At 40.4% G+C, this 144,179-nt stretch overlaps 1 protein-coding gene and 4 pseudogenes across 1 annotated transcript; 2 read left to right on the top strand and 3 right to left on the bottom strand.

Annotated features, from left to right (window-relative positions):
- Nucleotides 1–16,924: 16,924 nt before the first annotated feature.
- On the bottom strand, nt 16,925–18,817 carry LOC119523076 (beta-2-syntrophin-like). Its single transcript, XM_037821831.1, has one exon. The coding sequence runs from the start codon at nt 18,788–18,790 to the stop codon at nt 17,213–17,215; it is 1,578 nt and encodes a 525-aa protein (XP_037677759.1). The 5' UTR covers nt 18,791–18,817; the 3' UTR covers nt 16,925–17,212.
- Nucleotides 18,818–32,990: 14,173 nt separating this feature from the next.
- On the top strand, nt 32,991–33,646 carry LOC119523034 (annotated as a pseudogene).
- A 44,210-nt stretch (nt 33,647–77,856) lies between these two features.
- Nucleotides 77,857–78,717, top strand: LOC119522457 (annotated as a pseudogene).
- Nucleotides 78,718–103,070: 24,353 nt separating this feature from the next.
- On the bottom strand, nt 103,071–113,494 carry LOC119522456 (annotated as a pseudogene).
- Nucleotides 113,495–113,845: 351 nt separating this feature from the next.
- Nucleotides 113,846–115,124, bottom strand: LOC119522455 (annotated as a pseudogene).
- Nucleotides 115,125–144,179: the final 29,055 nt, after the last annotated feature.

Raw genomic sequence — 144,179 nt, 5'->3', positions numbered from 1 at the left:
TTTATTCCTGCATCTTTTCAATCGTTTCTTCCTTATATTTGCCCTTTTTTCTTTCCTACTTGGCAAGATTTGGCTTTATGTTTGAGGATCTTTTTGCAGTCTCTGTCCAGTTTCAGCCTAGTGATAACCACCTTGCTGGGGTGAATGCCCACATGGACAGTCATGCCATTAGCCTTCTCCTGCTTCCCCTGTTCAACGTAGAAGACATACTTCTTCCTGTAAACCTGAACTACTTGGCCAATTTGCTGACATTTGTAGTGTCCCTATTGACATTCATCATAAAATCCATATACCTGTGTTATCTGTCTACTGGCAAAAGTGCAATACAATCAGGCCATTTAGCTTTTAGTGCAAGAAGGTAAGTGAAAGTCTCCAAACCATAGTAACCACTGTCTAAAAGTCACCCATAAATATGTAGTTTGTGTCAGGAATCTAACCTCCAATTCTGAGTAGCTCACAAAGGTCATAAGACTTGCCTATGTATGTCCCCACAAATTATTACTACTGCTGATACTGGCTGAATATATGACTCTTCCAAGAGGAGGTCACAAAAATAGTCACATGGCCACTTTGGGTCATTCTGGGGCAGGTACTTGCACAGCTGCGCAATCTCCACATACTTGTCCAAACCTAGTGGTACCATTTTAGAAGTAAAAGCTGTGCAGTGGTGGAGGCCCCTGAGAGGCATTTGCCTGTAGTAAATTTTGAAATCAGGAAATGCGAGTCCTCCAACTTTGTTCTTCTTTTTCAAGATGGTTTTGGATATTCAGGGCCCCTTGCCATTTGAATATCAGCTTTTCCATTTCTGCAAAAAAGGCCGCTGGAATTTTGATATGGATTGCATTACATTTGTAGATTGATTTAGACAGTGTGCCAGTTTGAATATATTATGTCCCCCAGAACGCCATTATCTTTGATGTAATCTTGTGTGGGCAGACATATCAGTGTTGATTAGACTGTAATTCTTTGAGTGTTTCCATGGAGATGTGCCCACCCAACTGTGGGTGATGACTCTGATTGGGTAATTTCCATGGAGGTGTTACCCCACCCATTCAGGGTGGGTCCAAATTAAATCACTGGAGCCATATAAATGAGCTGACAAACAGAAGGAACTCAGTGCAGCTGAGAGTGACATTTTGAAGAGGAGCTACAGCCAAGAGGGACACTTCGAAGAATGCACAGGAACTGAGAGAGGAGCTGCAGATGAGAGACAGTTTGAAAACGGTCGTTGAAAGCAGACTCTTGCTACGGAGAAGCTGAGAGAGGACAAATACCCCAAGTGCAGCTAAGAGTGACATTTTTGAGGAACTGCAGCCTAGAGAGGAACATCCTTGGAGAAAGCCATTTTGAAACCAGAACTTGGAGCAGATGCCAGCCACGTGCCTTCCCAGCTAACAGAGGTTACCCAGACACCATTGGCCATCTTCCAGTGAAGGTACCCAATTGTTGATGTGTTACCTTGGACACTTTATGGTCTTAAGCCCATAACTTTGTTTTTTTTTTTTTTTTTTTTTTTTTTTTTTTTTAATCATCATTTTATTGAGATATATTCACATACCACGCAGTCATACAAAACAAATTGTACTTTCGATTGTTTACAGTACCATTACATAGTTGTACATTCATCACCTAAATCAATCCCTGACACCTTCATTAGCACACACACAAAAATAACAAGAATAATAATTAGAGTGAAAAAGAGCAATTGAAGTAAAAAAGAACACTATGTACCTTTGTCTGTTTGTTTGCTTCCCCTACTTTTCTACACATCCATCCATAAACTAGACAAAGTGGAGTTTGGTCCTTATGGCATTCCCAATCCCACTGTCACCCCTCATAAGCTACATTTTTATACAACTGTCTTCGAGATTCATGGGTTCTGGGTTGTAGTTTGATAGTTTCAGGTATCCACCACCAGCTACCCCAATTCTTTAGAACCTAAAAAAGGTTGTCTAAAGTGTGCGTAAGAGTGCCCACCAGAGTGATCTCTCGGCTCGTTTTGGAATCTCTCTGCCACTGAAGCTTATTTCATTTCCTTTCACATCCCCCTTTTGGTCAAGAAGATGTTCTCCATCCCACGATGCCGGGTCTACATTCCTCCCTGGGAGTCATATTCCACGTTGCCAGGGAGATTCACTTCCCTGGGTGTCTGATCCCACGTAGGGGGGAGGGCAGTGATTTCACCTTTCAAGTTGGCTTAGCCAGAGAGAGAGGGCCACTTCTGAGCAACAAAGAGGCATTCAGGAGGAGACTCTTAGGCACAAATACAGGGAGGCCTAGCCTCTCCTTTGCAGCAACCGTCTTCCCAAGGGTAAAACTTATGGTAGAGGGCTCAACCTATCAAACCACCAGTCCCCTATGTCTGTGGTCATGTTAGCAACCATGGAGGTGGGGTAGGCGAATACCCCTGCATTCTCCACAGGCTCCTCAAGGGAAGCCCATAACTTTGTAACCAAATAAACCCCCTTTATAAAGGCTGACCCATTTCTGGTGTTTTGCATTCCAGCAGCATTAGCAAACTAGAACAGACGGTATTGACATCTTAACAATATTAAGCCTTCCAATCCATAAACATGGATATCTTTCCATTTACTTAGGTCTTCTTTAACCTCTTTCAGGAATGTTTTGTAGTTTTCAATGTACCAGTCTTTCTTGTCCTTGGTTATTTTATTCCTAGGTATTTTATTCTTTTAGATGCTATTGTAAATGGAATTGTTTTCTTGATTTCCTTTTCAGATTGTTCACTTCTGTTGTATATAAACCCAACTGACTTCTATGTGTTTACCTTGTATTCTGCAACTTTTCTGAATTTGTTTATTAGTTCTAGAGCTTTCTTGTGTATTATTTGGGACCTTTGATGTATTTATATTAAATTATTGCAGCTGTATTTTCCACAGATACATGAGATTCTCCATTTCAATACTCCTTCCCATTTTTACTTTCTAAAGTCTGTTCCTTGCATTTAAAAGAGTTGATATGGTAGCAGCTCCTGATCCACCTCCATCCCCTTGCCAAAGCTAGTCTTGTCAGACTGAGACTCAGGAAGCAAGGAGATGGCATTGGGGCAGCAGCAGCCACAGAGCTGTTGACCTTAATCCAGGTCAGGAGGTTTGGGGTAGGCATGGCTGTCACAGTTGCCTCAACTGCTGTCTCAGCTGCTGCCCCAGCCTACACTGGAGCCCTGGCTATGGGCCTCACCTTACTCCATATAGCCTCTTATGGTGGGTTACATTGATTGATTTTCGAATATTCAACCATCCTTACATCTCTGGGATAAACTCTACTTGACCATGTTGTATAATTGTTTTTATGCATTGCTGAATTCTTTTTCCTAATATTTTAAAAAGATTTTTTGCATCTATGTTCATGAGGGATTGGTCTGTTTTCTTTCAGTCTTTTTCATTTTGCACTGTCTTTGTCTGATTCTTGGTGTCAGGATAAAACAAAAAGCCATAAAATTTAAGGCAATCTTGTTAGGGCAGACATTAATTTTTGATTGAGTGTTTCCAGGGAGATGTGACTCAATCAACCGTGAGCTAGACTTTTCATTAAATTATCTCCATGGAGATATGGACCCCACCCATTCAGGGTGGGTCTTAATTAAATCACTGGAGTCCTCTGAGAGAGGACAAAATTCCCCAAGAGAAGCTGAGAGAGATATTTTGGAGATGGCTGTTGAAAGCTGATGCTTGGAGATGCAGACAGAAGGATGTTGACCCACACTTAGAGAGAAATGCCCTGGGAGAAAGGAGCAAGAATGCCCAGGAGCTGAGAAAAGGGAGCTGAAACACAACCCAGGACCAGCAGATGCCAGCCATGTGCCTTCCAAACTGACAGAGGTGTCTGGATGCTATCGGCCATTCCTCTGTTATGGTATCATCTTGATGCCTTAGTTTGGGCACTTTTATGGCCTTAGGACTAACTTTGTAACCAAATAACCCCCCTTTATAAAAGCATAACGTATATGGTATTTTGCATAACGGGAGGATTAGCAAACCAGAACACTCCTGCATGAAGATAACTTGGTCATTTGATATCATTCAAGATTTTTTATACTGGTGAAAGTAAAATAGTAAAATGCCATAGATTATGTAGCAAAAGAAAAACATGTTTTAAGTAGTCTGACTATGTTATGCCTACTGTTCAATACACATATGTGGAGTAGCAGTAGGTAAAAGCAATAAACAATTCAATTGATGTCAGCAAAAAATGGTGGAGTAAGGACCTCCGCAAAGTCTCTCCTCCATCAAAGAACCAAAAAAACAGGTAAATGTTGTCAGAATCAACTTTTTCATAACTCTGGAAATTAACCGAATGCTTGCAGCAACCCATAGGGTGTTTATGCAAGAAAAAGAGCTGAATCACAGTAAGAGCAGTGAGTATGTGGTGCTTTAACTTGCCCTAACCCCAACTTCATGGCAGTCTGCAACCCAAGTACTTCTGGACAGCTATAGGATGGAGCGGAACAGAGCTGGAGCTCTTTCAAAGCCTCATCTCCAAAGGATTGTCATTATTTGACCTATCTGGTGGTTCTCCTGAAGACCTCACTTAAAAGGCTGTCTGTTTGTGACTGACTTGGAGCTGGCCCAGTGCAGAAAAGAATTTTCCCCAGAGGGTGTTTGTCAAAAACAATTATAGACACGTGTTTTAACTTCCAGCTTCCTGGGAAAAGGGATAACAATTGGGTTAAGCAATAGACAAACTAAAAAGCTTAAAAGGAAATTCTGGGGAGTGAGATATCCCTAGGGGTTTGGAAAACTCCAACATATTCCTGGGAATATAGAAGGCTGAGTGCATGCTAAGGAAAAGTCTGAGAATGTGCTAAGATATCACCTCTCACTAACATTGAGGCTCTGCATGAGCAGGAAGTGAACACTAAAGTAGAGTTGTCAATTGTCTGAATGTATGTTGAAGGAATTCCCTAACACATACATAGAGCTCCTCAGCAAACACTGGGAGACTTATTGGTTCCAGGCATTAGGAAATCTTTGCTCACTAAGCTAAAGAAGTAGAGACTTTGGTGGCCACACATGACAATATCAAAGACTTTATTTTTTTAAAAATTGTGGAAACATATATACAGCCTAAATCTTCCCATTCCAACCACTCCGCAGCATTCCATTAGTGGGATTAATCACATTTACAATGTTGCAATGCTATCATCTTCCCACCATCCATTACTAGAAATTTCCCTTCACCCCAAACAGTGCGGGACACTGTTATCGAGTTCTGACTTGGCGGGCCTGGGCCAGGGGAACTGATCAGCCCCTAGGAAAGGTAGTGGGGCACGGGTGGTTGCGCCCTCCACGGCCCCCCGGGCCTGAGAAAGTGGAGCTGAATGCAGGCCCCATTTCCTCACCCCAAAGTAAAAACCATTGGGGAGGGCTTGCCGGAGAAAACCGCCCCCTTTACCTTGCCCACCCACTCCCCGTTACCGGAGCAACTCCTGCCCGTGACAAACAGCTTCCGCGTCCTCTCAGAACCAATCCAAGCCTTTAACCCTTACAGCTACCCCGCCCTCTAAACCGCCCGATATAAACTTGTACTCTCCCCTAATAAAGCTCTCTCTCTTGGTTTTCATCATCCTAAAAGAAACGTGTCCCGCCTGTTCCTTTCTCGCCGCCCTCCATACTTGCACGCCTCCCGCCGGGGACCTGGCCAAGTCCCCCGCCTCGCCCTCGCCTCCGGGAAAGAGCCCCCGCCGCCGGTACCCTCGGAGCAATCCTGGGAGCCTAGGATTTAGCAACCGGCCGCCACCCTCCCCCAGACGAGTAAACTGCGACCGCAACTGGCGCCCAACGTGGGGCCCCTGGAATTAAAAGTCCTCTCCATGCAGCGGTCCAGTGAAACCACCCGCTCGCCCGGACGCCTCTCCAGCCCCCCTTCTCCTCGCCTGCAAAGTAAGGGCCGCCTCTCCCTCGCCGCCCCGCGGAGCCGCCCCTCCCTCGCCGCTCCACGTCTGGAGCCGCCCCTCCCACGCCGCTCCGCGCCCGGGCCGCTCTTCCTTTCCCGCGTTAACCTAACTCTTACCCCCACTACCTTTCGTCTTCTCTTCCTATATCCCCCACATTCCTCCTAACACTCTTCCTCCAGTAGCTTTCCCTCTTCCCCTCCATTACTTTGCTGTGGTCCTCTGTGTCTTTGTTTCTTTGTTTCGCGCGGTGTGCCTCTTTGCAACCGCCCCCCCCCCCAAACTGCTCTCGCTACTAGAGGCTCCTGCCTTCCATTCTCACCATCTCCTTCGGCCTCGCTGCCACAGTTTACCTCATTTTCTTTACTTAATAATCAACCCCCCTTTTTTTTTCTCTTTTCTCACTCCGCTATGGGTAATCGTCTATCTGCACGCCAAGCACCCCAAGTTCGCGCTCTGGCGGGTCTCCTAGACACACATCGCTGTAAAGTGTCTGTCCGGCAGCTGCAGGTATACTGGGACCTCCTGCTGCCCTTTAACCCATGGCTCACCACTTGCCATCTTTGGGACCCTGTTACTTATGATCGCCTTATTGATCGGGTCACCAACGCCATGAAACATGAGAGCAAGCGCTTCCCTCCCGGCTTGCTCCCCACCTTAATAACCGTCCGCTCCTGCCTTCAAGGCTCCCTTCCCCCTGATCGAGGCCCCATTAAATCCAAGGAGGCCCTATCAACCCAGCCAACAGATTCAGACAGCGATACTAATGTAGACCACGATTCGGACACAGAATCCTTAGTCGAGCAAATTAACAACGCGCTCGAAGTCGCCCCCCAAAAACAAAGCAATACTAAGCCTCGCCAAGATGGCGAACTTCCTCCTTCTTCTTCCATCGAGGGGAGGAAGTGCTCCGGCGATGACGTCAGCCCTAAGCTGGGCCGGAAACCGCAAGCGCTTTACCCCGCCCTTTCACAGGGCGGAGCTAGTCCACCATCCTATGCCTTAGCCACTCCCAACGTGCCGCCGTCTTGCGACGCTTGGGGCCTCCCACTTCCGCCTCCCCCTCCGGCGAGCTCCCCCTCGGAGCCGCTACCGGCAGCTGCCGCCGCTCCTCCCACCCTGCCGACTAACAACCCCTGGCTGCCTTCTACACCTCAAGGCAACCCTTGGGGCAACGCTCCCCCTACCCCCACTCCCGCGCCAAGCCCTCTGCAAGCGCGTCCCCCTTTCTCTCGTGCCTTTCGCTGCTTTCCTCTTAACCTTACCCCCACACCACAGAAACCGTATGACTGGTATCCCATTGACTCTAATACTATTAAGCAGCTTCGCAGGGCCGTCAAGGAGGACGGGTTGGGTAGCCCATACGCTTCCCAAATACTGCAGGATCTCGGCATGGACTTTTGCATCCCCCAAGACTGGGCCTCGCTTGCCCGTTCCATTCTTAACCCCGGCCAGTTTATTGATTGGCGTGCTCACTTTCAGGCGGAAGCAGCTAAGCAAAGTGAGCAAGACGCAGCCACTGGAGTTTATCATCACCCCGAAGCCTACTTAGGCACGGGAGCGTTTATAAATGCATCTGCTTATATTAATGTACCTGCCACCTTTTGGCCTATCCTTCGGGTAATCGCCTTGCGAGCATTTGCCAACTGCTCTACCTGTCGGCCTAATAAATTCACCAAGCTCTTCCAGGAGCCGAGTAAGCCTTTCGCCACCTTTGTCTCCAGAGTCGAAGAAACCTGCGCTCGAAAGGTAAGTGATCCCCAGGCCCAATATTACATGTGCCCATCCTCAAATCCTGGAAAATCGTACTGTAATTCCCCCAACGAGTACTACTGTGCATACTGGGGGTGTGAAACATTAGCCACTAATTGGAAGCCTCCTGTTCCTAATCATTACCTTACCTTAAAGTGGGCCCCTACAGGGTGCAAACTCCCTACAGTTAACTGGCTCGGCCAAGAAAGCGAGGAATCCTGCACACATCTTAATCTTACAGTGCAGCTCCCCACTAATCCCTCCTGGTTACTCGGTCAAACTTGGGGCTTCAGAATCTATGAGAAAGGAGCCGACCGAGGATCACTTATTCTCATAAAAAAGGAGGCTGTAAGCCAACCATGCCAAAATACTGCATTAAGAACACCCTCTGGCATAGGTCCCAACCAAGTCATTAACCCCCTTTTTCCACAGCTCTCCAGCCGCACCTCAGCTGCAAACAACGCATCGCCAACACCACCACCCCAACCTTTTCTGCCCCCCTCTCGTTACTCCTCTCCCCTCCTCAGCCTTATCCAAGCAGCCTTCACCTCAGTGAATTCCTCCAACCCCAATCTTACCTCCTCTTGTTGGCTTTGCCTCTCCACTTCCTCCCCCCTGTATGAGCCAGTAGCCTCCAACCTCTCCTTTTCAGAAAACACAGAGGACAGCCCCTCGGAATGCAATTGGAATACCTCTGCCGTCCCCCTAACCTTTCATTCAGTCTCCTTTACAGGAAAGTGCATCCGCCCTCGCTCAAGTAACTCTCCCAACCTCACAGCTTGTGCCGACTACTCATCTCCCAGCAGCTCTGCAAAATTTCTCATTCCTCATAACTCCTCCCAATGGCTCTGCTCCTCTACAGGGCTTACCCCCTGCCTTAACATGCAAACCCTCAATACAACTAATGAAACTTGCCTCCTAATTGTCCTTATCCCTAGGGTCCTATACCACAGCGAGGAAGACTTCTTCCTCCGCCTGGAAAGAACTGCAGCCCCTGCTCCACTGCAAAAGCGAGAGCCCATCACCGTCCTCACGATTGCCTCCCTCCTAGGTCTTGCAGGCGCTGGCACCGGAATCGCTGCATTAGCCAGTCAAGGCTCCGCCCTAACTCACCTCCGGGCGGCTGTTGACGAGGACATTCGTCACCTACAAGACGCCATTTCTCATCTTAAAAATTCTGTCAATTCCCTCTCTGAGGTCGTACTCCAAAACTGCCGAGGCCTCGACCTTCTCCTCCTCAAAGAAGGAGGCCTCTGCGCCGCCCTAGGAGAAGAGTGCTGTGTATATGCCAATTCCACAGGTCTCGCCGAGGACAGCCTAAAAAAGGTCCGAGAGGGACTGGAACAACGCAAAAAAGACCGTGAAGCCACCAGCTATTGGTCCCACATCTTTACCCCCCTCCTCCCATACCTCCTCCCTCTCATCGGCCCCCTACTAATGATTATTCTAGCTCTCACCCTAGGGCCCTGCATTATCCGCAAAATTGTTCAGCTTGCTAAGAACCAAGCCAATGCTGTCTTTTCATCATTTGTGCAAGTCCAGTATCAACAACTTGCCTCCACTGAAGAAGCTGACCCTCCGCAGCGTCGCCACCCTCGTCCATCCCGCAAGCAGCGAGGCCCCTCTCGAACGCCCGGGCGCCACACCAACGTCGAGCTCCAGCCTCTCTGACTACCATCTACCCCTATCCCTTCCCCCACCTCCCCTTTCCCTCATCCCTTGGCGGATCTCTCCGGTAAGCTTCTTCCTCTAATTAGAAAAGAAGGGGGAAATGCGGGACACTGTTATCGAGTTCTGACTTGGCGGGCCTGGGCCAGGGGAACTGATCAGCCCCTAGGAAAGGTAGTGGGGCACGGGTGGTTGCGCCCTCCACGGCCCCCCGGGCCTGAGAAAGTGGAGCCGAATGCAGGCCCCATTTCCTCACCCCAAAGTAAAAACCATTGGGGAGGGCTTGCCGGAGAAAACCGCCCCCTTTACCTTGCCCACCCACTCCCCGTTACCGGAGCAACTCCTGCCCGTGACAAACAGCTTCCGCGTCCTCTCAGAACCAATCCAAGCCTTTAACCCTTACAGCTACCCCGCCCTCTAAACCGCCCGATATAAACTTGTACTCTCCCCTAATAAAGCTCTCTCTCTTGGTTTTCATCATCCTAAAAGAAACGTGTCCCGCCTGTTCCTTTCTCGCCGCCCTCCATACTTGCACGCCTCCCGCCGGGGACCTGGCCAAGTCCCCCGCCTCGCCCTCGCCTCCGGGAAAGAGCCCCCGCCGCCGGTACCCTCGGAGCAATCCTGGGAGCCTAGGATTTAGCAACCGGCCGCCACCCTCCCCCAGACGAGTAAACTGCGACCGCAAAACAGAAACCCTACACTCATTTCTTATTAAGTCCCCATTGCCCCTTCCCCCATTTCTCTTAACCCATACTCTACTTTTCATCTCTATGGTCATATTCTCTGATAATTTCTTTGTGTTTACTGTGGGGCTTAAAATTAAACTCTTTTTTTTTTTTCTCTAAAGCAATTTTTTTTTATTTACAGTATGAAGGTTACAAAGGTACATATGTATATATATATATATAATACCCCTAAGTTACAAATTTTCATTGTAATGTACAATGCTATATGCTGATATGCAACTCAAGGGGAAGTGTTGCTTATGCATCTACATTTATAGAGTACACATAAAACTTTTTTTTTTTTTTATAATATTAAGAACAAATACTGCCCTGTTTTATACCATGGGTTTTTGATGTGGCAGCCTGGTGATGCCAGAAGATTTGAGACTTATATCTTAAATAAGACTTAAAAGGAAGTCTTGTTTAAATACAGGGTCCTAAAAAGAAGAAAAACCCAGAATATCACATACTTTTAACTCTTTGTAGAAGTATTATTCTAGCTTTCGAAGCCTTACTATGTAACAAAAATGTTAAGTTGCACAGGACAGAATATATACAAGTGGGTATAATCACAATTTGCACAAATTAGCCAAAATAGGCCTTCTTAGGTAGTGGTTTGCCACAATGTTTTCTGAAGGATCTCAGGTTTGGTATCAAAAGGGAAAACATTCTTTGGGCACCAAAGTCTTATAATGCTGAACTCATCCAACAGATTGTAAACATAACACTGGAGTCCTATACTGGAGAAAACAATTTGAAACTGGTTCTTATTATAAGGGCAGATTTGTTACAAGATGAGATGACTACTGAGATGATGATTATGCCTGAAATTTAAACACACTGAACCTGAAACTTAGTTTAAATCATTTGTTCTCCCCCAAATCTTGTCAAGTCACAAAATATAAGTGGAAAAACATAACTGATACCAATTTATACAGGACAGAGATTAGAGGAAAGTGCTTCTTCCAACCTAGGAGGAACAGATTCTTATATTACCATACTCATGTGCTGGTTCCAGTAATACACAATCATTAGCACCTGATTGTCAAAGAGTTATGTTTAATGTAATGACCAAGACACTCAAGGCATGACCTAATTTTTGTGCACAACTCCAGGACACTTGAAAACAAAGGGGAAGAAGCCCATCTGACTATGTTTCACAAGACATTCCAATCACAGATCGCTCAGGCACTTTCTGGGCACGACTAAAGTTGTTGCCCAAAAAGCTGACCCTAATGATAAATGGATGGAAAGGGACTGTATGTAAATTATGGAAATATTCAATCAATATCTCTTATTTTCCTTAGGTGCTCTTTTTACTGAGTTTCAATGCCAGAGTGTTGCAGAGTAAGAGGAATTCTGCAAAGTTTTAAGTACATCATTGTGATCTATCATTAATGAAGAAGTACTTTCTACCATGTGTAAGGACTTTCAACAAATGACATGTTTAAAGGATATCAGTGAGAAGATGAATGGGTTAGCACAACTTAGAAATAGGGGGTAGATGAAACATATATTTAGCTTTACTGTTTATAGTTTAAAAGAAGCATTTCTTTAAAAAATATTCCCTTGATCCACTTTGGGCGATAGAGCTTACTTCTTATTGTTGTGATTTATCTTACTGATATTCTATGCTGAACTCCCTCCCAAACTAAAGTCTATTTTGCATTAAAAAAAATTCATGCATTATGAAAAGAATGACCTAGTTAAATGTGCATAGATCAAAGCCCAAGCATCTTTTAAACATTTTCCAGTTCGTGAGATCCAGATAAGCAGAACTAGAAATGCACTTTGATAAAAATACAAAGTGGTTAATTACTTAACCACTCTTTGATAAATAGATGGCATGGTGAGACTGAAAAATAATGGATTACATGCTACTTGAGGGCAGGAACTTTCTTTTGGACCCTTCTGAGCGTCTGGTGCAGAAATGAGCATTAATAAATGCTTATTAAATTAAAGAATACATGAATTAATGTAATTAATTATCCTTGCAGTTTCAAAATTTTCCTGAGTCCCCAAAGAACATTTTGTCTAGTCATACATGATTTCTGTCACTTTGGAAGAGTAGTGATAGAACAGTCAGGTTCCAAGGGTATGTAAGTGATTGGGATAAAAAGGGACTCAAAAACTAAAACGCATGTGTGTCAATGGCATGGAGGTAAGATTACTGCAAAACCAAGAAAGGTACTTTAGAGGACTCAGAAATTAAAACTATACATGGATACCTAATTTTATAATAAAGTATCATTTCTCTAGTTTTAACCACTCTATTCTTGGGCAATTCAAGGATTATATTCTTATGGTAGATTTTTGTTAACTATAACCAAATATTCACTGAAGAGCAAGCACTCATCTGCAAAAGGCATATTTACACATTACATCAACTGCAGATTCATTTTTAAAACTGGAATATGCTTTGGTTCAGTTGCCCAAAGTGGGAAAGTAAGAATAAGAGGTGGCAAGAGATAAGCTCAAGTTTTAACATTTTGAAACAAAAGAAAGTATCTTGTTAAAATATTCTTCCAAGTTAATATATAAAACAACCATTCTTCTGGTTGGCAGTTTAGCTAGTATCAAGAGACAAGAAAGTGGATGTGCCTTAAGTGCCTGTTTACTGCACCTTATCTTAATTTGAAACTCTGTCCTTTAAGAGGACAAACTTGTATCACTGTTCTACTAAAGGTTTTTGTTTTTATTTTTTTAGAGAAAGGGTTTCAAATCAGCCACTTAAACAGTCTATTACTAGTGTAAAATAACTTTCACTTAATATTACAGTATAGGAATCCCTATATTGCTCAAAAATACATAATCCTGTTATACAGCGTAATTATATTAGAATTATCAGCACAGTGAAAAAAAAAAGCTTAAAAAATAAGTAGAACTGCTGCTGTTATATTTTAAAGATAGTATGTGAAAAGTGGAAATAATTCTCCATTACCAGGCAATTACCACAAAAGAGAATGTTAGAAGATGGCAGATTCCTCTACTTTTACATTCAGGAGGAAAACACCAAACAAACCAACAATAATAATTCAAATTTAACTGAAAGAGGTTTCCAAACTCAAGGTAGACAATAATATCAACCTGTCACATATAATATCTGATAGAGCTATATAAAAAGAATTAATATGATGATTGTGAAATTCAACTTAAAGTTTAAGCAGAATCCCAAATTTAATTAAGTCTCTTTTTATTTCACAGATATTCAGATCTTATCCAAGCAATTTTCTTTGGGACCAAAGAAATTTGGAATTTTATTTCTTCATTAGGAATTGAAAAAAGAAGACCTTTGGCTTTCTAACCAGACAGTTCAATTGTGGCATCAATCAATGATGGCAGCAACATGGAAACGTATGCTGGGTATTTGGATAAATATTATATATATTTATATATAGCTTATAACCAGTGAAAATAAAAAGAATATAAGTCAGCATAAGTGTCCAACATAAGATACAAAAAAGCAGACAAAGTGCTTAAGTCTACAGGTTTTCCCTGAACGCTTCAAAATTATTTGACTCTTTAAGCAGGGAGGGCTTTTAACAGAATTTGCATAGCAGCTTACAAGGTAATTTGCATTAAAAATATGGAGAGGGTCTTCTATATTTTTGAACACATACAAATATCACCACATGCATATATAAATTAAATAGGAAGACCAGGAGATTCTCGGAAAAAAAAAATCCATCATAATCTTTTATCAAAGTGGTCACATTCCTTGTCAAGCAAAACCATTTACAGTTAAACCTGTTTTTCTGGGAGAAACAAAATCTTGTCCATATTCCACACAGCTTAATTTTTTTTTTAAAGAAATTTTTATCAGCTAACTGCATTGAATCAGCTAAAAAAATCTTTGTTACCATCCTACTCAGGAGGATAAGAAAACAAATAATCAGTAACAATTTAGCCATTTGTTGGATTTTTCTACTTATAAAAATACAAGAATTAAATAATTTACTATCTCCCCTGCCTTGTAATAAGTTTCAGTAACAAAGTTAGTGACAGTACAGATGATAAAAAACAGACCTTATCAGACTTTACTTGGCCTAAAAAGTGCTAAAACACGGTGTTAAAATGGGTAAATGATATTTAAAGTAATATTTTCGATTGCCTGTACATGTCCCAACATTTAACATGAAACTCTGCCTAGCAGGTAGGTGAGTTTACAGTTCAACTATCTAATAAATACTGTATAAACATACATTAAAGTATTTCTTCACATAAAATATTAGGATGCTAATTTCTGGGTAAGGTTCATTTGATGACTTTTCAAGAAAAGAATTACCTTTTTCAGAAAAGGAAAAACTGATCCTTTTTTTTTTTAATGGAGCGAGAGAAGGAGAGAAGTTTAAGGGAAAGAGGAGGGAGACTTTTCACATACTGATTGGCTGCTTACAGACACATGCTTGGAATATGGAGAAGATTCTAAGCCCCAGGTCTCAGTGGGCAGAGGAATTGGTCCACCTGAATGAGGGGACACTACTCTGCAGTTTCCCTTCTATCGACACATGGAAAGCCCATAACATTATCAATAATTTTCCTAATTCAAAATGAAAAAGAAATTAAGTTACCTGGTACTATAAAAGAGGTGGAATATCAAAAGCCTATTTATCATTTGAAAATAATTTGCCATATTATGGCATCTAAATACAAAATATGTTATTTATCAAGGCTGTCTCATTCATAAAAAACACTTCATTTGTGGTTTGAAAATGCCACACACTTAATTGAAAAATAACCTGGTCACCCATGATTGGAAAGCTGTTAAAATACATAAAATAAGCAGCTTAAGGGCTCTTGCTCGTGGGGCTGCTAGTGGACAAAGCAAACCTCCCATATACTTTCATTTCACATCAAGACTTGAAAGGCAAATTATTAAAAACCCTATTGATCTTGGCTCTATATGACAGTTTAAGCTTGCACAAAAGGAGCAGAAATGCACACGTTTTGTCTCTCCTGCCCAAACTTTAAGCTCACCTTCTTTTTTACAGCTCTTTTTCATATAACTAATGAGCAGAGTGACTCCAGAAGCTCCCCCTGCAAATTTTCCCAGTGGCTTAGCCTTTCACAATAACACAGGAAACCTCAATCTAATGGCTTTGCCACTGAAGTCTGTGTCTGCACCATTAAACTTCCCATATTAACGGTATGGTTATCTCAAACCATTATGTGTTGAAACTGTGCTTTCAGAAAACATGGTTGGACCTTCAAGACATTTTTTTCTTCCCCAATTTGCAAATTTTTCCCAGATGGAACTAAAATTAGGTTTATGAATTTTCAAAACTTAAAAGCTCTTGAAAAACATATTCTAGTCTAGATTTTAATTTCTACAGTTTTAAGCAGATCAGATAATTCATTTTTGGACCTTGAAACATTATGTGGAGCTGGGGAAAGAACAAACTTCTTTCCCCAATCTCTGCATGTGTCAATCTTACTGCACACGGTCGGGGAGGACTGACCGGTTTTACAATGTCTAACTGGAACTAACTGGAACAAACTCTGTTCATAAGTCTATTTCACATGCCCTCCCTACCAGTCAGTTTGCACTCAAGCCAAATAGCTTATGTTTTGCATATACAGCTGTGTTTTCTTTTTTTCCTTTTCCAAGTGCCACACTCCTCCACATCCCCTTATGGCACTCCTGATACATCTAGTAAATGATGTTCAGCAAGGATAGAGAACATCCAAGTCAATATTATCTTTTCTTTCAGATTCTGGCACTGCTAATCTTGGAATATTATATGGATATTACATTATTTTAAATGTCAAATATATACCTCCTGCATAATTAGGAAAAAATAAGCTGAGTGTGATTTTCCAATACCACAAAACTAACAATCTTACAACTACTAAGTCCTAATGATGACATCTGGCAATGCCTAACAAAATCTAGGTGGTTGTCCCATGGTCTTGTCACCCTGCCCACTGTCGGATGCGTTGAACCAACACTGAGTCTTGAATTAGCAGCTGTTGGTCCATGTCACAAAGGGAGAGGGCCAGGGACAGGATCCTGCACGGGCTCACACAGCTCAAAGTGAATTGACATGTTTGTGCTGAAAAGCCGGCTTCACCGCAAAGTCTACGCTTTAAACAAGCTGGTTCTTCAAGATTAACTCTCTTACAGGGATGTGCCAACTAGAAAAGATGCAGTCAAGGTAACCCACTTCAAAGACTAATTTCTCAAAACTAGGACAGATGATCTCCCTGGAATGGCAGTGATATCCATTATTCAAATAGTGACAATAAAGCTCCACTAGCCCTAACCAAAGGCACAATTGGTTAGCAGTAAAAAATGGCTTAGGCTAAAATGAGGAGTTTCTTTAAAAATAAATCTCATATCATCCTCTGGCTTCTACCTAAAGTAAAATCAGAAAAACCTAAAATAAGCAAACCTTTTCTTTAAAACATGGTCTCCAACTTGCTCTTCAACATGATCACTACCAGAAAGGGAGTGGAAGGCGAGGCAAATAAAATTTTGCAAGTTCTAAGTCCTAAAGTTAGCACTTATGAGGGGCAAAGCTTGTAATAAGGTGGGAAGTGATGGCTGGAGTGAGATGTAGCAAGAGCCAGGACAGATGGAAGAACCCTTGGTGATGATGCACACTGAAGGACTTCACAGGGTAGCAGGAACAAGTAAGAACAGTAAACTCCAACAAAATGTATAACCCATCAGAAACAACCAAGAAGCATATAATCACAGAAACTTAGCTACAGCAAACTAGCATCTGGGAAGGAATGGGCTTAAATAAGAGATCAAGGCTAAGCCCGAAATAGCTCCTACAGGAAGAAGAGCAAGAAAACAACTCTCATATGTTTACTTATGTTCGAAAAGAAAAACAATGAGCCATCCTTCTTAAGAGGGGAAATAAACCCAATTACTTATAAACCACATTGTGATACTGGAAAATAAATCAACAGCTTCATTTTGGAACTTATTAGAGGTCCTAGTATTTCTGGCCAAGGTAGCTTGTGAAAGGTAGGCTCTTCTTTAAACATGGTTATGGTTCAGCAGTGATTTGCAGGTCCTTGTCAAGGCACTGTGCTAGAGGAGAGAGCAAAGAGCATTCTTTTTGTGCTTCTTTTCTTTTCTTTCTTTTTTGAGGTGGAAATATTTCTTGTGACATTCATTCAAGGCTCTTTTCTGATTTGTTGCTGCTCATACAAGCAGTCCCATGCGAGTGACTTTGGCTGACAAGAACGTGTGCAACACAAATACAATCGGCTTTGGACAAGAGTGTAGGTCCATGGTCAGTTCTCCCTCAGGACCACCAAAATCCAGATACAGATTTCTGATGCCATCATCAGCAGACATTTTCAGCCCTTCAAAGGGGTAGCGGTACAATATGCTGCTGGAGCCTCCATTTTCCCTGGAGATAGTGAATCCATTTTCATAGTGAACAGTGAGTCTTACCTCTTGGCCATTTAATGTGCACCCTAGAGAGACTTCCTTGATCAGCTCAGCAGCAGCGTGACAACCTTGAACAAGTATCCTGGTCCAAGTTGACAGATCCCAATGTGTCTCCACCCTGAAACGATGCATTTCAATGCCCTGCCAAGAGCCTGTCCTGGTAGCAAATGTAAGATCAGATCCAAGTGAAGGTGATCGACATCCGGAACCAGAATGAACCAACCTTGTGGCAACAAGAGGGTAGCTATGACATGGTGATGCCCAAGCATCCCTTGTCCATGGCATACAGTCATAAAGCAGCAAATCCTTCTCAGTCACAGCCATGAGGACAGGTCTCCATTGTTGTCTTCCACCATCTAGTTTTGCCTGTTCTGCCAGCCAGGCAATGTGCCTGACCTCCTTACTGCCTCCTGCCGCACTGGTTGCACCAAGTATGGCATTGAGTTCAGCCAACACCTGTGGGAGGAGAGCCATTATGTTGGTGTGGATAGCTACGAACCAGGAGTGTGCTGTGGCTGTATCCTTGCAGCGCAGGATCAAGGTGTTCCTGCTGTCAGGAGAATGTAGCTCTATCAATCTATTTTCCAGATCCGGCATGCTTAGGTTTCTAGCAGCAAAGCACATTTTTAGAGGGATGACCTTCCTGTCCTTGGTGCTGTTCTGGTGTTTTGGAGAACCAGAGTCCTCGCTGCCACTGAAGCTTGGTGACTGCGGTGCTGCACCTTCCCATGGCAGATCCGATACTAATGACGGTTTCTTGATATATGGTGTCACTTCTCGGATGAACTTGACCTCCAGCAGCACCTCCTTGCCCGCGCGCTTCAGCGCCTGCACCGCCTGGTCGTGGGTGGCCTGGCGCAGGTCGGTGCCGTTCACCGACAGGATGGCGTCTCCCAGCCGCAGCGCTCGGCTCTGGTCGGCGGCCAGCCCCGGGAAGATCTTGGAGATGAGGATCGGCATCCGGTTCTCGCGGCCGCCCTTGATGCTGATGCCCAGGCCGCCGGCCTCCTGCTTCACGACCCGCACCCGGCGCACGGGCGGTGACGCGCCCGCCTCGCCCGCGGGGCCCCGCGGTAGTGCGGGCGGGCTCGGGGGTCCCAGGCCGCGGCTCGGACTCCCCGGCAGCGAGTCGCCGGCGCCGCCGCCGTTCGGGAGGCCGTTGAAGGCGGCCGCCGCCGGCCCCAGGACGGGCTCGGGTTCGGCCGCCGCAGCGTCGCCCGTCAAGCTCAGGCTCTCGCCGCTCAGCTCGGCCACCACCCGCACCCAACGCTCCCTCAGCAGCAGCTCCACCAGCCCCGCTTTGGTGGCCCGCGTCCACACCGCCATGGTCGGCCCCGCTCCCGTCGCCGCAGCTACCCTCTAAAATTAAACTCTTAAATCCATAACAATCTTGTTCTTCTTTGATACCAACTTAACTTCAATAGGACACATAAACTATGTTCCTATACTCCTCCATTCCCCCACTTTTATGTAGTTCTTGTCAAAAATTACATATTTTACATTGAGTCCAAAACCACTGATTTATCATTACAGTTTATGTATTTTAGATCCTGTAGGAAGTAAATAGTGGAGTTACAAATCAAAAATACAGTAGTATTGGTATTTATATTTACCATGTGATCTTTACCAGAAATCTTTATTTCTTCATGTGGTTTCAGTCAATTGTTTAGTGTCCCTTCCTTTCAGCCTGCTCATTTCCCTTTAACACTTCTTATAGGACTGATCTACTGGTGATGAAGTCCCTCAGCTTTTGATTATCCAGGAATGTTTTCATCTCCCTCTCATTTTTAACCTCCAGGTGTTTGTGAATTTTCTAAGTCTCTGATGGTTATTGACTTCTGTTTGTATTCCATTGTGGTCAGAGAATGTGCTTTGAATAAATTCAATTTTTTTTTTAAATTTATTGAGGCTTGTTTTATGTCCCAGCGTATGGTCTATTATGGAGAAAGATCTGTGATCACTAGAGAAGAATGTGTGTCCTGGTGATTTGGGATGTAATGTTCTATATATGTCTGTTAAATTTCTCTATATCTCTCTCTCCTTTCTTTGTTTCTCTGTCGGTGGGGCTCCCTTTAGCATCTCAAGTAGGGCAGGTCTCTTGTTAGCAAAATCTCTCAGCATTTGTTTGTCTGTGAAAAATGTAAGCTCTCCCTCAAATTTCAAGGAGAGCTTTGCTGGATAAAGTATTCTTGGTTGGAAATTTTTCTCTCTCAGAATTTTAAATATGTCATGTCACTGCCTTCTCGCCTCCATGGTGGCTGCAGAGTAGTCACTACTTAGTCTTATGCTTTTTCCTTTGTATGTGGTGAATTGCTTTTCTCTTGCTGCTTTCAGAACTTGCTCCTTCTCTTCAGTATTTGACAGTCTGATCAGAATATGTCTTGGAGTGGGTTTATTTGGATTTATTCTATTTGGAGTTCACTGGGCATTTATGCTGTGTGTATTTATATTGTGTAGAAGGTTTGGGAAGTTTTCCCCAACAATTTCTTTGAATACTCTTTTGAGACCTTTACCCTTCTCTTCCCCTTCTGGGACACCAATGAGTCTTAAATTTGGATGTTTTATATCATCTGTCATATCCCTGAGGTCCATTTCAATTTTTTCAATTTTTTTCCCCATTCTTTCTTTTGTTCTTTCATGTTTCCATTCTGTCACCCTTGAGGACACTGAATTGTTGTTCAACTTCCTCTAATCTTGTATTATGAGTATCCAGAGTCTTTTTAATTTGGCCAACAGTTTCTTTTATTTCCATAAGATCTTCTATTTTTTTTAATTTACTCTTGCAATTTCTTCTTTATGCTCTTCTAGGGTCTTCTTTATGTCCTTTATATCCTGTGCCATGCTCTCTTTGTTTGTCTTTAGTTCTTTGATTAATGGCTCCAAGTACTGTGTCTCCTATGATCCTTTGATTTGGGTGTTTGAGTTTGGGTTATCTATATCATCTGGTTTTATCATATGCTTTAAGATTTTCTGTTGTGTTTGGCCTCTTGGCATTTGCTTTACTTGATAGGGTTCTTTCAGGATATGAAAAACATCAATCTCTAATTTGTCAGATCTACAGCTTGGTGGCATACACTTTAACTAACCAGCAGATGGCAACCGCGAGTCACCTATTCCCCTCAAGTCAGTTCTCCCCAACTTTGTCTTTGTGGTGTGTGGGGATCTGATTCTTGTGGGGTTCAATTTGTGCCCTAAGTTTGGGTGTGTTGTTGGTGCTGTCCACCCTGAATGTGGGGCATGTGTCTGGGTGGTTAGGGAGGCAGGGCAGCTTTAATAATCAAACCTCCCAGGTGTTTCCAGAGATTTAAGGCTGTTGCAAGAGTCTAAGCCTTCATTTCAGTCTTGCCACAGATTGTCTCTGCTGCTGACCCACAAGTCCTTGGTATTGGCATAGGGTCCCTGGGATTTCTGAGTGGGTCCCCCTTCTCAGCCATGCTCTTCCAGAACCTCTGCTGAGGGAAGGCTGTGCCATGTCACAAGTGTGCACTGGCCCTCCAGGGAAGCCCTGGGCTGCCGGGCTGTGCAGGGGTGTTCCCAGCCTGCTGTAAAGATGGTTGAATGGGGCATGTTAATTTCCCCCTCTTCACACAGCTCTGCCTTCCCAGCTCCAGGACAATTAGCTGTGGGTGCACTAAAGGCCACTGTCCATGGCCAATATTGTGGCATGTGCGTGGTGCTGTGGGAAACACACCCCATCACACTGGGACCCTTGGTGTGGCTCTGAGCTATGGCTCCAGCCCCAGGCAGGAGTGTCCCCAACCTGCCAGGGAGATGGCTACAAGGGGCATGGTTTCTTTCTCCTTTTGGCTCCCCTGTGCCCCCCCTGGCCCCGAGACAATCAGCAGTGGGTGTGGGAAGGGCTATCCTCCATGCCAGACACCGAGGCGTTGGCACATCCTGCTCCTGCCATGCTTCACTGCGTGGTTCTCACCGTCGTATCTGCAGCTGCTCCTGTTTTTTTTTTTTTTTAAAAGAACTAGTCCATCTCCAAACACCAACCCACAGTTTCCCCACACCGCAGCACATCCGCTGGACTTTCAGCTGGCTCACTCACTCATTTCAGAATGCAGACTCCCAGTTTCACCAAGTGCATGGTCCCTGTGGATTTAGCAGACCTTGTCCAGCTGGTGCATCACTGGAACTGGTGTTCTGGGTCACTTTCTGGTTTTTATCTAGTATTTTTCCCAGAGGTGTTTTTTTGCCCTGTCTCACCTAGCCACCATCTTAGGTTCTCCCAATATCAAAGACTTTAAATAATTAGTTCATAAAAATCAATAAGCAAGCAAACAGTACTATCTACAATAAGCAGCAACAATAAACCCTGGATATGGGAGAAATCTAATTTCCAGGGTTGCAACATATTATGTAAAATGTCTAGTTTTCAACAAAAAGTTATGAGATATGCAAAGAAATAAGAAAGTATTGCCTAAACACAGAAAAACAAATAAATGTCCTGAGGAAGCTCAGACAGTGGGCTTACAAGACTAAGATTTTAAATCAGTTATTTAAAATACATTTAAAGAAGTAAAGGAAAGCATGTTTAAATCACCAAAGAAAAATGTGAGAAACACGCCTCACCAATTACAGAATATCACTAAAGTGATAGAGATTATATGAAGAAACCAAATAGATATTCTGGAGGTTAAAAATACAATAAGTGAAATGAAACAAATCACTAAAGGGGCTCAATAGCTGATTTAATCAGACAGAAGAGAGAATCAGCAAACTTGAAGACAGGCCAATTGAGATTATCCAGTATGAGGAAAAGAAAGAAAAAATAATGAAGACAAATGAATAGAGTTTCAAAAATGTGTGGAATAATATAAACATAATGGGAATCTCAGAAGGAGAGGAGAGAGAGAAAGGGGCAGAAAGAATATTTGAAGAAATAATGGGGAGTAATATGGGATTCTTGGTAGTGGTGTTATTTGCTGTCCTTAGTAGTATATTGTATTGTATGACATGTTATTTTTCTTTTTATCATTTTTTCTTATTGCTAAAAAAACACAATTTTTCTTGTAGTAATCAGTATGTTCAAGTGCTGATTGTGGTGATAAATGTACAACTTTATGATGATACCATGAACAACTGATTGTACACTGTGGATAAATGTATGGTATGTGAATATAACTCTATAAAATTGTAGGAAAATATATATATAGGAGTAACAGTGTTGGAGAAAACATGGTGAGAGGGATGATGCCTCACCAATATGGACTAACTACAATGTGTAAACTCAGAATTGAATCTTAGAACATAGCCTAACGTGGACACAATAATTGTAATAGTCCCTAGATTGTAAGCTCTTACAGCAGTTAACTCTATCCCTGAATTGTAAGGCCTATCTCTAAACTTTGAGATGCTGATCCCCTAGCGTATAACCTGACTGGTCTCTGGAACAATGCATATCTCTGAGACACCTGAAACTCAGAGCTAGAGCTCGGCAGATATGAATGTCAGTATCAGCGCATACAGCCACTGTCAAAAAAAAAAAAAAAAAAAAAAAGCTGAAAAAGAGCCCAGACTTCGATTAGTGATATGAATGAAGCAGGTTTGGTTAAGACCAGGGCAAGCCAGGCCAAAGGATAAAGGTTGAAACTGATTGTGTTTTAAAACTTCAACTTTCATATGAGACCAAGGGAATAGATATCTATTTGGTACAGGATCTAAATTTTCTAAACGGTACAACTCTACAGTCGATTTGTTCAAACACCACAATTGCATGGAACTTTGAATAGGAAATGAGATACGGTAGGTTAGTACAGGCTGGAGTGAAATAGTGACACATCCTAGAGTAATATGGGCAGATAATAAAAAATATATTTACAGCCTCCCCCCCCCCCAGCCCCGAGGATCTGGGGGAAGGTGCGGATGTGTTGGACATCCTCGCCTGGACTGGTGTTGATGTTGTCACAAACATTGGGACTGGCGGTTTGATGTGCTGAGCCCTCGAGCATGGGACTTGCCCTTATGAAGCTCATTACCACAAAGGAGAGTCTAAACTTGTATGTAATGGTGCCTAAGAGTCTCCCCCTGAGTACCTCTTTGTTGCTCAGATGTGGCCCTCTCTCTCTCTAACTGAGCCATCTCAACAGGTGAACTCGCTGCCCTCCCCCCTACGTGGGACCCGACTCCCAGGGGTGTAAATCTCCCTGGCAATGCAGAGTATGACTCCCGGGGATGAATGTGGACCCGGCATCGTGGGACTGAGAGTATCTTCTTGACCAAAAGGGGGATGCAAAATGAGACGAAATAGTTTCAGTGGCTGAGAGATTCCAAATGGAGTCGAGAGGTCACTCTGGTGGACATTCTTATGCACTATATAGATAACACCTCTTAGGCTTTAATGTATTGGAATAGCTAGAAGTAAATACCTGAAACTACCAAACTCCAACCCAGCAGTCTGGACTCCTGAAGACAATTATATAATAATGTAGATTACAAGGGGTGACAGTGTGATTGTGAAGACCTTGTGGATCACACCCCCTTTATCTAGTGTATGGATGAGTGGAGGAATGGGGATAAAAACTAAAGGACAAATGGGGTGGGATGGGGGATGATTTGGGTGTTCTTTTTTCACTTTTATTTTTTATTCTTGTTCTGGTTCTTTCTGATGTAAGGAAAATGTTCAGAGATAGATTGTGGTGATGAACGCATAACTATGTTATCATACTGTGGACAGTGGATTGTATATCATGGATGATTGTATGGTGTGTGAATGTATTTCAATAAAACTGAATTTAATAAAAAAATACAATAAGTGAAATGAAACAAATCACTAAAGGGGCTCAATAGCTGATTTAATCAGACAGAAGAGAGAATCAGCAAACTTGAAGATAGGCCAATTGAGATTATCCAGTATGAGGAAAAGAAAGAAAAAATAATGAAGACAAATGAATAGAGTTTCAAAAATGTGTGGAATAATATAAACATAATGGGAATCTCAGAAGGAGAGGAGAGAGAGAAAGGGGCAGAAAGAATATCTGAAGAAATAATGACCAAAAACTTCCCAAATTTGATGAAAAGTAATATACACATCTGAGAAGCTCAATTAACTCCAAGTAAGGTAAGTTCAAAGAGGTCCACATGCAGACACATCACAATCAAACAGTCAAAAAACAAGGCAAGAATCCTGGAAGCAGAGACAAGTGATTCATCATATACAAGGGAACCTCAATAGGATGAACAGCTGTTTTCTCATTAGTAACCTTGAAGGCCAGAAGGAAATGCTGTGACATATTCAAAGAACTGAAAGGAAAAGACTGTCAACCAAGATTCTATATTCAGCAAAACTGTCCTTCAAAAATGAAGGAGAAACAACAAGAACAACAACAACAAAAAGAACCCCATACCCCTTGCATATATCCCCCTCTATTGACATTTAGCTTTGGTATATTGCCTTTGTTACAATTAATGGAAGAATATTACAATGTTACTGTTAAGTATAGACACTACTTTGCATTGATTGTATTTTTCCCATATACCATGCCATTTTCAACACCTTGCAATGTTGACATGCACTTGTTCCCCCTCATGTAAAAACTTTCTCATATTTCTACATTTAATCACCACCATTGTCCACCCTAGGCTTTGCTAAATTATACAGTCCCAGTTTCTATCCTCTATCTATCCTTCTGGTGTCATACATGCCCCTAAACTTCCTTTCAACCATACTCACACTCAGCTTTGTTTATTATACTTACAATATTGTGCACCATCAGATATTACTGTGCTATCCATTTCTGGATCTTTGCAATCAACCCTGTTGAACATTCTGTACTCCTTCAACATCAAATGCCCAGTCACTACCCTCTTTATCTTTCTGATAATCTGTGCTCTTAATTGTAACTCTCAGAGCTTGCTCATTATAGTTAGTTCAGTAAGGCTTACTGTAAAGGTTCCAAGATTGTAAGCTCTTACAGTAGTCACATCTATTCCTGAGTTTTACTGTTATTTAAAAGATGTTTATTTGGTAGAAAATTTATATTCTCTGTAGCATACCATCTAATTGAACATGTTAGGTCAGTTTATTTAAACAGTGTAATTACATGGAACCTGGAATAGAGAATGAGATTTTTTAATTCTGTATAGGTTAATGTAATACCCTGATACATCCCAGAATATTTTGGGCAGAAAATAAAAAATTATTTGCAAAGTCCCCTTGAGGGACTGGGGGAAAATGTGGAAATATTAAACTTCCCCACCAGGGGAACTGCTGATATTCTTGTGAGAATTGGGGACTCCCAATTTAATAAGTCAAGCCCTCAATCCTGGAGCTTGCCCTTATGAAACTTATTCCTACAAAGGAGAAGCTAAGTTTACTTTTAATTATGTCTAAGAGTCACCCCCAGAGAACCCCCTTTGTTGCTCAAAAGATGCCTCTTTCTCTCATCCAACTCTGCAAATAAACTCACTACACTCTCCCCTACATGGGACATGACTCCTAGGGGTGTAACTCTCCCTAGCAATGTGAGACATGACTCCCAGGGATGGTCCTTACCCTGGCATCATGGGATTGAGAAAGCCTTCTTGACCAAAAGGGGGGAAAGAACTGAAACAAAATAAAGTTTCAGTGGCTAAGACATTTTAAATAGAATTGAGAGGTCATTCTGGAGGTTATTCTTATGTATCATATAGATGTTCCTTTTTAGTTTCTGGTGTATTAGAATAGCCAGAAGGAAATACCTCAAACTGTTGAACTGTAATCCAGTAGACTTGATTCTTGATGATGACTGTATAACTATATAGCTTTTATTGTGTGACCACGTGATTGTGAAAACATTGTGACTGGCTCCCTGGATCAAGTGTGTGGGCAGACGAGTAATACAGACAAAATTATATAAACAGAGGGGTGTTCTGGTTTGCTAATGCTGCTGTTTATGCAAAATACCAGAAATGGATTGGCTTTTGTAAAGGGGGCTTATTTGGTTACAAAGTTATAGTCATAAGGCCATAAAGTGTCCAAAGTAAGGCATCAACAACAGGGTACCTTCACTGGAGAAAGGCCATTGGCATCTGGAAAAACTCTGTTATCCCAGAAGGCATGTGGCTGGTGTCTGCTTGCTCCCAGGTTGCGTTTCAAAATGGCATTCTCCAAAGTGTCAGCTTTCAACTACCATCTTCCAAAATGTCTGTCTTAGCTGCAGCAGTGAGTTCCTTCTGTCTGAGCTCTTATATAGGGCTAATCAGTTTGACTGAAGTTAAAGTTAGAACAGTCTTGGAACAGTGTTGCTGCCCAGCAGGTACACAACTACCCATATGCTGTTAGTAATGGTACCTGGTTAAATACAGGGTTTTAAAATATTTTCAGGAGAAATAGAGTATTAAAATGACATCTGTTGCCCTCTAATATTTTTCCCTCTTAAGTACCCATCCAGTACTCCTTCAACCTGTGAGAATTTAACAGCAGTGATGATGACGGTGAGTAAGATGAGACCCAATAACTGGGGCCCTCCTGACATACATGATCTGAGTCTTATCAATTGAGAAGGCAGGAAATTGTTGTATATGATTTGGGATTCTGTGATATGGTGGTATATAATGTTGCATGGTAGTTAGCCCCAATTTAATATACAATGTATTCACAGAAACTACTTCTTAAATTAGACTCAAGTCGGAATTGTGCCTGTTCCAGTTTGCTAATGCTGCCATTTTGCAAAACACCCAAAATGAATTGGCTTTTATAAATGGGGTTTATTTGGTTACAAAGTTACAGTCTTAAGGCCATAAAGTGACCAAGGTAAGGCATCAACAATAGGGTACCTTCACTGGAAAAAGGCCATTGGCATCTGGAAAACCTCTGTCAGCTGGGAAGACAGCACATGGCTGGCATCTGCTTGCTCCCAGGTTGTGTTTCAAAATGGTGTTCTCAAAATGTCAGCATCAAATTTCAACGGCTGTCTTCAAAATGTGTCTCTAGGCTGCAGTCAACATCAGGGGTCCAGAACTCCAAGTATGTCTGAGCTAAGCCAGCTAGTGTCTGGATCTCTGCCAGCATTTTTAATGGACTCCACTGATTAAATCAAGACCCACACTGGATGGGCAGGGCCACAACTCCATGGAAATAATTTAATCAGAGTTATCACCTAGAGTTGGGTGGGTCACATCTCCATGGAAACAACCTAATCCAAAGGTTCCAACTTAATCAACACTATTATGTCTGCCCCCACAAGACTGCATTAAAGAACACAGCATTTTATGGGGGACATAATATATACAAACCGGTACAGGGGGTATAAGGGGAATGGGATGTTTTGGGTGTTCATTATATTTTTATTTTTATTTTTTTATTTTGGAATAATGAAAATGCTCTAAAATTGATTGTGGTGATGAATGCACAACTATATGATGATACTGTGAGCCAATGATTGTATACTTTGGATGAATTATATGATGTGTGACTGTATCTCAATAAAATTGCATTTAAAAATGAAAGAAAGGTATGTTGACTTCCAGCATGACAATGTGAGGAGCCCCACTGATTCACTCCTCAGTAAACTGGTGAAAACTATTAGAGAAACATTTAAAGTCTCTGAAAATCATCCTAAGGACAAACAGTAAATGAAGAAACATCTATTTAAGAACATCAACCAAAATTTGTTAATAAAAAGGTGAGAGTCTGTGATATCTGAATCAAGACTACACCCCTCTCCCATTTCTGTCCCAGCTCTGTGAGGAGGAGACCCCACTCCAGACTTAAGCAGCCAAGAGCACAGAGTTCCCTCTTCCCCCAGCTCCAAGTTCAGGGATTTTCTTCCTGGGAGGAGCAGGACTTCAGCATTGCTCCTCCTGCCCCTAGATACCTGTTGCTGAGGCTGTCATAAGCAAATGTGGTCAAGAGATGCAGGCTCCCTTCTTTTGCCCAGCCCCCACTCATACATAGATCAAAGACTTTACTATGGACATGGTGCACTGAGACTAATGGGACTACAATTGCCATTTCCAAGGCTCAAATGGCATTGGTTCCATGCCAATAAAGGCAAGCTGAGAAGACCTCAGGCTGCTGCCCCATTTTCCACTGAGCTCTCAGCTCCTGAAGCAGGGGTGTCATCCAGATATGTGTAATAGGCGTGCAAGAAAGAGGGGAGAGAGAGAAAGAAACAGAAAAAAATACTTGAAATAATGGCTGAAAACTTCCCAAATTTATTTAAAATTAACCTACACATCCAGAGAGCCCAAATATATCCAGGTATAATAAACACAAAGGTATCCATAAACAGATGCAACATAGTAAAAATGCTGAAAGTCAAAAAAAAAAAAAAAAAAAAGAGAAAATCTTGAAAGCAGCAATGGAGAAACAAATTTGTTATGTACAATGGACCTTCAATAAGATTAGCAGCTGAATTCTCTGAAACAACTGAGACCAAAAAGCAGTGAGGTGACATGGTCAATGTGATCAAAATTAAAAAACCCCATAAACCAAGAATCCTATATCCAGCAAAGCTATCATTCAAAAATGAAGGCAAAATAAAGATATTCCAAGATGGGCAAAAACTGAGAGAATGTGTAGCTAGCAGATCTACCTTACAAGAAATAATAAGTGAAGCTCTTTAGACTGAAACAAGCAACCCCAGTTGGCAAACCACATGAAAAAACAAAGAGCACTGGTAAAGGTAATTATGTAATTATAAAAGGCAGTTTAAATGCATTTTTCTTTTCTCTTCTCTTAACTAATATAAAAGGCAATTGCCTAAAATGTTTAAAAATTGGAAATTGCATAAAATAATATAAATATAATGTATTGTTGGACCCATTACATAGAAAAATGTAATGTGTAATATTTGCCAACAACACAAATGAGATGAATGGGAGCAAAGCTGTATTGGACTAAGGAAATGACTGAAGATGGCAAAGTAATGATTATAACAATGTAGTTTTGAGTTTGTAATATTAATAGATTAATATTAATAGACTAACATTAATAAATTAATATTTCCACAACAATGGGAGGAAAAGGAATAGAGTTTTATAGGAGTATGTTTACATATATTTCTGATATTATGCCAGTATAAATCTGAAGCTGATTCTGATGAGTTAAGATGTATATGGTAAACTCCAGAGCAACCACTAAAAAAAAGAAACCTCAAAAATATAGTGAATAGATCATGAAAGAAATTAAAATGCTACATTAGAAAATATTCACTTTATGCAAAAGAAACCAGTAAAGAATGAATAGAAGAACAAAAAAATACATAAGAAATACAAAAAACAAAAAATTGTAGATGTAAATCCAACTATCTCAATGATAACATTAAATGTAAATTGATTAAACAATCAAATCAAAAGACAGTTTATCAGACAGCAAAACAAAAAAAAATAGAAATAAACTCCTATTGATTCAACAAAATTGCTGTAAGAGACACACTTCAGATTCAAAAACACAAATAAATTAAGAGTAAACAAGATGAAAAAAAGATATATCATGCAAATAGCATCCATAGGAAAGCTGGAGTGGCTATACTAATACCAGACAAAATAGGATTTAAAGGAAAACATGTTCCTAGAGGTAAAGAGGGACATTTTATAATGATAAAAGGGTCAATCATAAGGAAGATATAACACTTATAAACATATATACACCTAATAACAGAACACCCAAATACATGAAGCAAAAATTAACAGAAATGTTATGTATTCCCCTATCCCACCTCTTTCAGCTTTACTCACAGACATCTTTGTTCAATGTACTTACAAATTAATAAAATCAGGAATGAAAGAGGTGAAATTACTACTGACCTTAGAGAAATAAAAAGGATTATGATTATAATGCTATTAATTATATGCCAACAAATTAGATAACCCAGAAGAAACAGCCAAACTTCTAAAGACACAAACTCCCAAAACTGATCCAAGAACAAAGAGAAAATGTGAATAGATTCATAATGAGAAAAGTGATTGACTGGTAACAAAAAACTTCCACAAGGTAAAGCCCAGGATCAGATGGCTTCACTGTTGAATTCTACCCAACATTTAAAGAAAAATAAATATCAGAGTGATGTCATCAGCATGGTGACATAAGACATTCCCTGGAAAATTCTCCCCTCAGGATCAATTAATAAAAGGAAAAATTCCACTTGCTTAGAGCTCTAGAGTATGATAGACACTGGAGAAGAAATCCACAAATGCTGAATTAAAACAAAGAAAACACCAAAATCAGGTAGGAAATTTATGTCCTGGACATACACCAGTACAGACCCCTCCATTCACTTGGTCCCATGCAGCTTAAGAGTTACACAGAGGCAGCACAGCCTGAGTCCCTCCTGCCATGGGTGCAGACCATAGAGCACTCACAGCTCTGAGTTAGACCCTCATGCATAGCCATGCATAGGGACCCACGTCTGCAGAGATCCAGGGCAGAACACAAGTGGTAGGCAAGTGTATGCATACAAAAGGGCACCCAGGAAACAAAAGACACCACAATGGAACTATTGGCAAGAGGGGCACACACCCAACCTGATCTCTGATTGCTGGAGCACCTAAATGAAGAACCAGGCCTTTTATGAACATTGACCCAACTGGCTGCCTGAGATAGGATACCCTAATGAGAAAGTTACCAGAGGAGAAAAGCTACACAGAAAAAAAGAAAAGGAAAGCTGAACTATTGTAAGGCAGGATGGGTACTGGTATTGAAAAGTATAAGAAAAAGGGGAAACTGAGTGAGGAGCAGCAGTTAAAAAAATCATAGGAGATGGGGAGAAAATTGTGAACAAAACAAACAGAAAAGATCAGGATTCGCAGAGAAGGAACAGATGAAAGGAAGTTTTCTCCTGGAGGTGAAACAATTGCACATAAAAGAGCAACCTTAAAAATTTTACTATGACACTTCCACCTTAAAACAACTAGAAAACAGGCAGAAAATGACTGAAGCAGCAGTCCTGGAGTCTGGGTGATCAGAAGGACCTCTGCATTATATAAGGAAGACCTGGATGGAAAAGTGGAGAAACTAGGACTGAGAAATTGGGGTGAGTGCATTCAATCACAATTTTCCCTAAGGTCCAGCACCACACAATGGCCAGAAAAGGTAGTCAAAAAATGGAAAACCTCTGCTTCAGAGAGGTGGGGAGGCAATCCTCTCAGGCCTGCAGCCTAGCATTCCTGTGCAGGAACCCAAGAACCAATAGACTCATCTTACCCACATACAGAGACCCTGCTGTGGTGCTCAGTGCCTAGCCCCCATTCCTGAGGCAGGCTGCTGCAGGTGCCTGGAATTGGGGGGGACTGGGAAGCTCTTCCCTTGAGAGGAGAGGGGAACCAAGACCAGGGCCAATCTGAAAATTGGCCTGTGAGAAAGACACTCTGGATCCTGCTGCCTTGATCCTATCTGCACAGGGGCTCAGGGTGCTCACTGCATACACAAGCAGAAAAGTGGGGGTGAGGGAGCTGCACTGCAACACCAGGCACCCCTTCCCCTACCTCTGAGGTGGGCTTGCTGGGAGGTGTAAAGCAGTGCACTCCTGGGGCAGCTGCTGGCTGGTGTATTCGAATCTCCCAGTCCCACAACCTGGAGTCTTTCCACACAGGAGTCTGGGAATCACCAGATCCATTGCAAATACAAGCCAGAGTCTTTCCATGGGCAGAGTGCCCATCACTTGCCCCTGAAGCCAGCAGCTTCCAGCACACCTGGGAGCCTGTGGCCTTCACTGGATTTTCACCTGGTTTGCACCCTGCCCACCTGGCTGCTGCAGTCAGGGAAAGGTGGGCTTGTGGGGAAGAGGTGGCCCAAGAGAACCATCTGCTGGGAAGATGGGGAAAGTGCATATTGGCAAGTTGCTTTTCTGCCTAGCTCCAACAGAAAAGGGCTGCTCCCCCTGGGATAGAATGTGACCTTGGTTTGGCTAGGAATAACTGACAAACCAAGTGCCAAAGTTGACCTTCAATGCAAACCCAAGCAAAATAAAAATATTAGGCGGTGAGGAAAACCAACTTTCAAAATAACCTTATGAAGATAATCAAGTGCCTAGAAACCAACAACAAAAATCACATACCCATGAAAAAGAAAGAAGATTTGGCCAAGTCAAATGATCAAAATAAAAAGCCAGAGTAGACACAGAATCCGGAACAACTAATCAAAGATGTTCATACAAATCTCCTAAATAATTTCAGTGAGTTGTCCAAAGAGATAAAGGATATCAAGAAGACACTAGAAGAGCATAAAGAAGAATTTGAAAGAATAAATAGAAAAAAGCAGATCTTATGGAAATGAAATTAAAATAAAAAATATACTAAAGACATACAACAGCAGATTTGAGGAGGCAGAAGAAAGAATAAACAAACTAGAGGACAGAGCAGCTGAATTCAAATACACAAAAGAACAAATGGTGAAAAAGATGGAAAAATTTGAATTAGATCTCAGGGAAATGATAGATAACATGAAGTACACAAATATGAGAATCATTGGTGTGCTTTGAATGGTGGTGGCTGTGGCAGTGGGTGGGACCTAGTACTTTCGACCTCACTGCATGATGTCGCCTCCACCTCCATCTCCTCCTCTTCTTCTCCTCTGCTCATGTGCTGGCCAGGCTCCATTATGGCAATCTGCAGCTCCAGTGTCATGATTAGTGATGATGAACCAGGTTATGACCTAAATTTATTTTGTATACCTAATCATTATGCTGAAGATTTGGAAAGGATATTTATTCCTCATGGACTTATAATGGACAGAACTGAACAGCTTGCTTGAGATGTGATGATGGAGATGGGAGGCCATAACATTGTAGCCTTCTGTGTGCTCAAGGGGGGCTATAAATTCTTTGCCAACCTGCTGTATTACTTCAAAGCACTGAACAGAAATAGTGATAGATCCATTCCTACGACTGTAGATTTTATCAGACTAAAGAGCTACTGTAATTGCCCGACAACAGGGGCCATAAAAGTAATTGGTGGAGATGATCTCTCAAATTTAACTGGAAAGAATGTCTTGATTGTTGAAGATATAATTGACACTGGCAAAACAATGCAAACCTTGCTTTCCTTGGTCAAGCAGTATGGTCCAAAGATGGTCAAGGTTGCAAGCTTACTGGTGAAAAGGACCCTTCAAAGTGTTGGATATAGACCAGATTTTGCTGGATTTGAAATTCTGGATAAGTTTGTTGTAGGATATGCCCTAGACTACAATGAATACTTCAGGGATTTGAATTGTGTAGTGTCATTAACAAAACTGGAAAAGCAAAATACAAAGCCTAAGATGAGAGTTGAAGTCAAGTGATAGAGTTTGGAAATATCTGGAGTCCCATTGACATCACCAGTAAAATTATTAAATGTTTTAGTTCTGTGACCATCTGCTTAGTAGATCTTGTGCATGTAAGAATTTTATTTGTTTTGTATATTGGAAATGTCATTTGCTGCAGTGTGACCTCTTTAGTTGCACTATGAGCCTACAGACTATCAGCTCCCTTTGGATGGATTGTTGTTTCACTTGTGAATGGAAAATCTCTTAAACCACAACACCGTTGAATAAAAATATTGAAAATATATCTGTAAGAAACATTTAAAGAGAAGATATATTAGTTTTTTAATTGGTATTTTAATTTTTATATATTCATGAAAGAAAAGAAGTGATTGAATACTGTTAATTATACCACCTTGTGTTTAGAAAAGTAAGCAGTCAGTTTTCATATCAATGATGGAGATTTTTATTGTGTCCAGGACTGTGTGTCCTGGAATTCCTTTAGAAGTGATTCAATAGCATTAACTGATTTTTCACACTCGTTCAGGTTATTTCTGGTGAATCTTTCAACAGTTTCTTCTAAATATAAATAAAGAAATTTTAAAAACTTAAAAAAAGAATTATTGATGTCCCAGAAGGAGTAGAGAGGAATAAAGGCTTAGGAAGATTATTTTCGAGGAAATAATTGGGGAAAAATTCCCAACACTTATGAACTCCAAATAGAATAAATCCAAATAGACACACTCCAAGATACATATTAATTAGACTTTCTAATGCTGAATAGAAGGAGAGAGTCCTGAGAGCTGTAAGATAAAAGCTGTTCAACACATACAAGGGAAGTCACATAAAACTAAGCACAGACTACTCTTCAGGCACCATGGAGATGAGAATGCAGTGGTATGATATATTTAAGATGTTGAAAGAGAAAAATTGCCAAGCAAGAATTCTTTATCTAGAAAGACTGTCCTTCAAAATGAGGGAGAGTTTAAAATTTTCACAGATAAACAAATGCTGAGAGAATATGTTAACAAGAGACCTGCCCTGCAAGAAATACTAAAAGGAATTATGTTGGCTGAAAAAAATGACAGGAGAGACAGACTTGGAGAAGAGTATAAAAATGATAATTATCAGTAAGGGTAACTAAAAGGATAAAATGATAGAAAAATACTACAGCTGACAAATAAAAGCCAAGGGTTAAAATGGATGCAGCAAGAACAGCTTTTACAGTAATAACATTGAAAGTTAATGGATTAAACTCCCCAATAAAAAGACACAGATTGGCAGATTGGATAAAAAACTATAATCCGTCTATATGATGTTTACAAGAGACTCACTTTAGACACAAAGATACAAATAGGTTGAAAGTGAATGGATGGAAAAATATATTCCACACAAACAATAACCAAAAAAAAGCAGGTGTTGCTATAATAATATCAGATAAAATAGGCTTTAAATGCAAATATGCTGCAAGAGAAAAGGGAGGAAATTATATATAAATAAAAGGCATAAGCAACCAAGGAGAAATAACAATCATTAAATTCTATGCACCCAATCATGGTGCCCCAAAGTATATGAGGCAAACATTGGAAAAACTGAAGGGAGCAATAGACATTTCTACATTAATAGTGGGAGACTTCAACACACCATTCTCTTCAATAGATTGAAAAACTAGACAGAGGATCAACAGGAAATAGAGAACCTAAATAATATGATAAATGAATTAGACCTAACAGATATATATAGATTGTTGCATCACAAACATATTCTTCTCAAGTGCTCATGGAACATTCTCCAGGATAAATCATACACTAGGGCACAAAACAGGTCTTAATTTTAAAAAGATTGAAATTTTCAAAGCACATTCTCCGATCACAATAGAATGAAGTTGGAAATCAAGAACTACCAAAGAACTGGAACTTTCACAAACATGTGGAGGTTGAACAACACACTCTTAAAAAATCAGTTGGTCAAAGAAGAAATTGCAAGAGAAATTAGTAAGTATCTAGAGATGAATGAAAATGAGAATACAACATATCACAACTTATGGGATACAGCAAAGGTGGTGCTGAGAGGGAAATTTATATGTCTAAATGCTTACATTGAAAAGGAAGAAGGAGCTGAAACCAAAGGCCTAACTAAACAACTGCAGAAACTAGAGAAAGAGCAGCAAACAAACCCTAAAGCAAGTAGAAGAAAAGAAATAAATATTAAAGTGGAAATTCATGAATTGTAGAACAAAAAATAATAGAGAGAATAAATTGAAAAGTCGGTCCTTTGAAAAGACTAACAAGATTGACTAAACCTTAGCTAGACTGACAAGGTCAAAAAGAGAGAAGATTCAAATAAATAAAATCAGAAATGAAAGGGGGATCATTACCAAGGATCCCAAAGAAATAAAAAAGATCATAAAAGGATATGAAATACAACTGTATGCCAACAAACTAGACAACTTAGATGAAATGGACAATTTCTTAAAAACACACAAACATCCTATACTGACTTGAGAAGAAATAGAAGACCTCAAAAACCATCACAAGTAAGGAGATTCAATTAGTCATCAAATCCTTCCTAGAAAGAAAAGCCCAGGGCCAAATGGATTCACAGGGGGATTTTATCAAACATTCTAAGAGGAATTAACACCAATTTCTTTTCAAACTCTTCCAAAAAGTTGAAGGAAAGGGAACACTACCTAATTCATTCTATGAGGCTACTATCACTCTAATACCAGAACCTAATAAAGATACTACAAGAAAGGAAAGCTACAGGCCAATCTCCCTCATGAATATAGATACAAAAATTTTTCAACAAAATATTTGCAAATTGAATCCAACGGCACATCAAAATAATTATACACCACGACAAAGTGTGGTTTATTTCAGGCATGCAAGGGTGGTTCAACACAAGAAAATCAATTAATGTAATACAACCCATTAAAAGATCATCTTGATTGATGCTGAAAAGGCATTCAACAAGATTCAGAATCCTTTCTTGATAAAAACATTTCAAAAGGTAGAAATTAAGTAAATTTCCTCAATATAATAAAGGGTGTATATGAAAAACCCACAGCCAACATTGTACGCAATGCAGAGATGGGGAGAGACTGAAAGCCTTCCCTCTGAGATCATGAATGAGACAATGATGCCCAGTGCCACCACTGTAATTCAACACTGTTCTTGAGGATCAAGCAAGAGCAATTAGGCAAGAAAAAAATAAAATGGATCAAAATTGGAAAGGAAGGAGCAAAACTCTCATAATTTGCCCATGACAGGATCCTATATTTGGAAAATCCTGAGAAATCCTCAATAAAACTACTTGAGCTAATAAACAAATTCAGCAAAGTGGTGGGATACAGGATCAATGCACAAAAATCCGTAGTTTTTGTACACTACGAATGAGCTAACTGATGAGGCAATTAAAAAATTCCAATCACAATAGCAACTAAAAGAATCAAGTACCTAGGAATAAACTTAATCAAGGATGTAAAGGACCTGCCCTCAGAAAAGTACAAAACATTGCTTAAAGAAGTCAAAGAAGGCCTAAATAGGTGGAAGACATTCCATGATCATAGATCGGAAGGCTAAATGTTAGGATATCAATTCTACCCAAATTGATCTACAGATTAAATGCAGTACCAATCAAAATTCCAACAACCTACTTTACAGAATTGGAAAAGTTAGTTATCAAATTTACTTGGAAGAGAAAGGGGTCATGAATAGCCAAAAATATCCTGAAAAAGAAGAGCAAAGTGGGAGGTCTTACAAGCCTTGGCTTTAAAGCTTATTATAAAGCCACAGTGGTCAAGACAGCATGGTACTGGAACAAAGATAGACATAATGATCAATAGATTGAATTGAGAGTTCAAAAATAGATCCACAGATCTATTGTCATTTGATTTTTGACAAGTTCCCTGAATCTACTGAACTAGGACAGAATAATCTCTTCAAAAAAATGGTTCTGGGAGAACTGGATATCCATATCCAAAGGAATGAAAGAGGACCCCTACCTCACACCCTATACAAAAATTAACTCAAAGTGGATCAAAGACCTAAATATAAGAGCCAGTACCATAAAACTCCTAGAAGAAAATGTAGAGAAACATCTTCAATACCTAGTGATAGGAGATGGCTTCTTAGACCTTACACCCAAAGCACGAGCAACAAAAGAAAAAATAGATCAATGAGAAATTCTGAAGATTGAACACTTTTTTGCCTCAGAAGACTTTGTGAAAATGGTGAAAAGGCAACCAACTCAATGATAGAGAATATTTGGTAACCATATATCTGATAAGGGTTTGATATCCAGTATATATAAAGAAATCATACAACTCAACAATAAAATTATAAAATGGGCAAAAGATATAAATAAACATTTCTCCAAAGAGGAAATACAAATGGCTAGAAAGCACATGAAAAGATGTTCATCTTCCTTAGCTATTAGGGAAATGCAAATCAAAACCATGAGATACCATCTCACACCTGTGAGAATGACTGCTATTAAACAAACAGGAAACCACAAGTTTTGGAGATGATGTGGAGAAATAGGAACACTTATTCACTGCTGGTGGGAGTGTAGACTGCTACAGCCACTGTGGAAGACTGTTTGGTGGTTCCTCAGAAAACTAAATATTGAGTTTCCATATGATCCTGCAATTCTGCTACTTGGTATATACCCAGAGGATCTGAAAGCAGGGACATGAACAGACATTTGCACACAGATGTTCATAGCAGCATAGTTCACAATTACCAGGATATGGAAACAATCCAAATGCCCATCAAGATATGAATAGATAAACAAAATGGGGTTTATAGATAAGAGAAGAAATGAGGTCCTGAAGCATGTGATAATATGGATGAATCTTGAGGACATATAGCTGAGTGAAATATGTCAGACACAAAAGGACAGATATTGTATGATTTCATTAATAACTAACTAGAATATGTAAGCTCAGAATCTTAAAGTGTAGAATATAGGATACCTAGAAATAGACAGAAGTTAGAGAAGGGGAAGTGGTAGCATAATATTTTCAGAATGTATAATGAGGTTGAACTTAAAATGTTTGGAAATAGATACAAGTTGAGGGTAGTTTGTCAGTGGTATAGTGAATAGTGCTGTATTGTAGGTGATTTTGGTTGAAAGGGGTTGTTTAGAGTCATGTTTGTCACCAATTAACACTACAAATTTAAATTTAAAAAAATTAAAAAAATTGTTCCACATGTCCATGGCATGAAACAGATGCAGAAGACCTGAAAATATCTGAACAGTTAAACACAGGCTGCTCTAAACATTTAGTTTAAGTTAGACCAAGCATCAAAGAAGAGCCTTAACACATACCCAATCTACAATAAAACTCTAGGCACAGGGGAGATACTGACCTTCAGAGTTAGGACATCAAGATAATCAGATTCCCAGACATCAGGAAAAAATTACAAGTCATACTAAGAAACAGGAAGATAAGGCTGAGTCAAGGGAACAAATTAAAATTTCATTGGAGATGCAGAATTTGGAACAAATAATCAGAGATGTCCAAACAAATCTCCTAAATCAATTCAAGGATATGAAGGAAAATATGGCTAAAGTAATTAAGGATATTAAGACACTGTGTGAGTATAAGGAAGAGTTGAAAGTATAAAAAGAAACATAATAGAAATGATGGGAAGAAAGGCACAATAGTAGAGATTAAAATACACTAGAGGAGGTGGGGCAAGATGGTGGCATACGGAGATGTGGAATTTAGTTAGTCCTCTAGAGAAACTAGTAAACAGCCAGGATCAACTAGTAAATAGTCTTGAAAAACTGTTTGGGGGATATCCTTGACCAGACACACATCATACACCAGTCTGGAATGGGTGGAATGGCTGAGGTCTCAGCATAAGAACTGTAAGTAAAACCCACAAACTGTGGAGATCATGCCCCTCCCCCACTGGCACAGCAGTCTGAGCTGGAACACTCCTTGTGGGAAAAGGAAGCAGTCTTTACTAGGAGCAAGGGAAGGCAGCTCAACCAAGCTCAAATTTCAGTTTTAATTAACAAATTTGGACTACTAGATAGAAGCTATGAGCACAGATAAACCAAGAGCAAGCAGGAAAGGAACCTTAGGTCTCCCCTGGCAGAGAGGTGGGGGGGCTGGTGGGAAAAAAATAAACAAAAAGAGAGGCTTTTGGAGTTGGATGAGCTCAGAATACAGGAAAAGGGCTGTGTCCCAAAAAAAGGGGCACATAGAACTGGGTACAAACCCCAGCTCTTGACTGGTGAAACAGGAGGGATGGAGACTGGCTCTTAAAAGGGGGTTTCTTTCTTTTTTCTATTTTTTTCTCCCATCCTAAGTAGCTCATTAGAGAAATCCTCAGGCATTTTCAATTGTCAACACTGACCCAGGCATGGGTGGAGTTAAAATAGTCAGAGAGACAAAGGAAGAAGTCAAGTGAAGTACATAATACTCTAAAGGGCATATCTTCACTAAGAAAAGGGGGAGTGGGGCCCAGCTCAAGTGGCAGCCTTTCCTAAGAGTATTCAGACCCCAGGGCCTGGGGAAAAAACAACAGAAACAGCTTAAGCTTGGCTTCTGACTCACCCTTGGTCCCTGGCAGGGCAGGTTCTGCTGAAAATTAAAGGCACCATACTCCTTCATGTCAGTGGGGATCTGCAGGCTAAGAAGCACCACCTGCTGGGCAGGATAGGAAAAGCACAGTCTAGAGGCCTCACAGGAAAGTCTGATAATCTATTGGGTCTCATCCTCCTGGAAACCTGATACTGATTACACCCCCACTCCTGAGACCTGGGCTTGTCTTGTCTGGGAAAATCTGATTGGGGTAATCAAGGAAACTGGATGCCTAGACAACAAAAAAAATATGAGTAACACTAGGAAAAATGAAGATATGGCCCAGTCAAAGGAATAACTTACACTTCAAATGAGATACAGGAGTTGAAACAACTAATTAAAGATGTTAAAACAAATATGCTATATCAATTTAAAAATCAAATCAATGACTTGAGGGAAAATATGGCAAAAGAGATGAAGGATTGTGCCAGTTTGAATGTATTACGTCCCCCAGAAAAAGCCATATTCTTTGATGCAATCTTGTGGGGCAGACATATTAGTGGGGATTAACTTGGAACGTTTGGATTAGGTTGTTTGCATGGAAATGCACCCCATCCAACTGTGGGTGATAACTCTGATGAGATATTTCCATGGACACATGGCCCACCAATTCAGGGTGGGCCTTGATCAGTGGAGCCATATAAATGGGCTGATAAACAGAAGGAACTCAGTGCAGCTGCAGCTGAGAGTGACATCTTGAAGAGGAGCTACAGCCAAGAGGGACACTTTGAAGAATGCACTGGAACTGGGAGAGGAGCTTCAGGTTACAGAGACATTTTGGAGATGGCCTTTGAAAGCCGACTTTTGCTCCGGAGAAGCTAAGAGAGGACAAATGCCCCAAGAGCAACTGAGAGTGACATTTTGGAGAGAAGCTGAAGCCTAGAGAGGAATGTCCTGGGAGAAAGCCATTTTGGAACCAGAACTCTGGAGCAGATGCCAGCCACGTGCCTTCCCAGCTAACAGAGGTTTTCTGGACACCATTGACCATCCTCCAGTGAAGGTACCTGGTTGTTGATGCATTACCTTGGACACTTTATGGTCTTAAGACTGTAACTGTGTAACCAAATAAACCCCCTTTTATAAAAGCCAATCCATTTCTGGTATTTTGCATTGTGGCAGCATTAGCAAACTAGAACAAGGATATAAAGAAGACATTGGGTAAACATAAGGAGGAACTCAAATATTTGAAAAAAACAATTGGCAGAACTTATGGGAATGAAAGGCACAATAGAAGAGATGAAAACCACAATGGAGACTTACAACAGCAGACTTGGAGAGGCAGAAGAAAGGATTAATGAATGAGAGGACAGGACATCTGAAATCCTACACACAAAAGAACAGATAGGAAAAACAATGGAAAAATATGAGCAGGGTCTCAGGGAATTGAATGACAACACGAAGCACATGAATATATGTGTCATGGACATCCCAGAAGGAGAAGAGAAGGTAAAAGGCACAGAATCAAGAATGGAGGAAATCAATACTGAAAAGTTCCCATCTCTTACGAAAGACATAAAATTGCAGATCCAAGAAGTGCAGCATACCCCAAACAGAATAGACTGAATACACCTACTCCTAGATACTTAATAATCAGATCATCAAATGTCAATGACAAAGAGAGAATTCTGAAAGCAGCAAGAGACAAGTAAACCATCACACACAAAGGAAGCTTGATAAGACTATGTGCAGATTTCTCTGTAGAAACCATGGAGGCAAGAAGGCAGTTGTATTATGTATTTAAGATACTGAAAGAGAAACACTGTGAACCAAGAATTCTATATCTGGCAAAACTATCCTTCAGAAATGAAGGAGAGTTTAAAATATTTTCAGACATACAGATCCTAAGAGAGTTTGTGAACTAGAAACCTGCTGTACAAGAAATACTAAAGGGAGCACTACAGACAGATAGGAAAATACAGGAGATAGAGGTTTGGAGAAGAGTGTAGAAATGAAGACTATCAGTAAGGGTAAAAAAGAGAGAGAAAAAATAAAAATAAAATGAGATATGACATATAAAATCAAAAAGACAAAATGGTAGACAGTAGACATTACATTGAGTGCAATTAGTCAGAAACAAAAGGACAAATACTGTATGGTCTCACCAATATGAACCAACATTAATGAGTGAACTCAGAATTAAAGTTGAGAACACAGGTTATCAGAAGAAAGAAAGAGGGTAAAAATCAGGCATTTTATGCTGTAGGAGTACAGAATGTTCAACAGAACTTATTGTATAGATCCAGAAATGGATAGCACAATACTGTGTGATGGTAGCACACTATTGTAAGTACTCTGAACAAAGATGAATATGAGTGTGGTTGAAAGAGGAAGGCTAGGGGCATGTATAACACCAGAAGGAAAGATAGAAGATAGAGACTGGGATTGTACAACTTAGCAAAACTTACAGTGGTCAATGATGATCATTAGATGTACAAATATAAGAGTGTTTTTACACGAGGGAGAATAAATGAATGTCTACATTGCAAGGTACTGAAAACTGGATGGTATAGGGGAAAAATACAATCAACCAAACTAGAGTCTATAGTTAACAGTAACATTATAATATTCTTCCAATAGTAACATTGTAATATGCTTCCATTAATTGTAACAAAGGCAATATACCAAAGCTAAATGTCTATCAGAGGGGGATTGTGCTGGTTTGAATGTATTATGTCCTCCCAAATGCCATTATCTTTGATGTAATCTTGTGTGGGCAGACGTATCAGTTTTGATTAGATTGTGATTCTTTGAGTGTTTCCATGGTGATTCGCCCCACCCAACTGTGGGTGATGACTCTAATTGGATAATTTCCATGGAGGTGTTGCCCCACCCATTCAGGGTGGGTCTGAATTAAATTACTGGAGCACTATATAAGCTCAGACAGAAGGGGCAAGCTTGCTACAGCCAAAAGGGGCACTTTGAAGAATGCACAGAAGCTGAGAGAGTAGCTGCAGATGAGAGACAGTTTGAAGACGGCCATTGAAAGCAGACTCTTGTTCCAGAGAAGCTGAGGACAAACACCCCAAGAGCAACTGAGAGTGACGTTTTTGAGGAACTGCAGCTTAGAGAGGAACGTCCTGGGAGAAAGCCATTTTGAAACCAGAACTTTGGAGCAGACGCCAGCCACGTGCCTTCCCAGCTAACAGAGGTTTTTCGGACACCACTGGCCATCCTCCAGTGAAGGTACCTGGTTGTCGATGACTTACCTTGGACATTTTATGGCCTTAAGACTGTAACTTTGTAACCAAATAAACCCCCTTTATAAAAGCCAATCCATTTCTGGTGTTTTGCATTCGAGCAGCATTAGCAAACCAGAACAGGGATATAAAGGAGTGGTATGGGATTCTTGGTGTTATTGTTGTTGTCTGACCTTTCCATTGTATTTTATTTTAATTTTACTTTTTCTTCCATCTTTTATTTTTTTATCCTTCATTTTTGCCTCCTCTTCCTCTTTATTTTTGGGAGAAATGGAAATGTCCTCACATACATTGTTGTGGTGAATACATAACTATGTAATCATACCAGGAATCACTGATTGTTTACTAAGGATGGATTGTATGGTGTGTGAATAAAACTGGGTTTAAAAAACTAAACAGAAGGATACAAGTGATAGAGAAATTGTGGAGAGAAGGATGTACCTATCGACTGTTGGTGGGAGGGGAAGTAGAATGGTGCAGCCCATCTGGAGGGCAGTGTGGTGGTTCCACAGAAGTGAAGTATGGTGCTGATATATGGTCCTGCAACCCTGTTACTGGGTATATACTTTGAAGAACCAAGAGCAAGGACATAATGGACATTTGCACACTGGTGTTTATCGTGGCAGTATTCATGATTTTCAGTGGATGGATGTGGCCTAAGTGTACATCAACTGACAAATGGAATGCTGAACTGTGGTGTATACATACAATGGAGTATTGAGCTGCTACAAGAAGGAATGAAGTTGTGAGGTGAATGGACACTGAGGACAGTATGTTGGGTGAAATAAACCAGAAATGAAAAGAAAAACATTGTAATGCCTCAGTAATATGGACTAACTGTAATGTGCAACTCTGAGTATTGAATCTGAGAGCACAGGTTATCAGGGGAAGTCTTATTGTAAAGGTTCCTAGATTGTAAGCTCTTACAGCAGTTACCTCTATTCCTCAGTTGTAATGATTATTTCTAAATTCTGAGACACTGAGCTCTTTTGTATAACCTGTTTGGACCTTGGAACTTCAGGTATGTGTGTGACATGACACCTGAGACTCAGAGCCAGAGTTCAGCAGCTATGAATGTCAGCATTACCCCATACAGCAAACGTTAGAGAGGCTGAAAGAGAGATCATACTTCAATTAGAGATACGAACAAAATTGACTTGGTTAGGACTAAAGTAAATCAGACTAAAGGGTAAAGGATGATATTGCCAGTGTCTTTAAAACATCAACTCCTGTGTGAGAACAAAGGAAGAGACGTTTATTTGGTGCAAAATCTGTATTTTCTGTAGCATGCTATATAATGTAACTTATATGGTCAGTTTATTCAAACACCATAATTACATGGAACCTTGAATAGGGCATGAAGCCTGATTGGTTTGACAGGTTTGCATGAAGCCCTGATACATACCAGAGGAATTTGGGCAGAGAATAAAAAGTATTTACAAAGCCCCCTTGAGGGACTGGGAAAAATGTGGAAATATCAAACGTCCTCACTTTGGGATTTCCTGATATTCTCACAAGCATTGGGGACTACCAGTTAAGTAGGTTGAGCCCTCGATATTGGGGCTTGGTTTTATGAAGCTTGTTACTGCAAAGGAAAGGCTAAGCCTGCTTGTAATTTTGCCTGAGTCACCCCCAGAGAACTTCTTGTGTTGCTCAGATGTGGTCTCTCTCTCAAGCCAACTTGGCAGCTGGGACATGACTCCCAGGGTTGGGAATCTCCCTGGAAATGTGGGACATGACTCCCGGGGATGAGCCTGGGCCCAGCATCATGGAATTGAGAAAGCCTTCTGGACCAAAAGAGGGAAGAGAAATGAAAGAAAATAAAGTTTCATTGGCTGAGAGATTTCAAATGGAATCAAGAGGGCATTCTGGAAGTTATTCTTATGCATTATATAGATAACCCTTTTTAGTTTTTAGTGCACTAGAATAGCTAGACGGAAGTTCCTGAAACTGTTGAACTGCAATTCAGTATCCTTGATTCTTGAAGATTATCATATAACTATATAGCTTATATGATGTGACCATATGATTGTGAAAACCTTGTGGCTCACACTTCCTTTATCCAGTGTATGGATAGATGAGTAGAAAAATGGGGACAAAAAGTAAATGAATAATGGGGGGGGGGGAGGGTATGGGATGTTTTGGGCATTCTTTTTTATTTCATTTTTATTTTTATTCTTATTTTTATTTTTTGGAGTAATGAAAATGTTCAAAAATTGTGGTGATGAATGCACAACTATATGATGATACTGTGAACAATTGATTGTACACTTGGGATGATTGTATGCTATGTGAATATCTCTCAATAAAATTGCATAAATTTTTTTTAAAAATACACTAAAGTCATACAACAGCAGATTTGAACAGGTAGAGGAAAGAATCAGTGATCTAGAAGGCAGGACATTTGAAACCATACAACCTGAAGAAAAGACAGGAAAAGAATAGAAAAAATTGAGCAGTTTCTCAGGCATTTGTGTGACAGCATGAAGTGGACAAACATATGTGAATGGGTGTCCCAGAACAGAAGAAGAGGGAAAAAGGGAAGAAAGAATATCAGAGATAATAACGGCCAAAAATTTTGTAACTCCTATGAAAGACATAAATGTACATGTACAAGAAGCACAAAATACTCCAAACAGAATAAACCCTAATAGACTCACTCCAAGAAATATACTAATTGGAATGTCAAATTCCAAACAGATAATTCTGAAAGCAGCAAGAGAAAAGTGATTCATCACATATAGGTGATTCTCAATAAGAACGAGTGCCAATTTCCCATCAGAAACTATGGAGGCGAGGAGGCAGAGATATGATATATTTAAAGTGCTGAAAGAGAAAAACTGCCAGCCAAATTCTGTATCTGGCAAAGCAGTCCTTCAAAAATGAGGGAGGGTTTTTAAATATTCACAGGTAAACAGAAACTCAGAGACTTTGTCAACAAAAACCCACCCTACAAAAATTACTAAAGGGAATTCTGTAGGTTGAAGGAAAAGACAAGAGAGATTGACTTGGAGTAGTGTGAAGAAATGAAGATCTCCAGTAAAAACAACTAAAAGGATAAATGCAAAGACCAATAGTACTGCATCGTCAATATGAAAATCTACTCTTTAATTCCTATAAGAGAGTACAATTTGACAAGAAAATGGCATAGTACCTGATAAAGGACACGCAAAATATAAAAAAAATGTGGCACAAAAACAGCATAGAGAGGGGAATCAGAGAGATATGGGAGCAGAGAATATGTATGCTACTGAAGCTAAGCTAGTAACTTTTCAAATTAGTACCTTATAGGTGTAGGTTGTGTAATACAAATTCCAGGATAACCACAGAGAAAACATTTTAAAAATATACAAAAACAAAAAATGAGAAAGGGATCAGTCAGATACATCACAAAAGATCAACTATACAGAAAATGAGGTTGCAATAAAGGAAAATAGAAACAATTGCTATGACATATAAATAGAAAAGGAAAATTGGCTGAAGTAAGTACTGCCTTTACAGTAATAACAGTGAGTGCTTATGGATTAAACTTCCCTATCAAAATAAACAAATTGGCAGAAATGGTTTTAAAAAATGCAATATCCAACTAAATGTTGCTTGCAAGAGACTCACCTAAGACTCAAAGACACAAATAGATTGAAAGTGAAAGTATGGAAAATATATATCATGCAAATAGTAACCAAAAAGATCTGGGGTAACTATACTAAAATCAGACAAAATAGACTTTAATTCAAAAGCTGATTCAAAAAACAAAGAAGGACACTATATATTAATAAAAGAGACAATCTACCAAGAAGAAATAACATCATAAATATTTATGCACCTAATAATGGTGCCCCAAAATACACAAGGCAAACACTGACAAAACTGAAGGGAAAATAGATACCTCTACAATAATAGTTGGATGCTTGAGTACACCACTCTCCTCAAGAGATAGAATACCTAGACAGAGGATCAATAAGGAAACAGAACTTGAATAAAATTGTGATGGTTTGAAGGTGTTATGCATCCCAGAAAAGATCATATTCTTAAAGCTAATCCATTCCTGTGGGTGTAGACCTTATTGTAGGTGGGACCTTTTGATTAGGTTATTTCAGTTGAGGCATGTCCTGGGGTGAATCTTAATCCTCTTACTGGAGTCCTTTATATGAGGATGAAAAGTTCAGAGAGAAAAACCAGCGAAGCTGAGAGAGAAGGAAATGCAGAAGACAGAGATATACATACAGAAGCTGAGAAAAAAAGCCACAGATGGGAAAGCCAGAAGCTGGAAGCAACAAAACCCAGGAGAGAAGGGAGAGACCATCAGACATCACCATATATCTTGCTATGTGACACGGGAGTCCCAGACTACCAGTAGCCAGACTTCAGAGTCCAGGTATCATCTTTTTTTCTAATTTTATTTTAAAATATTTCATGAAGGTACTCCCAACAGAATAAAAGTTTAAAAGAAAAAAAGGGGGGGGAAATGTGTGTGAAAACCCTATGGATGATACTAAAGGGTCCTTTGAAAAGTTATTTCTGAACTTAATGTAAGAGTGCAATCAAAGCATTGACTTAACTAATTGGTAACATAATAAAATACAATTTCCATTAGTTCACCAGAACCATAGTTCTAGTAACTGAATAATATGGTATAAACAAATAAATAATTAAGAACCACTTTATTGTCAGTACTGACTGTCATACAACTGAAACACTCAGAAGGAAAATCACAAGAATCCATACAAAAGGACAGATTCAGAGAAGTGCAAGGGACATGAGATCTACAATAGAAAATCATTTTGTGGCATTGACTCCTTTCTGTCCAGATGTAAAAGAGGGAACAAAAAGTCATTATCTACAGAACAGGTTTCAATTACACTAAGATTTTAAAAAATGAAAAGAAGAGAAAAAAAGAAAGAAAAATATTGTATTGCAGAGTTTCCCAAAGACCAATTAGCCAGGACTTGAAGCTTCTTTTTGTTGCCACTTCCCTCGTTGTAGTTCTGTGACCTCCTGGGTGGATGGGTGGATCACACCAGAGGTGTGTCAACAATTCTTGACAGTTACTGTCAGTGCTTCACATTGGTAGGTAGGAAAAGTCCCTGTTCAATGAAGCTTCAGAGGGCTGGTGACATCTTGCAGGCAATAGAGCTGGTCAGCACTGTGCTGCCTCATGATGTGCTGGCAGTAGGCACTGAGAGGCAGGTGCACCATGTTGCTAAGTGAGGCAGCCCACTCACTCATCTTCACCTGGAGCTGCCAACGTTTTTGGATTCTGTAGTCTTCATTTGGTTTGGCAGATGCTTCTTTGTTGCTAGGGCACTTTGATGAATCTGAGACCAGGATCACAGAGCAGTGGCAAGTCATAGCTGCTCTGCGATAATGTACCATATTGTCCTTCTCCAGAATCCTACTGTTTTTATGGCAGAGCATTGTGTTTTGTGAAATAGAACAGCATGGCAGGATGTAATTGTTTGCTGTAATAGTCAATCATGAGCACTATATGCCATGTTTGTGACTCAGCCTGGATCCATTCAGGAACAGTTCAGATCATCACAATGGCAAACAGATTGGTACATCATGACTTAATTCCACACTCATCAGACTCTAAAACTTCCACCAGGTTGCTCCTTAAAGTCCAGGTATCCTCTTGATGATGCCTTGATTTGGGCATTTTCATGGCCCTAGAACTGTAGGCTTGTAAGTTAAAAAATCTCCATTGTAAAAGCCGACCCACTTCTAGTATATTGCATTTCAGCAACTTTAGCACAGTAAAACAGATTTTGGTACTGAGAGTGAGATGCTGAGATTGCAAATACCAAAAATGCTGGAACATTTTATAAATGGCTAAGGGATAGATTCTGGAAGAATTGTGAGGTGCTCGATTGTGGGAAAATAGCCTGAGCTGGGAATGCGTCCTTGACTTCTCTAGCACCCGCATTGTTGATACAAGAAGCACGCAAGTCTTGGATGGTCTGTCCTTGACTTCCCTGTTTTGCTAACTTCCCTATCTTGCTTTCTCCAGCCTGTTAGTAACTCCCCTATTTTCTGTGAGAAAGTGAAGCTAATAAATATGCTGTGGAGCAAGTGGAGGTGCTCTTTGCCTACAAGGCTCTGAGTCCCCTGCTCCCAGAACTTTATATTTTGTGTCCATGTTTCATTCCTTCGCTGCCCTGTCAGCAACACTTGATAGTAAAGACCAAGATTGCTTTGAAGAGACTTTTGGTAGAAATATGAATGTTAAAGGTACTTCCAATGAAGCTTTAGTCAGAAATGACGAATGTGTCATTGCAAACTGTAGGAAAGGCAATCCTTGTTTTAAAGTGGCAGGGAATTTGGCAAAATTGAGTACTTGTGCTGGATGGAAGAGAGTATTTGAAAGTGACAAGCTTGGATATTTAGTTGAGGAGATTTCCAAACTATATGTGGAAAGTGCACCTGGCTTCTTGCAGTTTATAGTAAAGTGTGAGAGGAAAGGGATAAGCTGAGAACTGAACACCTGGGCACAAAGAAACCAGAAATTGATGACTTGGAAAATTTTGAGCTTTCAGAAAGCGAGTCCCCAGAGAATAGTGTCCCATGTGCTGGTTTAACCAAACATGGAATGAGTCAGCCATTTCAGTGCAAGTCAGGATTAGAAATGCAGATGTCCAGAAAGGATTTGTGAAATGTTCTACTGTCTGATGGCCAGGAGACCCTTGGGCCTGTGGGTAGGTGCACTGGACAGGGGCCCCTGCCCAGGTTTCTGCCGCCCTGAAGAGGTCTGAAGTTGCCCTACCCCTCTGCCCCTCTGTGAGCTTCCAAGCTCTCCTTGCACTCCTGTCCCCTCTTGAATAGAGCTTTGTTCCTGAGATAGCACTCCAGGGCCTCGCTGTTGCTGCTGGGCCTGGATCTGGAAAGTGCAGTCACCCCGTACGTAATGGGATTCCATCCTGCGCTCCAAGTGCAAGCTGGGCTCCTGTGACACACTGGACAGACCACCGACAGCCCGGCCACTGCCATCTGCCAGACCACCAGGCCTGCCTTTGATTGCCCACAGACCTGTGCTGGCGCGGCCATCACCATCCACCACATCCCAGCAATAGACTGCCATCCTTGGCCATCAGGACTTACCTAGGAGGCATCTGCACTGGCTGTAGCCCAGGGACAGTGATTCAGACAGCTCACCACTCCCCTTCACCTTAAGTGAAGTCCTTTCCATCTCGGCTCTCAGAGGTCTCTTTTGCCCATGTCAGATGTGTGCCTGGCAGCCAAATCCAGTTTTTTCTCCTGTGAATTGGTTAGTTTTCCCAGGTTCCAGTACTCTTGAATTTGCAGCATTTTCTTAGTCATGTGCCTGTTGGCCAACAAATTAACCCCAGCATTCTGCCCAGCTCCTCAACACTACCTGGACAAAAGGTTTTTTTTTTTTTTTTTAATGATTTTCAATAAATGTCAGGTACTGTTAAAGAAGAAATCAAGTTTGAATAAATATGGCACTTACTCTTCCCTGGTTAGTATGTAGGTTCCATACCTTGTACAGAAGCTATATCACCCTGCCGTTCCATAGATTATTTTAGAGACACTCCCCTCTTTGTTGACTCTTACTTCATAAAAACAGAAAAGATAGATTCCTGTGGTGGTTCTGGGGATGAAAACTCCAATTTGAGATGATGAATCCTCTAAACCAATCAGGGAGGTTTCAAGCACCTTAGGAAATGGAACTTGACCTGATTATAGTTAAGGCGATGTGAGAAGTCAGCTGGGAGGCCTTTCAGAACAAGTTTCCTCATCCCCATGAACGCAACTTGAAAGCACAACTCCCAAATTATTACAAATCATAAATAACACTCAGATTGTTGGTGAACACCTGTGAAAGTTTTATTTGACTTTTTCAGGGAACCAGCAAGATGACAAAGCTACTTCGAAAAGAGTATTTACATTTATAGAACCTTGATTAAATAGATACTGGAGAATGTAATGCAGAACTGTGGTTGTTAAATTAGGTACAAACGTGGTAGATGACCTGCAGGACAATAAAAATATAACCTCTAATGGGCATTACAGCCATCACTTATTTTTTAGGTTAACCTCTCCCATCTACACTACTGTAAAATGCCTCTGCTTGCTTCCTCATCAATTGTTGGTCAAAGTGAAATATTCTGAGAGTCAGATGATCCCCAGGTGGGCTTGGATGACAACACTATAGTGTGATGCCAAGGTGCAATGTAATCAATGCTTTGTCTCATTTCTACGTTTGGGTGATTTTTCCAGAACCTGGAAAAAAATCACAACAGTGGATTTTCTTTTGGTCTCTCTCCCTTATTTCTGATCATTTGAACAGGAAATCTTTTCTTTTATGATTTTCTACTTTGTGGATTCTATTCTTTTTTATTGGAGAAGTTGTGGGTTTACAGAAAAATCATGTAAAAGATACAGAGTTCCCATATACCCTCCTCTTAACACCATACATTAGTGTGGTACATTCTGTAGATGACTCTCAGACCTTGAAATCTAATGGAGGATTTCAGAACTGTTTGGGACCAGTGACCCTTGTTTTCCTTCCAAGTTCTCCCTATGGAAATGAGAATGTTTACTCTGTGACTGTCCCTCCTTTGTATATTGGAAGCAGATAACTTGTTCTAAATTTCAGAGGTCCACAGCCTAAGGGGAATTTTGCCCCCAAACAGATCAGACCTGTAACTGATTTTGATGAGACTTTTTGATATTGTGATGGAATGCATGTATTTTACATATGGAAAGAACAAAAAATCTTTTGGGGGTCCAGAGGGTGGACTGTGATGGATTGAAGCTGTTATGAACCTCAGAAAAGATCATTTTCTTAAAACTAATCCACTCCAGTGGGTGTGGATCTATTGTGGGTGGGACCTTTTTATTAGGGTATTTCAGTTGAGGCATACCCCAGGTGGGTCTCAATCCTCTTACTGGAGTCCTTTATAAGAGGATGAGAAACTCCAGAGAGAAAAACCAGAGAACCTGAGAGGGGAGGATAAACAGAAGACAGAGAGATACACACAGAAGCTGAGAAAGAAAGCTGCAGATGGGGAAGCCAGAAGCTGAAAGCAATGAAATCCGGGAGAGAAGGAAGAAACCTGCAGACTTTGCCATGTGTCTTGCCATGTGACAGAGAAGTCCAAGATCACCAGTAACCCATCTTCAGGGAGAAGAAAATCACCTGCTGATGCCTTGATTTGGACATTTTCATGGCCTCAGAATTTTAGACTTGTAAGTTAATAAATCCCCACTGTAAAAGCCAACCCATTTCTGGTATATTGCATTTCATTAGCTTTAGCAAACTAAAAAAAAAAATGATAAATGAACTAGATCTAATAGACATATATAGAACATTGCAACCCCAAACAGCAAGATATACATCATTCTCAAGTGCTTATGGATAATTCTCCAAGATAGACCAAAAGTTGGGTCACAAAACAGGTCTCAATAAATGTTAAAAAGGTGAAACTGTACAAAGCACTTTCTCTGATCATAATGGAAGGAAGATGGAAATCAATAATAGAGAATATATGGAGATTTTAAAAACACACTATTAAACAATCAGTGGGTATAAGAAGAAATTGCAAGATAAATTAGTAAATACCTCAAGATGAATGGAATTATGAACACAGCACATCAAAACTTAAGGGATGCAGCTGCTGTGGAAGACAATCTGGCAGTTCCTCAGGAAGCTAAGTATAGAATTGCCATATCATCTGGAAATCACACTACTAAATAAACAAATAAATAAAAATACTTCAAAAGATAGGAATAGAAGGAAACTTCCTCAACATGATAAAGGGTATATATGAAAAACCCACAACATTGTACTCAATGGTGGAAGTCTGAAAACTTTCCCTCTAAGATTGGGAACAAGACAAAGATGCCCACTGTAACCACTCCTATTCAACATCCTCCTAGAAGTTCTAGCTAGAGCGATTAGGCAAGAAAAAGAAATAAAAGGCATCTGAATTGGAAAGGAAAAATTAAAACTTTTACTATTTGCAGATTGAAAAATCTACAACAAAGGTACTAGTGCTAATAAACAAGTTTAGCAAAGTGGAGGGATACAAGATAAACATGCAAAAATCCATAGTATTTCTATATAGTAGTAATTAGCAATCTGAGGAATAAATCAAGAAAATAATTCCATTTACAATAGCAACTAAAATAATCAAATATCTATGAATAAATTTAACCAAGGTTGTAAAGGACCTGTACACAGAAAACTACAAAACCTTGCTAAAAGAAATCAAGGAAGACCTACATATATGCAAGGACATTCCATGTCCATGGATTGGAAGACTAAGTGTCATTAAGATGTCAAATATACCTAAATTTATTTATAGATTCAATGAAATCTCAATCAAAATTCCAATGGCCTACATTGAAAAAATGGAAAAGCCAATTATCAAATTTATTTGGAAGGGTAAGGGGCCCCAAATAGCCAAAAACATCTTGAAAAAGAAGAATAAAGTTGGAGGACTCACTTCCTGACCTTAAAGCACACTACAAAGCTACAGTGGTCAAAACAGCAAGGTCCTGGCATAAAGATAGACATACTGATTGTTCTAGTTTGCTAATGCTGCAGAATGCAAAACACCAGAGATGGATAGGCTTTTATAAAACGGGGGTTTATTTCACTACACAGTTACAGTCTTAAGGCCACAAAGCGTCCAAGGTAACACCTCAGCAATCGGGTACCTTCACCGGAAGATGGCCAATGGCGTCCAGAAAACCTCTGCTAGCTAGGAAGGCAGCTGGCGTCTGCTCCAAAGCTCTGGCCTCAAAATGGCTTTCTCCTAGGACGTTCCTTTCTAGCAAGCTTGCTTCTCTTCAAAACATCACTCCCAGCTGCACTCTCTGAGTTTCCTCTCTCTGAGTCAGCTCATTTATATAGCTCCACTGATCAAGGCCCACCCCGAATGGGTGGGGCCATGCCTCCATGGGAACATCTCATCAAAATGATCATTACCCACAGCTGAGTGGGGCACATTCGAAGCAAATCTAACCAGCACCAAAAACGTCTGCCCCACACAAGACCACAAAGATAATGGCATTTGGGGGACACAATACACTCAAACCGGCACATTCCACCCCCTGGACCCCAAAATGACATCATCTTTCCAAATACAAAATGCATTCATTCCATCACAATACCACAAAAACTCAAATCATTTCAGTAACAAAAGTTAAGTACAAAATCCCATCAAAATCAATTACAGGCATGGTGGGTCCTAAGGCATAATTCTCCTTTAGCTTTGCATCTGTGGACTTAGAATAAGTTATGTGCTTCCAATATACAAAGGAGAGACATTCATAGGATAAACATTTCCATTGCCATAAGGAGAAACAGTAAGGAAAACAGGGTTAACAGGAGCAAAACAGTTCCTAAAATCCGCAGGACAAACTCCATTAGATTTCAAAGTCTGAGAGTCATTTACAGAACGACGTTGCATCCTTGGGGCTTGAGAGAGCGGGAGTCTAACCCTTCCTAAGGGCCTTTCTGGCAGCCCTTTCCTCTCCAAATGCTTGGGTGAGTGCTCCAACATTTCCACACATTGGGGAGACCACCTTCTCGGCCCCACCCTCCTCAAACATCGGGGCAGCTCCCGGATTCCCTTCCATCTCCGGGGCACATGCTGAACCCCTTCAGAACAGTGTGGTGGAAGCCAGGCTCTCCCCAATTCCCTGGAAATGTGCTCCACCCTCTTTGGGACCTGAGGTGGCAAAACTCTTCCAGAGCATCGAGGCGGAAAGCCCGCCCTCGACCTCCAGGGCAAACTCACCCTTTCCATGCGTGTGGACTGCTCCGCTCTCCCAGCCCGAGACCTCCTGACTCCAGACCTCAACCTCCATGGCTCTGTCTTTGAAGAGATTTCTCCTTTAATTTTTTCCTTGTCTGTCTCCTCCAGTCCAGACCGGCAATGGCTCTGTCTATAAAGATCTCGCAAAAATTCTGTTGGCTTTGCATGAAGCACACAGGGGTCAAAGCCATTAGACAATAGGACTTTCCACAAATCCCTTCTGCTTAACTCCTTTTTCAATCTTGGCTTGTACTGAAATGGCGGCTGGGTTCCATGTTTGGTTATGTCCTCACGTTGAGCTGTAGCTTCTGGGATTCCACCCCCTGGAAGCCTGCAATCCTCCAAGCCATCAGCCTCTGGTTTCTTTGAACCCAAAAGTTCAGTTCTAAGTTTATCTCTCTCCGCTCACATTTTACTATAAGCTGCAAGGAGAAGCCAGGGTACGTCCTCCACATGTAGTCTGGAGATCTCCTCAGCTAAGTATTCCAGGTTGTCGCTTTTAAATTCTTCCCTCCATCTGATGCCAGGACTCAATTTTGCCAAATTCTCTGCCACTTTAAAACAAGGATCGCCTTTCTTCTAGTTTGCAACAACACATTCATCATTTCTGTTCAAGGCCTCATCAGAAGTATCTTTAGAGTCCATATTTCCACAAACAGTCTCTTTAAAGCGGTTTTGGCCTTTTCTATCAAGCTCCTCACAATTCTTCCAGAATCTTCCCATTATCCATTTAAAAAGCTGTTCCAACATGTTTGGTATTTGCAAACTCAGCAGCAAAAGCACCCCACTTCTCTGGTACCAAAATCTGTTCTAGTTTGCTAATGCTGCAGAATGCAAAACACCAGAGATGGATAGGCTTTTATAAAACGGGGGTTTATTTCACTACACAGTTACAGTCTTAAGGCCACAAAGCGTCCAAGGTAACACCTCAGCAATCGGGTACCTTCACCGGAAGATGGCCAATGGCGTCCGGAAAACCTCTGCTAGCTAGGAAGGCAGCTGGCGTCTGCTCCAAAGCTCTGGCCTCAAAACGGCTTTCTCCTAGGACGTTCCTTTCTAGCAAGCTTGCTTCTCTTCAAAACATCACTCCCAGCTGCACTCTCTGAGTTTCCTCTCTCTGAGTCAGCTCATTTATATAGCTCCACTGATCAAGGCCCACCCCGAATGGGTGGGGCCATGCCTCCATGGGAACATCTCATCAAAATGATCATTACCCACAGCTGAGTGGGGCACATTCGAAGCAAATCTAACCAGCACCAAAAACGTCTGCCCCACACAAGACCACAAAGATAATGGCATTTGGGGGACACAATACACTCAAACCGGCACACTGATCAATGGAACTGAATTGAGAATTCAGAAATAGACCCTCACATTTATGGGCAATTGATTTTTGATAAGAGTGTCAAGTCCCCTCAACTGGGACAGAGCAGCCTCTTCAATACATGGTTCTGGGAGAACTGGATATCCATATCCAAAAGAATGAAAGAGGACCCCTATCTCACACCTTATACAAAAATTGACTCAAAATGGATCAAAGACCTAAATATAAAAGACAGGGTCATAAAGCTCCTGAAGAAAATGTAGGGAAGCATCTTCAAGACCTTGTGGTAGGTGGTAGTTTCTTAGACTTGATACTCAAAGTACAAGCAATGAAAGAAAAAAAATAAATGGGAACTCCTCAAAATTGAATACTTTTGTGCAACAAAGAACATTGTCAAAAAGGTGAAAAGGCAAACTACTCAATGGGAGCAAATATTTGGAAACCACATATCCGATAAGGGTTTAATATCCAAAATATATAAAGAAATCCTACAACTCAACAATGAGAAGACAAACAACCCAATTAAAAAATAGGCAAAAGACTTGAATGGACATTTTTCCAAGAGGGTATACAAACTGCTTATAAAGCGCATGAATATATGCTCAGCATCACTAGCTATTAGGGAAATGCAAATCAAATCCACAATAAGATAGAATTTCATACCTATTAGAATGGCCACTATTAAACAAACAGAAAACTTTACAAGTGTTGGAAAGAATGGAGAAATAGAAACATTCGTTCATTGCTAGTGGCAATGTAAAATGGTACAGCCACTGTGGAAGACAGTTTAGCGGCTTCTCAGAAAGCTAAGAATAGAACTGACATATCATTCAGCAATCCCACTACTAAGTATATACTCAGAGGAATTGAAAGCAGGGATGCAAACAGACATTTGCACACTGATGTTCATAGCAGCATTATTCACAATTACCAAAAGATTGAAACAACCCAAGTATCCATAAACCTATGAATGGATATACAAAATGTGATATGTGCATACAATGGAATATTGTTCAGCAGTAAATAGGAATGAAGTCATGGATGAACCTTGAGGATATTATGTTGAGTGAATAAGTCAGACACAAAAGGACAAATATTGTATGATCTCACTAATATAAATTAATTATAATAAGCAAATCTGGAATATGGGTTACCAAGAGACAGAATGAGGGTAGAGAATGTGGAGCAGGTGCTTAATTTGTGCAGAATTTTTCATTAGGTTGAATGTAAATGTGTGGAATGTAAATGTGTGGAAGTGGATAGAGGTGATGGCAGCACATTGTGGTGAATGTAATTAACAGCATCTAATTATGTATGTGATTTTGGTTGAAAGGGGAAGTTTAGGGTCATGTCAATAGAATGAAAGCTAGAGCATAAAACATGGACTATATAACACAGTGAGCCCTGTTGTGGACGATGACTGTGGTTAATAGTACAAACATAAGAATGTTCATTTATGAACTAGAACAAATGTATGTCATAATAACAAAGAGTTAATAATGGAGTGGTATTTGGGGGAAAATGCACCTAATGCAAACTATGGGCTATAGTTAACAGTAATATTTTAATATTTTTTTCATCAACTGTAACAAACATACCATACCAATTCTAAGGTCAATAATTGGGGGGTGTGGATAAGGGGTATGACGTTTTTCTTTCTGGAGTAATGAAAATGTTCTAAAATTGATTGCGGTGCTGAATGCACAACTCATTACATTGTCAGCCATTGATTGTATACTTGGAATGGATTGTATGGTGTGTGAATATATCTCAATAAAACTGTTTTTAAAAAAACGCCTATCGTAATAGCTTACTCTCCTGATTACACTTTTCAATGGCCTTCCAATGCCTAGAGCAATGTATTCCAATCTTCACTCATTATTGTACCCATCTTTGTGACTTACCATATCCAAGCATTGCCTGTACTATTACTTAATGTTTTTATTTAAATCAATCTTAAACAGATTCTTTTAACATTTGTAAAATTGTGGATTTGATTACTATTTCCATCTTTTCTAATACACTTAATAATAAATACATAATAATTTTTAAAAATACTAGTCCTGGATGCGCTGCAAAGGGTACATGGTCCTCACTCTCTCAGCTACAAAACCCTCAAATATGAAGGGCCAACCTGCAAAGCAGGGAGAACATGGTCAGAGAAGCTCACCTGTGCATGTGGCTGGCGTCCTGGAGCCCTGGGGCAAGCACTAGGTCTCCTTAAGCTTCTCCCCCATGGTTCGGTGTCTGAACCAAGGGGCATGGGGCAGTGGACCAAAGAAGAGCAAAGTTCAGAAGGACCTGGCTGAGGCTTAAGCCTCTAATTCCGAACAATGAGCAGTAGGTAATAGCAGAGATCCTATCTTCTTGTGTGTAAGGTGAACCTGCCCTGCCCTCCAGCCCCTGGTGCCTTAACCACAGCATTTGCTTTGGTATGGTAATAATTATGAACCTGTAGCTGTGACTCACAGGCACCAGCTGTAACTAGTTGGAGGAAACTAGCTGTAACCTTTTCTTCCTCCTACTGCATGACTCAAATAGAAAATGTACGTTAAGGAAAAAAGGAAAGTTTTTACACAGAAACAAACAATGCATTCCCGGGAAGAAGGAGAAGGATAAAGAGAAAGAAAGAGACAGAATCCTCTGTGTAGAAAATGTGTAGGAAAATGTACACACACTTGGATGCAGGCATATGCACGTCAGTATGTGAATCAGTTTGCTCCGTCAATTAGAGACACTTGTTTAAAGCAAAAAGCAGCCGCAAAAAAGGTTAGCATGACCGCCTCTTCATTTCCAATTCTAAAAATAAAGCTAGAATTATACAGTTACAGCCATCAGCGGCATTGGAGACTACAGCGCAGACTCAGCTCCGGCCTTAGCCCATCCTGCCAAGTGAAACCAAAAATCAATTCTTGCAGCTTTGAGACTGGGTGGGGAAGCCAAAAGCAAACAAAGAGATTTGGACACGCATGTTTCAGTCTGCACGAGGGCCTCGCAGATGCGGTGCTGCACACAAAGTGGCCTCTCATGCAGGGCATGAGGAGATCTCCTGTTGACATCAAGTGCACACTGGAAGGTGTGGGCACTCATACACATGCACCCACTCACACATTTACACACTCACTCATTCACACATGAGCTTGCATACTCACACACACAATCAAATTGCATGTGCACCCAGTATGGATGTTTAGGAACTGCTCACCAGAACCCCATTGCCAGCTGGAATTCAGAGAGAGCCAAAACGACATACTTCCCCTGGCACGAACCCAACATCTAACTTGAAGATCCTCTATTCCACTCTTCTGGACCCAGAGAAATGTGTACCAAGTGGGAAGGGAGATTTGGACTTGGCTCCAACTGGTTTAATTCTGTAGTGTGACTTTGGATTGCTGGTGAGAAAAGAAAATGGGAAGGGGAGAGAAAAAAAGGTGAGGAGACTCTGCGACCAGGGCTAGTAATCCCAGCAAGGTCCTTCCCTGAGCCAGAAGCATCCAAACCACTGGTAGCTCCTGGATCTTACTGCATACCCAGATGCACAGACAGTTGCCTATGCCATCCTGTTAGCTTCATGTTCTCAGTCCTGGATTCTAGGAAGGGGCTTTTTAGCAGAGATGGAATCCCAGGAACACCCCTTTACACACATGCACATACACACGTACCCACAGTCTGTGGAAGGAAAGAAACACCCTAGAGCTCACTGTTGCTGCCCAGAGGCACAAGCCACACAGTTCCTCACTCCTGAGCTGTCAGTCTGTCTGTCCAAGAATGATCATCTGGGAGGTTGGAAATGTGGAAATGCAAGATTAGGTGGGAGCTGCCTGGGGAAGAAGCTTCTGTTCAGTCCCTAATAAGATGCAAGCCTCTATTCTCAAGAGACTCGGTTAAGATAAAGTAACACCCACTATAAGAGACGAATGTTTAGAGAGCTATGGGAATAAAGAGAAAGAAAAGCTTAACTCTACTTAGGCCAGAAGAGGGTGGGGGTCACTGATCAGGGAAGACTTCAAATACTGTCTGAATTGTGGAAGAGAGACTATGTATTCCAGGCAGAAGAAAAAGCATGTGCAAAGACACCTGCAAGAGAGACCACTGTACTAGATGTAAATAGGTGGATGAATTATAGGGATATCACTGGTTGGGTCAGAGGACCAGACTGTAAGAGTGACAGAGTAAAAAAAAAAACAAAACAAACCTTCCAAGGCTTCATAAGTGTCTTCTGCCAGCATTGAAGGGCCAATGATGGGGTTTACACAGAAGATGACATTCTGGATTGCTTACAAGAAAGCTGGCTCTGAATGCAGTGGATGTACTAAAGAAATGCCACACTTCAAACACAGACAAATTAGGAGGCAACTGCATCATCTGTGCAAACTGTGAGGCAGTGTTAAAAGGATTGGAAAGGAAAGAACTGGGAAAAAGATATTATAAGGTATGCATGACAGGATTTGGCAGCTGATTCAATCTGGAGGATGAGAAAACAGGACAATGTAAGATGGCTCCCAATGTTCACACTTGGGTGATTGGTGGAGGATGTCCAATAAAACAGAAAAGGTTGAACAGGCTCAGGGGGGAAATGATTTCAGATTTAAGTATGTTACGTTTGCAATGCCTTTGAGACCTCCAGGTGCATATGTGCCATCAGCTGATGGACATATTGGCACATAGAAGATTTGAACTAGACATATGGATTTAAGAGCTTCAGTTCAAAGGTGGTGGCTGAAACCATGGGAACAGATGAGATGAATAAGGAAGAACATGCAAACTGGGAAAGCAGTAGGCCTAGGAAAGGACCCTGAGAAACAAGATTTAAGAGAGGCAGAGGGAAAGAAACTAAGGATAGAGACTAGAAGCAAAAGTAGGCATAGATGTATGGGAATCATCCTTGGAAACTGGATGTCACAGAGACCAAGAGACGGAACAAAAAGCTTCAAGGAATGGATGGTCATTTCCATTAAGTGTTGCAGAGAAGTTAAGTAAGATGATGTCTGAAAAGAGTCCATTGGATTTGGCAAGTAGCAAGTCATTGCTGACCTTTGATAAGGCAGGGAAAGAACTGATTAAAGCAAGTGAGTTGATCCTTATAAGTTCCAGTGATGACTGGACATTACTGCAAAGGCTCCTTCCCCAATAGCTCGCCTTACTGAGCCATGTGTGCCGGTTTGAATGTATTGTGTCCCCCAAATGCCATTATCTTTGTGGTCTTGTGGGGCAGAGATTTGCTTGGAATGTGCCCCACCCAGCTGTGAGTGATGATTTTGATGAGCTGTTCCCATGGAGGTGTGGCCCCGCCCATTTGGGGGTGGGCCTTGATCGGTGGAGCTATATAAATGAGCTGACTCAAAGAGAGGAAAGAGAGTGCAGCTGGGAGTGATGTTTTGAAGAGGAGCAAGCTTGCTAGAGAGGAACGTCCTGGGAGAAAGCCGTTTTGAGGCCGGAGCTTTGGAGCAGACGCCGGCTGCCTTCCCAGCTAACAGAGGTTTTCCGGACGTCATTGGCCATCCTCCGGTGAAGGTACCCGATTGTTGAGGTGTTACCTTGGACGCTTTGGGGCCTTAAGACTGTAACTGTGTAGCGAAATAAACCCCCGTTTTATAAAAGCCTATCCATCTCTGGTGTTTTGCATTCTGCAGCATTAGCAAACTAGAACACCATGTTTCACACACAATCTTATGACTATTTAAATGGAAGCAAAAAAGGCATTTGACAATTGTCTTATTTTCCTACAGCTGTTGTACCAAAGTACCACAAACTGGGCAGCTCAAAACAAAGGGAATTTATTGTCTCACAGTTCTGGAGGCTCAAAGTCCAAAATTGAGTTGTCAGCATGGCCATGCTTCCTCTGATGTCTCTAGGAAAGAATCTGTTCCATGCTTCCCTCCTGACTTCTGGCAGTGGCTTGCCAGCAATCCACGGTATTCTTTGTGTTACTTGTCACGTGGCATTCTCCCTTCTGTCTGTCTTTGTCTTTCATGACCTTGAGCCTTTTGAAGATTATCAGGCAGTTATTTTGTAGAATATCCCTCAATTTGGGTTTTGTGATGTTTCCTTATACTTAAATTCTGACTATGAATTTTTAGCAAGTATTTAAATTTCCTAGGCTGCTCCAGCAAATACCATGAAATGGGTTAGCTTAAGAAATGGAAATTTATTTGCTCATGGCTTTGAGGCTGGGAAAGTATTTAAATAAAGGCATCATCAAGGTGATGCTTTCTTCCCGAAAACCAGCTGCCAATGATCCTTGGCTCCTCTGTCATATGACAAGGCGGTGTCTGCTGGTTTCTCCCTTCTCTTCTGGGTTTCCTTGATTTTAGCATCTTGCTTACATGGCTTTCTTTCTTTTTGTCTGAATTTCATTCTCTTATAAAGGACTCCAGTAAGAGGACTAATTCCCATCCTGAATGAGGTGGGTCACACCTTAACTTAAGTAGCTTCATCAAAAAGCCCTACTTGCAATGGGTTCACACCCACATGAATGGATTAAATTTAAGAACATGTTCTTCTGGGGTACATTCAACTTCAAACCACCATAGCAAGTATATTGTGCCCCTTCCCAGTGCACCTATTAAGGGGACATGATGTCAATACATCTCATTACTGGTGACATTACCTTTGGATCACTTGATTGAGATGGAATCCACCTCCTTTCTTCACTCTAAGTTCCTGTTTTTCCTTTGTAATTAATACATATCTTGTGGGAGGATACTTTGGGGCTATGAGACTATCCTGTTGCTCATCACACTATTGCCTACTAAGTTTTTTTTAACTTTTTATTTTGAAATGATCTCAAATTTAAAGAAAAGTTGCAAACATAATGCAAAAATAATACAGAGAAATCCAATATATCCCCTACCCAGATTTACCAACTTTTAATGTTTTGCTACATTTGTTACATTATTCTATCAATCTATGTATCTATCTACCTATTTACCTACCTATCATCTATCTTTTGTTTTCTAAACATTTGAGAATAGCTTGCATACATCTTACCCTTCCCATTTAATATTTCCATGTATATTTCCCAAGAACAAGGATATTAACTTATATAACCACATTAAGTACAATTATCAAGTTCAAGAACATTAACATTGACATAAAGCATATAGTCTGTATTACAATTTTTTTCAATTGTCCCAGTAATACCCTTTTGGGCATTTCCTCCCTCATTATTAGATACAGTCCAGCATCATGTATTGCATTTAATTGCCATTGTCTCTTTAGTGTGTCTCTCTCTCATTTCTAAATTGTGGTAACATATATACAGCATAAAATTTCCCATCTCAACAATTCCCAAGCATACAATTCAGTGGCATCGATCCCATTCACAATGTTGTGCTAACCATCACTACCATCTATTATCAAAACTTTTCTATCACACTAAACAGAGATCCTGCACCCATTATGCATAAACTCCCCACCCCACCCCCAGCTCCTAGTAATCTCTAATTTCTTTCCCTATGAACTTGCATATTCTAGTTATTTCATGTAAGTGGAAATATACAACATCTGTCCTTTTGTATCTGGCTTATTTCACGCAACAAGACGTCTTCAAGTTTCATCCATGTTGCAGCATGTATCAGAACTTCATTTCTTTTTAGAGCTGAGTAATATTCCATTGTATGGATATACAACATTTTCTTTATCCATTCATTTGACAATGGACATGGGTTCTTTCCACCTTTTTGATATTGTGAGTAATGCTTCTCTGAACATTGATGTACAAGTATCTGTTCGAGTCCCTTCTTTCAATTCTTGTGGGTATATGCCTAGAAGTGGGATTGCTGGGTCATATGGTAAGTCTGTTTAACTATTTGAGGAACCACCAAACTATTGTCTGCAGTGGCTGCATCATTTTACATGCCCACCTACACTGTAGAGGTGTTCCTACTTCTCTGCATCCTCCCTGGCATTTGTTACTTTCCATTTTTAGAATAATAGCCACTTTAGCAGGTGTGAGGTAGTATTTCATTGTGGCATTGATTTGCATTTCCCTAATACCTAATGATGTTCAGTAACTTTTCATGAACTTGTTGCTCATTTGTATTTCTTCTGTGAGAAGTGTCTATTCAAATCTTTTGCCCATCTTTCAATTGGGTTGTTTATCTTTTTGTTGTTGAAGTGTAGCAGTTCTTTATATTTTCTGGGTATTAAGCCTTTATCAGGATTCCAAATAGTTCTCCCATTCTGTTGGTTGTCTTTTCACTTTCTTGGTAATGTTCTTGATGCATGAAAGTTTTTATTTTTGCTGAAATCCAGTTTATCTATTTTTATTGTATTAATTTATATGCAACTCAAATTTTCCCATATTAACCACTTTCAAGCATACAATTCAGTGGTAATAATTACCTTTGCAATATTGTGTTACCATCACCAATATCCATTTCCCCAACTTTTTCATCACCTCAAACAGAAACACTGCACCCATCAAGCAATAACTCACTCCTCTACCTGCCCCCTGGCCCCTGGGAACATATTTGCCCCTATGAAATTTGTTTCTTCCAGGTATTTTATATGAGAGAGCATACATAATTTGTCATTTTGTGTTTGGCTTATTTCACATAACACAATGTTTCCAAGGGTCATCTGTGTTGTAGCATGCATCAGAACTTCATTCCTTTTTTTTTTTTACAACTAAATAATATTCCATTTTGTGTATGTATCACATTATTTTTATCCATTTATCTGTTGATGGACACTTGGGTTGCTTCCATCTTTTAGCTATTGTGAATAATGCTCTTATAAACATTGGTGTAGCTCTATCTGTTCAAGTCCCTGCTTTCAACTCTTTTGGGTATGTACCAAGAAGTGAGATTACCAGCTCATATGGTGATTTCTTTTGTTGCTTGTGTTTGTGGTGTGAAGTCTAAGAATCCATTGTCTAATAACAAAGTCCTGAAGGTATTTCCCTATTTTCTTCTAAGAGTTTTATAGTTTTAGCTCTTAGGTCATTGATCCAATTTGAATTAATTTTTTTATATTATGTGAGGTAGGGGTCCACTTTTATTCTTTTGCATGTGCATTATCAGTTTTTCCAGAACCATCTGTTGAAGAGACTAGTTTCTGTCCATTGAGTGGACTTCGCACCCTTGTCAAAAATCAATTAGCCAGAAAGAAGATGGAGGCATAGAGAGGAGTGGAAGTTAGTTAGTCCCCCTGGAACAACTAATAAACAGCCAGGAGCAGCTAGAAAATAATCTGGAATAACTGTGGGGGAACAAAAGTGACATCCACTCATCATACACCAACCTGAATTGGGAGGAATGCCCAAGATCACAGCATAAAATCTGTAGGTAAAAACTGTGGGCCCGAGCTGGGAGCCCCCTCCCCCCATGGCTCAAACTGCAAAGCCTCACTGTGCTAGAGAGCAGCACTCTCCCAAACTGTAGAGCCTCACTGTGCTAGAGAGCATCACTCTCCAAGCAAGCAAATATAGCTCAGCTGAGCTCCAGCTGGGGTTTTAATAGCACACGCTCAATACAAGCTATGAATCCCCAACAAGCAGACAGAGGCTTTTGACAACTGGCCTTGGAGAGCTGGAGGACCTCTCTGGGAAGGAGGGGAAGCCCAGAGGACCGGGTTCTGTCTCTGGCCGATGGGTGAAACTGAGGGGGGCCACAGACTGACCCTGAAGGGGGTCTTTCTGTCCCTTTTTTGGCTCAGTGGAGAAAGCCTCAGCCATTTTCAATTCCCAGCACTCTGAACCAGACAAGGGTGGAGATAGCAGAGTTAGCGTCTATTCAAATGCTAATGACCTCTCCCCAGGAGGTATATCTTCCCTAAGAGGAAAGAGGCCATGCCAAGCTCTACTACCTGCCTTCCATTCAGAACAAGACTCCAGAACCTGGGAGAAAACAGCCACAGGCCACACCTCCTTACACCAGTCTGGAGCTACAGGCTGACAGGCACCACCTGCTGGGCAGAAAAGCACAGTGACTTGAGACCTCACAGAGTGCATCAGTCTTCTAAGACACCCTCAAGGAGACCTGAAACTATTGCCTCCTTCCAAGACCCAAGCCCTTTCTGGTCTGGGAAAACCTGATTGGGGTAACCAAGGAGGCCAGATGCCCAGACAACAGAAAACTACAACCTACATTAGGAGGGGTGAAGTTATGGCCCAGTCTAAAGAACAAACTTACACTTCAACTGAGATACAGGAATTTAAACAACTAGTGCTGGATCAATTCAGAAAGTTTAGGGAAGATTTGGCAAAAGAGATGAAGCGTATAATGAAAACACTGGGCGTATATAAGGTAGAAATTGAAAGTTCAAAAAAACAACTGACAATCTATGGAAATGAAAGGCACAACACAAGAGATGGAGGACACAATGGAGACATACAACAGCAGATCTCAAGCGGCAGAGGAAAACACTCAGGAACTGGAGAATAAGGCACCTGAAAGCCTACACACAAAAGAATAGATAGAGAAAAGAATGGAAAGATATGAGCAACATCTCCAGGAACTTAAGGACAAAATGAAATGCGGGAATGTACATGTCATTGGTGTCCCAGAAGCAGAAGAGAAGGGAAAAGGGACAGAATCAATAATAGAGGAAATAGTCAATGAAAATTTCCTGTCTCTTATGCAAGACATAAAATTATGGATCCAAGAAGCGCAGCATACCCCAAACAGAATAGATCCAAATAGGCCTATGCCAAGACACTTAATAATCAGATTATCAAATGTCAAAGATAAAAAGAGAATCCTGAAAGCAGCAAGAGAAAAGTGATCCATCACATACAAAGGAAGCTTGATAAGACTATGTGTGGATTTCTCAATAGAAACCATGGAGGCAAGAAGGAAGTGGGTGATACATTTAAGATCCTTAAAGAGAAAAACCACTGACCAAGAATCCTATATCTGGCAAAACTGTCCTTCAAATATGAGGGAGAGCTTAAAATATTCTCTGACAAACAGACAATGAGAGAGTTTGTGAACAAGATACCTGCTGTACAGGAAACACTAAAGGGAGCACTACAGACAGAAAGGAAAAGACAAGAGTAAGATGTTTGGAACACAATTTTGTGAGATAGTAGCACAGCAATGTAAGTACACTACATGAAGATGACTGTGAGTATGGTTGAAAGAGGAAGGTTAGGAGCATGAGGGACATCAAAAGGAAAGAGGAAAGATAAAGACTGGGACTGTATAACTCAGTGAAACCTAGGGTGCTCAACAATTGTGATAAAAGGTAAAAATATGTTTTTACATGAGGTAGAACAAATGAATGTTGACATTTAAAGGTTTTAAAAATGGGGTGGGCTTGGGGGAAAATACAATCAATGCAAACTAGAGACTACAGTTAACAGAAACATTGTATTATGCTTCCTTTACTATAACATAGGCAATATACCAAAGCTAAATGCATATGGGGAGTGACATAGGGGAAGGGTATGGAACTCTTGGCATTGGTGATGTTGTCTGAGTCATTATTCTACTTTAGTTTAATGCTGTCTTTCCTTTTGTTGCTTCCTAGCTGTCATGTTTTGTTTTGTTTTGTTTTGTTTTCCTCTGTCTTCTTTTCTTTTTCTCCTGTCTCTCTACCTTCTTTGATGCTTCCTCTTCCTTTGTGGAAGAAATGGAGATGTCCTTATACAGATAGTGGTGATGGTGGTGAATATATAAATATGTGACTATACAGGGAACCATTGATTGTCTACTTAGGACAGAATGTATGGTGTGTGAACAAAACCATCTTAAAAAAATGGGTTGATGAAGAAATCTTGAGGGCACTATAGTGAGTGAAATAAGACAGACACATAAGGACAAATATTGCAGGGTCTCACTGATATGAACTAGTTATAATGTGTAAACTCATAGACGTGAAATGTAAGTTATCAGGATATAGAATGAGGCTAAAGAATGGGGAGTGGTTGCTTATTATGAGCAGAATGTTCAACTAGGGTGAACTTAAACATTTGGAAATGGACAGAGGTAGCACACTGTGAGAATAACAGTGCTGAATGGTGAGTGAAGGTGGTGGAAAGGGGAACCTCAGAGTCACATATGTCACCAGAAGGAAAGTTGGAGGTTAAAAGATGGGAATGTATAAAACAGTGAATCTTGTGGTGGACAATGTCCATGATTAAGTGTACAAATATTAGAAATCTCTCTCATGAACTAGAACAAATGTATGACACTATATATAACTAGAAATTAATAATAGAGGGGCATACAGGAAAAAATATATACCTATTGTAAACTATATACTACAGTTGGTAGTGTCTTAACATTCTTTCATCAACAGTAACAAATGTACTATACCAATACTATGAATCAATAATGGAGGGGGGTGGTTAGGGGTATGGGAGGATTTGAGTTTCCTTTTTTATGTGTGTCTTTATTTCTTTTCTGGAGTAATGAAAATGTTCTAAAAATTGAAAAGAAAAACTGACTGTGGTGATGGATGCACAGCTGTATGTTGGTACCATGGGCAAATGATTGTACACTTTGGATCTTTGGATAATTGTATGGTATGTGAACAATCTCAATTAAAAAAATGGAAAAGAAAAAAAAGTCAGATTAAAAAAAAATCAATTGGCCATAGATGAGTGGGTTTATTTCTGAATTCTCAGTTCTTTTCTATTGGTCTATATGTCTGTCCTCGTGCCAGTACAACAATGTTTTGATTACTGTAGCTTTGTAATAAGTTTTGAAATGGGAAAGTGTGAGTCCTTCAAGTCTGTTTATTTTTGAGATGGTTTTGGCTACATGGGTCCCCTTGCCCTTCTGTGTGAATTTGATGATTAACTTTTCCATTCTGCAAAGAAGGTGTTAGAATATTGATTGTGATTGCTTTAAATCTGCAAATCACTTTGGGTGTTATACACATCTTAACAATATTAAATCTCTCAGTCCTTGACCATGGAATATCTTTCTATTTATCTAGGCTTTCTTTAATTTCTTTCAGTAATGATTTTTAGTTTTCCTGGTACAGCTCCTTTACATCCTTGTTTAAATTTATTCCTAGATATTTTATTCTTTTAGCTGCTATTATAAATGGAATTGCTTCCTTGATTTCCTTTCTAGACTATTCATTGCTTGTGAGTTTTATGTGTTGATCTTGTACTCCAACACTTTGCTGAATTCATTTATTAGCTCTAGTAGCTTTTTTGTAGATTCCTCAGGATTTTCTATATATAGGATCATATCATTTGCAAGGAGGGATAGTTTTACTTCTTCCTTTACAATTTGGATGCATTTTATATCTTTTTCTTGCCTAATTGTTCTGGCTAGAACTTCCAGTACAATGTTGAATAGCATTGGTGTAAGTGGGCATCCTTGTCTTTTTCCTGATCTTAGAGGGAAAGCTTTCAGTCTTTCACTATTGAGTATTGTTTTGGTTTGCTAAAGCTGACAAAAAAAATGCAATATTCCAGAAATGGGTTGACTTTTACAATGGGGATTTATTAACTCACAATTTTACTGTTCTAAGGGCATGAAAGATGTCCAAATTAAGGCATCAACAGGATGATACCTTCTCCCCAAAGACTGGCTACCAGCAATCCTCAAATTCTCTGTCACATGGCCAAGCACATGGTGACATCTGCTGATTTCTCCCTTCTCTCTGAGATTTCATTGATTCCAGCTTCTGGTTTCAGTGGCTTCCCCTATCAGCTTCTTTTGGGTTTCTTTTCTGTGTCTACTCTTTATCTTTTGTCCTCTTATAAAGGACTCCAGTCAGAGGATTAAGACCCAGGCTGAATGACGCAGATCACATCTCAACTTAAGTTAAGATCCTAGTCACCAAAAGATCCTATTTACAATAGGTCCACACCCACAGGAGTGGGTTAAATTTAAGAACATGATCTTCTCTGGGGTACATATAACTTCAAACTATTGCCAAGTATGATGTTAGCTGTGGGTTTTTCATATATGCTTTTTATCATGTTGAGGAAGTTCCTTTCTATTTCTGATTTTCTAAATGTTTTTTTTTTTATCAAGAAAGGGTGTTGAAATTCACTAAATGCCCTTTCTGTAACAATTGAAGTGATCATGTGTTTTTTGTTCCTTCATTTAATATGTGGTATTGCACTGATTGCTTTTCATGTTGACCCATTGTTCTGGTTTGCTAAAGTTGCTGAAATGCAATATACCAGAAATGGGTTGGCCTTTAACAATAGGGATTTATTAACTTACAATTCACAGTCCTTGGGCCATGAAAATGTCCAACTCAAGGCATCAACAGGACAGTATCTGACTCTGAAGACGGGCTGCTGGCATCTGGGACACCTCTGTCACATGGGGAGGTACATGGCCAGTGATTGCTGGTCCTTTGCCCCCAGGTTTCTTTGCTCTCAGCTTCCAGCTTCAGTGGCGTCCTCTCTGACCATCTATGGGTCCACTCTTAGCTTCTCCAGGGCTTTCCTCTATGAGCTTCTCATAATTTTAACTCTTCACTTCTCTGGGGCTTCTCTGAGTTCTATTGGGTTTTTCTGTCTTTTCTCCTCTCATAAAAGACTCCAGAAAAAGGATTAAGATCCACCTTGAATGAGGTGGGTCGCATGTCAATTGAAATGACTTAACCAAATTGTCCCACCTACAACAGGTCTGCACCCATAGGAATGAATTAAGAGAACATGGCCTTTTCTGGGGTACATAACAGCTTCAAACCAACACATCCACCCTTGCACTCCTGGGATAAATCCCATTTAGTCACAGTGTCTAATCCTTTCAATGTGTTGGATTCAATTTGCTAGTATTCGTTGAGGGTTTTTGCATCTATATCCATTAGGATATTGGACTATGATTTCCTTTTCTTATGATATCTTTATCTGGTTTTTGTATTAGGTTGATGTCTGGCCTCATAGAATGAGCTAGGAAGTGTTCCCTCCTCTTCATATTTTTGGAAAAGTTTAAGAAAGATTGGTATTCATTTTTTTAATGATCAAAAATTTAATTTTTAATACATAGGCTGGTCCCATAGAAATATACAGAACAGGAAACTTGGTATTCCAGAATCAGTTTATTTGAAAAAGGCAAATCATATGAAGTCTGTGTTTGTACCCTTATTTAACTAAAAGTCCATTTTGTTAGCTCAAATGATATGTTGCAAAATAACATTAGAAATGTGAAGATAGAGACCACATAGTCTACACTATAACATGTCAAAATAAATTAAACACATTTGGGTTAAGCTGTCATTTTAATTTTAATAAAATAGATAATTTCATATTACATAGAGAACAAATCCTTCCACTCACTACTGATAAAATTTTAGAAATATTTTCTACAAAAGCTTAGTATTTGATTGGAATGAATCCATTGTGCTATTTTTTCTAAAGGTACAGCTTTTTCATCCCTTTCCCTATTATTACTGAGAAATTTTAAAAATACAGAAAAGTACAAAAAATAAGACAAGATATCCATATACCACAATCCAGAATTAATCAGTATTTTGTTATATTTACTTGCAGTCTTTTTAATGAGATATGGTTATTTATATATAAAGCAGCAATCCCCTTTTACCAATCCCCACCCCACCTCCCACATGTAATCCCTTCCCTCCTCCACTTTTCACAGGCAACCACTATCAAGAGTTTGGTCTGTATCCTTTCAATTCATTTCAGAAATATTTACATACAATATGCATCCATTACCAATATATGCTACTGAATTTTATGAGGGAAGTCTTTATTCAAATTTACAAAAATTTCATTGTACTATATGCATCACTATGCAACTTGATTTTTCCGTCTCAACATGATTTTTCAACATGACCTTTCTCTGTTAATGCCTTTCTCCTATGCTGCATTTTACATATATAGTATTCTATCACAAGAATTTTCCATTTCATTCCTGATGGGTATTTGTTTCAAATTTTTGGTTATTACAAATCATGTCACAGTAAATATCCTGCTGGTACATATTTTCTGAGTATACATACTCAGAGAAGAATTGCTAGGTATTTTTGGATTTGTTTGAAGTAATGCTCCCCTATTTTCAAGATTGTTTAAGTACTTATCTTTTTCATATTCTTGTTTTTAACCCTTTTGCATTTTACTTTTGTATATGGCTTATTCCCTTCCCTGGACAACAAATTACCTCCAAACTATTTTTAAAGTAGTCCCATTACTTCATCATTTCCTGATGCCATTTCTATCATATTCCAAATTCTAATAAGTGTGTGAGTCTGTTTCTGGGCTCACTTCTTTTCTGCTGCATCAATGCCACAAGAGTTTTATATTATTTGTAGATGATATCTAGTATTGTTTCTTGCTTTCCAACACTTACAACTTTTTTTTATTTATAACATTGGTTAGGATCTCCAGATCTATGCTGATAGCAATATGATAGCATGCATCTGTTTCTTCTTCCCCAATTTTAGTGGAAATGCTTCTAGTTTCAGAATTACCTTTGCTGTTTGCTATAGGTTTCTTATTGTCACAGGCTTTTCATCATATGAATGTCCTTCTCCTCAGTATGTAATCTCTGGCATTCCATAAGTTTTTAGCTTTTGTTTTCCTCATTTATTGTGCTTTGCTTCAGAATGACTATTTCTGATGTGCTGTGAGATGTGAATTCATAATGAAAAATTTCACATCTTCAAGGTATTCTTAGGGTTTTTAATGAGTATGAATTTTCTTGTGTCTAATGTGCTGTGATTTCTGGCTGAAAGTTTTCCCACATTCACTACACTGATAAGGCTTGTTACCTGTGTGTATTCTCAAATGTAGAGCAAGGGTTGAAAGCTGGGAGAAGGCTTTCCCACATTCATTACAACCATAGGGTTTCTCACTTGTATGGCTTCTCACATGCACCATACAAGATGAGCTTTGAGAGAAGGCTTTTTCACATATATTGTGTTCATAAGGTTTATCACCTGAATGAATTCTCACATGTACAATAAGTGATGTTCATTGAGGAGAGGCTTTTCCACATTCATTATGTTCATAGGATTTCTCTCCAGTGTGAATGTTTTGATGTTTTATGAGGTACTTCTTCTGGCCAAAAGATGTGCCACATTCACTACATTTAAAGTGTTTCTCTCCAATATGAATTTTCTCATGCTCAGTAAGGTTTGATTTGCCATTGAAGGTTTTCCCACACTCCTTATATACAAAGGGCTTCTCTCCCATGTGAGTTCTCTGGTGTCTAATGAGGTTTGACTTCTAAATGAAAGCTTTTCCACAATTCTTACACTCAAATGGTTTCTCACCAGTGTGACTCTTCTGATAGGTAAGGAGGTTTTTCTTCTGGCTGAAGGATTTCCCACATTCATTACATTCACAAAGCTTCTCTCCAGTATGAGTGTTCTGATGTTTAATGACATCCTACTTTTGACTGAAGCCTTTTCCACATTCATTACATTCAAAAGGTTTCTCTCTGGTATGAAAACTTTCATGCTCAGTGAGGTTTGATGTGTGGCTGAAGACCTTCCCACATACCTTACAGACAAAGGGTTTTTTCCCACTATAAATTCTGTGCTGACTGAGGTTAACATCTGAATGGAAACTTACCCACTGTTTGCTAAGGCTGCCAGAATGCAAAACACCAGAGATGGATTGGCTTTTATAAAAGAGGGTTTATTTGGTTAAACAATTACAGTCTTAAGGCCATAAAGTGTCCAAGGTAACACATCAGCAACCGGGTACCTTCACTGGAGGATGGCCAGTGGTGTCTGAAAAACTTCTGTTAGCTGGGAAGGCACATGGCTGGCTTCTGCTCCAAAGTTCTGGTTTCAAAATGGCTTTCTCCCAGGATGTTCCTCTCTAAGCTGCAGTTCCTCAAAAAATGTCACTCTTGGTTGCTCTTGGGGGTGTTTGTCCTCTCTTAGCTTCTCTGGAGCAAGAGTCTGCTTTCAACAGCCATCTTCAAGCTGCTTCTCATCTGCAGCTACTTTCTCAGCTTCTGTGCTTTCTTCAAAGTGTCCCTCTTGGCTGTAGCAAGCTCATGCCTTCTGTCTGAGCTTATATAGTGCTCCAGTAAACTAATCAAGGCCCATGCTGAATGGGTGGGGCCACACCTCCATGGAAATTATCCAATCAGAGTTATCACCCACAGTTGGGTGGGGTGCATTTCCATGGAAACAACCTAATCCAAATGTTCCAAATTAATCCCCACTAATATGTCTTCCCCCACAAGATTGCATCAAAGAACATGGCTTTTTCCGGGGGACATAATATATACAAACCAGTACACCCACATTCACAAGGTTTGTCTCCAGTACTGATTTTTTGATGAATGAGGATTTATTTCTGGCTTAAGATTTTTCCACATTTCTTACATTTATAAGATTTCCCCCTGTATTACCTTTCAAATGTAGGGTAAGAAATGAGATTCTAGAGAAAACTTTATCATATTCAGTACAAAGGTTTCTCTCCCATATAAATTTTGTAATGCTCAATGAAGTTTTGTTACATTCACTGATTTCTCTCCAGTATGAACTTTCTTCTGCTTAATGAGATTTGTCATCTAGCTAAAGGCATTTCAATATTCCTTAGAAACACAGGGTTTCTCTCCAGCATGACTTCTACATTTAATAAAGTATGATATGTGAATGAAAGAAGTTTTCCCAAATTCAGTAAATTCACAGGGTTTCTCTGCAATATGAATGTTCTGTTATCAGTGGGGTTCAAATTTTTTTAATGGAGGGCATTTTCACATATTTGCACTTTATGGGTGGTTATTACCACAAGGGGTAAGCTCTGGCAGAAGGGTTCAACTAATTAAATTGATTATTCCTTCCCATACAGCTTCCTTCATGATGAGATAAGTCTGAACTGCATTTCAAACTCTTACTATGTGAGTTTAAAGAGAGGCTTCCTTTACAAAAAAATTCTGTGGTCAGAGGAGGTATTTTTCCAATTTTCTTAGATACTTTGCCTTTTTTCTCAGTCTGTTCTTTACTGTAGATGGATGCAACTTGCTTTCTGAGTCTTGTTGCTTCTCTATTGGTTCACTATCTTCTTTAGGCTTCTTCTGGACAGACTTTGTTTCCATTTTTTTCTCCACCATCCGGGCTTGCCTTCCTGCTTCAATGGAGGATCACACAGAGTTTGGTCACTTATAACCTGCTAAAAGGGAAATGACACAGCACTAGAATGTTAATGCTGGGGACAAAATACCATTCTAGAACTCAGGTTGAACCTGATCTGAAAGATGAGGAAGGTGCAGTTTCCAAGGATGCACAAGAATGCACCATTGGGCAATTTCACATGTAGCAGTCTACTTTAGAGATACTTCTGCATAACTGCAGACAAAGACCAAAATGTCCATTCCAGGTGCTGTGCCTGTGCACTGCAAGTGATATTCATCTTTGAATGTTTAGTAAAATTCACCAGTGAAACCGTTTTGTCCTGAGATTTTGTTTGTTGGGAGGTTTTTGATTACTGATTCAATCTCTTTACATGTTATTGGTCTGTTGAGATCTATTTCTTCTTGAGTCAGTTTAGGTAATTTGCATGTTTCTAAGAAATTGCCATTTCATCTAGGTTACCTAATTTGTTAGCATATAACTGTTCACTGTAACCGCTTATAATCCTTTTTATTTCTGTAAGGTTGGTAATTATGTCTCTCATTTCATTTCAGATTTTTGTCATTTGCATTCTCTTTTTCTTTGTCAGTCTAGGTAAAGGTTTGTCAGTTTTATTGCTTCTTTCAAAGAACCAACTTTTGGTTTCATTTGTCCACAATGTTCAGCACCTATTAATTATCCTTGCCTACAATGATTATTAACTGCAGTGTTTGCCAACTGGTGATTTTCGATTACCACTCTTCCTTCTACATTTATTGATTGGCATTCTACTATATGAAGGAATTGTATCTTCTTTTACTTCACTTATTTATTTATTCATTTATTTATATCAGTATAAACTTGTAAAAATTTAATTTATTCTATGGACAGGAACAATTTTTTAACACTCTTGCTAGGCTTGGACAAATTGCTTTCTGGAAAAGCACTGTACAGATTTACAGTCCATCAGGTAATGTGCAAATGTCCCATCTCTCTGCACCACCACAGGAAATAATTATCTTTAAATAACCCTTGAATTTGATGGGGAAAATTGTATTAATAACTGCTTTTATTTGCATTTCTTTTATTGCTATTTAAATGTCTTCATTGTTTTTTCATCTTCTCTCATTTCATCTTGCAATCTAAGACTTTTCCTAGTCTATCTTATGAGTTCTTTATTCATTGAGGATATTATTATAAGCATAATAATGTGTAATGCATTTTCTCAATTTCTCTTTGTTTTGATTTTCTTTTAGAATGAATATGAATTTTACAATATGTCATGACAGGATTTATCATTAAAGATAAAATCCTTAGGATTCTTTTGGCTTATAAGATGGTACAAAAAGAATAACAATTTGGGCATCATAAATATTTTCAAATGAAGATTATTAAAGTAAGTTAATTATACCTTGGAAGGAAATTACATTTTGCTGTACTTATTTATGGTTTCTTTACCCATTCTTTAACAAATAAACTGGATAGCTCCTAACTATTTAAAACGCAAATTCTTGGCATCCCCTAAAACTTCTTTTCTTATATTCTTAGAAACTGCAGGTTAATAGATTAGTGAAGTATGGAAGACAAAAGGCAAGAAAGAATCAAAGTGCTAGGACATTGACAACAAGATATTCTTTTTTTTTCCAACTTTTTTGAATTTATTGAGGCCTCTGTTGGGCCCTTGTAACATGGAATCTCCCCATGTATGAATTTAAAGAACATGTGTTTTCTGTTGAATATACATATGTACATAAGAGCTAAAAAATAATAATAATAAAGGTACAATCAATGCCATTTTTGCTTCTGTGGTTACATTCTTCCCCCTCTGGTGAGATTGTTTACTCTCTTGACCTCTATCCTTGGCTAAGTCAGGCTTGTTACAGGCTGTTTAAGGGTTCCAAGCTCTGGGCTGCTGCACTGTCACTTTGTCAAAAATCACTTGAGCATATTAGTGTGGATATATTTCTGGGTTCTCCATTCTGTTCCACTTATTAACATGTATATCCCAGCACCCATACCCAACAGCCTCGATTTTCTATATTATAAGTATTGAAATCAAGGAGATGAGTTCCTCTCACTTTTTCTTTTTAAAAATAGTCTTTGCTTTCTAGTTCATTTTTCATTCCATATAAATTTTAAAATATCTTGTCTATGTCATCCAAAAAAACCTTGTTGGAATTTTGATGGGAGTCATCTTAAACCTGTGCATTTCAAATTGAGAATTTATATCTTTATTATGTTGATCCTTCCATTCCAAGGTAAATCATGCAAATGCATACCCCATACAAAAGGCATGTTTTTAAAAATATCAACCTGAACACATCAATTCCTTGCTTAAAACCAATCATTGTGGGAAAAGGTGGAGAACAATATGGTGGATGGCGAGGAGCCAGAGAAGGAAAGAAGGAGAATAGAGGAGCTGCTGGCTGAGAAAGTGGCTGTTGATGGTGGGTGTGGGGACACTGGAGACTGGGAAGGTCGCTGGAACCATGTAAAGAAGTTCTTTGAGCGACCTGGACTCTTCACACACCCTGATTTCAAACCGAGCACTGAATCTCTGAAGTTTTTGTTAGATACAGGTAAAGCTCTAGTCATTGGAGATGGCGGCTTAGGATGTGAGCTCCTAAGAAAGCTGGCATTGTCTGGTTTTAGACAGATTCATGTCATAGACATGGACACTATAGATGTTTCCAATCTAAATGAGCAGTTTTTATTTAGGCCTAAAGATGTTGGAATTCCTAAAGCTGAAGTTGCTGCTGAATTTCTAAATGCAAGAATTCCTAAATGCAATGTAGTTCCACATTTCAACAAGATTCAGGATTTTAATGGCACTTTCTATTGACAATTTCATATTATTGTATGTGGACTGGACTCTATCACTGCCAGAAGATGGATAAATGGCATGCTGATATCTCTTCTAAATTATGAAGATGGTGTGTTAGATCCAAGCTCCATTGTCCCTTTGATAGATGAGGAACAGAAGGTTTTAAAGGAAATGCCAGGGTGATTCTACCAGGAATGACTGCTCGTATTAAATGTACACTGGAACTTTATCCACCACAGGTTAATTTTCCCATGTGCACCATTGCATCTATGCCCAGGCTACCAGAACACTGTGTTGAGTATGTAAGAATATTGCAGTGGCCTAAGGAACAACCTTTTGGAGAAGGGGTGCCATTAGATGGAGATGATCCTGATCATTCAGTGGATTTTCCAAAAATCCAGTCAGTAACCTCTATTGAAGAGCGAACAAGGCCAAATCTCTTCAAGACATTGAAAGAATTGGGACGTGTTGATGGGCAAGAACTGGCAGTCGCCGATGTCACCACCCCACAGACTGTACTATTCAAACTTCATTTTACTTCTTAAGGAAAATAAATCTGTGTGACTAGGCTGCATGCCGCCCCCACTGCAGGACCCACTCACAGGCCCAACAAGTTATTCTTTTGAAAGTTTATCAAGTCAATGGAGAAATTAACTCTTATTTTTTTCCTTTGTAAAAAGATTGAAAATGTTTGAAGTTAATTGGAAGTCTAGGAGCCGACATTTGGCTCCATTGCTGTCAACATTTCCTGAACCAGTATACTAACATGAATGATGTCACTTCAGAATCTCTCCTTCCTATTCTTGCTCACTGGGTAGGTGTATCTCACCTCTGTCCCTGGTTCTGTGATGAAAACCATTTTCTTGTCATATTTGTTTTAGACCACACCATAATCCTGGGGTATGTTCTGAGATGGGGGTGAAGAATTCATCTTGTTCAAATGGATATCCAGTTGAAGTAGCAATTTTGTTTCCCCACTATACTACTTTTTTCAGGTTGCTAAAGCTTCCAAAATGCAATATGCCAGAAATGGATCAGCTTTTACAATGGGGGATTATTAGTTCACAAATTTACTGTTCTAAGGCCATGAAAATGTCCCAGTTAAGGCATCAACAGGACAATACCTTCTCTGAAGAAAGGCCAATGGCATCTGGGGTTCTTCTGTCACATAGGAAGGCACATGGCTAGACTCTCCCAGTCCTCTACTGAGTTTAGCTTCTAGTTTCTGTCACTTTCTCCAAAATGTCTCTGGGCTTCTGTTTTAGCTTCTCTCTTAGCTTCTCCCAGGGGCAAACTCTGGATTACTTATCTTAGGTTTTCTTTCAGCGTCTTTTTAGCTTCTCCCTGGGGCAAATTCTGTGTTACATATCTTAACTCCTCCCTTACCTTCTCCACTTGTCTCCCCCGGGGCATTTCTGTCTAAGCATCTCTGAGCTGTCTTCAAAATGCCTCTGCTTTTTATCCTCTCATAGAGGATGCCAGTGAAGATGATTGAGACCCACCTTGAATGGGTGGTGTCATATCTCCATGGAAACAATCTAAATCAAAAAGTCCTACCCCACAAGATTGGATTAAAAGAACATAGTCTTTTATGGGGTACATACCAGATTCAAACCAGCATACTACTCTATCACTATATCATAAATCAAATAACCCTATATGTGTGAGTCTATTCCTGAACACTATTCTGTTTATTGAAGCATACCAATTTAAGTATCATTTTTCCAAATAGTCTATTTCCCTGTTAAATTTGTTTAATAATCCCTTATTGTCTTATTGATTAGTGGTGTTGGCTCTCTCAAATCTATCTTTTTTTGCCTCAAAAAGCTTTATTATTTACAGTTGTTTCACTGCTCAAATTTATCTTTTATTTATTAGGGTTTGCTTTGGAGTTGGTCAGACTGTTGCATCACACCCAGGGAGTGACACCAAAAGATGACCTGAAGATGATAATTGTGCCCTTTACATATCCATGAGAACTTGGACCTACTATTTCTGCCCTAGAAACTGAGCCCTCTCAGGGAAAGTGTTCATTATCAGAGGGAACATTCCCCAGAGAGCAGGAACATTCATCATAGGTGGAGTGACTGTGATCCTGACATGCAGGAAGCATACCACAACATCCACACAATCTAAAGAGGTCAGAGTAGGGTCCATCTGAGCAGTAATCACTGCTGCAGGATAGTGAACAGGTGACATCCACTAGAGAATTATCCTTCTAACCTTAAAGTTTAATCTCAAGAACCCTGGGATCAATCTTCTCTAGAGCAGTCATAGAGAGCAGAACATATTCCTGGACAGTGTGTTCATAATAAAAGCTGATCCAACACCACACTTTCCTTGACTAAGATCTGATTAGTAGATCATTGTTCTTCCCCTTGCTCCTTCCTTTAGGTTCATTTCCTGATGCTGACCAGCTCCTGAACTCTAGACTAAGTCTCAGGCTCTTGACCCTATACTTACTTATTCTTATACACAGAGTTGACTTCCTGGTTTGCAACTTGGATCGATCTCTTCTGTGAATAAAATTGTGGTTACTTCCTATTAATGGGCCCATGCCATTTAGGCCACTCTGCACAAATACTTAGCCAATCCAGCCCCAAGCCAGTTTACCCAACTGTCTTCCCAGAGAAGTTCTTTTGTATGATCATGAGGGAGTCTCAAGCTGGGTGTACGTATCCAGGGAGAGTATGATGGACAATTGCCCAAAACTGGGGTTACTCAATAAAGTGGGGTGAAGTTCAAGGTACTTCATTGGTCAAGATAATACGGTTGAATGTAGTTATACGGATTAGGAACATGAAAGGTTTAAAGCTTTAAGCCTGTATATCAAGGTCTGAGAAAGCCTATTCCAAATTGTTGCCTTTAAGTAAGGCCTACCTCAGGTCCTGTTATTACCAGACCTGAAGAAATAAATTACTTCTTTGTCCAATACAATATCCACATATCTGGTTCCTGGAGTATGTTCTTGGTTAAGGTGAGGCATTAAATATCCAGGAGGAAGACATAAGTTGAATGTTTCTGAAAAACTGAACAGAAAACCAATATGAAGAAGGGCCTATATAGGAGTTAAAGCTTTGAGCTGTCTGTCTCTACCTAAGCAAAGGCAAAATAGACAGATAAAAGCAAAAGCAAAGTTGAAGTAGTGATCTATCAGTGAGAGGTGAATTAAAGACAAATGTTATTTTTTTTTTCAGTTTTATTGAGATATAGTCATATATCATACAGTCATCCATGGTGTCCAGTCAGCTGTTCACAGTACCATCATATAGTCGTGCATTCATCACTCCAATCTATTTTTGAACATTTTTCTTACACCAGAAGGAATAAAAATAAAAGTAAAAAAGTACACCCAAATCACCCGCCCCACCCTATTTTTCATTTAGTTTTGTTCCCATTTTTCATCCATGCACTGGATAAACAGGCTGTGATCCACAAGGTTTTCACAATCATACTGTCATCTCTTGTAAGCTACGTAGTTATACAATTGTTGTGAACCCCATTTTTAGTATTTCTTATATGAACATATCTATTACACATTAAAAAAAAGCAAATACTCTAATATAACAAGTAAACAGAATTAATCATAGAAATAATTAAAAAAAATTTAATTCCCTCTCACCTTTATTTTTTCAGTTGCCAATCATGTATACCTGAATTTGTGTGTATTGAGTTTCTATAAAATGAGTAAACGAGTAAAATGTAATTTTTTATCATGTTATGTAGAAAAAAACCATAACCAGAATTTTGACTTTATTTCACAGTGATGCCTTGAAAAGTTCATTAGTTTCACAATGGTATGCTTTAATTTTTGGGAAAGGTAAAGCTGATGTCAGTTCAGTGTTTTTTTTTTTTTTTCAATATACAGAAATCAATTATATTTCTATATACTAACAATAAACAATCTAAAAATGAAATTATAAAAATGATTCCATTCACAACAGCATCTAAAAGAATAAAATGTCTAGGAATTTAACGAAGAAGTACAAGATTTGTACACTGGAAATTACAAAACATTGTTGAAAAAAATTAAAGACCTAACTAAATGGCAAAACTATTAGTGTTCGTGGATTGGAAGACTCAACATTGCAAGATGACAATACTCCCCAAACTGATCCGCTGACTCAATGCAATCCCCATCAAAAGCCCAACTGGCTTTTTTAAGAGAAATTGAGAAGAATATTTTTTTTTTATCATCATTTTATTGAGATAGATTCACATACCACGCAGTCATACAAAACAAATCGTACTTTCGATTGTTTACAGTACCATTACATAGTTGTACATTCATCACCTAAATCAATCCCTGACACCTTCATTAGCACACACACAAAAATAACAAGAATAATAATTAGAGTGAAAAAGAGCAATTGAAGTAAAAAAGAACACTGGGTACCTTTGTCTGTTTGTTTCCTTCCCCTATTTTTCTACTCATCCATCCATAAACTAGACAAAGTGGAGTGTGGTCCTTATGGCTTTCCCAATCCCATTGTCACCCCTCATAAGCTACATTTTTATACAACTGTCTTCGAGATTCATGGGTTCTGGGTTGTAGTTTGATAGTTTCAGGTATCCACCACCAGCTACCCCAATTCTTTAGAACCTAAAAAGGGTTGTCTAAAGTGTGCATAAGAGTGCCGACCAGAGTGACCTCTCGGCTCGTTTTGGAATCTCTCTGCCACTGAAGCTTATTTCATTTCCTTTCACATCCCCCTTTTGGTCAAGAAGATGTTCTCCGTCCCACGATGCCGGGTCTACATTCCTCCCCGGTTGTCATATTCTACGTTGCCAGGGAGATTCACTCCCCTGGGTGTCTGATCCCACGTAGGGGGGAGGGCAGTGATTTCACCTTTCAAGTTGGCTTAGCCAGAGAGAGAGGGCCACATCTGAGCAACAAAGAGGCATTCAGGAGGAGACTCTTAGGCACAAATATAGGGAGGCCTAGCCTCTCCTTTGCAGCAACCGTCTTCCCAAGGGTAAAACTTATGGTAGAGGGCTCAACCCATCAAACCACCAGTCCCCTATGTCTGTGGTCATGTTAGCAACCATGGAGGTGGGGTAGGCGAATACCCCTGCATTCTCCACAGGCTCCTCAAGGGGGCACTACATCTTTTTTTTTTTTCCTTGTTTTTCTTTCTTTCCTTTTTTTTTTTTTTTTAACTTTCCCTTCTTTTTTAAATCATCTGTATGAAAAAAAAAGTTAAAAAGAAAACAAACATACAATAAAAGAACATTTCAAAGAGACCATAACAAGGGAGTAAGAAAAAGACAACTAACCTAACGGCTTAACTTCCAACATGTTCCTACTTTACCCCAAGAAAGTTACATAATATAGCAACATTTCTGTGAACTTGTTCCTACTATATCCATCAGAAATTAACAGACCATAGTCATTTCTGGGCATCCCCAGAACGTTAAATAGCTTATCTGTTCTTCTTGGATTATTGTTCCCCCTTCCTTAATTGCTCTCTACTGCTAGTTCCCCTACATTCTACATTATAAACCATTTGTTTTACATTTTTCAAAGTTCACATTAGTGGTAGCATATAATATTTCTCTTTTTGTGCCTGGCTTATTTCGCTCAGCATTATGTCTTCAAGGTTCATCCATGTTGTCATATGTTTCACAAGATCGTTCCTTCTTACTGCCGCGTAGTATTCCATCGTGTGTATATACCACATTTTATTTATCCACTCATCTGTTGAAGGACATTTGGGTTGTTTCCATCTCTTGGCAATTGTGAATAATGCTGCTATGAACATTGGCGTGCAGATATCTGTTCGTGTCACTGCTTTCCGATCTTCCGGGTATATACCGAGAAGTGCAATCGCTGGATCGAATGGTAACTCTATATCTAGTTTTCTAAGGAACTGCCAGACTGACTTCCAGAGTGGCTGAACCATTATACAGTCCCACCAACAATGAATAAGAGTTCCAATTTCTCCACATCCCCTCCAGCATTTGTAGTTTCCTGTTTGTTTAATGGCAGCCATTCTAACCGGTGTTAGATGGTATCTCATTGTGGTTTTAATTTGCATCTCTCTAATAGCTAGTGAAGCTGAACATTTTTTCATGTGTTTCTTGGCCATTTGTATTTCCTCTTCAGAGAACTGTCTTTTCATATCTTTTGCCCATTTTATAATTGGGCTGTCTGTACTATTGTCATTGAGTTGTAGGATTTCTTTGTATATGCAAGATATCAGTCTTTTGTCAGATACATGGTTTCCAAGAATTTTCCCATTGAGTTGGCTGCCTCTTTACCTTTTTGAGAAATTCCTTTGAGGTGCAGAAACTTCTAAGCTTGAGGAGTTCCCATTTATCTATTTTCTCTTTTGTTGCTTGTGCTTTGGGTGTAAAGTCTAGGAAGTGGCCGCCTAATACAAGGTCTTGAAGATGTTTTCCTACATTATCTTCTAGGAGTTTTATGGTACTTTCTTTTATATTGAGATCTTTGGTCCATTTTGAGTTAATTTTTGTGTAGGGGGTGAGGTAGGGGTCCTCTTTCATTCTTTTGGATATGGATATCCAACTCTCCCAGCCCCATTTGTTGAAAAGACCATTATGGCTCAGTTCAGTGACTTTGGGGGCCTTATCAAAGATCAGTCGGCCATAGATCTGAGGGTCTATCTCTGAATTCTCAATTCGATTCCATTGATCTATATGTCTATCTTTGTGCCAGTACCATGCTGTTTTGGCAACTGTGGCTTTATAATAAGCTTCAAAGTCAGGGAGTGTAAGTCCTCCCACTTCGTTTTTCTTTTTTAGAGTGTCTTTAGCAATTCAAGGCATCTTCCCTTTCCAAATAAATTTGATAACTAGCTTTTCCAAGTCTGCAAAGTAGGTTGTTGGAATTTTGATTGGGATTGCACTGAATCCGCAGATGAGCTTGGGTAGAATTGACATCTTAATGACATTTAGCCTTCCTATCCATGAACATGGAATATTTTTCCATCTTTTAAGGTCCCCTTCTATTTCTTTTAGTAGAGTTATGTAGTTTTCTTTGTATAGGTCTTTTACATCTTTGGTTAAGTTTATTCCTAGGTACTTGATTTTTTTAGTTGCTGTTGAAAATGGTATCTTTTTCTTGAGTGTCTCTTCAGTTTGTTCATTTCTAGCATATAGAAACATTACTGACTTATGTGCATTAACCTTGTATCCCGCTACTTTGCTAAATTTGTTTACTAGCTCTAGTAGCTGTATCGTCGATTTCTCAGGGTTTTCTAGATATAAGATCATATCATCTGCAAACAATGACAGTTTTACTTCTTCTTTTCCAATTTGGATGCCTTTTATTTCTTTGTCTTGCCAGATTGCCCTGGCTAGCACTTCCAGCACAATGTTGAATAACAGTGGTGACAGCGGGCATCCTTGTCTTGTTCCTGATCTTAGAGGGAAGGCTTTCAGTCTCTCACCATTGAGTATTATGCTGGCTGTGGGTTTTTCGTATATGCTCTTTATCATGTTGAGGAAGTTTCCTTCAATTCCTACCTTTTGAAGTGTTTTTATCAAAAAGGGATGTTGGATTTTGTCAAATGCTTTTTCAGCATCTAATGAGATGATCAATTGATTTTTCCCTTTCGAGTTTTTAATGTGTTGTAATACATTGATTGTTTTTCTTATGTTGAACCATCCTTGCATGCCTGGAATGAACCCCACTTGGTCATGGTGTATGATTTTTTTAATGTGTCTTTGGATTCGATTTGCAAGTATTTTGTTGAGGATTTTTGCATCTATATTCATTAGGGAGATTGGCCGGTAGTTTTCCTTTTTTGTAGCATCTTTGCCTGGTTTTGGTATTAGATTGATGTTAGCTTCATAAAATGAGTTAGGTAGTGTTCCATTTTCTTCAATGTTTTGAAAGAGTTTGAGTAAGATTGGTGTCAGTTCTTTCTGGAAAGTTTGGTAGAATTCCCCTGTGAAGCCATCTGGCCCTGGGCATTTATTTGTGGGAAGATTTTTGATGACTGATTGGATCTCTTTGCTTGTGATGGGTTGGTTGAGGTCTTCTATTTCTTCTCTGGTCAGTCTAGGTTGTTCATATGTTTCCAGGAAATTGTCCATTTCTTCTACATTGTCCAGTTTGTTGCCATACAGTTGTTCATAATATCCTCTTATAATTTTTTTAATTTCTTCAGGATCTGCAGTTATGTCACCTTTTTCATTCATTATTTTGTTTATATGGGTCTTCTCTCTTTTTGATTTTGTCAGTCTAGCTAGGGGCTTGTCAATCTTGTTGATCTTCTCAAAGAACCAACTTTTGGTGATATTTATCCTCTCTATTGTTTTTTTGTTCTCTATGTCATTTATTTCTGCTTTAATCCTTGTTATTTCTTTTCTTCTACTTGGTTTAGGATTGGTTTGCTGTTCATTTTCTAGCTTCTTCAGTTGATCCATTAGTTCTTTGATTTTGGCTCTTTCTTCCTTTTTAATATATGCGTTTAGTGCTATAAATTTCCCCCTTAGCACTGCTTTTGCTGCATCCCATAGGTTTTGGTATGTTGTGTTCTCATTTTCATTCGTCTCTATATATTTAGCAATTTCTCTTGCTATTTCTTCTTTAACCCACTGATTGTTTAGGAGTGTGTTGTTTAACCTCCAGGTATTTGTGAATTTTCTAAGTCTCTGATGGTTATTGACTTCTAATTGTATTCCATTGTGGTCAGAGAATGTGCTTTGAATAATTTCAATCTTTTTAAATTTATTGAGGCTTGTTTTATGTCCCAGCATATGATCTATTCTGGAGAAAGTTCCATGAGCACTAGAAAAGTATGTGTATCCTGGTGATTTGGGATGTAATGTCCTGTATATGTCTGTTAAATCTAATTCATTTATCAGATTGTTTAGGTTTTCAATTTCCTGATTGGTCTTCTGTCTGTTTGATCTATCTATAGGAGAGAGTGATGTGTTGAAGTCTCCCACAATTATTGTGGAAACATCAATTGCTTCCTTTAGTTTTGCCAGTGTTTCTCTCATGTATTTTGTGGCACCTTGATTGGGTGCATAGACATTTACGATTGTTATTTCTTCTTGCTGAATTGCCCCTTTTATTAGTATGTAGTGGCCTTCTTTGTCTCTCAAAACATCCCTGCATTTGAAGTCTATTTTATCTGAGATTAATATTGCTACACCTGCTTTCTTTTGGCTGTAGCTTGCATGAAATATTTTTTTCCATCCTTTCACTTTCAATTTCTTTGTGTCCCTGTGTCTAAGATGAGTCTCTTGTATGCAACATATTGATGGTTCATTTTTTTTGATCCATTCTGCGATTCTATATCTTTTAATTGGGGAGTTTAATCCATTTACATTCAACGTTATAACCGTGAAGGCATTTCTTGAATCGGCCATCTTATCCTTTGGTTTATGTTTGCCATATTTTTCCCTCTCTCTATTAATATCCTTTATTGTACCCATACCGAATCTCTTTAGTACTGAACCTTTCTCCAAGTCTCTCTGTCCTGTCTTTGTTTCTCTGTCTGTAGGGCTCCCTTTAGTATCTCCAGTAGGGCAGGTCTCTTGTTAGCAAATTCTCTCAGCATTTGTTTGTCTGTGAAAAATTTAAGCTCTCCCTCAAATTTGAAGGAGAGCTTTGCTGGATAAAGTATTCTTGGCTGGAAATTTTTCTCACTCAGAATTTTAAATATATCGTGCCACTGCCTTCTCGCCTCCATGGCGGCTGCTGAGTAGTCACTACTTAGTCTTATGCTGTTTCCTTTGTATGTGGTGAATTGCTTTTCTCTTGCTGCTTTCAGAACTTGCTCCTTCTCTTCTGTGTTTGACAGTGTGATCAGTATATGTCTCGGAGTGGGTTTTTTTGGATTTATTCTATTTCGGGTTCGCTGAGCATTTATGATTTGTGTATTTATGTTGTTTAGAAGATTTGGGAAGTTTTCCCCAACAATTTCTTTGAATACTCTTCCTAGACCTTTACCCTTTTCTTCCCCTTCTGGGACACCAATGAGTCTTATATTTGGACGTTTCATATTATCTATCATATCCCTGAGGTCCATTTCGATTTTTTCAATTTTTTTCCCCATTCTTTCTTTTATGCTTTCATTTTCCATTCTGTCATCTTCCAGGTCACTGATTCGTTGTTCAACTTCCTCTAGTCTTGTACTATGAGTGTCCAGAATCTTTTTAATTTGGTCAACAGTTTCTTTAATTTCCATAAGATCATCCATTTTTTTATTTAGTCTTGCAATGTCTTCTTTATGCTCTTCTAGAGTCTTCTTGATTTCCTTTATATCCTGTACTATGGTCTCATTGTTCATCTTTAGTTCTTTGAGTAGGTGCTCTAGGTGCTGTGTCTCTTCTGGTCTTTTGATTTGGGTGCTTGGGCTTGGGTTATCCATATCGTCTGGTTTTTTCATATGCTTTATAATTTTCTGTTGTTTTTGGCCTCGTGGCATTTGCTGAACTTGATAGGGTTCTTTTAGGGTTTGTAGACCTATTGAAGTCATTATCTCTAATTTATCAGATCTACAGCTTCGTGGAGTACACTTTCTCTAACTAACCAGCAGGTGGCGTCCACGAGCCACCTGTCCTCCACAAGCCAGTTCTCCCCTGCTTAGCCTTTTTGGTGAGTGGGGGAGTGAGTCTTGTGGGGCCCAATTGGTGTACCAAGCTTGCGTGTGTAGTTGGTGTTGCCTGCCCTGTATATGGGGCGTGTTTCTGGGCAGTCGGGGAGGGGGGGTGGCCCTAACAATCAAATCTCCCTGGTGATCCTAGAGTTTTAAAGCTGCTGCAATAGTCTAATCCTTCAGTTCAGTCCTGCCACAGTTTGTCTCTGCCACTGACCCACAAGTCCTTGGTATTGGCGTATGGCTCCTGAGACTTGCAAGTGGGCCCCTCTTCCAGGCTGTGCACCCCGGGTCCTCTGTTGAGGGATGACTGTGCTGTGTCACAGGTGAGTGCTGTCCCCCCAGGGCAGTTCTGGGCTGCTGGGCTGTGTAGGGAGGCTCCCAGTCTGCTGAAATGATGGCTGAATGGGGCTTTGTTAATTCACACTGCTCCACCTTCCCAACTCTGGGACAATCAGCTGAGGTTGCAGGGAAGGCTAATGTCCACGCCCAGTTTTGTGGTGTGTGCCTGTTATTTGAAGCACTTCCGTCACACTGGGTTGTCTGGGGCAGCTCTGGGCTATGGGGCTGGCGATGGGCAGGAGTGTTTCCTGTCCACCAGGATGGTGGCTGTGAGCGGACACCCCCGTTTTCTTGGGAAGTTGTGGTGTTTAGTGAATTTTCTCAGCCACTGGATTATTGCCTTTTGTCTCAGAGCTCTCTTAGTTCTGCTCTTGACTTGACGTGCCCAAATTGAAAGTCTTTGAAGCTTTCTGTATTGGGTTTCTTAGAGTAATTGTTTTAGAAAAAGAAAAAAGGATTAAAAAAAAAAAAAAAAAAGGGCGCTCCTCAGAGATCTAATGGGTTATTGAAATGCTAATAGACAAAGCAACCAGGGCCATTAAGGAAAGGTCCACAGGGCAGAGAGATCAGCTTTTCTTCGGGATTTGCATATGTGCCTCAAGGCCTGAGCTCCACCCTTCCCCTTTCTGTGTTCACCAGAACTCCAAAAATCCTCTGCTTTTATTTTGGAGTTTTTCGTGTTGTTGTTTTTTTTCTATGCCCGTCTCCTCTCTGCTGGGCTGGCTGCTCTCAGATTCTCTGGTGTCTGGTCTCCGTCTATCTATGTTTGGAGTTTGGATCAGCAGAATGAGTTTCCGATAAGGGCTGCCACTGCAGTTCGCCCTTCTCCTTCCCGGAGCTGACAGCCCCTCCTCCCACGGGACTGAGCCTGGCAGGGAGGGGCGCGGGTCCCCTGGCCGCAAAAACTTACAGATTTCGCTGATCTCAGCAGTTCGACATTTTCATGAGTGTTGTATGAAGTATGCCCAAAGACAGATTCCTCTGTGGTGTCCAGTCCACGCAGTTCCTGGCTTTCTACCTACTTTCCTGGAGGAGTAACTAAAATATACAGCTCACCAGTCTGCCATCTTGCCCCGCCTCCCGACAAATGTTATTTTATAAAGAAAAGGATACATTTCATAATGTAAACAGTCATGAATATCTATAGACCAAATAAATTTTAAAAATAAAATCATATAATCTTGATCAAATAATTCTGTTTCTAGGAATTTATCCTATGGAAATATACAGATATATCTATCTATCTATCTGTCTATCTATCTATCTATCTATCTATACACACATACATATATATATTATAGTATTCTTTGGAAGAGTAAAAAATTGACAAAAACAATTCATATAAAGAGAAGACTCATTAAATAAATAAATGATGGCATATATATACTATAAAATGCTATGCACCTATTAATAAGAATGAGGCAGCTCTCCAAGTGTTAATTTGGAATGATTTACAAGATCTATGGTTAAGCTAATAAAAGATGATATAGAGAAAGCTATTATATTATAAATACTATGAAGCACATATCTCACATGCATATATCTGTAGATATGTAGAATATAACTTAAGGGGTCATATGAAAAAAATTGCTAACAGTATTTGCTTGAGGACAGTCAAAGTCAGAAAAGCCCTGAAGATGAGAAATTTTGAACCTGGACTTCTAGAACATGGTAAAATACCAATCAATGGTGAAGGCAGATTAAATATATTTTCAGAGATGCACAATGTCAAAGAGCTCACACAGCAAGGGGTCATTTGGGGAAACTATTTAAAGATGCATTACCCCAAATGAGGAGTAAAACAATGTTGAAGGAGTAGGGGGTGGGAAGCAGTGAGTAGAAGTTGCAGGATGATGATTTACAGTAAGTCAGAATAGCAACCAGACTGTTTGGAGTGTGAGGGAGAAGGGCTCCAGATGGAAGTTTCCACTATAAAAAAGGGGGAGTGGGGATCGATAAAATAAACAGTATGTCTGGGACTCTGCATGCAGTACATGTGCTGAGCACACACACTGTTAACTTAGTACTACCCTTTAAGAGAACCGGTGTGAATTTACAACAGAGACAAAAATGAAAATATTTATGTAACACAATATTCTTCACTTTTTCAAAGGGGTTTGCCACAGAAATCCTATGATTAGAGTCTTCACTAGCGTGATTTCCAAATCAACTGCATTCATAAACGTTTAAGACATCAGTTGCCAATGCCAATTGAAAACTTGATTTCTCCTCTTCTTCCAGTTCTATACAGTTTGTGAAGCTTGATAGTCTCTTCTCTCCAACAAGACTTAGATCCCGATTCACTTATGCAATTTGTACAACATCTGCTTATCTCATTATTGTACTAGGTTGAGCCATATGAAATTGCCTTTTTTAAAATGCATGTCATACTGTGAGCCATTGATTGTATACTTTGGATGGATTGTATGGTGTGTGAATATAACTCAATAAAACTGAATTTTTAAAAATGCATGTCAACAGTAGTTGAATTTCAGGAATTTAATATGTTTTGAACTAATGCTACAATTCTTTGTATATTTGGGCCTCCATTGGACCATGTAATTCTTTTGGACATGGGTGTTGAAACGCCTTTGTATACTCAGCCTCTATTTTCTCTCTCTCTCTCTCTCTCTCCCTCCCTCCCTCCCTCACTCTCTCTGCCCCTCCCTTCCCTCTAACCCCATTTCCTTTTTCACTCCCCTTCTCAAATTATTGAATGCATTTAAGAATGCATCAAATTCTACCACAAACATGATGACATGACTACTAACTTCACTGATCACAGGTAATTCTTTTACTAGAGCATTGTTAGCAATGGTTTCTTATGGCTAGACAAAAGAGCAATGAGTCACATTCTGTGGCCAGTTCCAGTTTGTGATCCCTTGTTATTACAAGGGCTGTCCCTTGGATCTGACAATGACAAAATGTTGATGTGAAAAAATCTCTCATAAGAATAGTTCTTCCTCAGATTAAACAAAGGAAATGACATTTCTCCAGTCCTTGTCTATCTCAGCATGGTAGCTATCATAAACAGTATTAAGGCTTGTGGTAGTTTGAAGCTGTTATGTACCCCCAAAAAGGCCATGTTCTTTTATTTTTTTTTTTTTTTTATTTTTTTTTTTTTAAATCATTTTATTGAGATATATTCACATACCACGCAGTCATACAAAACAAATTGTACTTTCGATTGTTTACAGTACCATTACATAGTTGTACATTCATCACCTAAATCAATCCCTGACACCTTCATTAGCATACACACAAAAATAACAAGAATAATAATTAGAGTGAAAAAGAGCAATTGAAGTAAAAAAGAACACTGGGTACCTTTGTCTGTCTGTTTCCCTCCCCTACTTTTCTACACATCCATCCATAAACTAGACAAAGTGGTGTTTGGTCCTTATGGCTTTCCCAATCCCATTGTCACCCCTCATAAGCTACATTTTTTTTTTTTTTTTTTTTTTAAATCATCATTTTATTGAGATATATTCACATACCACGCAGTCATACAAAACAAATTGTACTTTCGATTGTTTACAGTACCATTACATAGTTGTACATTCATCACCTAAATCAATCCCTGACACCTTCATTAGCACACACACAAAAATAACAAGAATAATAATTAGAGTGAAAAAGAGCAATTGAAGTAAAAAAGAACACTGGGTACCTTTGTCTGTTTGTTTCCTTCCCCTACTTTTCTACACATCCATCCATAAACTAGACAAAGTGGTGTTTGGTCCTTATGGCTTTCCCAATCCCATTGTCACCCCTCATAAGCTACATTTTTATACAACTGTCTTCGAGATTCATGGGTTCTGGGTTGTAGTTTGATAGTTTCAGGTATCCACCACCAGCTACCCCAATTCTTTAGAACCTAAAAAGGGTTGTCTAAAGTGTGCATAAGAGTGCCCACCAGAGTGACCTCTCGGTTCCTTTTGGAATCTCTCTGCCACTGAAGCTTATTTCATTTCCTTTCACATCCCCCTTTTGGTCAAGAAGATGTTCTCCGTCCCACGGTGCCAGGTCTACATTCCTCCCTGGGAGTCATATTCCACGTTGCCAGGGAGATTCACTTCCCTGGGTGTCTGATCCCACGTAGGGGGGAGGGCAGTGATTTCACCTTTCAAGTTGGCTTAGCCAGAGAGAGAGGGCCACATCTGAGCAACAAAGAGGCATTCAGGAGGAGACTCTTAGGCACAAATACAGGGAGGCCTAGCCTCTCCTTTGCAGCAACCGTCTTCCCAAGGGTAAAACTTATGGTAGAGGGCTCAACCCATCAAACCACCAGTCCCCTATGTCTGTGGTCATGTTAGCAACCATGGAGGTGGGGTAGGCGAATACCCCTGCATTCTCCACAGGCTCCTCAAGGGGGCACTACATCTTTTTTTTTTATTTTTTTATTTTTTTATTTTTTTAACTTTCCCTTCTTTTTTCAAATCACCTGTATGAAAAAAAAAGTTAAAAAGAAAACAAACATACAATAAAAGAGCATTTCAAAGAGACCATAGCAAGGGAGTAAGAAAAAGACAACTAACCTAAGATAACTGCTTAACTTCCAACATGTTCCTACTTTACCCCAAGAAAGTTACATAATATAGCAACATTTCAGTGAACTTGTTCCTACTACAACCATCAGAAATTAACAGACCATAGTCATTTCTGGGCATCCCCAGAACGTTAAATAGCTTATCTGTTCTTCCTGGATTATTGTTCCCCCTTCCTTAATTGCTCTCTACTGCTAGTTCCCCTACATTCTACATTATAAACCATTTGTTTTACATTTTTCAAAGTTCACATTAGTGGTAGCATATAATATTTCTCTTTTTGTGCCTGGCTTATTTCGCTCAGCATTATGTCTTCAAGGTTCATCCATGTTGTCATATGTTTCACCAGATCGTTCCTTCTTACTGCCGCGTAGTATTCCATCGTGTGTATATACCACATTTTATTTATCCACTCATCTGTTGAAGGACATTTGGGTTGTTTCCATCTCTTGGCAATTGTGAATAATGCTGCTATGAACATTGGCGTGCAGATATCTGTTCGTGTCACTGCTTTCCGATCTTCCGGGTATATACCGAGGAGTGCAATCGCTGGATCGAATGGTAGCTCTATATCTAGTTTTCTAAGGAACTGCCAGACTGACTTCCAGAGTGGCTGAACCATTATACAGTCCCACCAACAATGAATAAGAGTTCCAATTTCTCCACATCCCCTCCAGCATTTGTAGTTTCCTGTTTGTTTAATGGCAGCCATTCTAACCGGTGTTAGATGGTATCTCATTGTGGTCTTAATTTGCATCTCTCTAATAGCTAGTGAAGCTGAACATTTTTTCATGTGTTTCTTGGTCATTTGTATTTCCTCTTCAGAGAACTGTCTTTTCATATCTTTTGCCCATTTTATAATTGGGCTGTCTGTACTATTGTCATTGAGTTGTAGGATTTCTTTGTATATGCAAGATATCAGTCTTTTGTCAGATACATGGTTTCCAAAAATTTTTTCCCATTGAGTTGGCTGCCTCTTTACCTTTTTGAGAAATTCCTTTGAGGTGCAGAAACTTCTAAGCTTGAGGAGTTCCCATTTATCTATTTTCTCTTTTGTTGCTTGTGCTTTGGGTGTAAAGTCTAGGAAGTGGCCTCCTAATACAAGGTCTTGAAGATGTTTTCCTACATTATCTTCTAGGAGTTTTATGGTACTTTCTTTTATATTGAGATCTTTGGTCCATTTTGAGTTAATTTTTGTGTAGGGGGTGAGGTAGGGGTCCTCTTTCATTCTTTTGGATATGGATATCCAACTCTCCCAGCCCCATTTGTTGAAAAGACCATTATGGCTCAGTTCGGTGACTTTGGGGGCCTTATCAAAGATCAGTCGGCCATAGATCTGAGGGTCTATCTCTGAATTCTCAATTCGATTCCATTGATCTATATGTCTATCTTTGTGCCAGTACCATGCTGTCTTGGCAACTGTGGCTTTATAATAAGCTTCAAAGTCAGGGAGTGTAAGTCCTCCCACTTCGTTTTTCTTTTTTAGAGTGTCTTTAGCAATTCGAGGCATCTTCCCTTTCCAAATAAATTTGATAACTAGCTTTTCCAAGTCTGCAAAGTAGGTTGTTGGAATTTTGATTGGGATTGCATTGAATCTGTAGATGAGTTTGGGTAGAATTGACATCTTAATGACATTTAGCCTTCCTATCCATGAACATGGAATATTTTTCCATCTTTTAAGGTCCCCTTCTATTTCTTTTAGTAGAGTTATGTAGTTTTCTTTGTATAGGTCTTTTACATCTTTGGTTAAGTTGATTCCTAGGTACTTGATTTTTTTAGTTGCTATTGAAAATGGTATCTTTTTCTTGAGTGTCTCTTCAGTTTGTTCATTTCTAGCATATAGAAACATTACTGACTTATGTGCATTAATCTTGTATCCCGCTACTTTGCTAAATTTGTTTATTAGCTCTAGTAGGTGTATCGTTGATTTCTCAGGGTTTTCTAGATATAAGATCATATCATCTGCAAACAATGACAGTTTTACTTCTTCTTTTCCAATTTGGATGCCTTTTATTTCTTTGTCTTGCCGGATTGCCCTGGCTAGCACTTCCAGCACAATGTTGAATAACAGTGGTGACAGCGGGCATCCTTGTCTTGTTCCTGATCTTAGAGGGAAGGCTTTCAGTCTCTCACCATTGAGTACTATGCTGGCTGTGGGTTTTTCATATATGCTCTTTATCATGTTGAGGAAGTTTCCTTCAATTCCTACCTTTTGAAGTGTTTTTATCAAAAAGGGATGTTGGATTTTGTCAAATGCTTTTTCAGCATCTATTGAGATGATCAATTGATTTTTCCCTTTCGAGTTTTTAATGTGTTGTAATACATTGATTGTTTTTCTGATGTTGAACCATCCTTGCATGCCTGGAATGAACCCCACTTGGTCATGGTGTACGATTTTTTTAATGTGTCTTTGGATTCGATTTGCAAGTATTTTGTTGAGGATTTTTGCATCTATATTCATTAGGGAGATTGGCCGGTAGTTTTCCTTTTTTGTAGCATCTTTGCCTGGTTTTGGTATTAGATTGATGTTAGCTTCATAAAATGAGTTAGGTAGTGTTCCATTTTTTTCAATGTTTTGAAAGAGTTTGAGTAAGATTGGTGTCAGTTCTTTCTGGAAAGTTTGGTAGAATTCCCCTGTGAAGCCATCTGGCCCTGGGCATTTATTTGTGGGAAGATTTTTGATGACTGATTGGATCTCTTTGCTTGTGATGGGTTGGTTGAGGTCTTCTATTTCTTCTCTGGTCAGTCTAGGTTGTTCATATGTTTCCAGGAAATTGTCCATTTCTTCTACATTATCCAGTTTGTTGCCATACAGTTGTTCATAATATCCTCTTATAATTTTTTTAATTTCTTCAGGATCTGCAGTTATGTCACCTTTTTCATTCATTATTTTGTTTATATGGGTCTTCTCTCTTTTGATTTTGTCAGTCTAGCTAGGGGCTTGTCAATCTTGTTGATCTTCTCAAAGAACCAACTTTTGGTGATATTTATCCTTTCTATTGTTTTTTTGTTCTCTATGTCATTTATTTCTGCTTTAATCCTTGTTATTTCTTTTCTTCTACTTGGTTTAGGATTGGTTTGCTGTTCATTTTCTAGCTTCTTCAGTTGATCCATTAGTTCTTTGATTTTGGCTCTTTCTTCCTTTTTAATATATGCGTTTAGTGCTATAAATTTCCCCCTTAGCACTGCTTTTGCTGCATCCCATAGGTTTTGGTATGTTGTGTTCTCATTTTCATTCATCTCTATATATTTAGCAATTTCTCTTGCTATTTCTTCTTTAACCCACTGATTGTTTAGGAGTGTGTTGTTTAACCTCCAGGTATTTGTGAATTTTCTAAGTCTCTGATGGTTATTGACTTCTAATTGTATTCCATTGTGGTCAGAGAATGTGCTTTGAATGATTTCAATCTTTTTAAATTTATTGAGGCTTGTTTTATGTCCCAGCATATGATCTATTCTGGAGAAAGTTCCGTGAGCACTAGAAAAGTATGTGTATCCTGGTGATTTGGGATGTAATGTCCTGTAGATGTCTGTTAAATCTAATTCATTTATCAGATTGTTTAGGTTTTCAATTTCCTTATTGGTCTTCTGTCTGGTTGATCTATCTATAGGAGAGAGTGATGTGTTGAAGTCTCCCACAATTATTGTGGAAACATCAATTGCTTCCTTTAGTTTTGCCAATGTTTCTCTCATGTATTTTGTGGCACCTTGATTGGGTGCATAGACATTTACGATTGTTATTTCTTCTTGCTGAATTGCCCCTTTTATTAGTATGTAGTGGCCTTCTTTGTCTCTCAAAACATCCCTGCATTTGAAGCCTATTTTATCTGAGATTAATATTGCTACACCTGCTTTCTTTTGGCTGTAGCTTGCATGAAATATTTTTTTCCATCCTTTCACTTTCAATTTCTTTGTGTCCCTGTGTCTAAGATGAGTCTCTTGTATGCAACATATTGATGGTTCATTTTTTTTGATCCATTCTGCGAATCTATATCTTTTAATTGGGGAGTTTAATCCATTTACATTCAACGTTAAAACCGTGAAGGCATTTCTTGAATCGGCCATCTTATCCTTTGGATTATGTTTGCCATATTTTTCCCTCTCTCTATTAATATCCTTTATTGTACCCATACCGAATCTCTTTAGTACTGAACCTTTCTCCAAGTCTCTCTGTCCTGTCTTTGTTTCTCTGTCTGTAGGGCTCCCTTTAGTATCTCCAGTAGGGCAGGTCTCTTGTTAGCAAATTCTCTCAGCATTTGTTTGTCTGTGAAAAATTTAAGCTCTCCCTCAAATTTGAAGGAGAGCTTTGCTGGATAAAGTATTCTTGGCTGGAAATTCCTCTCTCTCAGAATTTTAAATATATCGTGCCATTGCCTTCTCGCCTCCATGGTGGCTGCTGAGTAGTCACTACTTAGTCTTATGCTGTTTCCTTTGTATGTGGTGAATTGCTTTTCTCTTGCTGCTTTCAGAACTTGCTCCTTCTCTTCTATGTTTGACAGTGTGATCAGTATATGTCTCGGAGTGGGTTTTTTTGGATTTATTCTATTTGGAGTTCGCTGAGCATTTATGATTTGTGTATTTATGTTGTTTAGAAGATTTGGGAAGTTTTCCCCAACAATTTCTTTGAATACTCTTCCTAGACCTTTACCCTTTTCTTCCCCTTCTGGGACACCAATGAGTCTTATATTCGGACGCTTCATATTATCTATCATATCCCTGAGGTCCATTTCGAGTTTTTCAATTTTTTTCCCCATTCTTTCTTTTATGCTTTCATTTTCCATTCTGTCATCTTCCAGGTCACTGATTCGTTGTTCAACTTCCTCTAGTCTTGTACTATGAGTGTCCAGAATCTTTTTAATTTGGTCAACAGTTTCTTTAATTTCCATAAGATCATCCATTTTTTTATTTAGTCTTGCAATGTCTTCTTTATGCTCTTCTAGGGTCTTCTTGATTTCCTTCATATCCCGTACTAGGGTCTCATTGTTCATCTTTAGTTCTTTGAGTAGCTGCTCTAGGTGTGTCTCTTCTGGTCTTTTGATTTGGGTGCTTGGGCTTGGGTTATCCATATCGTCTGGTTTTTTCATATGCTTTATAATTTTCTGTTGTTTTTGGCCTCGTGGCATTTGCTGTCCTTGATAGGGTTCTTTTAGGGTTTGTAGACCAGTTGAAGTCCTTATCTCTAATTTATCAGATCTACAGCTTCGTGGAGTACACTTTCTCTAACTAACCAGCAGGTGGCGTCCACGAGCCACCTGTTCTCCACAAGCCAGATCTCCCCTGCTTAGCCTTTTTGGTGAGTGGGGGAGTGAGTCTTGTGGGGCCCAATTGGTGTCCCAAGCTTGCGTGTGTAGTTGGTGTTGCCTGCCCTGTATGTGGGGCGTGTTTCTGGGCAGTCGGGGAGGGGGGGTGGCCCTAACAATCAAATCTCCCTGATGATCCTAGAGTTTTAAAGCTACTGCAATAGTCTAATCCTTCAGTTCAGTCCTGCCACAGTTTGTCTCTGCCACTGACCCACAAGTCTTTGGTATTGGCGTATGGCTCCTGAGACTTGCAAGTGGGCCCCTCTTCCAGGCTGTGCACCCCGGGTCCTCTGTTGAGGGATGACTGTGCTATGTCACAGGTGAGTGCCGTCCCCCCAGGGCAGTTCTGGGCTGCTGGGCTGTGTTGGGAGGCTCCCAGTCTGCTCAAATGATGGCTGAATGGGGCTCTGTTAATTCACACTGCTCCCCCTTCCCAGCTCTGGGACATTCAGCTGAGGTTGCAGGGAAGGCTAATGTCCACGCCCAGTTTTGTGGTGTGTGCCTGTTATTTGAAGCACTTCCGTCACACTGGGTTGTCTGGGGCAGCTCTGGGCTATGGGGCTGGCGATGGGCAGGAGTGTTTCCTGTCCACCAGGATGGTGGCTGTGAGCGGACACCCCCCTTTTCTTGGGAAGTTGTGTTGTTTAGTGAATTTTCTCAGCCACTGGATTATTGCCTTTTGTCTCAGAGCTCTCTTATTTTTGCTCTTGACTTGACGTGCCCAAATTTCAATTCTTTGAAGCTTTCTGTATTGAGCTTCTTAGAGTAATTGTTTTAGAAAAAGCAAAAAGGATTTAAAAAAAAAAAAAAAAACAAAAAAACGGCCCTCCTCAGAGATCTAATGGGTTATTGAAATGCTAATAGACAAAGCAACCAGGGCCATTAAGGAAAGGTGCCCTGGGCAGAGAGATCAGCCTTGCTTTGGGATTTGCATATGCGCCTCAAGGCCTGATCTCCGCCCTTCCCCTTTCTGTGTTCACCAGAACTCCAAAAATCCTCTGCTTTTACTTTGGAGCTTCTCGTGTTGTTTTCCTTCTATGCCCGTCTCCTCTCTGCTGGGCTGGCTGCTCTCAGAGTCTCTGGTGTCTGGCCTCAGTCTATCTATGGTTGGAGTTTGAATCAGTAGAATGAGTTTCCGATGAGAGCAGCCACTGCAATTCTCCCTTCTCCTTCCTGGAGCTGACAGCCCCTCCTCCCCCGGGACTGAGCCTGGCAGGGAGGGGCGCGGGTCCCCTGGCCGCAAAAACTTACAGATTTCGGTGATCTCAGCAGTTCCACGTTTTCATGAGTGTTGTATGAAGTATGCCCAAAGACAGATTGCTCTGTGGTGTCCAGTCCACGCAGTTCCTGGCTTTTTACCTACTTTCCTGGAGGAGTAACTAAAACATACAGCTCACCAGTCTGCCATCTTGCCCCGCCTCCTCCGGCCATGTTCTTTTAGTCCATTCCTGTGGGTGTAGGCTTATTGTGGGTGGGAACTTTTGATTAGGTTATTTCAATTGAGATGTGACATGCCTCATTCGGGGTGGGTCTTGGTCCTCTTGCTGGAGTCCTTTATAAGAGGATAAAGGACAAACAAGAAAAGCCCAGAGAGCTCTGAGAAGCTAAGAGATTAAATTGAGAGAAGCTCATGAAAAAAGCCCCAGAGAAGCTAAGAGAGGACCCACAGAAGCTGAGAGGGGAAGTCACTGAAGCCAGAAGCTAAAAGCAATGAAACCCAGGAAAGAAGGCCCAGGAGATGCTGACCATGTGCCTTCCCATGTGACAGAAGTATCCTGGATGCCAGCAGCCTGTCTTCAGAGTCCAGGTATTGTCCTGTTGATGGTGTGAGTTGGACATTTTCATGGCCTAAGAACTGGAAATTGTAAGTTAATAAATCCCCATTGTAAAAGCCAACCCATTTCTGGTATATTGCATTCCAGAAGCTTTTGCAAACCAAAACAAGGTTCAAACATTTTTTTCTCACCATTCTCCAAACTGTTAACAAGAAGAGGAAAGTCCTTGAGAGGTAGAGAGGAGGGAGACAGTCCTTGATGCACAAAAATTCCACCTGTCCTAACACTGCATGCTCACAGGCATAGCCGTGCGGGGCCTAAAGCCAATTATATGAAGCACATCTGCTGACTACCCCCTGGACACCCCATCCCCTTTCCCTGGGCACTCCTTTCAGGCAGACTTGTTTAATACACCATTGTCCTATTCCTTAGTAGAATAGTATCTCCTTTATCCCCTTCACTCAACTAGTTCTGGAGTTTAAGGCCTTAAGTGGCCTGCAAATACCATTCTGGTCTCTTCTCATGTGGTAGGGAAAAACACTGGATTAAGGGACTTAGTTCCATGCAATTCTCAGTGAATCCCATTTTATTCATTTGTAAAATATGGGATTTGGACAAATTATCTTCAGGGTTTTTTTTCCCTGTCTACTTCATCTCTTTCCAACCCTTCCAGCCTCAGGCTCCAACTGGCCTTTCTCATATCATTGAGAGATGATCTGAGAAGCAGCCTTCATAACCATGAACATTCTCACACTTAAAGAGAGCTGTGGGCTGGAAAGGCTGGCACATGGCCTATCACACAGAAGGGCTTAATAACCAATGGGTGAAATGAATAAATGAATCATTAAAGCAACCTCTGCAAGGTGGGTATGAGTTTCCCCACATACAAATGAGGAAATTTGTGACCCAGGGAGGTTAAATGACTTACTTTAATCCCACAGATAATAAGTGAGAGGCTTGGTATTGAGCCCAGGTCCATTAAGCTCTTTCTGGTGCACCACCTACTAAGTGTATAATAAATGCTACTGTCTGTTCAATTTTTCATTGCATTTTTCTAGTTGGATGTTTGTTGCTTATGTAGAACACAGTGCCTTGTATGTAGAAGCCTCTCAGTAAATAACTTTATTGGGCCCAACCATGTGAAAGGGACAATGCCAAGAGCTCTGTAAACTAAACTGGATAAACTCTTCTCTCAACATTTCCACTTTCTGGTAGATTTAATTCAACTGAATCATTGAAAACAGAGTGACCACCAAGCTTGCATCTGGTCATCAAATCATATCTTAACTTAGTAAGACATGGACAGACATAGAGGTTGTCTCTGGCCATGTTTCTTTTGAAATTTTTGGCAACATCTAGTCTAATTTCTCTGGCCACAACTGGGGCTTCATCTCTAACCAGATCAGGATACTGAGAGTGTCAGGTGACTCAGAGAACAGATGAAGAAATAGAGTCTACTACTGTGAATCCATAGGAAAGAAAGGTTGATTTGAACAACAATAATTCATTTTAAGTGACTTCATATTACAATTTAGGATTTTCTACTGAAGTAGCTCGTTTTGTATGACCTATCCCACCACCCTACCAGATCTTTTTTAATAATCAAATGTACTATTATTGATCATACTTTATTTTAAAGTCATAAAAAGCCAGCAACAGAAAAGACTGAGTCAGCCAGTCAGGCTGGACAAATACTTAATTGTACCCATGTTTCCATGGGATGTGGACAGCAGCATGCAGTTTACACAACGAGAGCAACACTTTTCCTTTCCACTTCCCTGCCAAATTTTTGTTAGATAAGGCAAAGGATGGCAGCTATGAATGGTGGAATGAATCATGCCAGAACAACAAATAATAGGGTAACAGATGTGCAATAAATGCCTGGGTGCTGAATCTTGGGCTGAAAAGGGCAGGGAGAAAAATCACAGGAGGTAATGGTTGGAAGACTTTTCAATCCAGAATTTTTAAAAATTATGCAAGAAATAAGCCCTTTAAAAATGTCTTCCTGACACCTTTTATACACAGCAGCACAGTCCAAAGACAATTTTATCTTTTCTGTAATTTTTTAGGTTGATACATGGAGTGACTTTCAATTCTGCTTTTGCCCTTTTTTGTTCCACATGAGGGGCAACACAAACTCCCCTATATATCTTTCTCTAAAGCTCTGGATTATAGAAATTATCAACAAGTTACCTTTATTTCACATATAAGTATAAACAGCTAAAATGAAGATTTCTGTTCACTTTCCTCATCTAGTATTTCAGCTCTGTGAGGTCCATAGAGTAGAACATAAGCTATATGCCAGTCTCCACCACCAGAAAGCCACAAAATATCCTCTGGTGCAATGAAAATATCTTCTGGTGTAATCATCATCAAACTTAGTCCATTCATCTTATTTCCTTTTCACCCATTGTATTACTTAGGGTTCTCTAGGGAAACAGAACCAACAGCAGATATCTGTAAATATGAGATTTTATAAAAGTGTCTCATGCAACTGTGGGGATGCATGAGTGCAAGTTCTATAGGGCAGGATGCATGAGTCCAAATTCCATAGGGCAGGATGCACAAGTCCAAATTCCGTAGGGCAAGCAGCAAGCTGGCAACTCTGATGAGGGTGTTAGATGAACTCCCTAGGAGATGCTGGTTAGCCAAAGAAGAAGTGAAGGTTCTCTTTCTTCTTCCTTAAAAGTCTTCAACTGATTGGATTACATCAAGCTGATTGAATTCTCTCATTGCAGAAAACACACCCTTCCTTGATGTAACCAGCCACATATGCAGTCAATTGACTGATGATTTAATAAACCAGCTTTCTGGTTTATTAACCAGCCACAAATTAGGCCAGTGCTTGCTTGACCAGACACCTGGGTACCATCACCTGGCCAAGTTGACACATAAACCTAACCATCACAGTCCATGTGGAAGCTATACACATCACCTTAAACCATACTTAATCTCTAAATAGAACACAATAACAGACATATGTTCCACCTAACAATACTCAGCTGTCCTGTGTACAACAGGAAACACGAAATCTCTCTAGAATAGGGTGCAAGTCCCTGGGTAACATTCACTCTTAAACTTGATATCCTATAACTTAAATACTGCAAAATGAACAATACAGCTTATGTTATATGATAAGGGGATAAGATAGAGAAGAAAACAAAGACATTTGCTTTACAGACAAATACAAATATACTCATAACAAAACAAGGAGGAAATATTCATGCCATCACAGTCCTCATTTCTGTAACTGGTCACATGGTTGTAGTTCATATTTATCGTTACCTTCTTCCACTACCCATTCCATGTTCCCTTTACCCTCAGCAAGCACTTCAGCTGGCCATGGTTTTTGCCAGGTGAGGTGACCCAAACCTTCATTCCTGAAGTTTCTGGGCTATTGGCAATCCTGCCTGGATTGGGCTGTTGCAGTTTTCCATTGACTTTAATCACAGGGCATGGTATATGAGACACCCTATGGAGGGGACCTCCTGTATTCCAGGAAAACTCTTCTTTGCCTCCATTGTGTAGTTGCCGTCTTTTTTCCCCTTGATAGTCAGGATCAATCACCCCAGCCAGTACAGTAATCCCCTTCCTTGCCTGTTGATTCAGAGGCATGAGAAGCCCAAAGTGGCCAGGTGGCAGTCTTAACTTCCAGTTCAATGGAATTATTGTGTCTCCCTGTCGGAGCACTCCTTCTTTTGGAACTAAAACTTGTAGACCATCAGAACTTAAGGTTGCAGGGACAGGAAGAAAAATTTTCCTAGTGCCACTCACTTTGCCACCCCTTGATTCCTGGACCTCTGCATCCCAGCTATGGGAGAAACAGCACCATGGAATGGATGCTAATTCAGAGCATACACATCCTCTTGGAGAACACTGCCCCAGCCCTGCAAGGTATTGCCACCTATCTGGTGCTGTAGTTGAGTCTTCAAAAGGCCACTCCACTGTTCTATCATCCCAGCTGCCTCTGGATGATGGGGAACACAGTAAGACCACAGAATTCCATGAGCATGTGCCCATTCCCTCATTTCATTTTCTGTGAAGTGGGTTCCTTGATCAGAAGCAATGCTGTGTGCAATACCATGATGGTGGATAAGGCAATCTGTAAGTCCACAGATGGTAGTTTCGGCAGAAGCATTGCGTGCAGGGAAGGCAAACCCATATCCAGAGTATGTGTCTACTCCAGTCAGAACAAATCACTGCCCCTTCCATGATGGAAGTGGTCCAATGTAATCAACTTGCCACTAGGTAGCAGGCTGATCACCCCGGGGAATGGTGCCATATTGGGGACTGTGCCAGTTTGAATGTATTATGTCCCCCCAAACACCATTATCTTTGATGTAATCTTGTGTGGGCAGACATCTCAGTGTTAATTAGGTTGTAATTCTTTGAGTGTTTCCATGGAGATGTGCCCCACCCAACTGTGGGTGATGACTCTGATTGGATAATTTCCATGGAGGTGTTGGCCCGCCCATTCAGGGTGGGTCTGAATTAAATTACTGGAGCACTATATAAGCTGAGACAGAAGGAGCAAGCTGCTACAGCCAAGAGGGACACTTTGAAGAAAGCACAGGAGCTGCAGATGAGAGACAGTTTGAAAACGGCTGTTGAAAGCAGACTCTTGCTACAGAGAAGCTGAGAGAGGACAAATATGCCAAGTGCAACTAAGAGTGACATTTTTGAGGAACTGCAGCCTAGAGAGGAATGTCCTGGGAGAAAGCCGTCTTGAAACCAGAACTCTGGAGCAGATGCCAGCCACATGTCTTCCCAGCTAACAGAGGTTTTCCAGACACCATTGGCCATCCTCCTGTGAAGGTACTCGATTGCTGATGTGTTACCTTGGACACTTTATGGCCTTCAGACTGTAACTGTCTAACAAAATAAACCCCCTTTTATAAAAGCCAATCCATTTCTGGTGTTTTGCATTCTGGCAGCATTAGCAAACTAGAACAGGGACTGAGTGTGGGTCTCTGCTGATGGCAGATTGGGCACTCAGCAGTGGCTGTGGCCAGGTCAGCCTTGGTGAGTGGAAGTCCATGTTGCTGAGCCCATGCATAACCTCCATCCCTACCACCATGACCACTTTGTTGATGAGCCCATTGTCAATGACAGGAGTGGCTGGGGAAAGAGGTTGATTGGTATCCACCAAACGGGTCATTTTATCCACTTGGTTATTAACATCTTCTGCTGAAGTCACCCTCTGGTGAGCATTCACATGGGACACAAATATCTTCATGCTTTTTGCCCACTCAGAAAGGTCTATTCACATACCCCTTCCCCAGACTTCTTTGTCACCAATCTTCCAATCTTGCCACGGAGATTTACACCTTTGGGTGTCAGATCCCATGTAGGGGGGAGGGCAGTGATTTCACCTGCCAAGTTGGATTAGCTAGAGAGAGAGGGCCACATCTGAGCAACAAAGAGGCATCCGGGAGGAGACTCTTAGGTAAAATTATAGGCAGGCCTAGTCTCTCCTTTGCAGTAACAGTCTTCCCAAGGGCAAGTCCCATCACAGAGGGCTCGGCACATCAAACTGCCAGTCCCCAATGCCTATGAGCACATCAGCAGCCATCGAGGTGGGGAAGCCCAACACCCCTGCATTCTCCCCCAGCTCCTCAGGGGAGATCTGCATGTATTTTTCATTGTTTTTTCTTAATTAACTATTAACTATATAAAAAAAATTTTTAAAAACATACAATAAAAAAAATTTCAAACAAACCAAAACAAGGGAATAAGAAAAAGATAACTAACCTAAAATAACTACTTTACTTCCAACATGTTCCTACTCTACCTGAAGAAAATATACAGACTATAACCCAGCAAAGGAATAAGAAAGATAACCTAAGATAGAAACATTTCTGTGAACTTGTTCCTACCATACCCACCAGAAATTAACAAGCCATAGTCATTCCTGGGCATTCCCAGAGCATTAAATTTACCCACAATAACTTATCTGTTCTTGTTAGGTTATCGCTCCCCCTTCACTAATTGCTCTCTATCACTAGGTCCCCTACATTCTACATTATAAACCATTTATTTTACATTTTTCAATGTTCACATTAGTGGTAGCATGCAATATTTCTCTTTTTGTGCCTGGCTTATTTTGCTCAGCATTATGTCTTCAAGGTTCACCCATGTTGTCATGTTTCACGACATCGTTCCTTCCTACTGCCGTGTAGTATTCCATCGTGTGTATATACCACACATTTAATTTATCCACTCATCTGTTGAAGGACATTTGGGTTGTTTCCATCTCTTGGCAATTGTGAATAATCTTGCTATGAATATTCGTGTGCAGATATCTGTTCATGTCACTGCTTTCAGATCTTCTGGGTATATACCAAGAAGTGCAATTGCTGGATCAAAGGGTAACTCTATATCTAGTTTTCTTAGGAACTGCCAGACTGTTTTAGAGACAGGCTGAGCCATTATACAGTGCCACCAACAATGAATAAGAGTTCCAATTTCTCCACATCCTCTCCAGCATTTTAGTTTCCTGTTTGTCTAATGCCAACCATTCTAATTGGTGTGAGATGGTATCTCATTGTGGTCTTAATTTGCATCTCTCTAATAACTAGTGAAGCTGAATATTTTTTCACGTGTTTTTTTGCCATTTGTATTTCCTCTTCAGAGAACTGTCCTTTCATATCTTTTGCCCATTTTATAATTGGGCTGTCTGTACTATTGTCATTGAGTTGTAGGATTTCTTTATATATGCAAGATATCAGTCTTTTGCAAGATACATGGTTTCCAAAATTTTTTTCCCATTAAAGTTGGCTGCATGTTTACCTTTTTGACAAATTCCTTTGAGGTACAGAAACTTATAAGTTTGTGGAGTTCCCATTTGTCTATTTTTCCTTTTGTTGCTTGTGCTTTCGGTGTAAGGTCTAGGAAGTAACTGCCTAATACAAGGTTTTGAAGATGTTTCCCTACATTATCTTCTAGGAGTTTTATGGTACTGTCTTTTATATTGAGTTCTTTGATCCACTTTGAGTTAAATTTTGTGTAGGGTGTGAGGTAGGGGTCCTTTCTCATTCTTTTGGATATGTATATCCAACTCTCACAGCCCCATTTGTTGAAAAGACTGTTATGTTCCAGTTCAGTGGCTTTGGGGGCCTTATCAAAGATCAGTCAGCCATAGACCTGGGGGTCTATCTTTGAATTCTCAACTCGATTCCATTGATCAATATGTCTATCTTTGTGCCAGTACCATGTTGTTTTGACTACTGTGGCTTTATAATAAGCTTCAAATTCAGGGAGTGTAAGTCCTCCCACTTTGTTTTTCTTTTTTGGAGTGTTTTTAGCAATTTGAGGCATCTTCCCTTTCCACATAAATTTGATAACTAGCTTTTCCAAGTCTGCAAAGTAAGTTGTTGGAATTTTGATTGGAATTGCTTTGAATCTGTAGATGAGTTTGTAGAATTGACATCTTAATGACATTTAGCCTTCCTATCCATGAACATGGAATAGTTTTCCATCTTTTAAGGTCCCTTTCTATTTCTTTTAGTAGAGTTATGTAGTTTTCTTTGTATAGGTCTTTTACATCTTTGGTGAACTTTATTCCTAGGTACTTGATTTTTTTAGTTGCTATTGAAAATAGTATCTTTTTCTTGAGTGTCTCTTCACTTCATTCATTTCTAGTGTGTAGAAACATTACTGACTTATGTGCATTAATCTTATATCTTGCTAGTTTGCTATATTTGTTTATTAGTTCCAGTAGCTGTATCATCAATTTCTCAGGGCTTTCCAGATATAAGATATCATCTGAAAATAATGACAGTTTTACTTCTTCCTTTCCAATTTGGATGCCTTTTATTTCTTTGTCTTGCTGGATTGCCCTGGCTAGCACTTCTAACACAATGTTGAATAACAGTGGTGACAGCAGGCATCCTTGTCTTGTTCCTGATCTTAGAGGGAAGGCTTTCAGTCTCCTGCCATTGAGTACTATGCTGGACATCCTCCAAAAAAACATGAAAAAGGGATGTTGGATTTTCTTGAATGCTTTTTTAGCATCTGTTGGGATGATCATTTGATTATGATTGGCCACCTTCTGATCCGTGTTTCAGCCAACCACCCAAACAAACTGTTAATGCCCTCTCTAACCCCTCAAGCTACAACATTGACTGCAGAATCTCTGCTTAGTTGGCCCGTATCAATAAATTCAGCTGGATCCAATTCTATATTCCTTCCACCATTACCCACACCTTAATATCCATCCCCACACATATTCCCCTGATTTCTCTCTGTATAAATTGGACAACTCATGCAGTTCTTTTATAGTATAGTGTGCTATCTCATTGCTCACACTTTGTACCTCACCCTTCAGGGCCTGTTGGGACTTTAGTTAAAGGTCTTGACAAAAAGAATAGTGGTGGGGTGGGTCATGAAAAGAATTAGAAGTATCCCTCAAGCCACTTACCTCAGGACATTCCATTGCAGATTCATCTAGTGAAACAGGATTAATCTCTCCAGACAGAGGAGTGAGGGCTGTTTCCTCAGGGGAGGTGACTACAGGTTTAGCAGGTACTGAAGGTTTAATCTGTTTAGTTGGAGGTTGGATGGCAGTCTCCTCAGGGCAGACTGGATGTCTGGAAGCTGTTTCCTCAAGGCAGGCTGGAGGTTGGGTAGCTGTCTCCTCAGGGGAAACTGGAGTGGGGAGGCTGTTTCCTCAGGGCAGACCACTACAGGTATACCTAGCAAAGACTCAGCAGAATCCAGGGTTCCAATGTCCTCACTGCCATTATTAACAATCCATATGTCCTCATTCCAAGTTTCAGGATCCCATTCTTTTCCAATCAATGCCTTTACTTCAACAGCAGACACCCTGCAAGGCTGAGATTTTAGCATACGTTGTAAATCTGCTACTCACACAAAGAGACTCTGGGTTTTCAGATATCTCAAGTCTGCAACCACAGGAAATAAGATTTTCCTTCAGGGCACACGCAGAAACCTTTCATCTTCCATACAGCATTTAAGTTTCAAATTTGAAGCCTTACGTTCACCCCTTTCTCTTATAATTTTATCCAGCATATCTAAGAGCGACCAGCCAACATCATTATATCTCTTAACGCCACAAAACTCTGCAAAGGTGTCAAAAACATTGTCACCCAGAACCTTGCCTCATACAAGAGCATGATTAGGAGAATCAAATGGTGATAGTCTGTGTATCTCCATTGCCAACTGTTCTAGTTTGCTAATGCTGCCCAAATGCAAAACACCAGAGATGTATTGGCTTTCATAACAGGGGGTTTATTTGATTACACAGTTACAGTCCTAAGGCCATAAAGTGTCCAAGGTAACACATCAGCAATCAGGTACCTTCACTGGAGGATGGCCAATGGTGTCTGGAAAACCTCTGTTAGCTGGGAAGGCATGTGGCTGGCATCTGCTCCAAAGTTCTGGTTTCAAAATGGCTTTCTCCCAGGACGTTCCTCTCTAGGCTGCAGTTTCTCAAAAATTTCACTCTTAGTTGCTCTTGGGGTGTTTGTCCTCTCTTAGCTTCTCCAGAGCAAAAGTCTGCTTTCAATGGCCGTCTTCAAACTGTATCTCATCTGCAGTTCGTCTCTCCGCTCCTGCGCATTCTTCAAAGTGTCCCTCTTGGCTTTAGCAAGCTCACTCCTTCTGTCTGAGCTTATATAGTGCTCCAGTAAACTAATCAAGGCCCATGCTGAATGGATGGGGCCACACCTCCATGGAAATTATCCAATGAAAGAGCTATCACCCACAGTTGGGTGCGCTGCATCCCCATGGAAACCCTCAAAGGACTGCAATCTGATCAACATGAATATTTCCACCCACACAAGATTTCATCAAAGATAATGGCATTTTGGGGGACATAATACATTCAAACCAGCACTTCAATACATGCCATGGACTTTCAGTGCCATCTTGATTATTGGAAATGGAGTTATTAGTGCCTTTGAATCTAATCAGAGTAGAAAACCAATTGTAGAAGCCCATTTTAAGATTCTGTTTCTCAAGAACCACTCCAGGTGCCAAGCAGTATTAGTTAGGGTTGTCTAGGGAAACAGAACCGACAGGAGGTATCTATAAATATGAGATTTTATAAAAGTGTCTCATGCAACTGTGGGGATGCACGAGTCCAAATTCTGTAGGGCAGGCAGCAAGTTGGCAACTCCAATGCTCCCCAGGAGATGCTGGTTAGCCAAAGAAGAGGTGAAGGTTCTCTCTCTTCTTTCTTAAAAGTCTTCAAATGTTTGGATTAAATCCAGCTGATTAAATTCTCTCATTACAGAAGACACACCCTTCCTTGATGTAATCAGCCACATATGCAGTCAATTGACTAATGATTTAATTAACCAATCTCCTGGCTTATTAAACAGCCACAAATGTCCTCACAGCAATGGTTAGGCCAGTGCTTGCTTGTCCAGACACTGGGCACCAGCACCTGGTTAAGTTGACACATAAACCTAACCATCACACTCGTGATACATAATGACCTAAAGAAATAGACCATCCCTGATGTGTTTGCACTTCTTGTAAGTCATAGTTTCTACAGTTATTGGAGCCAATATCATTAGAAAAAAAAGGGTGAATTCTTAACTTCCTTCTGGGGACTACTCTTTTTGTCCCTTGTCTTTGGCTGCTGATTCACTTTTTTATCTTCTAGATTCTTGAATTTTGATTGAAAAGAGATCACTTTCTCTTGAAGTTCTGGTGTACATCATTCATATACTTCCAACATAAGAGAAAATTTAACATCCTTGAGAAATTTGGCATTCAAAGATTCCTTCTCTTTATAAAAAATCTGAAGTCACATAAGCAGGAAGCCAGCTGATTTCTGAAGATTTGATATACAAAGCATTTCTTTGCAATGTTGGAGATTGTTTAGTTATTTCTTCTTGAAGTCCCAATTTAAGTCTTATAAAAAGATACTTGACTTCTTGATTGATAAAACAGCTAAGCTGAAGCTGATTTTCATTTTCTTTTGTGACTTTTTCAGATTCTGTACATTTCATGGTAGTTTAAATTCAACACTGAAGAACTGATCAATTAATTTTCTTTTCAGAAGGTGTCCCTGTTGATTTAGATGAAGAATCTGTTTCTTTAACAGAGTCATCCGCTATGGCTTCCAATTTCTGTTGCAATACTCACATAATTTTTATCCAACATACATATGCATCCTGTTGAAGATACTGTCCTTGTTCACCCTTCTCCACAAAGTGTGGGAAAGCCATATGCAAAAACTGCAGTAGACTAATAGGTGGAATACTGGAAGAAGTTTATCCATGGAATCAGAAAAATCCTAAGGGCTGCAGTAATATACGGGGCTGAAGCCATTTCCCCTGGAGCTCTCAAGGCTCCCGCACACCTCTTAAGGGCATCTGTGAGTTTAGGCACAGTCTGGATACACTGAACTGTGGCATTCATGTAACAAATGTTACCAAGATTTGTCAATCCACATGGTAATTCCATAGCAGATGCTAACTGTTCTGTCATGTCTTCTACAAACACAGTTTTAGCTGATGGTTCCTCCTGGAGTGCATCTGCTGGCCACACCATTAGTAGAGTAATTCCATGTTTTATTTTGATGTTTCCCCAATCATCATCCTTCAACAGTTCTCCTTTCACCATAACTTTCTGTCTGGCCAACTGGACTCCAGTTAGTGCAAAAAGCTGAGCCTTGAACACCATTGAAGTTTCATCAATATTCAATTCTAAATCCTCAAATTTCTCCTTTCCCCATTTTACAGTAATGGAGTAGGGCAGCAAGGCAGGGAGTGAGTGGAGGCAGTAGTGCAGGAAAGCTGCCTGGCAGGGCCTGTGAAGGGAAAGAAGTGAGAAGAAGCTGTTGTGGTAGCATGGTGGTGGCAGCAACCCTACAAGTTCTTAATAGGATTGTGGGTACAAAAGAATTGAAGGACCCCTGAGACCACTTTTCATAGTGCTGTATGAAACTGTAGCTCCATTCTCCTACTTTTGATCAAAATCTGCATTTTCCACAAGTATTCATTTTGTTATTGATCAAAGATTTGCATTGTAGAGTATATCTATGTCTGTGAAATCCTCTGAGACTTCAAGGACTCACCTGTTTGTTCAAGGCTTGATTTTTAAAGGCATTCTGTTATCCTGGGAAAGAATGTCTCCACAGGTGACAAGGACATCCAAATGACAAGGTAGTATTTAATGTTATTATGAATTTCAGTTCTACCACTCATTGGCTGTGTGACCTTGGGGAAATTACTCAGCTACTCTAAGCCTCAAATGTTTAATTTGCAACAAAGGAAAAAGGGGATAATAGTAGGGGAGTTGTAGGGGATGTAAAAGACAAGGTTTGTAAACATTTAGTGTAGTGCCTAGCAAGTAATAAAGGCGTAACAAATGTTAGCTATAATTACTATTGATTACTCCCAGTGCAGCATGGAAGCTCAAAACCTATTATAGGACCTATGGGTAGGAGATTCAGATGAGCTGCCTCTTTTTGGCACAAGCACGCAGTATAGACTGGCCAGGCAGAGCCTTTATGTTCAGGATCCTCCGTTCCCTGCTTTGAGGTGCAGTGTCACAGCAAGGCCAACTCTCTAAATTCACTTCTCCAGGTAAGGAATTTACCAAATGACCCATTCCCCACATTTACCAAATTTACTGATTGTTGTGTCTACAAACAGTTTTAACAGGAGCATTCAATTTCGGTTCCTGAAACTGAAACAGATGTTACTGAATATTACCCAAGCTAAGGCAGCTATATCTGAGGAAATGGCAAAATAAAGATTTTTGAAGATTCTGTGTTCAGATTAGTCAGCAAAGAGGGAAAGAGTAAAGGGATTTCCTACACTAAATTCAAGACAAAAGCTGATGCAGAGAAAACCTGGGAAGGAAAACAGGGAATAGGGGTCAAAGGGCAATCTCTTTCCCTATGCTGTGCTGGATAAAAAGGTCAGTCAAGATGACAGAGGTGGAAAGAATAGCCCTTGGGGTGGTGAATCAAAAACTGGTTTTAAACAACCTCTCCTAAAATGTAACAAATAAACTTTTCAAGAAGTATTTGAGAAGACAACTTCTATCAAGGTGTTCCAGAACCACAATGGTAAATCAATCGGGTATGCATTTATGGGATTCACTCCATTTGAAAATATTAAAGGAACTGTAAATTACAGTAATAAAAGAGATGAATATAATAAAAGAGAAATTGGGAGGGGACAATTAGACTGCTTTAAAAACGCCTGTGTGAAGGTACTTCAGAAGAGACATTGAAGGAATCATTGAATGGCTCTCTTCATGCCAGGATCTTCTCTGACCAGGAAGATGGATCCCCCACAGGGTTTGGTTTTGTGGGCTGCAACAGTGAGGACCATGCCAAAACCAGCAAGGAGGTCACGAAAAATGGTGAAATTAATGGAAACAATGTTACCTTGCAATGGGCTGAGCCTACTGGCAAAGGTGACCTTGAGGGTCTTGGAGGATGAGGGGAGGCTTTGGAAGGCAAGGAGGCTTCCAAGGAGGCAGAGGAGGAGGAGACCACAAGCCATAAGGAAAGAAGACCAAGTTTGAAATGTATCTTCTATCCCTCTGTCTTTTTCTCTTCCATCTGAAAGTAAGGGATCTAGGGTTTTCATCCTGTTGCCTGATCAATGACAGAGTCTTCCTAGAACATTCCAAAGCAGTATACAATTCTGTGGTCTACTTGGAAATTGAAGTGGGCCCCCTCCCCTTAGTCTGTAACAGGAGGGTCCCCTCCCCCTCAACCGGCAACGACTGCAAAGTAAAAATGTTGTGTAAGCATTAAGCCCTGAAAAGAAGGAAGTGAAACTGTACTGTTTTAGGGAGTGAAACTTGCGGTTGTACGCATTAGCCAAGCATAACCGTTTCAACAATCAACCATTGTGCCAACCTTGAAAAAATTTCTCAACCTTGCTAAAGATCCTAAACAACCAATAACTAACCGCCAACTCTGCTTCTGTCAAAATAGCTGGCTTGCATTTTCAGGATGTGGTTTCTGCCTATATAAGTCTCAAGCACACTCAGGTCGGGGCTGCTTATTGAACTCCCTGTGCGGAGTGACAGTGAGCAGTCGCCGGCCGGCTAATAAAGGCTCTTTAAATTCTGTTTGGCTGTCTCGTACTTTAACTCGCGGGCATCGTAACATTTGGAGGCCTCAGCAAGATATCCTCGGCGTTTGCCGAGGCTTATCAGTCGAGACAAGGTCCGACTACCGGTCCCCCCCTGGGGGGGCGCACTGAGAGACGTTCCTCAGCCCCGGTGGAGAACCGAGTGGTCGGGCCTCGAGATTCGAAAATCCGCCTCTGGAGCCATCCGGACGTGGGCCCACAACGGTAAGAGATCTCTAATTTGGTCAGGTGGGGTACCCCTCAAGGGTCTTTAGTAGGGCTGGACGCAGCCATAACTCCAAGACCCGGCCTCGGACCACGACGGTGGCCGGTGGCCTCGGGTTCAGGTTCTGGTTCAGGTTCGGAATTGGTCTCTTAACGGCAGACCTAGTCTCTGTTTTGTGTTTTTTGTTGGTGTCTTTGTTTTGTCATCCGTCAGTCCCGCAATGGGTCAGTCTCCGTCTGCTTCTGCTTGGTCTCCGTTGCAGTGTTTCTTAAAAAATTTTCAGGACTTCCGCCGACGAGCTGCAGGGTCGGGTGCCACGGTCAACCCAGGAACTCTTTGGACCCTTTGCGAGCTTAAATGGCCAACTTTTCCAGACTTTAATTGCCCCCCCCCAGGGTACCCTAAATTTGCTGATTGCTTTTCAGGTTCAAAGAGTCATTTATGGGGATCCAGGACATCCGGATCAGATTCCCTATATTGAAACCTGGATCGACGTCCTTACTGACCGCCCCAAATGGCTTAAAACTTGCTCACCACCTAAACCATCCAAAGAGCGAAGTGTGCTTGTTTTAAAGGGGCCACCCAAAAGGCCCCCGGTCCTCAACCCCTCACAGGACAGTCCCCCCTTATCACAGCCCCCACCTTATTCCGTAGGGCCCTCTCCCCCCAGCCCAGGGCCCTCAGCCCTTAGCCCGAAACCCTCTCCTCCCAGTCCAGGACCCTGTTCCTAGCCCGGGGCCCATTGCTTCCAGTTCAGGGCCCCCTACCCTGAGTTCAGGAGGACCCCTTGTTCCTACTCCGGATTCCACTACGTCCCTGGCAACTCTCTCCAGCCCCCCCACACCCGTTCCGGAAGTTCATACGGGCCGCATGGTCAGGTCCTTGTCCCCGCTCAGTTACCCCTGAGTTCAGCAACAGCTCGGCGAGTCATAACGGACACTACTTAGTAGCGCCCAAAGGAACATGGTTTGCCTGTACAACGGGGTTAACGCCGTGCTTATACCCCCCCGCCCTCATGCAACCTAAGGCCCCAGGGCTATGCATTCTCACCCATGTCCTTCCCCAGGTATACTACTACTCTGGCGAGGGAGGTAGGGAGCACCTCGGGCTAACTAGCCTCCAATGAGTCAAGCGAGGAGAACCAGTATTAGTGCCAGTACTCCTCGGGCTTGGGGTAGCCGGGGCAGCCACAGTAGGATCCGCAGCACTCGTCACAGGGAACCAAAACTTTAAAATCCTTAGTACCCAGATTGACCAGGATCTAAAAGCCTTAGAAGAAGGCAGTACTAAATTAGAGGAGTCCGTTAAGCTCTTTAGCAGAAGTAGTGCTCCAAAATCGGAGGGGACTCGACCTTCTATTCTTAAAGCAAGGAGGGCTTTGTCTAGCCTTAGGCGAAGCATGCTGTTTTTATACTAACCATTCAGGTGTAATTAAAGAAAGTTTAAGCCAACTCAGAAAGAGACTACAGGATAGAGAAGAGCAAAGGAAAAAGGAGGCAAATTGGTTTGAAAGTATATTTTCTCAATCTCCATGGTTGACTACCTTAATATCAGCAATTGCCGGACCCCTGGCTCTTCTCATGTTAGCCTTAATCATAGGCCCCTGTGTTATAAACTGTTTAGTTAAATTTGTCCAACGGTGTATTCAAAGCGTAAAAATCATGGTTTTGCAGTCTCAATATCAACACTTACCCTCAGAAGAAACAATGATTTGATTCTCCCTAAAAACCAGTGGGGAATGAAGTGGGCCCCCTCCCCTTAATCTGTAACAGGAGGGTCCCCTCCCCCTCAACCGGCAACAACTGCAAAGTAAAAATGTTGTGTAAGCATTAAGTCCTGAAAAGAAGTGAAACTGTACCGTTTTAGGGAGTGAAACTTGCGGTTGTATGCATTAGCCAAGCATAACCGTTTCAACAATCAACCATTGTGCCAACCTTGAAAAAATTTCTCAACCTTCCTAAAAATCCTAAACAACCAATAACTAACCGCCAACTCTGCTTCTGTCAAAATAGCTGGCTTGCATTTTCAGAATGTGGTTTCTGCCTATATAAGTCTCAAGCACACTCAGGTCGGGGCTGCTTACTGAACTCCCTGCACGGAGTGACAGTGAGCAGTCGCTGGCCAGCTAAAAAAGACTCTTTAAATTCTGTTTGGCTGTCTCGTACTTTAACTTGCGGGCACCGTAACAGAAATCCATTTACACAACATTTCAAGTGAGATACCCTGTTGATTGGGATAGAATGGTCATATAAACTTTTTAAAGAAATGAGTGATAAAGCTTATCTTTATCTGCAAGTTTTGAATTTATATTGTCTCATCCCATGTACAAAACCATTTTCCCCTTTAGATAGTTCTGCTTTGGAGGCTGGTAAAGGAAAACAGAAGATTTTATTATGATTTGTGCTTCAGGACTTTGTAACAAATTAAAAGTCTTAAACTCTAGTGCCAGAAAAAAAATCCCATTAAAACTCTTTGAAAACCAACTTTGAAACATGGGATAATTGAGCAAGCTGACCTAGGGATGTGACTACTTTCCTCATTAACATGTCAACATTTAAAAATTGTTCCTTTGCATATTTTGCCTTCTGCTCTTCCTTTCTTACAAACACTGTGCGTGTGCGGTGTTTAATGGCTTACAAATGTCTTTCTCATACATGGTCTCATTTAACACAATTCTGTGAAGTAGTAAGTACTATGCCTATTTTGCAGTTGGACAAATAGGGTCAGAAAGGATAATAAATGTTCCCAGAGTTTCACCAATATTGACCAGTGTGCCAGTTTGGATCTATTATGTTCTGCAGAAAAGCCACATTCTTTAATGCCATCTTGTGGGGGCAGACTTATTAGTCTTGATTAGGGTGGGACTCTTTGAATTAGGTGGTTTCCATGGAGATGTGACTCACCCAACTTTAGATAAGACATTTTGATTAGACTATTTCCATGGAGGTGTGGCCCCACCCATTCAAGATGGGTCTTAATTAGATCACTGGAGTCCTTAAAGAGGGTCAGGAAGAGAGACAGAGTAGGAGCTGAGAGAGATGCTTAGAGATGCTTGGAGATGTGGACAGAAGGACTTTTGGAGATGTTAAGCTGAGAGATGAAGCCCAGAGTTTGCCTGGGAGAAGCTAAGAGAGGACCCTCAGATGCTTAGAGAGAAATGCACTGGGAGAAAGAAGCAAGGATGCACAGGAGCTCAGAGAGAGAAGCTCAGACAGATGCCCAGAGACATTTCAGAGAAACCCATTTTGAAACCAGAACATGGGAGCAAAGGATCAGCAGATGCCAGCCACACACCTTCCCAGCTGACAGAGGTGTTCTGAATGCTATCAGCCTTCCCTCAGTGAAGGTATCCTCTTATTGATACCTTAGTTTGGACACTTTTATGGCCACAGAACTGTAAATTTGAAACTTAATAAATCCCCTTTATAAAAGCCAATCCATTTCAGGTATTTTGGATAATGGCACCTTTATCAAACTGGAACAGCCAGTAGGGCTGGAGCCCCAGCCCTGGCCTCCAGACTTTAAATCCAGTTCCCTTTTAAACAACCCAGGCCACCTTCCAGAGAATGTGGTACCATCCAGGGACAATGGGCAGCAATTAAGATTTCTCTAAAACACAAATACTGGAAAATGCTCTATTCTTTTTTAAAATTTAGTTTTTCCTTCTTCATTGAGAGAGTGAACTTCAACTCTGCCTCTCCCAGGATTGCACCCAGTCTGTCCTACAGTTGTTTGCAGCCCTAAACTCTTATGTCAGTCCTACAGACACTTTCTTTGTGACTCTAGAACCGGAGACAAAATGGACTCTGGATTAACCCTTACCCTTGCTGTTCTCTGTTGGACATATTAATTGCGTGGCTTGGATCACAGGCAGAACTGGAAAATGGAGACAAGAATATGAGCAGAAGATTGCTTCACCAGGAAGAGCTTTTACAGACACATCCCAAACTTAGACAAATGTTAGCAATAACATTCACAACGTGTCCAGTCTTTAATATCCCAGGCATTACATGGCTTATATATGTGACCTGATTTAATTTTAACCTCAAAATAAAAAAAAAGCAATAAATGTTTTAATATTTTTAATTATGAAAGATTACACCCATGAAAGTACATAAAGATTAAATGTTCAGCTGTTACAAATATAGTGCAAATTATTATAAATTATTATAAAGCAAACACTCCTGTAAATACCACCCAGATCAAGAAACAGAATATTGGCAGCACCAAGAATCTCTTCCCTTTGACAAGCCATATTCCTCCTAGATGCAACCAAGGCATTGTCCTTTATGGAATCACTTCCTTGCTTTTCTTTATAGTGTTTTGTTCCTCCTAAATATGCACTGCTAAGCAACATAATTTTTTCATGGATTTAAAAATTTATAGAAATATAATCATACTAATGTGTACTTTTGTCTGGTTTCTTTCATTCAATCTTAGGTTTTCAAAGTTCATCCAGGAGATTGCATTGTGATTTCTGTTTTTCATGTTTATTGCTGCATGGTGCTCCATCATACAACTCTATCCCAATTATTTTACCTAGGCTAAACTCAATGGAAATTTGGGTTTCCAATTGGGGTTACTGTGAATGATGTTGAGATGAACGTTCTTTTACTTCTATGCTGGTGCACATATGGATAAATCCCTCCAGGGTAGATATTTAAGAGGAAAGGTTGCATCTTAGGGAACATGTATCTTCATCTTGAATCTATAAGAAAATCTTGCCTCAAGGGGTTGAACTAATTTGAACTACTAGCAGCAGTGTATGAAATTCTTATTGAACTTCATCCTCACCAGCACTTTATATTACCAGACTCATCAATTTCATCCAATTTTGTAGGTGTGTAATGATACTGTATTGTGGTTTTAATTTTCATTTCCCTAATAATTAATGAGGTTGGCCATTTGGATTTCCTTTTTGGAGAAGTTTGTTGGTCAATTCTTCTGTGTTATATGTCTTCTCTTTGAACTGCAGGAATCCTTTATGTGTTTTGGAAACAAACCAACATTTAATGTGTAACAGATATCTTCACACACTGTACGATCTGCTCCCCCCCCCCAGTATTGGTGACTTCTGATGGACAAAAGATCTTAATCTTAATATAATTCAAATGTAATAACATTTTCCTACTATGATTAGTGTTTTGGTAACTGGTTTTAGAAATCCTTCCTTACCTACAAGATGTGAAATATTCTCCTACATTAACTCTTCCAAGCTTTAGAGTATTGTCTGACATTTTGGTCTAAAATCCACATCGGACTTTTTTTTCATATTCAGTGTGAAGTAAGGGTTCTATTTTTATTTCTTTCCACATGTATAACCTATTAACCAAATACTGTTGGTTGGAAAGATTTTCCATTCCCAAATGCTCTGCAGCACTCCTGTTGCCATACATCAAGGACAAATGAAGCAGAGTCAGCTTCTGGGCTGTCTAATCCTTCCACTTAACTATATGTATATCACCACATCCATACCAAGCTGTCTTAATTACTATTACTTTATTATAACTTGATATCTGCTAAAAGAATTCCTACCTCCTGTTCCTTAAAGATTGTCTTTGCTATTCTTGGTATTCTGTATTTCAATATAAAATTTGGTATCAATATTTCAAGTTTCACCCTAAACAATTTTGTAAGGATTTTGACTGGGATTGCCTGGAATCTGTGGATCAGAACTGACATTTTTACAATTCTGAGCCCTCTAATCTACAAACATGGGGTAACTTTCAATTTAGTTAATATTCTTCACTATGTATCAATAAACATGAAGTTTTTTCTTTAGAGGTCCTGCACATGTTTAATTTAATCTTAAATACTTGAATTTTGATACAAAATTAAATGGCAGTTTTTGAAATTTTCATTTGATAAATGTGTTGCTCATATAAGAAACACCAATTGATTTTTACATATTGAATTTGTTTTTCCAGCAACAGTGATATAGTGTTTTATTCTACTGATGTATCTGAGGATTCTTTGGGACATTCTGTGCACCTAATTATATGAATTATGTTCATTGATTTTTGAGTGTTAAAGTAAACTTCCTTTCCTGGAATAAATCCAACTTGCTTGTCATGTAGTATCTTTTGCTGGAATTGGTTTGCTAATACTGTGTTTAGTACACTTGCATTTATATTTTGAATTGAGATTGCTTCATAATTTCACTTTATCATGCTGTCCTTGTCAAGTGTTGGTTTCAAGGTTTTGCTGATCTCATCAAAGAGTTGGGAAGTATTGTCTGCTTTTTATTTCTATTCTCTTTGTGTTAGAGTGTGTTTATTTCATCCCTAAAAGTTTGGTAGAACTCACTGGTACAACCATTTGTGCGTGGAGTTTTCTTTGCAACAAAGATTTATTGAAAAAAAAATTGATTTACTGAGGTATAATTTAGGTACAATAAGTTGCACTCACTTTAAAGTGTACAGTTGAATAAGTCTGGGCAGATTACACACCTGCAAAACAAATACCACAATTAAGGTACATACACACAACCACCCAAAATCTCCTCCATTCTATTTTGTAGTCTGTCCCTATTTCCTGTCCCACACCCAGATAACTTATCTGTTTTCTGTTACTATAGATTAGTTTGCATTTTCCAGAGTTTTGTAAAAATGGAATCAGGCAGAATGTATTCTTTTGTGTCTCCCTTCCTTCATCACAATCTTTTGAGACTCATCCATTGTGTATTCATCAGGAGTTTGTTTCATTGTACTGCTGAGTAGTATCCCATCATATGGATAAACCATATTTTATTTATCCAATTCTCTGTTGATGGACATTCTCATTGTTCCAGTTTGGGACTATTGTGAATGAAGCTGCTATGAATGTTTGTGTGAAAAATGTCTGTGATGATGTAGGATTTCATTTCTCTTAAATACATAGGAAGAGATTTGTAGGGTTATATGGCAGATGTATGTTTAACTTTATAAGAAACCAAAACAAGAGTTTTCTAAAATGGTTATTCCATTTTACATTCCCATCAGCAGTTTGTGAAAGTTTCCATTGCCTCATATTCTCACTCGCACTTGGTATTGTCGAGTTTTCAATTTTAACCATTCTGAGGTTTGGCAAGGAAACCATTCTGAGGGGTTTATAATAATACATCATGGTAGTTTTAATTAGCATTTCTCTAATGACTAATGATGCTGATAATCTTTATATACATTTATTGGCCATTTGTAAAGTGCCTGCTTGAGCCTATTGTCTACTTTTCTTTTGGGTTATTTGTCTTTTTCTTATTGATTTGTATGAGGCTAGTTTTTTAAATAAATTTATTCTAGATGTGATTCTTTCTTTGACTATATGAGTTGTGAATATATTCTCTTGCTCTCTGGTTACCTTTCATTCTCTCAATAGTGCCATTTGATGAAGAAATGTCTTTAACTTAAAAGTAGTCAAATTTATACGTCTTTTCCTTTGTAAAAGTTAGTACTTTCAAGTCTGGTTTAAGAATTTTTTCCTGCTCTGAGATCATGAAAATAGTGCAATGTTGTCTTATAGAAAATTTATTATTTTATCATTTACATTGAAATCCACACACTACCTGGAATTCATTTTTGTGTATAGTGTGAATAAGTGTCAGAATCCATTTCCCTTTTTATGGATACTCAATTTTCCCAGCATCATTTATTGCTTTGCAATAACTTCCACCTTTTCTGAAATTCAAATGTCCACATACGCAGGGATTGGTTATGAGGTTTTTATTTAACTCCATCTATCTCTTTGACAATCCTTGCACTGATAATATCCTGTTTTAAATACTGGAAGAAAAATTGGTATCTGTATAATATTGACTTTCAATCTAGGAATCATCTATTTATTTAGGTCTGCTTTAATTTTTCTCAATAATGTTTCAAATTTTTTCTGCATTTATTCCTTGATATTTTTTCCTAGATATTTTGATGTAATTATAAAATATATTTGCTTAAATTTTTCTATTTGTTGCACGCACAGGGCAGTACAATTGATTTTTGAACACTGGCCTTGTATTGCAGCAAACTTCCTAAGCTCAGTTATGAATTCTAATAATTTAGTTATATATTCTTTAGTTTTTCTTCACAGATGTGCTAGTTTGGATATATTATGTCCCACCACAAGCCATATTCTTTGATGCAATCTTGTGGGGGCAGACGTATTCGTGTTGATTAGATTGGAATCCTTCGAGTGTTTCCATGGAGATGTGACTCAATCAACTGTCAGTGAAATGTTTGATTGGATAATTTCCATGGAGGTGTTACCCTGCCCATTCAGGGCGGGTGTGAATTGGATCACTGAAGTCGTATGAAAGAATTCATGGACAGAAGGACCTCAGAGCAACTGAGAGTGATATTTTGATAAGGAGCTGCAACTAAGAGAGGACAAAACGCCCCAAGAGCAACATTTTGGAGAATGCCATTTTGAAATGCAACCTGGGAGCAAGCAGACACCAGCCACGTGCCTTCCGAGCTAACAGAGGGTTTCCAGATGCCGATGGCTATCCTCCAGCGAAGGTACCCTTTGTTGATGCCTTACCTTGGATGCTTTATGGCTTTAAGACTGTAACTGTATAACCAAATAAACCCCCTTTATAAAAGCCAATCCATCTCTGGTATTTTCATTCTGGCAGCATTAGCAAACCAGAACAATAGAGAATATTGTAGCCTTTACATGTCTATACATTTCTCCCCTTCCAATCCTTTACCTTTATTTTCCTTGCCTTACTGTACTGGTTTGGACATCCCAGATGACACTGATTAGAAATGGTGATGTCAGGCATCCTTGTCTCAGTACTATGACAAAGGAAAAGTTTTCAACACTTTTCCATATGTATGATGCTTTTTGTTGGTTTTTCATAAACACCCCTTATCAGAAAAATGAAGTTCCATACTTTTCTGAACTTGCTAATGGTTGTTATCATGAACGGTAGTTGAATTTAATCAAATGCATTTCTTCTGTATCTAAAGAAATAATCATACGAATGATTATCCAATTTTTCTCCTTATTATGGTTGATTGTATTGATTGATTTTTGATTCCTCAATCTTGGAATAAACCAAACTTGGTCATGGCATATTATGATCTTAATATACTGCAATGTTCTACATGCTAACATGTTGTTTCATATTTTTTCATCTATGTCTGTGAGTGAGATTGGACTGTGATTTTCCTGCCTCATAATGTCCTTGTCAGGTTTTCGTGAAAAGGTTTTGCTGGCCTCATAAAATCCATTGACAAATGTTCCCTTTTGTCCTATTCTTTCAGACAGCCATCGAAGTTCTACACACATTACATTGACCAGAACTCAACCACACAACTGGAAATGTACCACTTGCCTGGGCAGCCACTTCATGACATAAAATGTTTGGTGCTGCTACACTTAGCTAGTATTTCAGTTTGGGCATAGTTTTAATCATAATACATCATTTTTGTACTCTGTTTTTCACTTTATATTTTGCTCAAGCATTCTTTTTTGTTTCTGTGTAGTTCGCATAATTATTTTAAATGCCTCAGAATATTCTACTGTATTCTTGAATCATAATGTGTAGGCCATTCCCTCATTGGATATTTCGGTTTTGGGGGTTTTGATGATTATGGATTTCCTCGTTACAAACCTATTTTTGCCTCAAGATTTTTTCTTCTGTTAAATTATCTTCTTAAAATAATTTCTCAAGAGTTGGAGTAGTGAGTCAAAAGAGGTGATTCTTACATATCGCTATGCTGTTTTTAAAATGGTATTTCAAAACACAAGACCACCATGAGAGTGTGAAGATTCTAGTCCCACTTCAGCCTTACCAGGCAATGAGTTTTAACAGATTACTATCCTGCAGAGGAAGAAACATGATCTCCTTCCACAGCTATCACTGGAAAAAATTATTCTTAAATTCCTTCAGAGTATATTTTCCTCAAGATGGCCAAAAGCCTGTTTCCCCATTCAGTATGTCTATACAATCAGCTCCGAAGAGGCAAAATAATTTTGTTGTTGATTCAATCAGGACAGGCTATGAGAACAAACAACCCAAATCTCAAAAGATTCCAACAACAAAATTTTATTTTTTGCTCATTCAACATGTCCATTGTGGGTCACCTAAGACTCTACTCCAAATTGTCTTCACTTCAGGTTCCAAGCTGACAGAGGGACCTCTCTGAAACATTATCAGTCATCAGGGAAGAAGGAAAAGAGACATGACGATCTAACTGGTGGCTCTTAAAGCTTTTGCCCTGAAGTGACACACTACATTTCTGTCTGTTTCCTTGCCAAAGCAAGTCACATGGCCATACCTGAATTCAACAGGACAATGGGACAAGTATGTGACAAGGAGTGCCACCCAGCAAGCCACACAGCAGGGAAAGAACCAGAATATTTGGCAAAGAGTAATACAATCTACCACAGTTTACTTTTATTCTCAGTATATTAAACGAAAGTTGTATTGTCAGAGACAACATTCAAAACAGCCTAATTAAATTTAGCACAGGTTTGGTTACAGCGGTGGGGCCATGTAACTTCCCCCAAAGACCCCTGACTATGGATTTGGAAGGATGTAAGCCCTTGTGGTGGTTTGAAGCTGTATGTACCCCATAAAAACATGCTCTTAAATTTAATCCATTCTGGTAGGTGTTACCTACCTTCCGATGAGGTTACGTCAGTTAAGAAGGTATGGTCCACCTCAATCAGAATGGATCTTTAATCCTATTACTGGAGTCCTTTATAGGTGGAGTGAAATTCAGACACATGGAGAAAGAAAGCCACGGAAGCAAGAAGCTGAAATTCAATGAAACCTGGAAGAGAAGGGAGAAACAGGAAATGTTGCCATGTGCCTTGCCAGGTGACAGAGGACCAAGGATAACCAGCACTCAGCCACAGAATGCTGGTCTTCAAGAAGGAAGCATCGCCTTTATGATGCCTAGATTGGACTTTCTTTAAGCCTCAAAACCATAAGCAAATAAATTCCCACTGTTTAACCTGAATCATTTCATGGCATTTGCTTGAGCAGCTCAGGAAACTAAAACAGTACTTTTACATGTCATGCTACATCATGGAGCCTTTAGGGTGTAGTGTTGACATGGAACCAGGCAAGCAGAAGAAAGAAGCAAGTGTTGACTAAGGTCCAGTGGAGTGCAGTTGCATTGGGGTTTTGCTTGGTCACCACAATTGTGATGTATTGGAATTGTGTCAACTGAGCTTTGTTGGAACAACATTTGCCAGACTTCCTTTTGCTGGATAATTCTGCCTTAGCCATGCCCAGGAGAGCTCTTTTGCAAGGGAAATGTCAGGGTCACTAGGCACTGTTCCAGCTCGCAAAGGTTGAGGTCAATTTGCTGAGTCCCCTTGACGGTGTGAATAGCAGCTAGCCCTATAGCTTATCTAGCTCCTGCTGGCACTGGTCCTTCAGCTTCTTCAAATCCTGGGCAGCTCCTGGTGTGGCACCTAAGACCACAATTTCTCCATTTCTTCATATAGAGAAAAGTAACATCTTTAAGATGTCTGAGTAATCCTATTTCACATCTTGGTATGCATTTCTCTTTACTTGCATATTCTTTTGTATCCTTTCTAGCATTTAACAAATACTTCAAGTGGCTTTTCCAATTATATAAAGTATATTCTTAGGAACCATTTCTTTTTGTTTTTCTGAATGGGGTCTTTAATAACATTGAACATTTTAACAGCTTGTTTACTGTATATATGAAAGCTCCTGGTGAATTTATACTAATTTTGTACTCAGCCATACAACTGAATTTAGATGTAATTTGTAATTGTTGATTTCCTCTCCAGCTTTGAATTTGTGAAGCTTAGTTATTCCTTTCCTTTATTCTTATACAGGGTCATGTATAACGTCATGTTTGGAAAGCATCCAACGCCTCTTATTTTTGTCTGTTCAGCATCTGTGTAGATGACCCTATAATTTTCTTCTTTTAATCTCTTAATATAGCAAAATTAAGAGCTCTCTTAACATTTAACCGTCCTTAGGTAACCTGGTCATGGTGCACAGCCCTTTGAATATGCTCCTCTGAACTGCGTTTGCTATTCCCATTCACGTGGCAAGGCAACAACATCTGTGGGTACCGCTGCCAATACTTCTCAGGCCGACAGACACAAATTAGCAGGAAAACCTGCTAGCAAAACCGCGTTCAGTGGCGACTACAAGCAGAGGGTCTACGAAGTAACACCAAATAATGGATGATGGCAGGACAGAGAGGGATGCAGCTGACACAGCTTAAGCCAGAACCCTAAGACCCACTGGATTCCAAACGCAGGAGGCTGGGACCTCACCAGACACGGGCGCGGTCCCGGGCTCCCCCCTGGTTCCCGCCCCTGCTCCACCGCACCCTTGGGAAACCGTAGCCCCGCCCTCGGGCCCTGCAGCCCAGGAGACCACAGTATTGCGCCTGCGCACTCGCTACACCCTGGACCGTGGGCGGAGCCCCGCTCCCGCCCCGCCCCTCCCACTGCCCTGTTCCCCGGTGGGGGCGAAGGTCCCGCCTCCGCGGACACGCACTTCCGGCGACGCTGCAGTACTGCCCTCGGTATCCCCGCAGAGCCCAGCAGAGCCCAGCAGAGCCCAGCAGAGCCCAGCAAGGCGAGCGCGGCACGATGGACAGCCAGGCGAAGCTGTTCAAGTTCCTCCTGCTGGCCCGGCCCCGGCGGCCCCAGGCGCGCCGGTGGAGGAACCCGATTCCCTTTCCCGAGACGTTTGACGGCAACACGGACCGGCTCCCGGAGTTCATCGTCCAGACCGGCTCGTACATGTTCGTGGACGAGAACATGTTCTCCAACGACGCCCTGAAGGTGACGTTCCTCATCACCCGCCTCACCGGGGCGGCGCTGCAGTGGGTGATCCCCTACATCAAGAAGCAGAGCCCCCTCCTCAATGATTACCGGGGCTTCCTGGCCGAGATGAAGCGGGTCTTTGGCTGGGTGGAGGAAGACTTCTAGGCCGGGAGACCCTCGGGCCTGGGGGCGGGTGTGCTCGGGAGGGGCCCCTGCCCGGGTCTCCGCCGCTGAAGGCGCCCTCCGTCCCCGCCTCCCCCCACCCCGCGAGCCGCCGCGCTCTCCCGCGCTCCTGACCCCTCCCGCGTAGTGCTTGTCTTTGTTCCAGAAATGGTGCTCCACGTCCCCGCTGTCGCCGCTGTTGCCGCTGGGCCTGGATCTGGAGCGAGCCGCCGCCCTCTCCGGCCAGCTCAGCCCCTCCCATGCACACTGGGACTCTGTCTTGTGCTCCATCTGCAAGCCGGGCTCCTGTTTTACACTGGACAGACCACCGACAGCCCGGCCACTGCCGTCTGCCCCCCGCCAGACCACCGGGCCTGCATCTGACCGCCTAGAGACCTGCGTTGGCGCGGCCATCACCATCCACCACATCCCAGCGACTGACTGCCGCCTTTGACCATCGGGACTCTCTTCGGAGGTATCTGAGCTGGCCATAGCCCCTGGACAATGATTGAGACAGTCACCACCCGGCAAGCGGCCGGCGTTTCACGTTCAGCGGGGCCCCTTCCCTCCCCCACCCAGAGACTTCATCTGCCCTGACCAGATGGCTGCCAGGGCCCAGGTGTGCCTGGCAGCCAAATTGAGTTACTTCTTTTCTCCTGTGGACCATTTGATGTTGCTCAGATTCCAGTTCTGTCCTGAAATCCCTGCAGTCTCTCAGATGTGTGCCTTTTGTTCAAAGTAAAAGAACCCCTGCTCTCTGCCCAGCTCCTTTACACTACCTTGACAAAAGTCTTTTGGTTATTTTCAATAAATGTGAGATACTATTAAAAAAGAAATGGAGTCTCAATGAATATAGCGCCTCTCCCTCCCCGGTCCACTAGATGACGTCCACCCCGCGTTCAGAAGCTACGTCACCCTGCTGTTCCATAGCTGATACTGACTCTTCCAATATAAAACAGAAAAGAGAGAGTCTTGTGGTGGTTCTGTGGATGGAGACCTCACAGGCGGGCCTTCTATCCCAGAACAAATCTCTAATAGGAGTAAGAGTCAGGATCTTCCCATGCTCTTTAGGAAATAAATGACCCTGACCTGAGTTTGGCCAAGGTGATGTGAGAAGTCAGCTGGGAGGCTTTTCACCAAAGCCGTTTTGTTTGTTTGTTTCCAAAGAGCAGCTTAAGTGCATAACTTTTGAATTATTTAAAACCGTAAATCCCATGCAGATTGTTGGTGAACACCTGTCAAAATTTTATTTAGGAAATTTTATTTTAAATTTTATTCAGGAAATTGGCAGCATGACATAGGTGTTTGGAAAAGAGGTATTACACTCATAAAGCCTTGAATATGTAGGTAATGGAGAAAGGAATGTAGACCGTGATTGTTAGTATAGGTACAAACCTGGCTGATGACCTGCAGGAAAATATAATTATAACTTTCCCTATTACTGTTTCTCTGCAGGCTAACCTCTTACATGTACAGTGCTGTCGAAAGCCTCTGCTCCCTCATGTTGGTCAACGTTACATATTCTGACAGTCATGTGATCCTGAGATAGTCATATAGGGCAACACTCTAATGTGAGGTTAAAAGGTCATGCGATCAGCTTTTGGCCTCATTTCTAAGTTTGGGTGATTTTTCCAGAACGCGAGAAAGGAATAAATCACAGCAGTGGGTTTTCATTACTTTTTCCTGTTCCTTTGTACAGGTAAGCTTTTGCCGTTCATGTGCTATGGTTCACGGGTCAACATTGTAGCTAGGGGTACATTATCTGCATTATAGCTCTGATTCTGTTTGTACCTCCCCCCCACCACCAAATAGGGAAAACATTAACTTGTAATTTGGCATGTCTTCTTGAAAGGGACTCCTTTCCCTATGTTGTTGACTCCAGAAACCCTTAACCCCCTTACCTTGCCTTTATTGAGGCCCTGCCACAGCTGCCCCAATTTCCTCTTTCTGCTGTTGATGTTTCTCCTATTCTTAAGATAATATTACACAAATTGCGACCTCAAATCCACAAAAATTTAATATGGGAATAAAGTGGGACATGTCAGATTATGGCCACTCTACTCATTGTGTCAAGTGTTTGTCAAAACAAGAGATGCCCATTACCACCTCCAAGGGAGGTCCCAGGTCATGTAGGGTAGAAAGAGCTTCCTAATGCCTGTCATCAGAACCAGCACTCCTAGATTCTTAACTCCCTCCTTGGTTTGCAGGCGTTGGGGTGGCCAGCAAAAGCAAGACACACACAAAGGCTGGAGGAAAGGTGTTTGTTTACTCGCAGAAAGAAGAGACAGAACAAAGTCAACTTCACTAGTGAGCATCAGTCCCCCATGGCCAGCAGATCCTGATCCATGGCCGGTTCAGGGAGAAGATCTGGTCTATGCGAACCCCACTTGTTCCGTAGTGGAAGGACTCTGTTGTCTCTCTGCCAGGAACAGATACAGCAGCAGGGGTGAGCCAGATGCCATAGACACTACATACTTTAGCCAGGCTGTCTCCAGTGAAAGATTACATATGTTTAAGATGAAAGGGGAAGGAATGTGTGGCAGGCCACTATCTGCTAGGGGTGAGTTTTACCTCAAGGCACTCCTGAGAAGACAGTCAGCCCACATTTGTCATCCCATCCTAGGAGCCAGGATAACACATCTAGTCCCAAGCGCTGGGTTTATTTGTGGGACACAGGGAAAGTCTGCAGGCCATTTTTGGACTGCCCCCTACCATGGAATTTTTAAGGGAAATAGGGAGGTTCTTTTTCAATACTTTGCCGTCTCAGCCATTGCAGTTGCCGTTCTTGGTTTGTTACCCGACCGACTAGCTTCACCTCAGAAGGAGGGCGAAACATAACGAGTTACAAAAAGAAGGTGGAGACGAGGGGGAAAAAAGAGAAATGCAATTAACCTCTCTCTTGTTTTTTATTTTTTTGGTGATTGGGACCAATAATGCCTTGGAGCCTATTCTTAAGATAATATTGCACAAATTGCGACCTCAAATCCACAAAAATTTAATATGGGAATAAAATGGCCTTTGGGTGGTTCGGTGCTCTGAGGTCTTGGGTTCCAGGGGAAGCCTGGGACAAAGAACTCATGAAATTCCTTAACCCTCACTTCACCTAAGAATCCTAAGTGTACCCTAGAAGGCAAAGTCAGCCCCAGGAGAGATGGAGTAGAGAGGGGATTCCATGTGGACTCTATGAGTACGCCTGGTCTACCTAGAAGCCTACCACTAGCAGCTTGGAGGAGAAGGCGGGGAGAGTGAGTACCAGAAATCTGCCCAGTTTGACTCCTTTCCCTATGTTGTTGACTCAGAAACCCTTAACCCCCTTACCTTGCCTTTATTGAGGCCCTGCCACAGCTGCCCCAATTTCCTCTTTCTGCTGTTGATGTTTCTCCATGTCTTAGGACTTCTGAGAGCACATATATGTGAATCATCAAGTTCATCGCCTGAAGTCGTGCCATTGGCAGAATTTTCCCTTTCTGGTGCAGTTGCAGTCCATTTTTATTTTCCATCCATTATTGAGCCAACCCATCCATGAGCCAAACTCTCTCTTTTACCTTCTCTGTCAGCTAGTCGTTAGGGAGTCCCCCACCTCACGTGGCCCTAGGTGTGAGCTGTAATAGAGGTTCCAGTGCAACAGCAGAAGCCACCTTCTTCTTTAGCCTACTCCTGACCTCTGGCTCTGCTTCTGCTGAAGTCCTGGGTGTACCACTTCCATCTCAGTGGATTACTGCTGGGCCTGTTTGTGTATATGATTTTGTTGGACTAACGGGAACCCAGCTCATGTTTCGTCGTCCTTGCAGCATGGAGTGATATCGCATGATCTGGTTTTCCATCTACCAGGGTCAATTACTATCCCTGGAGTTGTTTTGTGAATGGTATATAATTCTCCACTCTATACGGTGTGCCAAGTCTTCAGATCATTAGAGGTCTATGTTGTGATTCTCCTACTGAGACTTGTCATAATCTGCAGATGACTTCTTTCTTCCTCCACTCATACTTCTAATGCTGTAATGTATCAGTACTTGTGGCCCAACCATCAAGGCTTCATGGATTGCAGCCTGGACCCGAAGAACAGCCCCTTCCTGCTATGGACCCCACTTGAATTTGGCAGACTTCAGTGTCACCTGCTAAATGTATGGGGGCAGTGTTCCTAAGAGTAGAATATGATCTCTCCAGAACCCAAAGAGACTTCCTCCTTAGTGCTGGGAGATGACATTATTGTTTACTTTGGAGGAAATGTGCCAGCATGTCCCTGATCTCTGGATCCCTAGAAACTTCACTGATTTAGTGAAGATTCATAAATTCTGTGAATCTTCATGCAAATCAATGCACACCCTCTGGAGTGCATGTGTCTTACCAAAGCCTCCAATATACTTACCCCTTCTTACTCATCTTGTCCAATTAACATTATGTCTTCAATAAACTAGTCCAGTGTGATGTTCTGCAGAATCTACAGGAATAGTATAGACCTTTTTGATTATATGTAATAGAGGATGGGAGAGTTAACATGTCCTTTGGGAAAGACTGTAAATGTATACTGTGGCCTGTCTCATATGTATATGAATTGCTTCTGGTCTTCCTTCCTGATAACAATAGAAAAGAACCCATTCTCCAAATCTCAACGACCATATAATCTGCTCCAGCAAAGATACCACGTTTGTCACAGCAATTGCAATTGGTGATACAACTTGGTTGAGTTTGCCATAGTTCGCTATCATCCTTCAGGGCTCATCTGATTTTCCATAAGTACCAGGCTGGTGAATTAGATTGGGATATGATGAGGACCAGCACCCTGGCATGAGTTAAGTCTTTAATGGTAGCAATGATCTCTGCCATTCCCATTGGGTTTCATATTGATTTTTTGAAATCCATAATGTATCAAGGCAAGTGCTAACTTTCTACTGGGTGTGGGGGAAAGGCCATAGAGATCCAGGCCCTGAATGGATAGGGTGAGGAAATATTTTGCATATCTTTTTTAAGATTTTGATTAAAAAATTTCCAAAATTTACCTACCAAGAAATAACTCCTTTCTTCCTCCCTCCATTCTTTCATGACCTCTAGTCTACTTTCTGTCAGAGTCCAGTTTTGCCTAAGCACCTCTTACTGTCAACCAAGCCCTAGAGAGTACATCCACCACTAAGCTTCTCAGTGATGCTCGCTACACCGCTCATGAGCGCAATCCCCATTGATTTGTTAAACGCAATGTTCTGCAAGCCCTCCCATATTACATATTCAGATGGGGGGTTTTCTGGTTTCACATAATACATCTACTCTAAGGAAGGGCCATTTCACCGAGCTCTTCGATTCTTTCTTTCACTGTCTGCCTTGGATGCTATGGCATTTATCACTTAGTGTGGTCTCTAGCTTTCGCCAAACTTCTAAGAGCTATCCCAGCAATACGCTAGGCCCATCTCCTTGGGTCTTAGCCAGAAGGTTAAATCCTATATCACAGCAGAGTGATACCCTACTGGTAAACCCTATTATCCATCTTTATCTTTCCTTCCTCTTGATCCAGCACCTCAGGATCCAGTCCTATACATATTAATCTAATTGGGGTTTCAAGAATTTCTAGTGAATCAACCCAAATGTCACAGTCCTGAGCCTCAGGGTCCCATTCTTTCTAAGTAACAACCCTGACTTTAGTCTAGCAGACCTGTCTCGGTTGGGAATTCAACATTTTCTGGAGCATCACCACCTTTATAATTAAGTCCCAGGCCTAATTCTTAGAGTTTTCTGCACTCTGCCTTCAGGAGATGAGATTCATTTTACATTGTACCAAAGAGACCCTTGGGCTTTCAACTTTTCCTTCATTGCTGATTAATCATCCTTAGCCTTTGATTGTCTTACTTCAATTAATCAATGCCCTCTAATAATAATCATCTAAGTTCATAACTTGTATAATCGCTACTTACCCTGCCCCTCTCAGACACCTGAAATTCCCTTCCAGTAGTTACCTTCTGCAGTTCACCAGTAGGGAAACTTTGATAATTGCACCACTACCACCACATTAGAGGATTAATCAATACCTCTCCTACCACCAGTGATGTAGTCCTCATTTCTAGATAGCTGACAGGTAATCCAACACTAAAATCCTATACTATAACATGCTTCTTGGGATCACTCCTGGCACCAAAAATTAAGCTTCAAGTTGCCCCAGAAACAGGTTCTTATGAACAACACTTTAAGGGAGAGAGGGAAGAAGGGTTAAGCAGAGGGAGTATTTGAAGAGAGGTTCAGTTGCAATAGAGGCCTCAGGTGATCCCACCAGGGAACCTCAAGCCGAGATAGCCCGTCAGGAATTGCTGAATTGAGGGAAGCGGACCAGGTCTCTGTATCTCATTGACTAGTCATTGGCTGTGTTCCTAACTAGAGGAGATGATGTACCCATGGGCAAGGCAGCTCCCTTCAACCAATAACGATGCCTCAGGAGTAACTCAGCTGTGACTTGCAGCAGCCTACCCTTCCAGCAGCTGGAGGAATGAGGGCTTCAGTCCTGAAGGTGGGGTCTGGGCAACACATCATAACATTCACTTCACCCATCAATAGGGGAATGGAATAAACACTATGGAAAATGATGAAGGCTTCAAAAGAAGAAGGCAGGCATATACTAGCTGCCTTGAAGAGATTTTTGCAAGTTTTTGTTACATTAGAAACACAATATGCAAAATACTGTACATAACATGGCCCATTTTTATTAAATTTTCATTAACAAAAAAGGCCTACATACTAATACACACATACACACACACACACACACACACTCACATGCACAGTTAGCTGAGCTAACTAGATAGTTACTGGTCCTTCAGTTTGGGCCACCCAGTGACTTCCACCAGCATGTCGGAATAAAATCTGCATCCTGGAGCCAAGCCCAGACTAATTGCAACCCGAAGAGAGTAGCCCCAGATAGCCCATAAGCACAGGAGGAAGGAGAGCAATTGACTTTTAAAGGTTTGGGGAAGATTTCTTTTACAACATTATTGCAGCAATAGCTGACTAAAACTGATACCCACAAGTGATTTTGAATTTCCCTGGAGCTAGCAATAGTGGGGAGCTGTTACGTTCCACCAAAGAACGAAGGGGTAAGGGCAGGGAGTGGTTACTGGAACACAGAGAGAGTTCTAGCTATAGAAAGGAATCCCTGGACAGGACTTGTGGCCTTTGGGAGAGGAAGTCAGCTGCAGCCATCTCGCAACCTGGTACATGTGGAGCTCTACCTTTTGCCAAACTCAACTAGAAGCCCAGAGGGCAAGGGAGTCATTTATGCAAGTCCCTAAAGGTCCAGCCTCTTTGGCCCAGAGCAGACTGAGGATGGTGGAGAGTTGATCTGGAAGGCCCAAATGGAAGATTCCCAACAAATACTAAGAACTATCAATTCCAAGTGAAAACATTTGAAGGAAGTATACAATCACACTAGTAATCAGGGAGATTTTTCAAATTAGAGAACTTTCAGGCCTACAGAACATTCATGCACAAAATACAGGATTCCCATATGTGCCAGCTTGAATGTATTGTGTCCCCCAAACACCATTATCTTTGATGTAGTCTTGTGGGGCAGACATTTTGGTGCTGATTAGATTTGCTTGGAATGTGCCCCACCCAGCTGTGGGTGATGACTCTGATGAGATATTCCCATGGAGGCATGGCCCCACCCATTCAGGATGGGCCTTGATCAGTGGAGCCATATGAGCTGACTCAGAAGGAACTCAGTGCAGCTGTGAGTGACGTTTTGAAGAGGAGCAAGCTTGCTAGAGAGGAACGTCCTGGGAGAAAGCCATTTTGAGGCCAGAGCTTTGGAGCGGACGCCGGCTGCCTTCCTAGCTAGCAGAGGTTTTCCAGACACCATTGGCCATCCTCCAGTGAAGGTACCTGATTGCTGATGTGTTACCTTGGACACTTTATTGCCTTAAGACTGTAACTGTGTAACCAAATAAACTCCCTTTATAAAAGCCAGTCCATTTCTGGAGTTTTGCATTCCAGCAGCATTAGCAAACTAGAACACCATATAACACCCCACAACCAACACTCTGCATTGGTGTGGAAGATCCAACACAATTGACGATAGTAACACCTTTACAACTGTACTATTACTTAAAGTCCACAGTTCAAATTAGGGTTCACTGTTTGTGTACTGCAGTTCTGTGGATTTTTTTTTCAATTTATTCTGTTACCATACATGCAACCTGACATTTACCCTTTTAATCACATTCAGATACATATTTCAGTGCTGTTAATTACACTCACAATGTTGTGCTATCATCACCACCATCCATTACCAAAACACTTCCATCATTCCAAATAGAAACCCTGTATATTTTAAGACTTAACTCCCATTCTCTATCCCCAGGCTGTCCTGTGGAAACCTATATTCTAGATTCCAACTCGATGAGTTTGCTTATTCTAATCCTTTCAAAACAGTAAGATGGTACAGTATTTGTCCTTTTGTTTCTGGCTTATTTCACTCAACATGATATTTTCAAGATTCATCCATGTTGTCACATGTATCTTGATTTCATTCCTTTTTACAGCCACATAATATTCCATTGTATGCATATACCACATTTTATTTATCCATTCATTGGTTGATGGACGCTTTGATTACTTCCATCTTTTGGCAATTGTAAATAACGCTGCCATGACCATTGGTGTGCAAATATCTGTTTGGTTCCCTGCTTTCAATTCTTTTGGGTATATACTTAGCATTGGGATTGCCAGGTCATAAGTAGTTTCTATACTTAGCTTTATGGGGAACCACCAAACTTTCTTCCAATTGGACATGTGATATTTAACAAGGTTCCCAAGTCCAATCTACTGTGACATAACAGTTTCTTCAAAATGGTGCTGGGAGAACTGGATATCCATATCCAAAAGCACGAAGAGGACCCCTACCTCACACCTTATACAAAAATTAACTCAAAAGACCTAAATATAGACCCCAGGCCATAGAACTCCTAGAAGAAAATTTAGGGACGCATCTTCAAGATCTTGTGGTAGGCAATAGTTCTTAGACATAACACTCAAAGCACAAGCAATGAAAGAAAAAATAGATAAATGGGACCTCTCCAAAACTGAATACTTTTGTGCTTAAAAGGACTTGTCAAAAAGGTGAAAGGCAGCCTACACAATGGGAGAAAATATTTGGAAACCACATAGCGGATAAAGGTTTAAATATCCAGATTATATAAGAAATCCTACAACTCAGAATAAGAAGACAAACAACCAATTAAAAATGGGCAAAAGACTTGAATAGATATTTTTCTAAAGAAGAAATACAAATGGCTAAAAAGTACAACGAAAGACACTCAGCTTCAGCAACTATAGGGAAATGAAAATCAAAACCACAATGAGGTATCATTTCACACCTACTAGAATGGCCTCTATTTTAAAAAAACAGAAAACTACAAGTGCTGGAGAGGGATGTGGAGAGAAAGGACACTCGTCACTGCTGGTGAGAATGTAAAATGGTGCAGCACTGTAGAAGACAGTTTGGCAGTTCCTCAGGAAGCTAAGTATAGAATTGCCATATGATCCAGCAATCCTGCTACTAAGTTTATACCCAGAAGAACTGAAGGTAGGAACATGAACAGACACTTGCACACTGATGTTCACAACAGCATTATTCACAATTGCCAAAAGACGGAAGCAACCCAAGTGCCCATCAACCACTGAATGGATAAGCAAAATGTGGTGTGTACATAATGGATATTATTCAGCAGCAAGAAGGAATGAAATCCTGATGCATGCGACAACTTGGATGAACCTAGAGGACATTATGTTAAGTAAAATAAGCCATACAGAAAAGGACAAATGTTGGATGATCTCATTAATATGAACTAAGTATAATAAGCAAACTCATAGAGTTGGAATCTAGATTATAGATTGCCAGGAGATAGAATAGGGGTAGAGAATGGGAAGCCGAGGCTTAATTTGTTCAGAATTTCTATTTAGGTTGATTGTAAATGTTTGGAAATGGATAGAGGTGATGTTAGCACATTAGTATAATTCATAGCACTGAATTATGTGTATGAATGTGCATTGAAGAGGTAGTTTTAGGTTGTGTATGTTACTAGAAGGGTAGCTAGAGGATAATACATGGGACTATATAACCTAGTGAACCCTGTGGTGGATGATGTCTGTGGTGAATAGTACAAATAGAAGAATGTTCTTTCATGAAATGTAACAAATGTACGTCACTAGTACAAGGTGTTAATAATAGGGTGGTATATGGGAAAAATTACACTTAATGTAAACTATGGATTATAATTTACAGTAATACTTAGTATTCTTTAAATATAAATAAACCTATAGGGATAGAATTACATTAATGTTTATGTAGGGTTGGGGAAGGATAGAGGGATTGAGAGGTGACTGCTAAGGGGTATGGGGTTTTCTGTTTGGAGTAATGAAAATATTTGAAAATTGATTTTGGTGATGAATGCTCAACTCTGTGATTATACTAAAAGTCATTGATTGTACATCCTGGGTGATTTGTATGGCATGTGAATATTTCTCAATAAAACTGCTTAGCAAAAATCAATTGACCATAGACATGAGGGTCTATTTCAGAATTCTCAGTTTGTTTTCAGTGGTTGATATATCTATCCTTGTGACAATACCGTGGTGTTTTGACCACTGTAGCTTTGTATTATGCTTTAAAATCAGGAAGTTTGAGTCCTCCAACTCATTCTTCTTTTTCAAGTTGTTTCTGGCTGTTCAGGGGTCCTTAACCCATCCAAACAAATTTGATAATTGGCTTTTCCATTTCTGCAAAGAAGGCTGTTGGAATTTTGATTGGGATTGCATTGAATCTGTAAATCATTTTGGGTGGAATTGACATCTTAACAATATTTATTCTTTCCATATGTGTTGGTCTGGAGCTGTGTGTACCCCAGAAAAGATCATGTTCTTAATTTAATCGTTTCCTGTGGGTGTGGACCCACTGCAAATGGGTCTATTGGTGTGTATGATCTTAAGTTAAGATGTGACCCACCTCATTCAGGGTGGGTCTTAATCCTCTTACTGGAGTCCTTTATGAGAGAAGCTCAGAGAAAAAAGCCAGAGAAGATGAGAGAGAACACACACACACACACACACACAACCAAACAAAAAAAAAAAAGAGAAGAAGCCACTTAAGCTAGAAGCTGGAAACAATGAAGCCCAGGAGAGAAGGGAGAGACCAAGATATAGCACCATGTACCTGGCCATGATACAGAGGAGCTGAGGATCACTGGTAGTTGGTCTTTGGGGAGAAAGAACCACCTGTTGATGCCTTAATTTGGATATTTTCATGGCCTCAGAACTGTAAACTTGTAATAAGTCCCCATTGTAAAAGCCAATCGGTGTCTGTCATATTTAATTCTTTTGGCTTTAGCAAACTGAAACACCATCCGTGAACAGGGAATACCCTTCCATTCATTTAAGTCTTTTTTGATCTCTTTTAGCAATGTTTTGTAGTTTTCTGTGTACAAGTCCTTTATATCCTTGGTTAAACTTATTCCTAGATGTTTGATTCTTAGTCGCTATGTGAATGAAATTTTTTTGTTGATTTCTTCTCATTGTTCATTGCTTGTGTATAGAAACACTACTGATTTTGGGTGTTGCTCTTGTACCCTGCAAGTTTGTTGAATTTGTTAATTAGCTATAGTAGCTTTGTTGTAGATTTTTTGGGACTTTCTATATATAAGATCTTATCATCTGCAAATAGTGAAAGTTTACTTCTTCTTTTCCAATTTGGGTGCCTTTTATTTGTTTTCTCTTGCCTAATTGCCCTGGCTAGAACTTCTAGTACAACGTTGAATAACAGTGGTGACGGTGGGTATCTTTGTCTTGTTCCAGATCTTAGAGGGAAAGCTGTCAGTCTTTCCCCATTGAATATGATGTTAGCTGTGGGTTTTCCTATATTCCTTTTATCATGTTGAGGAAGTTTACTTCTTATCATTTGAAATGTTTTCATCAAGAAAGGATGTTGAATTTTGTCAAATGCTTTTTCTGCATCAATCAAGATGATCATGTGGTTTTACCCTCTTGATTTATTGATGTGGTGTATTACATTAATTGATTTTCTTGTGCTGAACCACCTGTGCTGGTTTGAATCTATATCCCCCCCAAAAAAACCATGTTCTTTAATGCAATCTTGTGGGGGCAGAATTATTAGTCTTTTGATTAGGGTGGGACTGTTTGATTAGTTTGTTTCTGTGGAGATGTGACCCACCCAGCTGTGGGACCTTTTGATTGGATCATTTCCAATGAGGTATGACCCTGCCCATTCTGGGTATGTCTTAATTAGATCACTGGAGTTCTTTAAGAGAGCTCAAGTAGAGAAGGAGCCCTTACTGATGATCTTCCTTTCTTCACACCACTCCAAGCCACTTTCTCCTGTTTTCCCTCTCAACTTGCAGAACACCCCTTGGTAATTCTTGAAGGATGGGTCTTTTGTTGACAAACTGTCTCAGTTTCTCTTTATCTTTGGATATTTTTCAACCCCCTCATTTTTAAAGGATATTTTTTCTGGATAAAAAATTGTGGGTTGGCAATTTTTCTCTTTCAGGACCTATTACCATACCACTGCCTTCTCATATCCTTGATTTCTGTTGAGAAATCAGCTTCTAGTCTTATTGAGGTCTACTTCTATGTGATGAATCACTTTTCTCTTGCTGTTTCCAGAATTCTCTCTTTAGCTTTTCCATTTGACATTCTGATTAGTATGTATCTCAGAGTATGTCTGTTAGGATTTATTCTGTTTGGAGTATGTTATGCTTCTTGTACCTCTATGTTTAGGTCTTTCATAAGAGTTGGCAAATTTTGGGCCATTATTTCTTCAAATATTCTTTCTGCCCCCTTTCCCTTCTTTTTCCTCCACGTCACCCATGATGCATTTGTTTGTGCACTTTGTGCTGTCACTCAAATCTCTGAGACACTACTCAACTTTTTCTATTCTTTTTTCTCTGTTCTTCTGACTCTTGGATTTCAATTTTTCTGTCTTCTCATTCGATGATTCTTACTTCTGCCTGTTCAAATCTGCTGTGGTATGACTCTAGTGTATTTTTAATCTGTACTATTGTGTCTTTCAATCCCATCATTTCTATTATGTTTATTTTTATATTTACAAATTCTTTATACTCACACATTGTCTTCCTAATATCCTTTAGCTCTTTATTCATATTTCCCTTCATCACCTTTATTTGATTTAGGAGATTTGTCTGAACATCTTTGATTAGTTGTTCTGACTTCTGAGTCTCCTCTGAAGTTTTGATTTGTTCCTTTGGCTGGGCCATAGTTTCCTGTTTCCCACTATGGCTTATAATTTTTTGCTGATGTCTAGGCATTTGATTATCTTGATGAGTTTACTCTGAAGCCCTGTTTCTCCCTCTTATCTAGGTTTTTATTGTTGATTGGCTTTGTGTGAAGGCTCTTCTTTAACTCTTGGTCCAATCTATTCTAGACCTTTAGAATAGCCCATATTTAACTGTTCATATTTTCTCAGCTCTTCTTTATCTGATTCTTGCCCTGGATATGCAGTGCAATTTTGAAGATTGGACTTTTTTGTGCTATTGTTTCACTTCTAGGAGAAAGCTTCCATTCCTCTGTTCTTTCTCCAGGAATCTTGATCTGTTGCATTTGTTTTTGTGAAGAATTTTGTCACCAGATCCTGTGATTTGTTTAATGTTTCTCTGTCACTCAGTGCCCCATTTTCCTAAAGTTCCGGGGCTCATCATATCTCACAGTTTATACCCCCCCTTTTTTTCTGTGAGGCTTTTCAGCCTCTGCTTTCTTCCCCATTCTAGGATCCTTCCCCAGGGAACAAGATAGAGTCAATTCAGAATGGTGGGTCACTTCAAAAAATTCCATTTTGCGGTTAGGTGGTCCAGTTGACTGAAACTGTATTGACTGAGGGCACAACTGTTCTTGCCTGCAGTTCTGTTGCTGTCTCCCACCCCCACCTGTGTGCCCCCTTTTAAAATGAAATTGTATTACTTTTAATGCAATTATAATGAGATATATTCACACACCATATAATCCATCCAAAGTATACAATCATACAGTTGTGCAGTCATCACCACAATCAATTTTAGAACATTTTCATTACTCCAAAATAAAGAAAAAAATCAAAATAAAAAAGAATATACAAAACATCCCACACCCCTTATCCACCACCATTGTTTATATATTTTGTGTGTTATTTTATTACTCATCTTCCCATACACTGGATAAAGGAGTGTCAGTCACAAGGTTTTCACAATCACGTGGTCCCGTGGGCCTTTGTGTGTTCAACATACCTCAGTGGCTTGTGCTCTGCCTTGGGTCTCTGAAGACTTAGCTTTCTGTGCCTGGGTATGTGTGGAGCTCTAACTTGCTGCTGTGATCACTCTACAGTCTCTATCCATGGTGATGGGGACCTTGGCTGTGCTAGCTCTGTGCCACCCCCAAGCTGCAGGAGACTGAGTGAGGGGGAGGGGAATGGGAACCAACCGGCATCCAGGATAGAATTTTTCTACCTGATATCTTTCTGTTTCTTCAACTTAGCATTTGTGGAGTCCTTCTACAATCTCTGCCATTCTCCAGAGTTCTAAGCAAGTGCCATGGGGTACATTGTTCTTCATGTTTACACTGTTTGGTGTTCCCTGAGCTTCTTGCATGTGCACATTCACGTCTTTTGCTAAATCTGGGAATTTCTCTGTCTTTATTTCTTTTACTGTTCCTTCTTCCACTTTCTCTCATTCTTCTCCTTCTGGGGCTCCCATAAGGCATATATTGGTGTGCTTGGTTCTGTCCCGTAGCTGTATTAGACTATTTTCTCTTTTAATACTTCTTTTTTCTTTCTGTTCCTCAGCCTAACTCATTTCAAGGGTCTTGTCTTCAAGTTCATTGCTTCTTTCTTCTTCCAGCTCCAATATACTCTTGAAACCTCCTGGGCTTTGTTATTTCAGTTGTTGTGGTCTTCAACTCCAGTAGCTTTGCTTGGTTCCTTTTTAAAATTTCTCTCTCTTTACTTAGACTCTCACATTATTCATTCATTGTTTTCCTGATATCCTTTAATTCTTTCTCTGTATTTTCCTTCTTCTCCTTGACCATTTTTTCACTTCCTCATCTTCTTCACTGGTGTTTTCTCTCTTTTCATCCTCTTCCTTTGGATGGGCCATCATTTCCTGCTTCTTTGTTTGTCTTGTACTGTTTTGTTGCACACTGTACATTTTAATATTTAAAAATCTGAACTCTGGGATTTACTTCCTGGATGTGTTTTCTTGGTTTTGTAACCAGCTGGTGATAAGACAGAGATTTTCCTGAGCTTCAGTCCTCCCCTCAGGAAAGTCTGCCCAAGATGAGTGCACTGTGCTGGGTTTTCCCTGGCTTTCTAGGGCACTGACTTGTCCTGGGCTTCTGTTTGTTAGTTGTTTTGGAGTTCCCCTGTTTACAGGAGTTTGGTTGTCCCCTCTGTTTCCCAGGAGACAGATCTCCCTCTCCTGGGTGTTTGAAGTCAGCAGGCCTTTGTCCCAGACTGTCTGCCTCTATAGTTTTTTTTTTCCTAGAAATGTTTTTATTTAGCAATTTCAACAGCACCAGGTTACATCTTGCTTAGAGGGATCGAGGGGAGCTTATATAACTTTGGTGCCTTTTCATTCCAGCAGATAATACAGTGGTTTTTTTTTTTAATCATACTTTTTGTTGTCCAATATAACACATGTACATAGAAGTGATAACTTTCCATGTGCAATTTAACAAGTAGTTAGAGAGCAAATTTCAAAAAATATTACAGGTTACAGTTCCACAGTTTCAGTTATTTCCTTATCATGAAATATAACATATCTACAAAAAGGTAATATCTTTCAATGTATAATTTGACTAGTAGATATATAGGAAATTTCTGAAGTCGTTATGAGTTATAGTACCATAGTTTCAGTTATTTCCTGATTGTGCAATATAACATATATACAAATAGGTGACAACGTTCACATTACAATTTAGCAAGTAGCTATAGAACAAATTTCAAAGGATGCCATGGGACAGTTTGACCCTTTCAGTTCTTTCCTTCTAGCTATTCTAGTACCCTAGCAATTAAGAAAAAGAAAATTATATAAATATTCAGTGTTCATAATCCTTTGTTAAATCCCATCTTGTCTGTTGCTACCCCTTCCTCACTTT

Source organism: Choloepus didactylus, chromosome X (genome assembly GCF_015220235.1).
Source record: "Choloepus didactylus isolate mChoDid1 chromosome X, mChoDid1.pri, whole genome shotgun sequence".
Taxonomy (NCBI): Eukaryota; Metazoa; Chordata; class Mammalia; order Pilosa; family Megalonychidae; genus Choloepus; species Choloepus didactylus.
The sequence above is the reverse complement of the archived record's forward strand: the minus strand, read 5'-3'. Positions and strand labels throughout refer to the sequence as shown.

What these genes read in the sequence shown, in the direction of transcription:
- LOC119523076 (XM_037821831.1), bottom strand. Translation starts at nt 18,790, where the DNA reads ATGGCGGTGTGGACGCGGGCCACCAAAGCGGGGCTGGTGGAGCTGCTG.